This window comes from Procambarus clarkii, chromosome 55, assembly GCF_040958095.1.
Source record: "Procambarus clarkii isolate CNS0578487 chromosome 55, FALCON_Pclarkii_2.0, whole genome shotgun sequence".
In the NCBI taxonomy this organism is placed as follows: Eukaryota; Metazoa; Arthropoda; class Malacostraca; order Decapoda; family Cambaridae; genus Procambarus; species Procambarus clarkii.
Genome location: NC_091204.1, coordinates 30,245,065 through 30,377,806, shown reverse-complemented (window position 1 = coordinate 30,377,806; position 132,742 = coordinate 30,245,065). Strand labels below are relative to the sequence as shown.

Genomic DNA, 132,742 nt, shown 5'->3' with positions numbered 1-132,742 from the left:
GTGGTTTGACAGTAAGATGACGAGCAACCGCTTTCACAGTGGGGTAAGCAGGGCTGTGTGCAGCTTTCCGGTTGTCCACTATTGTACGAGATAAAAGGCTTTCATTTTACTTACTGAACAACCGTGTAATTAAACTAGCTGCTATTGGTAAAATAATGGATAAAATACTGCCTCCTCGTTTGCTGGTTAATATCTGTTTCTTAGTTGTCACAGGTTTCTTACAGGCTAGTGACCGAATAAGCAATTTATATTTTTTCAACTTTTTAACGACCTTGTCAGGCACGGGCAATTTTTTTTTTAAAAAGTTATTAAAAATTTCTGATAAACAATTTATATGTGGTTTCTTCAATTTTTCAATCAACTGCTTTCTCGAGGAATACTGAAGTTTTGATAATAGTTGGATCAATTCCTTGTATTTATAAACTAAGGGCTTCTTCATTATAAATGTAATATCTCAGCAGCATCAATCCATTGATCGAATGATCGATCATAACCTGTGTACCTAACTTTATACTGGAGTTTGCCAGAGACTCTGCGTTGTCCTAATACCTTCTCAATATTAAAGGTTTGAGGCAAATGTGTTGGTGTTAATTCTTGTTTATAGAAGCCACTATCAATTTCTTCCCCATTCAGATCTTTTAGAAAGTATAAAGGGATGTGTTGTCTCCGATCAATACGTGTAACTGTAAAGATCTCGCGGGTGTTCTGCTGCTTAAACCCTTTCTTAAACTTGGAAATGCGATCAGATAGAGTGATGCTACTGTATCACCAACACTCAATCGTGGAATGACAGCTCTCTTTGATTTGCTCGGGCTTTTATACATTAAATCAAATTGTTTGGCGTGTTCGCTGGGCGAGGATAGAGCGTGCACCTCCGCAGGTGTCTTCCCCTTCAATCCTCTGTGTGGGGTCAAATTATATGTTTTCACAATATCTGGTAGAGCCTGCGTGTATTTTAAAGTGTTGCGCGCCGTCATAAACTTGTAAAGTTTACCTTTTAACCCTTAAAGTGCGCATCACTTCATATGAAGTGTAAATCGTTTTACCAGTCAACTGCGCTTCACTTCATATGAAGTGTATGGGTACCGCGCACGATTTGAATGGCCCGCGGTGTAGCTGGGGGTCCCATACGCTGCCCAGGGGCTCTAGTAAACAGCGGCCATTTTGAAAAAAAATCCAGCTCACGCTCCGATGGCATGGGAGGCCTCAGTTTAGCGAGAGTCACCATGGCGAGCGCACGGTCAAACGCCTCACGAGCACGCATCACTCAGTCCCTCACCCCAGAGCAAATAGCCCACGAATTATTCTCTGAAGGTGAAGAAAGTGTGTTTGACGATTCAGACAACGATGAGGATTATACACAGTTGTCGGGAGATAGTAGCAGCAGCAGTGAAAGTGAGAATGACCGCCATGCCATGGCGAGGCCTATACGCTCTCCCATGCCTCCTCGCCCATTTTCTACCCCAATTCTACCACGACCTCACAGTTCCTGTGGATATTTTCTGTTTGAGGGTGACGAGTCAGAGGGAGGTGACTCCTTTTCTGGGTTTAGTGACTCAGATCAAAGTTTTATTGAGCCTGTGGCTGGTACCAGTGGTGTAACTGGGCGAGAAATTGTCGCGTCAGCAGCATCTCGCCCAGCCAAGCGCCACCGCATGGCACCACATGAGGGACCAAGACCCTCGTGTTCACGTGCACCCACCTCACGTGCACGTAGCCGCCGTGCTTCTCGCAGACGGTATTCAGCTCCTGGTCGCCGGTATGCATCGCTTCCTCGCCGTCTTTCCTCTGCATCTCGCAGGACGCCTGGTGTACTTGAGTGGAGTGATGGTGACGATTTTATTCCTAATATTCCTCACTTTGACGATAAAGATGTAGGGATTACAAACCTTTTCCCTAATCAAGGTGAGGACATGGCTGAGATGGAATATTTTACAGCATTCTATGATGAACCACTCATGGAATACATTGTACACCAAACGAACCTGCATGCTGCTTACCTGATTGAGAGGGAAATCACAGAATTTTCACGACTGCAGCGTTGGAAAAATACCACAGTGGCGGAAATGTATGTGTTTTTGGCACTCTGTTTGTTGATGAAGCACTGTCACAAACATGCAATAAATGACTATTGGAGCAAGGACAAGACAATACCAACACCTTTATTCGGGAAATATATGTCACGAGACAGGTTTCAGATACTCCTCAGGTGTCTACATTTTGGAAGTGTTCAGGACCGAACACCTGATGATAGACTGTGGCGAGTGAGGCACTACATGAACGATGTTATTGGAAAATTCAGAGATTTTTACGTACCAGCACAGAAGCTGGTGGTTGATGAATCTCTCATACTTTTCAAGGGACGTGTTCCATTCAAACAGTACATTCCCTCAAAACGAAACCGATTTGGCCTGAAATTTTTTGTTCTTTGTGATTGTGAGACAGGATACGTGTTACACATGATTCTGTACTCGGCTAGTGATGTAGACATTCCCGGTAACGACGAACATGGATTCTCGGGGAGTGTAGTGAAGACCATCATGGCTCCGTGGATGAACAAGGGACACATTTTATACACAGATAATTACTATACAAGTCCCTTGCTAGCTTGGTTCTTGCTAGAAAATAGAACCGGATTGGTTGGTACAGTAAAGCCACAACGAAGGGAAATGCCTGTGTTTGACAACGACATTGCAGTTGGTGAGTGTCAGAGAAGGAAAAGTGATAACATTCTGTCAGTTCGGTGGAAAGACAAAAGAGAGGTGAACTTGTTGACAACAATTCATGATGGAACAATGGTGAACAGTGGGAAAGTGAGCCATAAAACAAACGCACCACTATATAAGCCAGACTGTGTTTTAGACTATAATATCAACATGCGGTTGATTGATAAATCAGACATGATGATTGGCACTGCAGAGTGTGTGCGGAAGACATGTAGGTGGACGAAAAAAGTGTTCTTCCATCTTGTGGACATGAGCATGCTGAACTGTTTCAACATGTACCTTGTGAGAACTGGACGTAAGCCCACTTTCCGTGACTTTGTATTTGATGCTGCAATACAGTTATTAGGAAAGTTTGCAAAAGATGTCCCAGGTATTCAGCGGCCCATCATAAACCCACTGTTGCAGCATGCTGGTACTCCACGCCTCGCTCACACTGAAGGCTTCCTAGCACACAAACTTAAGTATTTGCCACCTGGTGTGAAGCGTGCAATAGCCCAACGTGATTGCTTGGTGTGTAAAACAACGACACGTAGAGACAAGAAACGGAAGCTTGTGCAAACATGGTGTGAAACGTGTGGTATCCCATTATGTGCTGTCGACTGCTTCAATGACTACCACAGTCTAGAAATCTTCTAAGTGTGCTTCAAAGTGTGTATAGCGTGTGCGAGTGTGTAAATATGTAAACATATAAGCAGAACATATAATATAATAGACTGTAATGACATATTATATTGCCGTAATTGAAAACATTTGTGTGCGCCTGTGTATACTCAAATATGCAACAATTATTGATACAAAATATGTTCAAACAGTATTTGAAACACAATTAGTGAAAAAAAATTAGATAAAATGCGCTTAGACATTGTAAATAAATAGCGCAAAAATATATTTGTGGCAACTCTGGCTGTTTGAGGACCGCGCGCAACATCTCCCGGGCGTGTACTGCACGAGCGACCATGCAGATTGTGACGTCATCGCAGAGCTTCTCGGCTCTATTGCAACAAAAGTAAGTACAATAGAATTTTTTTTTTATTTTTCCCGTGATCAGTGAACAGAACTTAACAGATTAGCAAAAAAAAAAAATTTTTTTTTTTTTCAAAATGACATGCGCCTGTGTGGATAGCAGGATATTAGACCCCGAGCATGTTAAGGGTAGATGAGGGGTCCTTATATACTCGTTCCAGTACATCTTTCTTGCTCACCATTGGTAAACTATCCCATAGGGCGGTTCGTGAACAATATTACCGCGTAATGTTATCGTAGATGGAGTGTTCGAGCCCAGATCTACTAGCAAATAGCCGTAGGATTGACTAATAACTTGCTTATATACCTCTACAAATTTCTTTGAATCCACTTTCCCAAATATTTGTCGTCCGAGTGTTTCAATTTGTGACAGGTCTCGTGATTTAACCAATATGAAATGAGAAGCATTTAAACTAATATTCCTCGAATATTTACCAGGAAAAAATATATTTTGAGTAATCAATATGACGGAAACCGTGAAATGTCTGCCCCTAGTAAACATGTCTGATACGATTTTTGAATTAGCAGACTCTGTAAAAAGGTCGTCATAGATTACTAAGATATGCGAGTCATTATCTACTCGCTCTTCCACAGGATCAATAATGGTTGAATGCTCGATCAGCTTCCCTTTAATTTGTGGATCTGATCGTAATTCAGAGTAACCTCCTCCGCATATGATTATTGAGGAGAACTTGTGTTGATACTTCCTTACAAGTTTACTGCACAAGTAGGATTTTCCGCTGTTTGAATAACCAGCAATAATAACACGAGATAGTTCTCTGAAAATATCTAGATGTTCCGCATGGATTATATCATAGGAACTGTCCATGATTAATGCTTCGTTAAGACTGCTAAAAACTAAGGAACTGAGGTGGTATTTATACAAACATAGTCATTTACAGGTGTTTATTCACATATTTTATGTACAGCAACATCATTTTTAAAACTAAACATAGTTCTTACAGTTCACAAACAATAATATTTAACATCCTATTTTAAAACTAATCATAGTTCTTACAGTTCACAAACAATAATATTAAACATCCTATTCATTTAGTATAAAAAGTTCTAGTCATATGGGGCATCCATCTTAATACTACCTAACAATTGTACAACATAAAATCTAGCAAGGGTAGAATAGTTTCTGAGCTGTAGCATCGCGTTTGCTCCAGGGGCGGAATATTGGGTAGAGTCTCTGTGCTTGCTCTACTTCCTCCTCCTCCATAAACACTTCTTCCAGCTCCTCCTCCTCTCTCACTTCTACATCCATCTCATCATCATCATCATCATCATCATTGTTATTGGGAATATCAGGATGCCCATACGCTAGGGACTGTGTGGGGCTTAAAATGTAGCGTTTATCGTCAAATGCGGACAATCCTCTGCAGGTGCTGCGACATGTACAAATCTTTCCTTGCACGTTGCGTATAGATCTCGACACATACCTGATTGAAGTGTTTGTTTCAAGAGTGTGTTGAAATGAGTCATGTGAGAGTTTCTCTTGTAGATGGTATGGTACCCCCTTACACTTACAAGTGTGCTCCCCATCATGTGTGGTGAACGAATATGTTTTAGGTCTGAGAGCAATTAACTGGTTAATAATCTTAGAGCCTATTTCAGACTTGAGCAATCCTAGTTCACCTTCTCGCGCTTTAGAGTAGGATGGATGTGTGACATTAAAATTACTAAAATCCATACAGTCGAAGAGAGGAGACTTATTCAACTCTTCAAACACATCCTGACAGTCCAGTTTAATGATGAAAGAGTCTGTGTCTGTATATAACAGACTCGCTTTATCCCCATATGCAGGTTTGACAACATCATACCAGAACTCATAGAGTCGCCTCTTAGCAATTTGAAGTATATGATAACCCAGATAGGTAGGAGTGTTGACTAGGAGAGACTTCTGCTTGATAGTACATATCACACGATCCTTACTTAACAAAAGACTCCGCTTGAAGAATGGGTTTCGAGCATGTTTCAGGAAATGACTACGATCTATGACCAAATAGTGTTTGTTCCCATATTTAGATACATCTGTGAGACTCTTTCCATATATAGAGTTTGATACGAGTTTGAAAGCCTTTTTTTTATCGCGCATTTGGTACTGGCACGTTCACGAACATTGGTTTCAATGAAGTCTTTAAGGTAGCTCTCCTGCTCGAATTCGTAGATGTCGTGAACTTTAGCTACTTCTAATCCAATGCGCATGAGCAACTGTAACAAGTCCAGACTAACGAGGTAGTCTTTCTGAGGAAGATGAGAAGCAATTAATTTAGTGTTGTTTTTAGGCAGCCCACGACTTTCTTCTGTAAGAATATTCTTACTCTAGGGTGAAATGTGTTCCTCGGTAATGCAAGTATGGGAAAGAACAAGGGGCAGTTCATCTGTATACCTAGCTACCTCCGGTCAGACCTGCAGTGTATCACACAACACCCAATATCCCTTGGTCCCGTCACATGGGATATTTTCCAAGCCTTGCTCCAGCAGTACGTCACGCTCATCGTGTGTCAGTTTCCGGATCCCGCCCCGAGGGAGTAGTTCAGTCATACACGCCCCGTAAAGACTATTAAAATCTAAGTAAATGATGTAGCTACTATCTTCCCCTAGATCTAAGCCTGTGTGCCTGTTCTCCACATTCGTGTACTGTCTCGTCACACTGGTGAACCCACCTCGGAGATTCCGACGAAGTAAATCATATAACAATGGGTCTGACACAACATCAAGTTGAACTTTCGATTTAAGCAAGAACGCATCCCAAGCAAATGAGGGTAAAGAAATGTAGTGTGAAATGTCTAATTTGTAGAGAGCAAGCATGGTGTCTCGCCAGACTGTGAACACATCAGCTAGCAATCCTGTGTCCACTTTGAGGTAAAGGAGCAGATACTCCCCTATGTTACGACATTTAGCCAAATCAAAAATTTCTAAGGCTTGTTTATAATATGTTTCTGACAACTCTTCGTCTTTTAGTGTATTGTAAAACTTATCACGAGAAGGGAGGTGTGGTTCATCTAACACAGACATAGAGGATAAATAATCATAGCAGAATGATTGTTTACCCTTGAGTAGTTTTGGGATGGCCGCTTTATTTACCCCTTTTAACATAGCCAAAGTGAATGTGGTAGGTTTCCCACTATCAATATGATCCTTGGCTATTCTTCCTAGCAAACCGTTGAGAAGGGCTAAACTATCCAAAAATCTTAAGTTGTTCACATCAACTTTCATAAATTTAAATCCATCCTTAGCTAATATATCTATTTCACTCCCTTGTCTATCTCTCATCTCGTTTAGGATTACTCCTAAATCATAGGAAGCGTTGTGTGAAAATGTGTATAGGAACTTGTATGAATTTATACATTGCAAATTACATCTATCACAGTAAGCTGCTTGATAATTGTGGAATCTTACTGTGTGGTCGTGATGACGGACTTTGATTACATCTTCTCCGTTAAAAGGTACATCACAGAGTTCACAGGTTGTTTTTGTCTCAAATAGTGCCTGCTGTTGCTGGGACATGTGAAGTTCATAGGATGCTAACCCCTTCTTGATTCTAGCCCATGACGCTTCTAGCGTGGTTACAAAGTGATTGACCGCATCTTTACCCAAATAAGTATCTTTCTCAACAATATTCTTCTGTCTGTCAATGATGATGTACGCATACGCCACTGCGTTGTGACGTGTTTCTATCATTCCCTTAGGGTTCGAGCGGTCTAACATGCACTCAAAGTCATAAAAGCACGTGTGACTAGGACCATATCCCCGTCCATAGTTACGGAAAGTAATCTTCCTCTCTGGTGGGTAGAATTTGAGAGTTTGATGTACTTTGCATGTACTTTCATGACTCTGCATGCTATCTGCTGGGAGTGATATCAAACAACAGTGACAGAAGCTGTGATGACTTGGGATGCGCTCTGGATTGCTGCGCATATTACGTACATATTGGTTAAAATCCTTAATTAATACTAAGTGTTGAGCTTCCAACATCAGCAGTGGTATGACATCTGTATATCCTCCTCTTCCCTTCCTAGCTAGTGTAATGTAGTGTCGTTGTTGTCGTCTAGCATTTTCATCTCTTTCTAGTGAATAGATGAATATACTGACTTTATTCATTTTCTCTACCTTGTGAATATCCTCGAATGTTACTGCAGAATTGACATCTGCTGGCCATTTCATGTGTCTGAGACACCAACTAGCATTCACAGATCTAGCGCGGATATTACCTAGTCGCATCCCCTTAGCTAAACATTTATAAGCAGCAACACACTGCATAAGGCAAATATCAGCCTCTCCCTCTGGATTGAAAACCAATTTTTTCCCACGCAAGCCTTCAGGATAGTCTACATGCGAGCCTAATCTTATCGGATGTTCAATCTGACCACAGTTAATGTAAAACCCGGTGAGCCGCTCAACCAAGACATTGGACCCTTCCCTCGCTTCCAGATACTGGGATATTTTCCCGGTCAATTCGTCAGCCCAAAAATCAATAAGAGTTTCTACTTCCTCGAGAGTAATTCTTCGCCCCTCACCTCGTATGGGAAAGCCGTCGTTATTTATAGGATCCAATAGATTATCCTCCCTGTCTTGTTGTACATTTAAATTTCTCACAATTAGAGTGACGTCTGGGTAAATTAGGAGGGATGGGTGTTGTGGTGAGAAAAGGGATCGAACCTCATTAATGAAAAAATCCCTGTATGTTCTCAGATAGACTCCTGGGGAGGTGTTAACATGTTCTGGTATGGAGAATGAAAGCCGGACATAACTGCCGTTATAGTTATCAATTCGATCCAGCAGCTGAGGTTGAATTTCTAGGGCAGGTGGAGGAGAGGGCGAGAGAGGGGGTGATGGGAGAGGGCTGGGAGGGGTGGGGGGTGGTGATAACCCGCCCCCTCTGACATGAATGGGTGAGACCGCATGGTCAGCTATTACGCCAGACGGTGCTAACAAGTCAGAATTGACAGACGCTTGCGGGTCAAGGTCACGGTCTGCTGAGCTGTCGTCTGAGTCACTGTCTGAGATGATAATGGTACGATTCTTAAGAAATACGAAATTTATGAAGGTACGAAATTTAAGTTTATCATGTCCGAAACGCTTTGCGTAATAGTGGCTTTAGGCATTGTATGTACTAGCTCTACCTATAAGTCAACCAATCCTTGTAAAAATTTATTGTATGTATGTACCTTACCTAAATAAAATTGTATTGTATTGTATTGTATTCTCACCCGCTGCTGCTGCTGCTGCTGCTGCTGCTGATGCTGCTGCTGCTGCTGTTGCTGTCATAGCTGTCCCTGATTGATTGGGGTATGGGGCTGGGGGAGGAACGGGGGGTTGAGTGAGCGCGTGAACGAGTCCTCATCCCCTCCCTGTGAGAGCCGATGTGGGTAATGCCTGCCCTGCTGTGTCACTCTCACAGCCACTGCTGCTGCTGCTGGATGCCAAATCTATGCACAGCGGTGTGTCATCTGTAAAAAAAAAGGAAAACATATTATCTCTAGAAAGAATGAAAGCATATATATCTCTAGAAAGAATGAACGCATATATATATATATATATATATATATATATATATATATTTATATATATATATATATATATATATATATATATATATATATATATATATATATATATATATATATATATATATATATATATATTATGAGGTTAGGGAACAGACTAGTGGGAATTATTATGTTTAGGAAATAGACTGAAATAAGTCGGTATTAACATACTTATGTCATGGTGAAGGGGTTGAGCAGGTGAGTGTGTATGAATCCGTAATATTGTGTTAACAGGGGGCGATATGGTCTCGTAGCCCCCCATCTGTCGGGGTGGCTGACCTTGATGAAGGGGCTGTGACTCCCGGCGAGTGAGATGTGCTCTCCTTAGCTCAGTGTGTGAGGAATGAGGTATAGCCTCGATGGCGTCGATCTGTTCCCTCCGTCGATTGAGGTATGGATTATAACCTGAAATGGAACAAATGATATTCAGCACGGGTGAATGGGGAAAAATATGTTTATTATGCATGTGTGTTCGCTTGCAAGTGGATGAAATACAGATACGAGAAGTATATTTTTATATGCTACCTACGTTTATGTGAAGTTTCATTCCGACGATGACCTCCTCGCGGGGCGGGTGAGCAATAAGGACACTTCACGGTTTTGTAAACTGAAATTGGAAAGAACATATTTAACTGTGTGAAATGTAATAGCCTGAATGAGTAAATATTCTCACACTATAGTAGTTTACACGCGATATTTCACCTGTGGATGCCATAAAATGAACTGTGGAATATTAAATAAGAATAACACTCATGGTTATCACAGAAAATCTGCTGACATCGCTTGCATTTGATGTCGTAATGTCCTAGGGGCGGTTTTTCACAGCTAGCGCATTGCAGTCGACACAGTTGATTCGGTGATGGAATATAAAACACTCCGCATTTCATGCAGGCTGTAGAGCTTCGCCTTTCCATGACATGGAGCTGTATGGTGTGTGTGTAGCGGATGAAGGCTAGCAGGGAACTGGCGGCGCGTTTGTGTGTGAGGGGAGTGAAACGACCCGGGTCAAATGAGAAGTGATTGATGGCTGACAGGTGTGGGTCTGTCTGTCGGCAGGAGTATGTACCTCGCTCCCTCCCTTACCGGAATCGCAGTGTATGGGGACCTGCCGTGGGATGAACAGCTCCAAGTCTGGTCTTAAGACAACGAAATGCTTTTAAGGTAAATGGGTCACACACATCCCTCCTGCTGGAGTCTACTCTCTCATCCTCTCTCACTTAGGACTTCCTGTAGGGGGGCGATAATGGTTTGTCTAACCGCATAATGACCCAGAGCAGTCTCACGATGACGAGGGGAAGCTCCACTCACCCTTCCCTCCATCCATCCCTCCCCTATCCTTCCCACACCCCCAAACAACATAACAGACTATGTTTTGCATCTACACTCTATCTCTACCGACTCACACTCAACAAAAATTATTATCCGCACACAGGATTAAGTCTACGCAAAACACATATACATATTCATTTACTCCTTCCTCTCTTCCTTCTATTTTCTTACTCTATCACTTACTCTCCTACATCCCAAACACCCAAACACACAGAAAATGCTCCCCAAAACCACGAGGACTGGAACAGCGCGCTCCAAGTACCCCCGACACGCGTCAAACTTCCGGGAAATTCCCCCCTTGAGGACTAGACACATGCGCGACACCTGACAGGTGGCAACTCCTACATCCACAACATGGCTTCACCCAAAACACACACACACAGCTCCCCAAAACCACGAGGACTGGAGCGACGCGCTCCACTTTCCTCCGACACATGTCATAACATCCGGGAAATTCCCCAAAAAACCTTTGAGGACTGGAGCGACGCATGACACCTGCCAGGTGCCACTCACGTGAGTGCCACCTGGCAGGTGGCGCGCGTCGCTCTAGTCCTCAACCACACTACTCAGTGCGAGATCTTGTTACCATGGGGTGACGAGAGTGCACTTGACTACTGACGAGAGATGACAGAGGGTCATTCTCCCCATCTGACTCGTAACTTGAGTCATTAGTCAGCTCTGCTGGGTCAGGAATTAGACTTGCTGAAGGCAATTCCAGTTCCTCCCTAGCATGGTAAATCTTCAACTTATTAATGTGGACAGTTCTTTCCACCTGATCCTCAAATACTCCCATTATGACAACATTGACAGGGCCGTCTTTCTTGGTCACTCTGTACGGCCCCCGCCATCTAGGAGCTAGTTTCCTACTGTGATTGGTGGGAGCAGCTTCATTGATTCTCAAGACCAGGCTGCCCTCCTTCAGTTTCAGAGGTTGTACATTACTGTCATAATAGTGAGCATATCTACCCCGTGCTTCTCTTGAAACCTCAGCTGCAACTCTCCAAGCATTCCTCTTTTTGTTCAGAACTTCTAAAGGATAATCCTCTCCATATGCAACATTGTGTCTGTTAAGCAGACCTGATGGGAAATTGCATGATTGACCAGTGAACAAAAGAAGGGGGTTGGGTATTAATAGACTGGCGGGTAGCAGTATTCAGAGCCAGCTGAACATAGAGTAGGTGTTCGTCCCATGAGTTTGCATCGCGTTCAGCAAGGATTGCAAGTATATCCTTAACTGAACGGTTGGTACGTTCAGTCATCCCGTTTGCCTGAGGGTGGTAAGCTGTTGTAAAGGCTGAGGTTGTCTCCAATATCTTACAAACTTCTCTAAATATATCCCCATTAAATTCTTGACCTCAGTCCGAAACTAAAACTTTAGGAGGTCCAAATACAGTTACGAACCTATTAAAAAATACTCGGGCAACAGTATGAGAATCCTTTTGAGGGATGGCGATCAAGGTGGTGTATCTGGCCAGATGGGCCACTAATACCAACACGTACCGATTGCCTGAATGGCTGCAATGGAGATCAATCAAATCAGCCCCACTCGGTCTAGCGGTTCTGAAATCTCCGGAAATTCCTGTAGTGAGGCTTGTGCCATAATTTCAGTAACACGATCAATAACGCTCCGAATATTACGTTCCTTTCTTATATTAAATCTCTGCTTGACACGAGGGCACCCAAGGGTAATTCACACGGCTTCCTTCTACAATTTCTCAAGCCCTCCAAGCCCTCCAACCCTCTCCAAGCCCTCCAACCCTCTCCAAGCCCTTCAAGCCCTCCGAGCCCTCCGAGACCTCCACGCCTCCAAGTCTCCAGCCCCACGAAGCCTCCAAGTCCTCCAGAGCAAGCAGACAAGCAGAGGTGCAGCATAATCCACTAAAGATCTGATGTGTGCAAGGTACATCATTTTAACAATCCTAACATTGGCACTATAGCCTGAGTGATAACCTGCAACAGCCTTGAGAGCTCGGAGCCTCTCTTTATACTGACGACAGAGTCTGAATACAACAGGACCATACAGTGGCACCTCAAGGCCAAGGTATTTGAATCTGTTAACATAGTCAAGCTGGGAGCCATCAGACAGTTGCATCTTGCGAACAGCTCCTCCCTGCCTGGGTGGGCGCCGATTGTGTATCTTTGTTTTCTCTGCTGAGATAACTAAACCTAGGTCCTGACATGAGTCTAATACAGAGTAAAAAGTGTTAAGAGTAAGAATGGTGGTGATGCAATGATGCACACTCCTTCCATGCATGAAGCCATATGGTTCTTATTCTATGGAGGAGACGCTAAGCGTGCTAGTGGCTTTACAAGAATGTAAAATCAACTCAATTTCTATGTTCTCTGTTAATCCCCAATGTACCTTCTTATATATAAATAAATAAATAAATAAATAAATAAATAAATAAATAATAAATAAATACTGTCAATGATATAATCGATAATTTTATACATTTTATGATAAACATTTTAACCCAGTTTTATCCAGTGCTCCCACATGTCCCTTAGGCTTGTATTTTAAATTATTTATGCTATTTGGTCTATAATTGTCACGCTATCACGGAATAAATCCACATATTGACTTAGATATCTCTGAAGTTACACAGTTTATGTAATTGACAAATTTTAACGTTCTCTGTGATTTTTGTTTGACAGAAAACGAGATACATTTACGGGGTGACTCTGCTGGTTAGTGACCTTGACACCTGTTGTACGAGGAGCACTCAATGACTTGCTATGGAACATATTACACTAACAATTAACAATACCCAAATTGAAAGCAAAGTAGTTGGAAAATTATTTTTGGTGTTCACATTGACAAGGAACTGAATTTCACTTGTCATATACGAAATATAGCAAAAATAAATGTCTCAAACAATAAGCATCGTAAATTTATGTATTTATTTATTTTATATATACAAGAAGGTACACTGGGTCAACGACTCAAAAGTCCCAGGTGTAAACGAAATTAAATCACAAGTTATAAAAGAACTGGCAGATGAACTGTGTCTCCCACTGAAATTAATATTCAGAAAATCTTGTATTAATAAGCATAGGTCTACACAGCAATATGCTGCTTCGCTATTCTATATGATGGATTACAAAGTGTAGATCAAAAACTAGCCACAAGTTCATCTAACCTCCCCACCTCACAGGAAGGCCAGTCATACACGGAATCAGGAGAGAATATGGAATGCCAGGCTGATCCACCAGTACACTAGCACAAGAATATCTTCCAATACACGTAAGTGTATGAAGTAGTCTCGGTGGTGTAGTGGTTAAGACTCGCCTGGCGTTTAGCTTGCGCTTTGTCCTGAGTTCGTATCCTGGCCGGGGAGGATTTACTGGACGCCGCCAATCCTTAACTATAGCCTTTGTTTACCCCTACAGTAAAATGGGTACCTGGTTGGTATTCCAGGGAACATAGCACTAAGGACCTGCCCGAAACGCTATGTGTGCTAGTGGCTTTACAACCATGTATGAACTCCTCCATATATAAATAATAATAATAATAATAATAATAAAAGTAGTTACAGAGCTCAAAATACCTCGTACCATTTGGTCTGAAATCATTGATAACAGGGCAGTCAGAGATGTTACAACATTCCCAGTGTTATGTTTAGGCCGGAAGTTAGTTAGTTTAGTTCATTTATTATGCACCCCATACCCATCTTGTGGGCGGTAGTGGAAAGGGTTACAGAGGCACATAATGGGCTCAGGGACTGAACCCCACAATTCATTTAGCTAAGCAAGTTACAATCTTGATGAGCTAGGTTACAAAATTCAGTATAAGTCGTCACATCAACAATGGGTTCGAGATCGACCTCAAGTACAGTTTCTAAATTAAGCAACTGACATATGTGGAGAGCTAGTGTCACAATTGATGTTTGTCCTGCACACCGCCCCCCATCCAGTGGGCAGCGGTGGATAGGTTACAATCAGTTACTACCTACAGTTAGGAAACTGGGGATATTTGGCTAAAATTTCTGGTAGCAGATCATTTTGAATGAAATATTTACACATCGCTGGAACATTGGTTATAGAATTGTCTCTGAATTCACGAATCTTTTCGCACTCCATCACATAGTGACGGAGGGTGTGCGAATAATTTTGTTGACACAGTTTACATTTGGTCAGGTCTACATCGGCAGATAATGAGAATTCCCAGAGATACTTGTAACCGAGTCTAAGCCGAGCAGTAGTAACATCTAGAAGTCTGCTGATTTTATTGGATGAACCATAGATGTGTGGCTCGTCTTGCATGATAGTATGATGATAGATGGAATTACTGGTGACGATTTTACTTTGCCTCAGATCTACAAGATCTTGTTGAAGTTCTCGGTGTACTGCTGCTCTCAGATTGCTCATTGACAATCAAAAAAAAATAAAAAATAAAATGTTTATTTAGGTAAGGTACATACATACAATAAATTTTTACAAAGATTGGTTGACTTATAGGTAGAGCTAGTACATACAATGCCTAAAGCCACTATTACGCAAAGCGTTTCGGGCATGATAAACTTAAATGACAAGCTTAATACTAATTGCGCATAATGAGTAGAATGAAAACAAGAAATGAAAACATAGCTGAAAAAGCAGCACAAATACAATTATGTCGACAAACAGCGCTCTTTAAAAAAAAACAGACATTGGTTGACAATAGAAGGGTAAGGTAGATTACAGGGAATTTATTAGGTATAGCTTCGTTTTTATCTTAAACTGGTTAAGAGAGGTACAGTCTTTAACATGGTTGGGAAGGTCAGATAATCCAAGGTGAATCCAAGGTTATACTCAACATCTCCTTTAAAGGCAGATTCTTTGAGTAACTTATCAGCTCTATCATGCATTCAGAGGACAACATGAGATGGAGACCACATGAAATGGACTCTGTTGCCATCCTTAATAATTGTGTTGTATTTGTGTCTAGCTTTGGACACGAGAATGTTACAGTTATGTCTTAAAGAGTTGAGAGCAATTAAGGATGATGAAGAGTCACTTACAATTAATGTATCAAGTTTGGAGACTTGTACACATTTCAGTGCAAGGATCAAGGCAAATAGTTCGGTCTGAAGGGTAGAGGCCCAGTTGTTTATACGGACTCCCCACTCAAAGTACAAGCCATCGCCCATTGTCAGGACAACTGCACTTCCAGCTGCACTTCCGTGGGGCGGTATAGGGAACTATCAATGTATATGATTTGAGAGAGAGAATGATCTGTGGACAGAGCATCAATATGCAGGAAAGCGCCGTAGTTGTCTCTCTTGGTACAAATCATAAGACTGATACATTTTGAGTTGAGTTCCAGTTTTAGTCATCCATTTGGAACAATGTTGACCTTCAATAAAGAAATTTTGGAGGGCTTCTGTGCAAGGGTTAGGATGAGTTAGCCTAAGCATTTTTATACCAATTTGACAGTTTATTTCAGTAACACAATCAACATCGCTCAGAATATTAAGTTCCTTTCTCATGTTAAGTATCTTTGTGGTACGAGGGCACCCAAGGATAATCTTCAAGGCTTCGTTCTGCAGTTTTTCAAGCCCCTCAAGCTTTCTTTCAGGCATCAAAACAAGCAGAGGTGCAGCATAATCCACTAAAGATCTGATGTATGCAAGGTACATCATTTTGACAATTACAAAAATACAAATACAAATATTTATTCAGGTAGAGTACATACATACAAGGTGAGATACAAAAGTTGATGGATTTATAGATAGAGCTAGTACATACAATGCCTAAAGCCACTATTACGCAAAGCGTTTTGGCCAGGAAAAACACTAAAGACTAAAACTTAATACTAATTGAGATTAAAGTATAAAATGTGTTGAGAAAAAATAAGAAAAAAATGAAAAGAGGGGGGGGGGGGAAACATGGCAGAAAAACAAAAACAAAAGTACAATTTGGTCAACAAACAGCATTGTTTAAAATCGTAGACATGGGTTGACATTTAGGGGTGAGGTAGGTTACAGGGAGTTAATTAGGTGGTACTTAGTTTTTATCTTAAACTGGTTGGGTGAGGTACAGTCTTTAACATAGTTGGGAAGGTCATTCCACATTCGAGGTCCCTTGATTTGTAAAGCATTTATAGTTTGACTAAGTCGCACTCTTGGAATATCAAATAAGTATTTGTTTTTGGTGTGGTGCTCATGGGATCTGTTACAACTTTCTAGGAAGCTTTTAAGGTCAGGATTGACATTACAGTTCAGCATTTTATATATATAAAATACACATGAGAGAATGTGCAGTGACTTAATATCTAACATATTCAGAGATTTGAGTAGGGGTACCGAGTGATGTCTGGGGCCAGAGTTAGATATTGTACTAATAGCAGCTTTGTGTTGGGTAATTAGAGGACGTAAATGATTTTGGGTAGTAGAACCCTAAGCACAAATACCATAGCTGAGATAAGGATAGATGAGAGAGTGAGAGTGTCACAAAGGCAGGGCGAGGTACATAATATCTGATCTTAGAAAGAATGCCAACAATTTTTGAAACTTTTTTGGGATATATTTAGAATGTGTCCCTGGAAATTCAGCTTGCGGACAATGAGAACGCCAAGGAATTTGCCATCTACTTTGTTACAAATTTGGGTATTGTTAATCCTGAGGTTTATTTGATTTGAGGATTTGCCAAACAAAATATAGAAAGTTTTGTCAATATTGAGGGTGAGTTTGTTGGCAGTTAGCCAGTGATGGACTTTATTTAGTTCAGTATTCACTGTGACATTTAGAGCAAGGGGGTCAGGACTGTCGTAAATGAAGGTCGTGCCGTCAGCAAATAGAATTGGTTTGAGATATTGGGAGGCATTTGGAAGATCATTAATGTAGATGAGAAAGAGGAGAGGGCCAAGTATGCTGCCCTAGTGAACACCAATGTTGATCTGTAGCGTGGGAGAAATTGAATTATTCACAGAAACATATTGGAGCCTGTCAGTAAGGTAAGACTTAATGTATTGCAGGGAGTGTCCTCTGACTCCATAATGTTGTAATATAAGAAGAAGGTTTTGGTGGTTGACAGTATCTAAAGCCTTACGCAGGTCCACAAATAACCCAACAGCGAACTCATTTTTATAAAGAGCTGCATGTATCAAGTTAATCATACTAATAAGCGCATCATTAGTGCTTTTTAGGGGTCTGAAGCCATACTGGCAAGAGCTAAGTATACTGTGTTTGGCTAGATAAAAGTAAAGGTGCTTGTAGATAAGTTTTTCAAATATTTTGGACAAGTTTGGCAGAATTGATATAGGTCTGAAGTTGTCAACATCAGTGGGATCACCACATTTGTGGACAGGGGTTACTCTTGCTTTTTTTAGAATTTCTGGAAAGGTTTGGAGTTCAAGTGACTTGTTGAAGAGCAATGCAATAGCAGGAGCTAAAGATCTGGAGGCTTTTTTGTAAATAAGGGTCGGTATCTCCTCAAGGGCACCAGACTTGGTTTTAAGGTTAAGGATTATGTCAGTAACATCAGTGGAATTAGTAGGCATTAGGTACAGAGACTGTGGATAGTAACCTGTAAGATTGTCCTGAATATTAGTACTGGACTGTACTAATTTGGACTTAACTCGACTGGACTTAAAGACTGTACCTCTCCCAACCAGTTTAAGATAAAAACAAAGTACTACCTTATTAACTCCATGTAACCTACCTCACCCCCAAAATGTCAACCCATGTCTACTAATTGAAACAATGCTGTTTGTTGACCAAATTGTATTTTTGCTTTTTTTTCTTCCAAGTTTACCCCGCCCCCTTTTTTCATTTTTTCTTATTTTTTCTCAACACAATTTATACTTTAATCTAAATTAGTATTAAGTTTTAGTCTTAGTGTTTTTCCTGCCCCGAAACGCTTTGTGTAATAGTGGCTTTAGGCATTGTATGTACTAGCTATATCTATAAATCTAAAAATTTTTGTATCTCACCTTGCATGTATGTACTCTACCTGAATAAATATTTGTATTTGTATTTGGAAGATGGAATATCATTTGCAAGGGTTAACCCAATGGAAGAGAAGAACCTATTGAACTCAAGAGCAGTGTCAGAGGCTGAAAGCTGACCATCATTATTTGTCAGGAATATTGGTTTGTTATTTAAAATCTTCTTTGATCCCAATATTTGTGAAATTGTGCTCCATGTTTTCATAATGTTTCCCTTTGTGTGGGTAAATTTATCTTCGTAGTATTTAATTTTGGCTCTCCTAATTATTTTAGATAGGAATGATGAGTAATTCTTTGAAAATTCTTTGGAAACGATTCCTAACCTATACTTGTTCTCAAGGTCATGTTTTTTATTAATGGATTTAAGTATCCCCTTTGTAAGCCAAGGATTATTTAGCCTTTTAGTTGTGACTTGTTTCGTTAGCATAGGACAGTGGGTGTTATAAAGGCTGAGAGTTTTTTGAAGAAAAGATTGCACTGCTAGGTTCTAGTAGGTCTAGTGATTAAGGGTATGAGGAAGCAGGAATTCATACAGTTGAGGAAGCTGGCAGCAGTAGGATGCTCAGGCTCGCAGAGGTCAATATTAAAGTCCCCTGCGATAATTAGATGTTTTTTGTTCAGTCTGTTATCTAGTATTAGATTTCTAAGGTTAGAGTTGAATTCGGACACATCAGTGTTAGGAATTCTATAGACTGCTCCCACAGACAGGACAGACTCAGCACCCTTGACTCTGAAACTAGCAGAGATATACTCCCCACAGCAGTCTCTAGTTCTAATTACTTTTAAGCATGTTAGTTCTTGGTGGTAGTAAAGAGCAGTACCACCACCTCTCTGAATTGGTCGACAGTTGTGAATTGCTGAGTAGTTAGGCATATTAAAGAGTTGAGTAGTATCCTCTTTTAACCACGTTTCAGTAAGTATAATAAAAGAGAATTTGTTGTCAATAGTTTCAATCAAGGCACTAACATCATCGAAGTGTTTGCTAAGTGATCTTACATTCAAGTTAATTACAGAGATATTGTGATTATGTGTTAATACATTGTTTACATCATGTGCTGTAAAATATTTGCAATTTTGATCATTAAAGTGATGATTGTCAAAGATAGTGGATAAGAGGTTTAGTTCTGGGTCTATACTTGTTTGCATAAGAAGGCTGGTTGCAGGAAAACAAGGCAAGAATGGCAATTACAAAACAAAATTTTGATATAAAAGGGGGGGGAATTAAAATATAAACAAGACCTATACAAGACAAACACAAAATGAACAAAAAGAAAATGAAGTAGATTGCTTACAAGTACTCTCAGGTACACTGTAAGTAATAATTTGCATTTTGAGACACAGACAAAGCCAGGGGTACAATGGAGTAAGCGAGTATGGCGAGGCTAGGCAACCTAGGTAATAAATGAAAGCAAAGAATAAAGTTGAATAATAAACATAGGCAAGTTTAATCTAATGATTATTAACAATAAATAGTTTAGTTATGATCCTATAATTAATAAGAACTAAAGAAACTATTAATGCACTCAATTAATTAAGTCCAGTAAATGACTAATATACATTAAATTAAAATTTACTTTAAAAAAGTGTAACAAAGAGACTTAGGATACGTAGCCCGCACTAGGTGACAAGGGGGTTAATTATGTTGACTCAATGAGAGGGATAATAAGGTGAGACAAACCACATTGGGAGAGGAAAGTGTTGAGGTTATTCTCATTAGCAATTGTAAACATTTTACCTCCTGAGGTCTTTCTCACTTTAATCACGCAATCTCTAACGAAGCACTGATGAATCACAGCTGGGTTTTGATGACGGATTTGACGCAGGCGGTGGAGGAGTTGCTGTCTTTTTCTAGTCAAGCACTCGTTGATGTAGATTCCCTTTCGTTGGGATGCAGCTGTCCGTACAAGATGCGATTTTATGGACTGGGAAGCTAGCTTGAGGCGAATTTTTCGCTGGTTCAGACCTGAAGGAATCTTTTTGCCTACTCTGTAGGCAGCAATAATGTCGGTTTTATTTAGAGTGACACACAATTCGTCTTTTATGAGAGCTTGAACTATTTCAATACACTTTTCACCTTCACGTTCCACAGGAATATTTTGGGATGACACAATAACATAGTCAAGCAGCTTTTGCTAGTCCTGTTCATCCTGGGAGATGGAATGTTGGGCAGATGACACATTTGCAGATGACACTAAGATCTATGATAAAGAAGGAAGTGAAAGTGATATTGAGACCTTACAAAGAGATCTACATGAACTCCACCAATGGTCAGATAACTGGCAAATGCTCTTTAATGTCGATAAATGCAAGACCTTGCCTGTAAGGCATAACATTCCACGTCACAACTACCAAATTGCCAGCACTACCTTACAACAGATAGATGAAGAATGCGACATTGGAATCAGAATCCATCATTCACTAAAAGTTGCACAACAAGTGGGAGCGGCAGTAAAAAAAGTGAACCAAACCTTGGGAATAATCAAGCGTGCCTTTACCTTCAAATAAACTAAAGTAGTCCTTCAATTGTATAAGTCTCTGGTGCGCCCCCACCTGGATTATTGCATACAGGCATTGAGACCTTATCTTCAGAAAGACATAGCTGCTCTGGAGAAGATGGAACACCGGGCAACAAAAATCATACCAGAGCTTAGTCATCTCTCGTATCAGGAAGGGTTGAGGGCCACTGGCCAAACAACACAGCAAACCAGGCATGACAGGGCGGAGCTTATTTATTTATTTATTTATTTATTTATTTATTTATTTATTTATGCATATACAAGAATGTATATAAGGAATGTGAGGATACAAATATGGTAATTACAGTCTTGTAAAGCCACTAGCACGCGCAGCGTTTCGGGCAGGTCCTTAATCTAAGAAAGCTCATCGAAACACTTAAAATACTCAACAATTTGGACGATGTTGATCCAGACACTTTCTTCTAAAGGTCAGATGTAACACGAACGAGGAGCAACGGGTTCAAGCTCAACAAGCCACAATGTAGGACAGAAAACAGGAGAGGCTTTTTCTCCCGTATGGTGGTAAACCCGTGGAACAGCCTACCCGCCAAAGAGTAGATAAGGTAAACGCCAAAACTCTACTGGGTTTTAAAATACAGATAGAAAAGATCGTCCAGGCAAATGGGTAGGACCTTTGACAAGCCGCCAACTTCCTGTCCTCGTTGAGACCACCAATATTAGTGTCTCTCAAGTAAATTAAACGTCGGCAAAGATCAGTAACCAAAGAAAATGGGAAGAGCACCATGGCGGCTAAGCGAGCGAGCGAGTGACGTCATCACAACAAAGGTTGCTATAGACGTGTACATGACTCGTGAAGTTCGCCTGTCTTAAAGACCTGTGTCCACAATACCCGCCAAATTGTCCCTCCCACAGTACTCTCAGGACACTTATGGCAGTGTAAGTGTGTGGTGAGGCCACACCACTGAAGACATTGAGGATATACCACGAGGGAGAGACAAAACTGTTGAAGGAAGGAGTCACTGGCTCCACCTGACCACCTTGTTCCTCGCACTCTCATCATCCTCCGTAAGTACTGGAGTGCATTACCTGGTTGATGGGGTTCTGGGAGTTCTTCTACCTCCCAAGCCCGGCCCGAGGAAAGGCTCGACTTGTGAGAGTTTGGTCCACCAGGCTGTTGCTTAGAGCGGCCCACAGGGCCACATACCCACCACAGCCCAGTTGATCCGGAACTTCTCTTAGAAAACAGTCCAGTTTTCTCTTGAAGATGTCCACGGTTGTTCCGGCAATATTTCTTATAGTCACTGGGAGAACGTTGAACAACCGTGGACCTCTGATGTTTATACAGCGAAGAGTTAATGGTGACATGATAGAGGTTTACAAGTGGATGAACGGACACAACTAAGGGGATATTAATAGGGTATTAAAAGTATCAGCACAAGACAGAACACGAAACAATGGGTATAAATTGGATAAATTTAGATTTAGGAAAGACTTAGGTAAATACTGGTTCGGTAACAGGGTTGTTGATTGTTGATTTGTAGAACCAATTACCGCGTAACGTGGTGGAGGTGGGGTCCCACGATTGTTTCAAGCGCGGGTTGGACATGTAAATGAGTGGGATTGGGTGGTTATAGATAGGAGCTGCCTCGTATGGGCCAATAGGCCGTCTGCAGTTGCCTTTGCTCTTATGTTCTTATGTTCTCTGATTGTGCCTATGGCATCTCTGCTCTTCACTGGTTCAATCCTGCATTTTCTTCCATATCATTCACTCCAGTACGTTGTTATTTTACTGTGTAGATTTGGGACCTGGCCCTCCAGTATTTTCCATGTGTATATTATTTGGTATCTGTCGTCTCCATTCTAGAGAGTACATTCGGAGAGCTTTGAGACGATCCCAATAATTTAGGTGTTTTATCTCAACGATGCGTGCCGTATATGTTCTCTGTATTCCCTCTATTTCAGCAATCTCTCCTGCTCTGAAGTGGGAAGTGAGTACTGAGCTTTCTGCTCCATCATTGTCTGCTCCAACATTGTCTTACACCCCCAACATACAATTGTTAATAATAAAAATAATAAAAATTTATTTAGGAAAAGTATATACATAGTTGCAGAGTTACAGTACAAACATTCTGTTTGATTTAAAGATAAAGGTAGTACATACAATACCTAAAGCCACTAGTACGCATAGCATTTCGGGCAAGGTGAGGTGGGGAAAAAAAACACTTAGACTAAAACTTAATAGTAATTGAGCTTAAAGTATAATTGCATTGAAAGAAAAAAATAAAAATAATAAAAGATGAAAAAAGGGGGGAAACATGGTACAAAATTGCCAATATACAAGTTGGTCAACAAACAGCATTTTTTTTTCTTCAACAAAAATGTTGGGGTATGGAAATAGGACTATGGAATTGTTGGAGGTGTAATGTAGGCCAGTAGAATTGTTGGGGTAAATTATATGCCTGGCATTGTTGGGGTGTGGACATTGGCCTATCGAATAATGATAACTTTTATAATAATAATAATGAGAAATTCCACTGGGACTGTGTAGTGTTGCAAACCCATGACCAAGGCATTGCCAGCTGCATACTCTACTACTGTACCACCACTGACTTTCTTACAATCGGATTTCTACTGATATCACAGGAAGTCCTGAAGCCAGTCCAAGTTTTATGTAAGACCCCAAGCACTCAGGTGAAGGATAAAGTACTGTAGTTCAACACTGTACGCACAACTTCAGATACACAGAAAATCACACTAAGGTGATATACATCAATGAACAATCCGCTGAGGCTGTGAGGTGATGCAAACATTGCAGGTTTGCATCATTTCACAGCCCGAGGGAATTTTCTCATTGATGTATATCACTTTAGTGTGATTTTCTGTGTAAATAATAATAATAATATTATTATTATTATTTATTCAAAAGATTGTGTGTACAAAGAACATAAGAATATTGTTCAATTGAAGGGACAGAAGTTACGCATACTAATGAAGCCACTATTATGCAAAGCGTTTCGGGCAAAATTAATAATAATATAGAAATTTTTTAATTAAAGTTGTGACGGGATAAAACACTTAATACTATTAGAGAAGTAAGCTAACAAAATGAGAATGTTCAAGGAAAATAAAAAATGAATATAAGGAAGGTGATACTTAAGGATGACAAGCATAGACTATTACATTATGGAGTCAGTAGTTCTAGCAACAGTACAGTAGTTTATTTACATTAATTACAGGATGGAAATACAAGGTCTAATTCAGAAAAGCAAGTGAACTGCTCCTCATAACATTTTCTTTGAACATATCAGAACATAGAGTAACATACTATAATTTAAGGTTAATTTGGCCAACAGTTTCAAATAACCAAGACCATAAAGGACACGAGTAAACACTTTATCAAAGAAATGCATGAAATTAGATGACATTAAATGTAGATAGTAAATGTAGAAACTAAATGTGTGTACTCGCTTGAATGAACTATATGGGGCATAGCCGATTCATTCCAGTGTGGAATTCATTCCATCCATTCGGCCCCAGCAACTCCCTTCCCCCCAAAAAAAAATATACAATCACATTAATGCATATGCCAGTCCACATTTGCCTTATGAAAAATTTAAATAATAAAGAATTTGAATTGCAATGAAATAAATTGATATTGCACATTACAGTACTGTACTTACCCTATCAGTTGAGTTGTGTAGTGCAAACTTTGTTAGCCTTAATATCCTGAGAGTGCCACACATGTGAATATAAATTGTTTAAAGAACAGTAACTTTTCTAACAAATGTACATTATACACTACAGTCTGTACATAAAGTACAGACCACTAGAATCACACTACTGCAGTACACTTATATCATATAAACTACACTTTGTACATTTAATGTCATTAGAATTGTGCTGTACAGCTCAATTGTTACTCTCAGGTAAGTTATGGCTAGTGCTGGGTGCTGGTCTAGTGGCCTGGACATCCTCAGAAGGAGTGTCCTTGCTAGTGCTGGGTGCTAGTCCAGTTGCCTCAGCATCCTCGGAAGGTGAGTCCTTGCTAGTGCTGGGTGCTGGTCCAGTTGCCTGGACATCCTTTGAAGGTGAGTCCTTGCTAATGCTGGGTGCTAGTCCAGTTGCCTAGGCATCCTCGGAAGGTGAGTCCTTGCTAGTGCTGGGTGCTGGTCCTGTAGGCCTACTGTGAAACTGTACCAAAAACTTTTGAATCTTAGATTGTTTCTTTGTCGTGTGCTTCATTATAATATCTTTCATGTCCCTTAGGTGCAGGTAATAATCTGTCAGTTCTTCATTATCAGTTACAACAACCAAATCAAGCAGATCATTAACCTTTTGCAATGATGCAGCATATGGAATAGGTAACACTATCATCTTCCTCTTCCACATCTTCATCATTATTACCAGTAACACACTGGATAATCTCATTATCAGTTAATTCACTATAACCTGGATCATCAGCATCATTACCTAACCACTCATTCACATCAGAAAGTTGCAAACCTTCCTCACCTGCATCTCTGAATGTCTCAAAAATCGCATTATCAAAGCCCTCAAAATCATAGTAATCTTCATCTTCATTCTAACCAGGTACCGGACTCAGAATTTTATTCCATGCATTCTTTAATGTGGTGACCTTTAACTCACTCCATTCTATGGCCTAGTTGTAAATTGCATCTTTAATTGAACATTTCTTGAAGTTTTCTAATGTTCTACTAGCCTTTGTATGAACAAATCCACAAGGGCCGTGATAAGGATTCGAACTTGCATCTGAGAGCATACTTTTTATCCTTATTAGTCACTGTGTTGCTCGGGCTCTAAATATGGATACCCCCTGTGTGCAGGAAATAAATTCTTGGCAAAATTTTTTTTTTCTTTTAATGTTAAAATAAAGTCTCTGATCACGGGAAACTAAAAAATAAATATTGTATGTAATTCCCTAAGTGTAGTTACAGGATGAAAACTATGCTCGTGGTGTCCCGTCTTCCCAGCACTCTTTGTCATATAACGCTTTGAAACTACTGACGGTCTTGGCCCCCACCACCTTCTCCCCTAACTTGTTCCAACCGTCTACCACTCTGTTTGCGAAAGTGAATTTTCTTATATTTCTTTGGCATCTGTGTTTAGCTAGTTTATATCTATGACCTCTTGTTCTTAAAGTTCCAGGTCTCAGGAAATCTTCCCTATCGATTTTATCAATTCCTGTTACTATTTTGTATGTAGTGATCATATCACCTCTTTTTCTTCTGTCTTCTAGTTTTGGCATATTTAATGCCTCTAACCTCTCCTCGTAGCTCTTGCCCTTCAGTTCTGGGAGCCACTTAGTAGCATGTCTTTGCACCTTTTCCAGTTTGTTGATGTGCTTCTTAAGATATGGGCACCACACATCTGCTGCATATTCTAGCTTTGGCCTAACAAAAGTTGTGAACAATTTCTTTAGTATATCGCCATCCATGTATTTAAAAGCAATTCTTAAGTTAGAAAGCGTGGCATAGGCTTCTCGCACAATATTCTTTATGTGGTCCTCAGGTGATAGTTTTCTATCTAGAACTACCCCTAGATCTCTTTCTTTATCAGAATTCTTTAAAGATTTCTCACATAATATATAGGTTGTGTGGGGTCTATGTTCTCCTATTCCACATTCCATAACATGGTATTTATTAACATTAAATTCCATTTGCCAAGTGGCACTCCATATACTTATTTTGTCCAGGTCTTCTTGAAGGGCATGACAATCATCTAAGTTTCTTATCCTTCCTATTATCTTAGCATCATCAGCAAACATGTTCGTATAATTCTGTATACCAACTGGTAGATCATTTATGTAGACAATAAACATCACTGGTGCAAGAACTGAACCCTGTGGTACTCCACTTGTGACATTTCTCCAGTCCGATACATTGCCTCTGATCACAGCCCTCATTTTTCTATCAGTCAGAAAATTTTTCATCCATGTTAGAAGCGTACCTGTCACTCCTCCAATATTTTCCAGTTTCCAGAACAACCTCTTATGTGGAACTCTGTCGAAAGCCTTTTTTAGGTCCAGATAGATGCAGTCAACCCAACCATCTCTTTCCTGTAATATCTCTGTTGCTCGATCATAGAAACTGAGTAAATTCGATACACAGGATCTTCCAGATCGAAAACCATACTGTCTATCTGATATTATATCATTTCTCTCCAGGTGTTCTACCCATTTAGATTTAATTATTTTCCCAATATTTTGACTATTACACTTGTCAATGATACCGGTCTATAATTAAGGGGGTCTTCCCTGCTTCCACTTTTGTAGATTGGAACTATGTTAGCCTTTTTCTATACATCAGCTACAACTCCTGTAAACAGGGATGCCTGAAAAATCAGTTGAAGAGGAATGCTGAGCTCAGGTGCACATTCTCTCAGAACCCATGGTGAAACTCCATCTGGACCAACTGCTTTGTACTTATTTAGCTCCTTGAGCATTTTTTCCACTTCGTCTCTAGACACCTCTATGTGCTCTATGTTGTTCTCTGGAATTCTTATTATATCTGGTTTCCTGAAGATTTCATTTTGTACAAACACACTTTGGAACTTTTCGTTTAATGTTTCACACATTTCCTTTTCATTTTCCGTGAATCTATTTCCCATTTTCAACCTCTGAATATTATCCTTTACCTGCAATTTGTTGTTTATGAATTTATAGAATAGACCTGGTTCTGTTTTACATTTGTCTGCAATGCCTTTTTCAAAATTTCTTTCTGCCTCTCTCCTCACTGCCGTGTAGTTGTTTCTCGCATCTTTGTATCGCTGGTATGTTTGGGGGTTTGGCCTCTTCCTGTATTGATTCCATTTTTGTGTCTTTTGGTCTCTGGCCCTCTCGCACTTTCTGTTGAACCAATCCCATTTCCTAGTTCTGCTTCTCTGTTTTGGTATAAATTTTTTTGTGCCTTTATCATATATTTCACAAAACCTGACATACATCTCATTCACTTCCTTGCCTAGCAACAAGTCTGTCCAATTATACTCACTAAAAAATTTTCTAATGTTGCCATAATGTCCTCTCCTAAAGTCAGGTTTTTCATTTGCATTGACCGTCATATTTTCTTCCAGATTATAACGCATTGCATACTTTATTCCCAAAAAGACATGGTCACTTTTACCCAAGGGAGGAAGGTACTGAATGTCAAATATTTCTTCCTCCTTCTTGGTTAATATCAAATCTAGCATGGAGGGAACGTCCCCTTTAATCATAATTAATTTAATCATAATTAATTAATCAAATCCTCTAATCAGATAAATCTCAAAATAAACAATACCCAAATTTGTAACAAATTAGATGGCAAATTCCTTGGCGTTCTCATCGACCACAAGCTGAATTTCCAGGGACACATTCTAAATATATCAAAAAAATTTTCAAAAACTGTTGGCATTCTTTCTAAGATCAGATATTATGTACCCCACCCTGCCCTGGTTACTCTCTATTACTCCCTCATCTATCCATACCTCAACTATGGTATTTGTGCTTGGGGTTCTACTACCCAAAATCATTTATGTCCTCTAATTACCCAACACAAAGCTGCTATTAGGACAATATCCAACTCTGGCCCCAGACATCACTCGGTACCCCTACTCAAATCTCTGAATATGTTAGATATTAAGTCACTGCACATTCCCTCTTGTGTATTATACATATATAAAACGCTGAACTGTAATGCCAATCCTGACCTCAAAAGCTTCATTGAAGGTTGTAACAGAACCCACGAGCACCACACCAGAAATAAATACAGTTTTGATATTCCTAGAGTACGACTTAATCAAACTAGAAATGCTCTGCAAATCAAGGGGCCCAGAATGTGGAATGACCTTCCCAACCATGTTAAAGACTGTACAGTACCTCTCTCAACCAGTTTAAGATAAAAACTAAACACTACCTAATAAATTCCCTGTAACCTACCTCAACTCCTCTATTGTCAACCCATGTCTGTTATTTTTTTTAATCAACACTGTCAACCTATTGTATTTGTGCTGCTTTTTCAGTCATGTTCCCCCCTTTTTTTTTTATCTTTATTTATATTTGTTCTCAACACTTTTTATTCTTTATGCTCAATTAGTATTAAGTTCTAGATATTAATGTTTTTCTTGACCGAAACGCATTGCGTAATAGTGGCTTTAGGCATTGTATGTACTAGCTCTATCTATATATCAATCCATTAATGTAACATCACTTGTATGTATGTACCTTACCTGAATAAACATATTTATTTATTTATTTATTTCCCTCATCCTCGTAGCTTGTTTAACTGACATACTTTAGCTGTGATGGAGCTGGGAAGTTGAGCAAATTTTGGGCACTGGGCGTTGGAGCGCTCAGGGTTCATCGCTATGCTCAAAATTATGGGGCTTATATATGTGACATATATATATATATATATATATATATATATATTTATATATTTATTTATTTATTTATTTATATATATATATATATATATATATATATATATATATATATATATTTATATATTTATTTATTTATTTATATATTTATATACAAGAAGGTACATTGGGTTTGTGAGAATACATAGCATGGTATTTACAATCTTGTCAAGCTGCAAATATGCACAGCGTTTCGGGCAGGTCCTTAATCTAACAGATAATTTTAAGTAGGTAAATTCTAGCAGAATTAATAAAATGTTAACAGATACATTGCAAGAAAAAAATGAGATGAGAGAGATTAGTAGGTATATTAAAGCTCTGATTGATTGCATTGACAGCTTGATTGGTAATTAAAACAAAGATTAATAGGCACGATACAGCAAATTGATAGCGCATATAAGAAGACAGCAATGATCACAATGTAAAGTTGTTTGGATTGGGTACATCAAGATTGGGAGATTGGGTAGCAATAGATACAGTGCAATTTTAAAGCAACAAGCTAGAAAACTATGAAGATGAAATTAGGTACTTTTTAGTTTTGTTTTTGAATGACGCCAAAGTTTGACAGCTTTTCAATTCATTAAGGAGTGAGTTCCATAGACTAGGTCCCTTTATTTGTATAGAGTGTTTACTCTGATTAAGTTTGACTGGGGATATCACAGAGATATTTATTTCTGGTGTGGTGATAATGGGTCCTATTACATCTGTCCAGGGAGAGTTTCAGTGCAGGATTTGCATTTAAGAACAGGGTTTTGTAAATGTAGTTGACACAAGAGAATGTGTGGAGTGAGATTATATTTAGCATGTTTAGGGAGTTAAACAAGGGGGCTGAGTGTTGTCTGAAAGCAGAATTGGTTATTATTCTGATAGCAGATTTTTGCTGGGTAATGATGACTTGAGGTGGTTTGCAGTGGTTGAACCCCATGCACAGATACCATAATTAAGATAGGGATAGATAAGTGCATAATATAGTGAGATGAGAGCAGAGTTAGGTACATAATATCTGATTTTGGAGAGTATACCAACTGTTTTAGAGACTTTCTTAGTTATGTGTTGTATGTGGGTGCTGAAGTTGAGTCTCTTGTCTAGGAATAGGCCATGAAACTTTCCATCATTTTTATTACTAATGTTAACATTGTCTATCTGAAGCTAAATTGCATTTGTAGATTTGCTTCCAAATAGGATGTAGTAGGTCTTTTCTATGTTAAGTGTTAGTTTGTTGGTTGACATCCATAAGTGGACTTTTTTTTAGTTCATTATTAACAACATTATTTAGTGTATGTAGGTTGGGGTTAGAATAGATGAGGGTAGTATCAGCCAACAATATAGGTTTCAGAATGTTAGAGACATTAGGCAGATCATTGATGTACTGTATATAAGAAATAGGAGAGGTCCCAAGATGCTGCCCTGTGGCACTCCAACGGTTATTGCTAGAGTGGGAGAGGTTATATCATTAATGGCTACACATTGGTGTCTATCACTAAGATAGGATTGGATATAGTCCAGGGCATGGCCTCGGATTCCATTGTAACACCGTTAAGGTGTTTTGTTTTGTTGTATTTAATATATATATATATATATATATATATATATATATATATATATATATATATATATATATATATATATATATATATATATATATATATATATATATATATATATATATATATATATATGTCGTACCTAACAGCCAGAACGCACTTCTCAGCCTACTATGCAAGGCCCGATTTGCCTAATAAGCCAAGTTTTCATGAATTAATTGTTTTTCGATTACCTAACCTACCTAACCTAACCTAACCTAACTTTTTCGGCTACCTAACCTAACCTAACCTATAAAGATAGGTTAGGTTAGGTTAGGTAGGGTTGGTTAGGTTCGGTCATATATCTACGTTAATTTTAACTCCAATAAAAAAAATTTACCGCATACATAATGAAATGGGAAGCTTTATCATTTCATAAGAAAAAAATTTGAGAAAATATATTAATTCAGGAAAACGTGGCTTATTAGGCAAATCGGGCCTTGCATAGTAGGCTGAGAAGTGCGTTCTGGCTACTAGGTACGACATATATATATATATATATATATATATATATATATATATATATATATATATATATATATATATATATATATTAGTTCATGAGTCACAGACAAGGATTTGAAAGGCGCCATTCAGTTGGCCTGAAACTCACACCTCTAAGTGTTAATGACCTCAAGTTGACCTGAGGTCAGCTCAAGCAAATTTCACCTTGCTTCTGCTAGTCTGATAATTGTAGCCTGATAGCCTTCAAACAAGCCGCCAGTTTTAGGTGTGGCTTGGTAGAGTGCCTGGGGCTATCTACTTGTGGGCGGAGTTAGCTACTAGGTTTCCCAATATATACTCGGAGAGCTGTAGATTCGGGAGGATAAGCAATAGGAGAACGGCCAGCATAGCAGAACAGAGGACAGCATAGCCAGGGAGGCTGTCAGCTGGACGGGGCGGGACTGTTCCTGTCAACTACAGTCCCCCCTCCCTCTCTATCCAGCTATTGACAGACACTCGGCGAGTTGAACATGGAAGGTGACTTAGTCGTGTTTACTAGTGTTGTGTGACTAGCAGGGGGCAGACAATGGTAATGGTCTCAAATTCTTGGGTAGTGGCTCACTTTGTAATTTAATAGTGAACCTTCAGTTTGTTTGCTTGAATTATGATATCTATCCTTTTAAATATACTTGATGAATTTATTGAGAAATTCACTTACTTTTAATCTGATTTTAATTGTTCCTAGATTTGGGATTTTTGGATACAATATGCAAACTAAAGTGTAGAGTACTCTTGAGACTATGGGATTAAAGAATCTTGCCTGGAACATGATTCCCGTTGACATATGCTAATAACATCTTTTGATACAGACAAGTTCCATTCCTTGTCATGTATGTACTGTCTAGAATGGATGGTGGCAGCACTACTACTTCTACAGTCTACTTTTGTACTTTACACACCTACCCTTCTACCTCTACCTCCACTCATCTCCGTACTCTCTCTCTTCTCCCTCCGCCCCTCTCCAAACTCTCCCTTTCAACTGACAACCCTCCTCACTCCTCCCACCTCCCTACCTCTCTCACCCGAAACCCTCACTCATTACTTCATTATCCATTTCTTCCCTTTTGGTTCTCGTATACGTTTGTGGCATTGAAATGGTTCTGGAGTTTCTCTAGAGTTTGCGGGTAGCTGATCAATTTACGGTGCCTTGTAGTTGTAGCACCTAGGTAATCAAATACCTGGGTTACGAGGTGTTGAGCAAGAGAGGTTGCAGTAGGAACTCTGGGGGGAACTCTAGAGTAGTTGACTAACTGGGGGGCGAACTAATGGACTAAAGAGAGCTATTTCCCCCACCCTCCGTTACACCATAATGATGGAGTTTACGTAAGAGGTAGTTGTGATTAACAGTATCAAAGGCCTTTCTCAGGTCAATGAAGAGTCCAATCGGAAACTCATTTTTGTCAAGGGCTGAGTAAATTATATCAGGGAGACTAATAATTGTATCGTTGGTACTCTTTAGGGAGCAGAAGCCAAACTGACAGGGGCTGAGTATGTCAAATTTTACGAGGTAGGAGTAGAGCTGTTTGTAGATAATTTTTTCAAATATTTTTGATAGTATGGGTTGGTTTGATATTGGTCTATAATTGTTTATGTCTGCCGGATTGCTTCCTTTATGAACTGGTGTTACTCTTGCTTTTTTAAGGATATCAGGGAAGGTATGACACTCAAGGGATTTGTTGAACAGCAGAGCTATGGGTGGCGCAAGGGCATGGGAGGAGCTCTTGTATACAGTGGATGGGATATCACTGATGTTCCCAGCTTTGGTTTTTAGTGAGTGTATGATGGACACAACATCTGTCGGGCTGACTGGTGAAAGGAGAAGAGAGTTTGGATAGCTGCCTGAGAGATATGTATTGATATGTGTCTGAGTCTGTTGGATTTTACTGGCAAGGTTAGCACCAGCCGATGAAAAGAAGCTATTAAATTCATTTGCCATTTTAAATCAGTTGACACTGTGTAGCTATCCTTAGAGAGTGTTATCTGGTTGTGGGAGTGTCGTTTTGTTCCTAGGATATTAGAGATGGTTTTCCATGTGTTTTTCATGTTGCCTTTTGCTTCTTTGAATCTATTCACATAATATGAAAGTTTAGCTTTTCTTATGATACTGGTAAGCACTGATGAGTACCTTTTAACTACTTCCTTTGTAACTAGGCCAATTCTAGATTTCTTTTCATATTCAAGTTTTTTGTTGATTGATTTGAGTATGCCACTTGTGAGCCACGGATTGTTTATTCTTTTGTCAGTTACTTGTTTGATAAGGAGGGGACAGTGAGTATTGAAGAAGTTTAGAGTTTTGGAGAGAAAGAGGTTAGTTAATGAGTTTATATCCTGTGTATTCTTGAATTCAGATTCCCAGTTAATATTGTGAAGTGCATTTGAGAGATTGCCTAAAGCTGATTCACTGTGTAGCCTGAATCAGAGTTTGCTTCTGGTGGTGTTATGTCCATGTTTGCTATGAGGAAGGTACGATAGTGGTCAGTTGTTCAGTCATAGATTATACCAGATGTAAGGTGTATATTATATTCTACGATCAAACAGTGTTTTTGCTGTTATTACACTATATACACACATTGTATATAACCATCTACATATGTGTTCACCATAACGAACCACTAAGTTCGTATGGTGAGCCCAAAAAACAAGATTGAGCTGCCACACCCAGCCAGCCCTCCCTCACTTCTCCAACACCTTACTCGCCAACATTCCTCCTCCCATCATACTGTTATTGTTTTTATTACACTATTTACACACATTATGTATAAATATCAACATGTTTTATTCACCATAGCCATACAACTAAACTCGTATTATGTCCAAACTGAACAGTGGCCACCATACACTGCATGACACTTCACACAGCAGACGACAACGCTACGAGTACGACGCCACCTCCCTCACCAAAATGGTTCCTCCCAATATACTCCTGTTGCTGTTATTACACTATATACATACACATTATATATATGTATCTACATTTGTGTTCATAGTGAACCACTAAGCTAGTATGGTGAGCAAAACAAGAGTGGCTGCCACACACTGACGCTACCTCGATTCCCTCCCTCCCTCACCAAAATTCCACCTCCCACAATACTATGCACAGCACTAATTATCACCACAATCCTGCTATTATCGTCCTATCATGGCTAAATAATACCAGTTACATATATATTTTGACATTATTTGGCAATACTGTGGTCACAAGCTGAACAGCAGTGCTGTGAGCTCATGCTGCATGAGCTCATGCTGCATGTGCCAGCCTTGGTTGCTCACTCAGTACTGAGGCTCTTACACCCGGGAATGTTGCCCACGATTTTTTTTTAAATGGCGTCTGTTTATAAGAGCGCCACAATCCTGCTATTATTACAATCTTGGTCACTAAATCCTGTAAATGAATAATAGACCACATGTTTATTTTGTAAAGGAACATATGAAGTCGTTTGAAGATTCCTAGATGGACAAAATAATGCTGTTGTGCTGTGGCTAGCGCTGTGAACATCTTGAAGAGCATTGATTCACTGACATTTGAACATTGTACACAGTCATTATCATACTCAGGCTCTTCTGTAATACTATCATGGCTAAATAATACCAGTTACATATATATTTTGACATTATTTGGCAATGCTGTGGTCACAAGCTGAACAGCAGTGCTGTGAGCTCATGCTGTGTGTGCACCAACCTTGGTTGCTCACTCAGTACTGAGGCTCTTACACCCGGGAATGTTGCCCACGATTTTTTTTTAAATGACGTCTGTTTATAAGAGCCCTGAGGAGGCTGATGTGAACCCCATGTAGCTGCGGGAGTTTTGAATCATACGCTATACCTATAAGATCCCTGAGGTGTGTTACGCACCACCCGTCGAGCGCCTACAAGCTCGTTGCGCAGTGCAGTGGTTAAGTATCTTATCTTCCTCAGAGAGCAGAACTTCCAGAATGTCTAAATTCATAGCTCAGGCATTAGCCTCCGACATTAGCCAGACAAAGCCTTTTGAGAGCATAGATAACCCTTAATCCATGAGTTGTATTACAGATGTAGTGTTTGGTGGTAAAGCCATACATGTTATTTTGCCATCAGGCGATGTTAATTTAGCAATGGGGTGAGCTGGGGCATTATCTGTCAACAACATTACCTTTACCTCAGCAGGATGAATTCTACACTCATTGATCTGCTGCTTTGTTACTAATTTATAAAAGTGATTCTGGAACCAATCCTCAAAAATAATCTGTGTGAACTAGGCATTTTTTGTGATGTAATAGATGACAGGTAGTCTGTTCATGCAGTTTTTCAATGCTTTTGGGTTGGCAGTTTTCCCAACAATTGCGTACTTTGTTCGGTGACTGCCATCTGCGTTACAGCACAATAATGCTGAAAATCTTTCCTTCTTTACCTTGCAACCAGGAATACTCTACTCAAGCCTGAAGGCTAAAGTGTTTCTTTGAAGGCACTTTCCAGTTAAAGCCTGTTTTATCTGCATTGTACACTTAAAACCAGCTTAGATTATTAGATATCATGCGCTGAGAAAGTTTATGTTTATATGCATTAGCACTTCCAACATTGCACTGAATGACTCGCCACAAATTTTTTTATTAATGATGCCATACCTCTCTTTAAATCGACATACCCATTCAATACAAGCCTTGAAATTGTCTATGTTTAACTTTACAGCAAGTCTTTCAGCTGCATTTCTAATAGAATCAACTGAAACAGCAATTCCTTTCGCACCATGCTGTTGTAATGATCTGGGGCTCAGCTCATTAGTTCTCCCTTCTCCCCTCCTTTCCTTCTCCTTCTCCCCTCCTTTCCTTCTCCTTCTCCCCTCCTTTCCCTCTCTTCCCCTCCTTTCCTTCTCCTTCTCCCCTCCTTTCCTTCTCCCTCTCCCCTCCCCTTGGCCGTCATTCGTCTCCTCTTCTTCCCCCCCCCCCTGTCGCCCATTTGTCAGGGTCAAGAGGTTGACCTGAGGGTGGTCTTGGATACCTCTCCATCCCCCTCTCATTCCCTCTCTTTCCCTCTCATTCCCTCTCTTTCCCTCTCAGAAGCGGTCCCGTCCCCATACGAGGCAGAGTCAAATGTCCCTACTCGTATCTTAGAGGAGACAGGCTTGAACATAATTTATCAGTTTTGTAAACATTGCTCGCAGGTGCCTGGGGCTCCATAGAGGCGCCTTGTCTCCCTTCTCTTAGCTGGGGAGAGCTGACTCAATCTTCAGGAATTCATGTAGCTTTCCACGGCAGATCAGTGAAGGTGATTGGCCTGAGATAAGGGCCAAGTCCTTATTGGCCCTAGAGTGCCAGACCTCAGGCCTATGTGTTAAATGGTTGGCCATTGCCAAAATAATGGGTGGAGCCCTGGGGCTGTATTAGATGGTGGGAGGAGTAATCCTTCCCAGCAATAAGTTGGAAAAACAAGATTTCATCAGTGTGTCTTGGGAGTGTATTAGGAACAGGGCCGCAAGCCCGTATCCTAGGGGCTGAGGGCAGCCATCAACATCTTGGCCGTAGTGCGGGTATTTAAGGTATAGTAGCACTTGAGTTTCGTGCCCTCAATAAATATCCATTGTGCCTCTAGGGAAATAGAATAGGTTATGTGTTTCAAATTGTCTTAATTTACATGTTTCATAAAATAAATTGTATAGCTTGTCCAGTGGTATTCACTTAACTCCCCTTTGATATATTTTGCTACTTTGTCATTTTTAGGTGTTGTATTGGAAGCCCCCCAGGTTCTCCTACAATTAATCGATACTAAAGTTGCCCTTGGTTTTAAATTAGTAACGTAAATTACACAAACTAATTTTCCAAAATTTATTACTGAAATTCATATTACCCGGAGTTCCATGATTACTGATTCCTTGCCTTCCTGGGGGATCGGTGATAAGACACATTCAGGTATGGTTGGTCGGGAAGGTGGTGGCAGTGCTTTAATGGTTGTTATTTTATAATTAGTAATGAATTAATAACCCTTATCCTTGGTGTATCTTCCTCATTTAATATTCCTCTTATATACGTGGCAGTCCAGTGAGGGGTCATGCTGGACTGTAACAGTGTTGAGCTGGGGTATTGAGTGTAGAGAGAAAGAGATTTACAACCCAGAGCGTGCAGAACGATTACGAGAGATCACAAGATAACAGGGATAATACTGGGGAACATTGGGTTATTACAATAGAGGCCGCGGTTATTACGACAGGGTAAAGCGGTCATTACACTGTGTAAACCATTTAAATACAGATGGGTCCAAATCCGTATAATGTACTTAGCAGGCTTCAGTGTTTTCCTGTTGCTTACTGCATGAGTTTGAGCAAAGAATTTCTTAATATTATCGTTCTGCTTTTTTTTTTATCACAAACTGTAGCTTTACCGATGTTGAATTCTTGGGCGAGTTGAGTATCCACGCTCTGCTTTTTCTATCGTCAACTTTCTGATCAATTGACAAATGTTTTCTCTTTTGTTTTATACCTTCAATACCATGAATGCTGCTCTGAGACATCTTGACAGATTAAATGAGTTCAAACAGGAGAAATTGTTAAAATTTATCACAAAAATCCTTCGCACGTGAACCCGATGTTTTTACCCCAGGAAGAGGAGAAGCACACGGTGCCAGCCATCTCATCCAGGTCCAACGCGTTGACATGACCTGTGCTTATTTTATAGGCATACTCAAAATTTAATGTACATATTGACTGTTACAAATTGTTTTATTTATAATATTATTATTGTTATAATTAGAGAAATATTGTTAGTTTTGAAGTTGTATGCATTTTATACAGTACAGTTCTGTATTAACCCTTAAGCTGTGCATGGCATACATATACGACAGGACATGATGGCAAAGTTCAATTTCTCAAATTTGCTCTAATGCTTTCCAATTTTTTGTGCATATTAGCAAATCCAGCAACTTTGTCTAAATGATCACAAACGTAACTTGTAAAGTAAGAAAATAAAAAATAATTATAAAATTGAATATTGAAAACTTCAGATATTGAGATCAGCTGCAAAAATATAAACTATCACCAATTGTTCATTTGGTGTTATTATGCTCTCAGAATAATATATGATCTTCATTTTTATAGACTTAGAATATATGTTTTCAGTTTAGTTTACTGTAAAAAATATCATCAATGTGGCATTTGAATTATGTGCCAAATTTAGAAAAAAAATTGATAACTACAAATGTTCAGGGTTTGTGAAGAATCCATTCTAATAGGATTGTAGAACAGACAACTGTGCACATTATTTGTAAAAATGGTGAGAATCGGTCAGAAACTGAATTTTTTGACGCTGACTCAAAGTTTTAGAGATAACTGAAGTTAAAGTTATCGACAATGAATAAGGTAGTTCTAATTCATTAATTTACATATATGTTTTAATAAACGTTGTTTGGCATTCGTACTCGAATATGTGAAAGTTGTAGGTCAATATGTGTTGGAATGATGTCAAGAAAAAATACCCCCCCCCCCCAAAAAAAAAAAAAATAAATACTGTATAGGGGAAATTATAATGATTTAGGGGATAAAAATGTATATAGTGGCACCTCGATTATCGAGTTTAATTCTTTCTGGCACCGAGCTCGTTATATGGAAAACTCGTCTTAAGAAACAAATTTCCCCATATAAAATAAAGGAAATAAATTTAATCCGTTCCACTCACAAAAATATCCATACTTGTATGACATTTTATAATGTAAATATAATACTGCACATGTATTTATGAATGTTTTGTTGTACTATTTTCATGTTTACCTTATTAAGAGTCGTTGCTGGCTTGAATGAGACGATGGAGAGGTGGGAAGGAGGAGAGGGGTTATGGTGTGGAAGGAGAATCCACCTCTGAATCAGGGGGGCTCTCTCGGGAATTTCTCCCCACTGGGACTGGTTTGTAGTTCACTATCACTGGCTCTTCTTTTCTCTACTTTTCCAAAGAACGTATCTATTGACAATTGCTTTTGTCTTTGTTTTAGGATGTTCCTAAAACAAAGACAAAAGCAATTCAATATCAACAAAATGTTCTCCTTTTTAATTTAAAAAAATTGTCTAAAATACATTTTTGAAAATATTGGGATGAAACTTTCATGATGCTTATGCCAATAAGTTGGAGATTTGTTTAACATTTAATATTAATTTTTACTTAATTCAAATATTTTTTGCCCAGCCCCAGCTTTTACAGCCCAGGCTGTAGCAGCTTAAGGGTTAATGCACGTGGTTTGTATTACGTAGGCTGTTAGAGAGGGATTGGAGGCAGCCGAGAACCCGCCCATACCCACTTCCCCATTCCTGCCCCACCCTCCTTACACCTGCCCACCCTCCTTACTCCTGCCCACCCTCCTTACTCCTGCCCACCCTCCTTACTACTGCCCACCCTCCTTACTCCTGCCCACCCTCCTTACTCCTGCCCACCCTCCTTACTCCTGCCCACCCTCCTTACTCCTGCCCACCCTCCTTACTCCTACCCACCCTCCTTACTCCTGCCCACCCTCCTTACTACTGCCCACCCTCCTTACTACTGCCCACCCTCCATACTCCTGACCATCCTTACTCCTGCCCACCCTCCTTACTCCTGCCCACCCTCCTTACTACTGCCCACCCTCCTTACTCCTGCCCACCCTCCTTACTCCTGCCCACCCTCCTTACTCCTGACCATCCTTACTCCTGCCCACCCTCCTTACTTCTGCCCACCCTCCTTACTCCTGCCCACCCTCCTTACTCCTGCCCACCCTCCTTACTCCTGCCCACCCTCCATACTCCTGACCATCCTTACTCATGCCCACCCTCCTTACTCCTGCCCACCCTCCTTACTCCTGCCCACCCTCCTTACTCATGCCCACCCTCCTTATTCCTGCCCACCTTTCTTACTCCTGCCCACCCTCTTTAGTCCTGCCCACCCTCCTTAGTCCTGCCCACCCTCCTTACTCCTGCCCACCCTCTTTAGTCCTGCCCACCCTCCTTACTCCTGCCCACCCTCCTTTCTCCGGCCCACCCTCCTTACTCCGGCCCACCCTCCTTACTCCTGCCTACCCTGCTTACTTTAATTCAAAGCACAATACCTAAAAAAATTATTAAATTTTTCTAAAAATTTACTATGTTTTGGTGGGAAAAATTTAGTCATAGGAACCTTAAATTTGTTTTATTTTGCCTAATAGGTAATACTGCTTCCATCTGTGCTCGGCTACCAAGGACAATAGCAAACACAACTTCTGCCCATTAATGATGGTAAGGACAATTTTATTCTTACTGTACTACCAGTGTGTGTGTGTGTGTGTATCATGATATTGTCATTAACTAGTGATGGTAAGTATATTTATTATGTTGTCATTAACTAGTGATGCTGAGCGTATTAACCCTTTAAGTGCGCAACACATCATATGATGGGTTGAGTGACTTGCAGTAACTTGCGCTTTACATCATATGATGCATTGGAGTACCGCGCAAGATTTAAAAGGCCCCGCGGGGTAGAGCGGGCTCCCATACGCTGCTTAGGGGCTATAGTAAACAGACGCCATTTTGTAAAAAAAATCCAGCTCACGCTACCATCGTGTGGGAGGCATCAGTTACCCAGCAGCCACCATGTCGAGCGCACGGCCGAACACTTCCCGGGCGCGCACCACGCAATCACTCGCCCAAGAGCAAATAACCAGTGAATTATTTTCTGATGGTGAGGAAAGTGATTTTGATAACTAATATTGATAAAGACTACCCACAATTGACCGATGATAGTAGCACTGACAGTGAAAATGAGATACAGCTGCCTCCCATGGCGAGGCCTATATGCTCACCCATACCACTTAGCCCAGTGTCTACTCCAATTCACCCTCGGCCACACAGTTCATGTGCTTATTTAGAGTCTGAGGATATTTTCGGTGATGAGTCAGAGGAAGGTGACTCTTTTTCTGGTTTTAGTGAAGTGGAATCAGAACATAGTGTTACCGAGCCTGGTGCCAGTACCAGTGGTGTTACTGGGCGAGATTTTGTCGCGTCAGCAGCGTCTTGCCCAGCCAAGCGCCTCCGCATGTAACAACATGAGGCACCAAGAGTAGTGTAGTGATGGTGATGTTCTCGGGTAGTGTACTCGCCTAGTTGTACTCACCTAGTTGTGCTTGCGGGGGTTGAGCTCTGGCTCTTTGGTCCCGCCTCTCAACTGTCAATCAACAGGTGTACAGGTTCCTGAGCCTATTGGGCTCTATCATATCTACACTTGAAACTGTGTATGGAGTCAACCTCCACCACATCACTTCCTAATGCATTCCATTTGTCAACCACTCTGACACTAAAAAAGTTCTTTCTAATATATCTGTGGCTCATTTGGGCACTCAGTGTCCACCTGTGTCCCCTAGTGCGTGTGCCCCTTGTGTTAAACAGCCTGTCTTTATCAACCCTGTCGATTCCCTTGAGAATCTTGAATGTGGTGACCATGTCCCCCCTAACTCTTCTGTCTTCCAACGAAGTGAGGTTTAATTCCCGTAGTCTCTCCTTGTAGCTCATATCTCTCAGCTCGGGTACTAGTCTGGTGGCAAACCTTTGAACCTTTTCCATTTTAGTCTTATGCTTGACTAGATATGGACTCCATGCTGGAGCCGCATACTCCAGGATTGGTCTGACATAAGTGGTATATAATGTTCTGAAAGATTCCTTACACAAGTTTCTAAAGGCCGTTCTTATGTTAGCCAACCTGGCATATGCTGCTGATGTTATCCTCTTGATATGAGCTTCAGGGGACAGGTCTGATGTGATATCAACCCCCTGGTCTTTCTCTCTCTCTGACTCTTGAAGTATTTCATCTCCCAAATGGTACCTTGTATCTGGTCTGCTGCTTCCTACCCCTATCTTCATTACATTACATTTGGTTGGGTTAAACTCTAACAGCCATTTGTTCGACCATTCCTGCAGCTTGTCCAGGTCTTCTTGAAGCCTCAAGCTGTCCTCCTCTGTCTTAATCCTTCTCATAATTTTGGAGTCGTCAGCAAACATTGAGAGGAATGAGTCTATATCCTCTGGGAGATCATTTACATATATCAGAAACAGGATAGGTCCAAGTACAGAGCCCTGTGGGACTCCACTGGTGACTTCACGCCAGTCTGAGGTCTCACCCCTCACTGTAACTCTCTGCTTTCTATTGTTTAGGTACTCCCTTATCCACTGGAGCGCCCTACCAGTTACTCCTGCCTGTTTCTCCAGCTTATGCATCAACCTTTTATGGGGTACTGTGTAGTGTGGTGATGTTCACGTGCTTCCACCTTATGTGCACGTAGCGGCCGTACTGTGCGTAGACGGGCTTCAGCTCCTGGTCCACTGTGTACATCACTTCCTCGCCGTCGTGCCCCTGTTGCGTCTCGCAGGACACCAGGTGTACTAGTGTGGAGTGATGGTGCTGGTTTTATTCCTCGAATTCCTGCCTTTGACAATAAAGATGGGATTACCGAGCTTTTCCCTGATAATGGAGAGGATATGAGTGAATTTACACTCATATCCTATTTTATTTTACAGCATTCTATGATGAGCCGCTCATGGAATATATTGTACACCAAACGAACCTTCATGCGGCTCATCTCATTAGAAGAGAGATAACAGAATTTTCATGATTGCAACATTGGAAAACCACCAATGTAGGTGAAATGTATGTGTTTTTAGCAATATGTATGTTGATGAAGCACTGTGTCAAACATGCTATCACAGATTACTGGAGCAAAGATCTGACTATTTCAACACTTTTCTTAGGGAAATATATATCCCGAGATAGGTTTCAGATACTCCTCAGGTGTCTGCATTTTGAAAGTAATGAGGACCGGACAGAGGATGATAGACTTTGGCGAGTGATGCACTATATGTATGAAGTGATTGATAAGTTCAGAGATTTTTACGTACCAGCACAGAAGCTGGTGATTGACGAATCCTTTGTGCTTTTCAAAGGATATGTTTCATTCAAGCAGTATATTCCCTCCAAACGAAACAGATTTGGATTGAAATTCTTTGTACTGTGTGACTGTGAAACAGGATACGTGTTACACATGATTCTGTATTCAGCTAGCGATGTAGACATTCTCGGTAACGACGAACATGGTTTCTCTGGTAGTGTGGTGAAGTCACTGATGGCACCATGGATGAACAAGGGCCACATTTTATACACAGATAATTACTATACAAGTCCATTGCTAACTAAGTTTTTGGTTGAAAATAGAACTGGATTGGTTGGCACAGTAAAGGCACGAAGGAGGGAAATGCCAGTGTTTGACAGTAGACTTGCAGTTGGTGAGTGCCAGCTACAGAAATGTAATCAAATACTCTCAGTTCGGTGGAAAGACAAGAGAGAAGTGAACATGCTGACAACCATTCATGATGGTACAATGGTGAACAGTGGCAAGGTGAACCGTGTAACGAAAGAACCAGTATATAAGCCAGATTGTGTTCTTGACTACAATATCAACATGCGTTTGATTGATAAGGCTAACATGATGGTTGGCACTATCGAATGTGTGCGGAAAACATTGAAATGGACGAAAAAAGTGTTTTTCCATCATGTTGACATGAGCATGTTGACCTGCTATAATATGTATCTGGTGAAAACTGGACGTAAACCTAGTTTCCGTGCGTTTGCTTTTACACTTGCAACACAGTTATTAGCAAAGTTTGGTCAAGAAGTCCCTGGCATGCAAAGACCAATCATGAACCCAGTGTTGCAGCATGCTGCAACACCCAGGCTTGCTCACATGGATGCCTTTCAGCAACACAGACTAAAACATTTGCCACCAGCTGGAAAGCGTGCAATAGGCCAACGTGAATGCGTAGTATGTAAAACAACAAAAAGGAGAGTACAGAAACGTAAAATGGTGCAAACATGGTGTGAAGCGTGTGCAGTTCCATTGTGTGCTGTCGACTGCTTCAACGACTACCACTCTCTCCAAGAATTCTAAATGTGCAATAATAGTGCAAAAACCTGTACATAGTGCGTGCTAGTGTGTACATATAATAATGAACATTGTGATTACATAATATAATGACGTAATCGAAAACATTTGTGTGCACATGTGTATACTCGATGTATGTAACATTTATTGACAATGACTGTGATGTAACATTATATGCAACACAATTTGTGACTAATATTGCTAATAAAATAGGCCTAGACACTGTAAATAATGATGCGAAAATAAATTCGTGGCAACTCTGCCTGCTTGAAGAGCGCGCGACGCCTCTGGGACACACCGTGCACGAGCGATTTTGCAGGGTGTGACGTCATCGTTCATCTTGTCGGCTCAATTACGTCGTCGGTAAGTTCAATTGAATTTTTTTTTTCTCGTGGCCAGGGAACATGACTTAACAGGTTAGGAAGAAAAATAATTTTTTTTTTTTGGTAATTACCTAAGTGTAATTACCTAAGTGTAGTTACAGGATGAGAGCTACGCTCGTGGTGTCCCGTCTTCCCAGCACTCTTTGTCATATAACGCTTTGAAACTACTGACGGTCTTGGCCTCCACCACCTTCTCCCCTAACTTGTTCCAACCATCTACCACTCTGTTTGCGAAAGTGAATTTTCTTATATTTCTTCGGCATCTGTGTTTAGCTAGTTTATATCTATGACCTCTTGTTCTTAACGTTCCAGGTCTCAAGAAATCTTCCCTATCGATTTTTTATTTTATTATTGTTACTATTTTGTATGTAGTAATCATATCACCTCTTTTTCTTCTGTCTTCTAGTTTTGGCATATTTAATGCCTCTAACCTCTCCTCGTAGCTCTTGCCCTTCAGTTCAGGGAGCCACTTAGTAGCATGTCTTTGCACCTTTTCCAGTTTGTTGATATGTTTCTTAAGATATGGGCACCACACAACTGCTGCATATTCTAGCTTTGGCCTAACAAAAGTCGTGAACAATTTCTTTAGTATATCGCCATCCATGTATTTAAAAGCAATTCTGAAGTTAGAAAGCATGGCATAGGCTCCTCGCACAACATTCTTTATGTGGTCCTCAGGTGATAGTTTTCTATCTAGAACCACCCCTAGATCTCTTTCTTTATCAGAATTCTTTAAAGATTTCTCACATAATATATAGGTTGTGTGGGGTCTATGTTCTCCTATTCCACATTCCATAACATGGCATTTATTAACATTAAATTCCATTTGCCAAGTGGCGCTCCATGTACTTATTTTGTCCAGGTCTTCTTGAAGGGCATGACAATCATCTAAGTTTCTTATCCTTCCTATTATCTTAGCATCATCAGCAAACATGTTCATATAATTCTGTATACCAACTGGTAGATCATTTATGTAGACAATAAACATCACTGGTGCAAGAACTGAACCCTGTGGTACTCCACTTGTGACATTTCTCCAGTCCGATACATTGCCTCTGATCACAGCCCTCATTTTTCTATCAGTCAGAAAATTTTTCATCCATGTTAGAAGCGTACCTGTCACTCCTCCAATATTTTCCAGTTTCCAGAACAACCTCTTATGTGGAACTCTATCGAAAGCCTTTTTTAGGTCCAGATAGATGCAGTCAACCCAACCATCTCTTTCCTGTAATATCTCTGTTGCTCGATCATAGAAACTGAGTAAATTCGATACACAGGATCTTCCAGATCGAAAATCATACTGTCTGTCTGATATTATATCATTTCTCTCCAGGTGTTCTACCCATTTAGTTTTAATTATTTTTTCCAATATTTTGACTATTACACTTGTCAATGATACCGGTCTATAATTAAGGGGGTCTTCCCTGCTTCAACTTTTGTAGATTGGAACTATGTTAGCCTTTTTCCACACATCAGCTACAACTCCTGTATACAGGGATGCCTGAAAAATCAGTTGAAGAGGAATGCTGAGCTCAGGTGCACATTCTCTTAGAACCCATGGTGAAACTCCATCTGGACCAACTGCTTTGTTCTTATTTAGCTCCTTGAGCATTTTTTCCACTTCGTCTCTGGACACCTCTATGTGCTCTATGTTGTTCTCTGGAATTCTTATTGTATCTGGTTCCCTGAAGATTTCATTTTGTACAAACACACTTTGGAACTTTTCGTTTAGTGTTTCACACATTTCCTTTTCATTTTCCGTGAATCTATTTCCCATTTTCAACCTCTGAATATTATCCTTTACCTGCAATTTGTTGTTTATGAATTTATAGAACAGACCTGGTTCTGTTTTGCATTTGTCTGCAATCCCTTTTTCAAAGTTTCTTTCTGCCCATCTCCTCAATGCCGTGTAGTTGTTTCTCGCATCTTTGTATCGCTGGTATGTTTGGGGGTTCGGCCTCTTCCTGTATTGATTCCATTTTTGTGTCTTTTGGTCTCTGGCCCTCTCGCACTTTCTGTTGAACCAATCCTGTTTCCTAGTTCTGCTTCTCTGTTTTGGTATAAATTTTTTTGTGCCTTTATCATATATTTCACAAAACTTGACGTGTTGCCATTTACATGATAACTCGAGCCAACGCCTGGTGGACCAAACTCTCACAAGTCAGAGTTTGAGGAGTAGAGAGTACTCCTCAAGTACTTCCAGTAGAGTAGAAGTAGGAGTAGAACAACTCCCAGAACCCCGTCAAGCAGGTAAACCGCCTCTAGATACAATGAAGATAAGCCTTAGGCTACACAATGAAACTTGTAAAAGCAACTGTATTGCTGCTGCCTCTAATATCAACTGGGAGTTTGAAATAAGTGACATAGTGAATATCAACCTTGCAGTGCAAACATTTCTTCACAAAACTTTTAGCCTTGCCTTAAGGCTACCTTGAGGTGTTTTCTGGGCTTAGCGTCCCCGCTGCCCGGTCGTCGACCAGGCCTCCTCGTTGCTGGATTGGTCAACTAGGCTGTTGAATGCGGCCACTCGCAGCCTGATGTATGAATCACAGCCTGGTTAATCAGGTATCATTTGGAGGTGCTTATTGAGTTCTCTCTTGAACATTGTGAGGGGTCGGCCAGTTATGCCTCTTATATTTAGTGGAAGTGTGTTGAACAGTATCAGGCCTCTGATGTTGACAGAGTTCTCTCAGAGTACCTATTGAACCTCTGCTCTTCAACGGGGGTATTCTGCACATGCTGCCATACCTTCCGGTCTCAAATGATATTATTTCTGTGTGCAGATTTGGGACCAGCCCCTCTACTATTTTCCACGAGTAAATTACAGTAGTTGCATGTCTCTGCACCTTTTCCAGTTTGTTGATGTGCTGCTTAAGATATGGGCACCATACAACCACTGCATATTCCAGTTTTGGTCTGACAATAGTTGTGATTAATTTATTTAGTATTTTGCCATCCATGTATTTAAAAGCAATTCTGAAGTTAGAAAGTGTAGCATTGGCTCTTCACACAATGTTCTTTATGTGGTCCTCAGGTGATAGCTTTTTATCTAGAACCACTTCTAGATCTCTTTCTTTATCCGAATTCTTTAAAGATTTCTCACATTTCATAGAGGTGTCTGAATATAAAGTGAAAAAAATGCCAAAGGAGCTAAGTAAGAACAAAGCATTTGGTCCAGATGGAGTTTCACCATGGGTTTTGAGAGAATGTGCACTTGAGCTCAGCATTCCACTTAACAGATTTTTTCAGGCATCCCCGTGAACAGGAGTCCTAGCAGATGTGTGGAAAAAGGCTAACACAGAACAAATGTTTGCACTACAAGGTTGATATTCACTGTACTACCTATTTCAGATTCCCTGTTGATATTAGAGGCAGCAGCAATCTACAACAGTGGCAGCAGGGAAGATCCCATCAAATATAGACCTGTATCATTGACAAGTGTTACAATATAGTGAAAATTTTGGAAAAAACCAGCGTTGAATGTAATGAAATGCCATTTTCTGGGTGAGACCCGGAGGCTCCCCGGAGCTTTACCAGGCTGATATGCTAATGTCAGACTTTGGCATCAGTCATGTGTATGGAGTTCAAGGGCCTACCGGGGACCATGGCCAGAACCTGGCCCCCTCAGAGAGGCAAGGGGAGCAATGGCCTATAGAATGGCTTATGCATCGTTAACGATGCATAAGCAACAGGGCTCCATTAAGGAACATATAATCTCTTCCCACAACCAGACCATCACCAGAGAAGTCTTATCAAAAAACACGGAAATCATTGATAGATACAGCGATAGCAGGCAGCTTGATATCTGCGAGGCACTACACATTAAGAAGTCGATACTAGCAATCAACAGCCAATTAATGCACAACTATATTCTACCCACTTCAAGACTCCGCACCAATATAGAAGCATCAAGAAATATGGGCCAATAGGCCCATTGCAGTTACTTACATTCTTCCTTTTAACTTACAAAATATTATACCCATTGTTTCGTGTTCTGTCTTGTGTTGAAAATTTGTTTTCACCTCATCCAAAACTGTTGTAACATATCACCTCACCCAAATGCAGGTATAAAATCAAAGCTGTTTAACCCTTACACTGCTCAGGGGTCCTGGGGACATTTACACCCCTGTGCGCAAGAAAAAAAAAAATTCAAAATTTTTTTTCGTCTTCTAGACATGTTAATTTGTGTCCTCTGAGCACGGGAAAAATAAAAAAAAATCGTAGGTGACATATTTTGGGCGCAATTGACCGAGGAAGTCTGGCAAAAAGTGGGTGTTGATAGAGCGGTCATCAGACCCGGTCAGCGTCACCCGCGCTGACAGGTGGGAGTTGCCACAAAGATATTATTACCTAATTGTTTCAATGTCTTCGATTGATTTTTTCTTAGTTTTTTTGCAGTAATATTATTCAGTAGTGTGTATTGTAATATATTTATATAATAAAAGTGGTGAATAATCACTATACTCAAAAGTATGATGTGCATATTAGTGATTCAATTATTATGTTTATAAAACAATAAACAAATAGTTTTGCTGCTATTACACTCTATACACAGGTTATATATAAGTATCTGCATGTTTTGGTCACCATAACGAACTACTAAGTTGGTATTGAGAGTCGAAAAGCAACGAAGAGTTACCACCACACACCAGCCAGCCACTCGCTGCCACTCCCTCAACACACGCACTAAACTTTCTTCCCCAACAATACCAGTTGTGGTATTATTACACTATATACAGACGTTATATATAAGTATGTATATATTTTGTTCACCACAACTGTACAGCTAAGCTGATATAGTTAGTTCAGGCACTAAGAGTCGTCGCTATACACAGATGGCGGCTCCATCACTCTTTCAAGGTCACACGCACTAAACTCTCTCCCCCAACAATACTGTTTGCAGTGTTATTACCCTATATACACATATTATATATAAGTATCTACATGTTTTATGCACCGTAACTATACACCTAAGCTTGTAGTGCGCCCAAAGAGCATAGTGGCCACCCTCTAAACAGCTAGACAAATCGTGCAGACGACGTCACCTACGTCACCCATATGGCTCCTCCCAGCATAATCCTTTTGCTGTTATTACACTAATACACACATTATATATAAGTATCTACATTTGTGTTCACCATAGAGAACCACTGACCTGGTATGGTGAATGCAAACAATAACAGGTGGCCACACAGTCAGTAAACGATGCTGTCTCTCTCCGTCTCTCAGCATCACTCCTCCCACAGCGCTAATTATTACAACATTCTTGCTATTATCACAACCCTGGTTATTTATATCACAGTCAGGGGTCATCTGTAATATTGTCATCGCTAAATAATAACAATTATATATTTATTTTGACATTTTTCGGCGATGCTGTGGTCACAAGCTGAACAGCAAAGCTGTTCGCTCATGCTGCGTGCACCAGCCTTGGTTGCTCCAACAGTACTGTGCCTCTTACACCTGAGAATACAGTATTGCCCACGATTTTTTTAAAAAATAGCGTCTGTTTACAAGAGCCCTGAGGAAGCTTCTGTGAATCCGGTGTAGCCGCGGGCCATTTGAATCGGGCCTGGCACCCTATGGCGTATATATACGCCATGCACACCGTGGGACATGTTACTCAGGGCGTATATATACACCATGCACAGTTTAAGGGTTAAACTCTGTTTAGAGTTTGCAAGTTACAGTTGTGTGTGTGTAAACTAAAGTCTTTGAAAATGTAATAAGTTATTACGAAACGCGTTCAAGTGTCGCGTCAAACTAGAAATAAAAATGAATTTTGGAGAATTGATTTTTCAATTACCATCAACAGTGAAAAGAAACATAAGAAATATTGAGAAAATTCGTGTTAGAATTATTAATCTTACTTTTTCGGTCATATTTAATAATATATGTCTACAGGAAAGACTGCTACCAAAATATACTAATATATATATATATATATATATATATATATATATATATATATATATATATATATATATATATATATATATATATATATATATATATATATATATATATATATTAGTATATTTTGGTAGCAGTCTTTCCTGTAGACATATATTATTAAATATGACCGAAAAAGTTAGATTAATAATTCTAACATGAATTTTCTCAATATTTCTTATGTTTCTTTTCACTGTCGATGGTAATTGAAAAATCAGTTCTCCAAAATTCATTTTTATTTCTAGTCTGACGCCACACTTGAACGCGTTTCGTAATAACTTATTACATTTTCAGAGACTTTAGTTTACACACACACAACTATAACCTGCAAACACTAAACAGATTTCTTACTATGCTATAATTCAAATGGCTTTTCATTTTATATACCTGCATTTGGGTGAGGTGATATGTTACAACAGTTTTGGATGAGGTGAAAACAAACTTTCAACACATGATAGAACACGAAATATTGGGTAAAGTTAAAGGGGAAGAATGGAAGTAAATGCAAAGGGCCTATTGGCCCATATTTCTTGATGCTTCTATATTGGTGCGGAGTCTTGAAGTGGGTAGAATATAGTTGTGCATTAATTGGCTGTTGATTGCTGGTGTTGACTTCTTAATGTGTAGTGCCTCACAGATATCAAGCCGCCTGCTATCGGTGTATCTATCGATGATTTCCGTGTTTTTTGTTAAGACTTCTCTGGTGATAGTATGGTTATGGGAAGAGATTATATGTTCCTTAATGGAGCCCTGTTGCTTATGTATCGTTAATCGCCTGGAAAGAGATGTTGTTGTCTTGCCTATATACTGAGTTCTTTGAGGCTTACAGTCCCCAAGTGGGCATTTGAAGGCATAGACGACATTGGTCTCTTTCAAACCGTTCTGCTTTGTGTCTGGAGAGTTTCTTATGAGTAGGATGGCAGTTTTCTTGGTTTTATAGTAAATCGTCAATTGTATCTTCTGATTTTTGTCTGTAGGGATAACGTTTCTATTAACAATATCTTTCAGGACCCTTTCCTGCATTTTATGAGCTGTGGAAAAGAAGTTCCTGTAAAATAGTCTAATAGGGGGTACAGGTGTTGTGTTAGTTGTCTCTTCAGAGGTTGCATGGCGTTTCACCTTCCTTCTTATGATGTCTTCAACGAAACCATTGGAGAAGCCGTTGTTGACTAGGACCTGCCTTACCCTACAAAGTTCTTCATCGACTTGCTTCCATCCTGAGCTGTGGCTGAGAGCACGGTCGACATAAGCGTTAACAACACTCCTCTTGTACCTGTCTGGGCAGTCACTATTGGCATTGAGGCACATTCCTATGTTTGTTTCTCTAGTGTAGACTGCAGTGTGGAAACCTCCGCTCTTTTCCATGACTGTTACATCTAGAAAGGGCAGCTTCCCATCGTTCTCCATCTCGTAGGTGAAACGCAACACAGAATTTCGCTCAAATGCCTCCTTCAGCTCCTGCAGATGTCTGACCTCAGGTACCTGAGTAAAAATGTCGTCAACATACCTGCAGTATATGGCCGGTTTCAAGTTCATGTCGACTAAGACCTTTTGTTCGATGGTACCCATGTAGAAGTTTGCAAACAGAACACCTAGGGGAGAACCCATAGCGACCCCATCTACTTGCTTATACATGTGCCCATCCAGGCTCAAGAAGGGTGCCTCTTTAGTACAAGCTTGGAGTAGTTTCCTTAGAATGTTTTCTGCTATGTCAAGAGGAGTACAGGCCAGATCACGATACACTCTGCCCGCTATCTATATACAGTGCTACCTCGCATAACGATTGCCCCAAAAGACGAATATTTTGGGTAACGAACGGCCTGATCGGCGTCAAATCGTCCCGTATGACGAACGCTGGTTTGCGTAACGTCAACACCACATGGTGGGGTCGCGCTTGTGGTGTTTGTGTGTTACTGAGGAAGTCTTGGTTGTAGGGTTGATGTAAAGTCATGACTTGGTTACTGACTTTAATACTTAATATGATTACATGAATAGTAGCTACCAAGCTTGGCGGGCGTCCTGTACGCTCTATTGTTTACCTCCTCTCTCTGGCGTCTCAGCCGCCGCACATAGAAAACGGATGGTACCATTTTCTGTGAACATGACATCCCTCCTTTTCTTTAAAAAGAATGAATACAGGATGTCTACCATGCTTGTAGCACAAAGCAAAGTTATTGACACAAAGTAAGTTATTACCATATCAAGAGATACTGCATACATGTAACATTAATTAAGCACACAAAGAATTTAAACAACTTAATCTTTTCCACAAAGGATTTCAATGTTAAAAATACATATGCAATGTTAAACAAACATGAAAGAAACTGTAATACAAAGTTACAAAATATTGAATGAGATATCTGCATTATTCAAACAATATTCCTTCTGAGCGAGACGTTTATCCGTTACCTCGGCTGGCATGACGGGTAGTGCGATTCTCATAGGACGTCCAAATAAAAGTTCGCCAGGCGACTTGCCCAGTGTTCCATGCGGTGTTGCACGGTAGTTCCTGAGAAAAGCATACATAGCTTGTTTCCAGGATCGTCCTTCGGCATGAGCACAGCGTACCGCTTTCATGAGAGGTTGCATGAATCTCTCAACTTCTCCATTTGCTTGAGGATGTAGTGGCATCACACGGCGGTGTTTGAATCCAATATGCTCAGCAAAGTTGACAAAGTCTTGTCCATTGAATGGCGGTCCATTGTCCGTCTTGACAACTTCAGGAATGCCAAAGTTTGAAAAGATCTTGTCGAGTTTCGGGATGACGGCCTTTGCAGATGTGGAATTGATGATTTCTACTTCTGGATAACGTGAGTGATCATCAATGACTACCATCAAGTACTCTCCAGTCGGTAGTGGTCCGCAGAAGTCCATCGATACTTCCGTCCATGGTGCAGCAGGTAGTGGTGAAGGTTGTAGAGGTGTTGGTCTTGAAGTATCCACTGCAGCTTGGCAAGGGATACAGGCATCATGCATATCCTTTGCTTGACGATCAATGCCAGGAAACCACACCTTTTCTCGTAGCAGCTGTTTGGTCCTAACAAGAACTTGGTGTCCTTGATGTGCAAGCTTCAGAGCACGTTGCTGGAGAACAGCTGGAATAACGATACGAGTACCTCGCAGCACAGTGTCGCATTGTTGCGTAACACTTAATTCTGTCTGGATGCGTTCAAGTGCTTTGAATGCATCTTGGTCAACTCCTGAGGGTGGGATGCGTGGAAACTTTTTCTTAGTCAATGCATCCACTGTTGCTTGCAGAGTTGGGTCCTCTAGGGTTGCAGTACGGATTTCATCAAGAGTAAGAGCCTTAGGGACTGCATCACAGGTTACAGAGTGTACATATTCCTCGGCAACTTGCTGATGCTTGGTGATGGTGAAACTGTTGGCAGGATGTCGACTGATGTAATCAGCGGGATTGCCTGCACCCGGCTTGTATTTCACCATAAAGTTGTATGGTTGCAGACGAAGAGCCCGTCTCTCAATGCGAGCTGGTGGTTTGGACTTTGGATTATTGAAGATGGTCTCCAACGGTTTGTGGTCAGTGACTATCGTGGTGAAGGGCGCACCAAGCAGATACACATTGAAGTGTTCACAGCCCCATACAAGAGCAAGAGCTTCCTTCTCTGTCTGACTGTATCGTTGCTCAACATCTGTGAGAGAACGGCTGGCGTAGGCAATTACTACTCTGGAATCTGGTTGACCAGGTTTGTGTTGGGCTAAAACAGCACCTAAACCAACAGGACTAGCATCCACCGTTAACTCAGTGTCCATTGATGGATCAAAGTATGCAGCAGTCGCATTCTCTACTAGTGCATCTTTCACGGCATCAAATGCATTTTGCTCGATATCGCTCCAGTACCATGATGCATTTTTCTTCAGGAGCTCACGTAGAGGCTTCGTAATGGTAGCAAAATCTGGAATGAAGCGAGAACAGTAGTTTGCCATTCCCAGAAAACTATGTACTTCAGTGGACGTTGAAGGAGGTGCAGCATTCTTGATATCTGCAACTTTCTTAGGATCTGGAGACAGACCTTTGTCACTAAGTACATGTCCAAAGAATTCAATTTTATGTTGATTGAACTCACACTTTGCTCGGCTTAGCGTCAAATTCTTTTCTCGTAAGCGTTGCAATGTTGCACGAAGAGCTTTGTCGTGTTCAGCTTGGGTACGGCCATAAACAATGATGTCATCAGACATGTTGTCAGCATTAGGTATATCTTGCAATACCTGGCTGATGATGTGCTGGAATACCTCGGCAGCACTGTTAATACCAAAACTCAGGCGCTTGTACCTATACAGACCTCGATGTGTCGTAAACGTTGTGATGAAGCGACTCTCATCATCAAGTTCAAGCTGATGATAGCCCTTGTTTAAATCTAACTTGCTGAATACAGTTGCACCATTCAAGCGGTAGATCATATAATCTACAGTGGGTGTAGGATGGCATTCACGCATTATTGCCTTGTTGGGAACACGCATGTCCACACAAATGCGTATCTCATCTGGATTCTTCGGCTTTGGTGGAGTGACAATTGGGCTTACCCATGGTGTTGGGCCTGTTACTGGTTCAATGATATCTAGTTCTATCAGCCTATCCAGTTCAGCATCGACTTTCTTGCGAGTATGGAATGGTTGTCGGCGATGTGGTTGGGCAACTGGAATTACATCTGGGTTGATATGCAGATGTACTTTGCTATCAGTATAACAACCTATGGATTTAAATCGATCAGAAAATTCAGCAACAATAGCATCAACATTGTTTGCAGATTCCACTGCTACAGCATTAGAAAGCTGAAGTAGCTCCAATTTGGTTGCAGTCTTGTAACTGAGTAAAGACTCCTTTGCATTCCTAACAACATGGAATGTAGTAATGAGCATTGCATTCTTTGACTTAATCTCTGCAGTGAAAGTTCCAATCACTGGCAAGGCTAACTTTGAAGCATAGGCAGTGGCTTTGCCATTATAGTTCTCAAGCTTTGGGAACTGTTTTTTAAATTTCTCATAGTGGCACTCAGCAATGGTATCAATGTTTGATCCAGTGTCAATGAGAACCTTGAGACAAATACCAGCAATGTATACACATGTCTCTGGGTTGTTTGGAAGATCATTCCATTCTGTGATTGCTTGTACTCCATAAGTATAATCACATTCACTGTCATCTGAGACTGGTTGTAATGAAATGTTGTCTTGTATATTATTAACATTCTGGATATGAGGTGCAATATTGTGTTTACCACCTCGACCCCTATGACCTGATCCTCGTACAGTGCTTTTATTCATTGACTGTGGTTTCTTTAGTGCAGAACGACACATAGCACCAAAATGACCTAGTTTTCCACACTCATAGCACTTCTTACCTTGAGCAGGACAAACATTATCTTGGTGTGGGTAGTCTCCTCCACAATTGTAACATTTATTGTTGACACCCTCTGATGTGGGTCGTTGTGACTGCTTGAGCCTTGTTCCTTGACCCCAGTTGTGACGTGGTTCTCGGCTAAATTTACTGTTAGGTTTGGCATATCTTCTTTGATTACGATGTCCTCCCTGAACCTTACATACCTTATCACTGTTAGTAACAGTGGCAGAACCGTTGTTGGCACTGCACTCCATGACACGAGCATCACGTGCAGCATCTTCCATTCGACGAGCCATATCCAGTATCTTGGTAAGAGAACTGTCATCATCAACAAGTTCTAGAGCTCTTCGACGAAGACGTGTAGATGTGCATGATTCAATTATTTGCTGTTTGATTTCTTTGTCAACATCAGCAAACTCACAATGGGCTGCTAAACCCTGCAGACGTGTGTGGTATTGATCCACAGTTTCATTAGAGAGTTGTTTTGCTCTCCTGAAATGCATAATTTCCATAGCAGTATTTTGCCTTGGTTTGAAATGCTCTGTTAGTTTGGCTTTGGCAGTGTCATAATCTTTGGCACCACCAGTGTCTTTCAGTGTGTCAAAGATGTCACAAACTCTATCACCTGCATAATGAAGTAGAAAGGCACGCTTTCTTTCAGCACTTTTGATGTCAGAAACTATCAACAAATTTTCAAACTTTTTAAGCCATTTGACCCACCTCTGTGACAGGTTTGTCTGGTCACAGTCAGGATCAAATGCAGGAAACTGAGGTATATTTGCCATTTTTACTGAATAAATGTAACTTATCACTTAAATGTTCCTCAGAATATTAAACACTTACTGCACTGTATATGTTAGTCAAGAATTCACTGTAATTACTTTAATTTTGCAAAGCACACAAGCATTTTAATGCAAAAGTTCACAACAGTGCACAATATAGCAGCAACTGACTTCTTACCTAGCCCTTGTGTACATGTGTTGTTCCTACTCACAGCAGCAGCACAGCAGTTGGCACAGCAGCAGTTGGTACAGCAGTTGGTGCAGCAGTTGGTACAGCAGTCGGTACAGCAGTCAGTTCAGTGTGATGAATTTTGTAGCACGAAGCGTCGTTTCGTAACCAAAACATCAGGTTTTGTACACATCAAAGTGTCGTTTCGTACACAACGTCGGCAGATTCCTCAGTACACAGTTTCTTCGGCACAGCTTGGGTAGCACACAGCTTGGGTAGCACACAGCTTGGGTAGCACACAGCTTGGGTAGCACACAGCATTGGTTAGCACACAGCATCGTTTAGCACACAGCATTGGAGCATCGGTTAGCATACAGCATCGGGTATGGCGCTCACAGCTTCTCTTCCTCCTCCAGGCAGCATGCTTCTCCCTTGTGTTTGAAACTGAACAAATACCTGCGTTCACAGTTCATCCTCGTCGCCAATGTGGTGTTTGTGTGTTACTGAGGAAGTCTTGGTTGTAGGGTTGATGTAAAGTCATGACTTGGTTACTGACTTTAATACTTAATATGATTACATGAATAGTAGCTACCAAGCTTGGCGGGCGTCCTGTACGCTCTATTGTTTATCTCCTCTCTCTGGCGTCTCAGCCGCCGCACATAGAAAACGGATGGTACCATTTTCTGTGAACATGACAGCGCTGCTTCTTGCACATTCTTAGATGCCTCCGACGATGCACATAAATTATGTTGTTCTTGTTTAAAGATGCTAATGATGCTGGGATATAAAAGGGTGACTACTGAGATGTTGCAAAGCATTGACGTTTTTGTAGGAAAAATGAAATGAAATGTCTGATATACAACAAATGTCAAAAAAGTTCGTTCGGTGTTCGGCAGGTAGGCTGCTCCATTATAACAATCTTTGTTTCAAATGTGTTCCATTTGTTTTTATTTGTCATTTGCGTCTCAATAATGGAGAAGCCTACCTTACATACACTGAATAAACCATTATGACATTTTCCTTTCTTCAAATGTGTTCAATATTTATTTTTCATTTGTCTTATAGCAAAAGGTTCGTTCGGTGGTCGGCAGGTAGGCTGCTCCATGTTTCTTACATACAAAAAACGAAAATAATAAAAAAAAGGAAGAATTTTGAAAACCAGTACAAATGTCAAAAAGGTTCGTTCCGCGGTCTACAGGTCGGCTGCTCCATGTTTCTTTAAAAAAAAAAAAAAAAAAATCGAAAAATAAAAGAACTGTTGGAACAATTTGAAAAATGGACAAATGTCATAAAGGTTCGTTCAGTGTTTGTCGGGTAGGCTGCTCCATTATTGAGACGTAAGTGACAAATACAAAACAAATGGAACACATTTGAAACAAAGATTGTCATACTGGAGCAGCCTACCCAACAAACACTGAACGAACCTTTTGCTATAACGAATATGAAAGGCAAGGGCTGCTGGCTGGGTTAGTAGTGCGTGAGCAACCATTTGTGGCACACGCGCCTCTGGCTCTCAAACACCTGTCCCACACGGTGTTGAAAGACTGTGCTCAGTCAGTGCAATTCAGACCCTATTGTTTGAAGAACATAAGGGTCATAACATTGGTGAAGCTAGGCGTAATAAGGGCTTAACACAACGGTCGGATGCCAGTGATACAGCACCTATGAGGATGATACAGCGAGCGTATCCAGGTGTAGCTCTGAGCCCCACCCTTGCCATCTGAAATGTATATAGATGATACATAGATGAATCATTTTCTGCGTTCAGTGATGATGCATCTGATACAAGTAGCATAGATTAACAGTGTTAGCGGCTTCCATGGTGGTGATATTCATTGATATTTTCAAGAATACCTGAATCTTTTCCTGACTGATGGACACTCTTTGAGGCTAGCTGAATCTTTTCCTGACTGATGGACACTCTTTGAGGCTAGCTGAATCTCTTCCTGTGTGGGACCTTACAAAGAGATTTTTTCAAGACTACCTTACAAATTGAGCTTTTCCTATAATCGTTTCAATACTACTTTATGCTTTACAAGCTTGGCTACATACCACCTACAAGTACTAAAGTCAAGGGTGCATGCGAGTGCGTTATTTGCAAGCACACAGAACGATGAAACGGGAAACAAAAATCTATCTGTAGCTGGTGCAAGAAGAGCAAAGTCGCGCTGTGTACCATGGACTACTTCGTTGACTATTATGCACCTCCAAAGTACTGAGTGTGTAATACAGTGTGTTACTGTGTAAATAGTATATGAAACTGTACATATTGTAATATTAGTGAATTTTTACCACGTAATATTGTGACAATAAACATTTATTGTGGACACATTACTGACACATGTATCACAGTTTCATGGAAAAATATGAACATTCTACTGTATACATATTGTAAAGGTCACAAATATGCATCATATACGATAAAAGAAACAAATAAAACCGCATTGGAAATGCATAGAAAAAATATTTGAAAATATATTTGTGGCAACACGCGGTGCTTGAGTGGCCTGCGCGACCGTGTCTGGGAGCTTCACACACGGGCGACCAGGCCCTGATGACGTCAAAGCGCACCTTGTCCACGCCCTCACAGCCAAAGTAAGTGGAATTTGGTAATTATTTTTACATAGACATGTTCAGGGACGGTAATTTATCATTTTACAAAGAAAAATTATATTTTGGGGAACATTTGATGTCATGCACACTAGGGAAATTTCACAATAAACACAGTGCATCACACTGGTTACACAGGGGACACTCGTTTTGTATGACGTCCGTTTCACATGACGAACATGGAACGGATTAAATTCGTTATGCGAGGTACCACTGTATATATATATATATATATATATATATATATATATATATATATATATATATATATATAATATACAGTGGCACCTCAACATACGATTGCCCCTACTTGCGATAATTTCGAGTTACGATGTAAATTTCATCGAAAAATGCGACTCGACATCCGATGGTGTCGTCGACTTACGATATTTGTTGGTACATGTTCTGGTCGACCGAGCGCGTGGTTTCCGGTCACACGGCCGACCTGCCTTAGTTTACTACAGCTGCCCGCTTAGTGACGATCGCGCCTATAAGAAATTCTGCTTTTGTGGTGATTTTTTGCATTTTGAACATTAAAGTAATTATTATATACCTTGCCATGAGTCCCAGGAAAGTCAGTGGTAAGGCTCAACATATGAAAACCCATGTAAGGATGAGCATATAGCAGATACAAGAGTACAGAATGTCTCTTCCTCAACAATTAAGAAAATGTGTGCAGCATGGGAAGAATTGCAAACCTTTGCTGAAACGATTCGCCCAAATCAAGCTGCAGTAGGTCGTTGCCTTAAGGGGGCGTCTGGTTGGCATCTGGGTCCAAAAATGCAAAAATGAAAACTCATTCGATTTCAATCAAACTTTTTTGACAAGTTCTATATGAAAAGTGTTTCATCTGGTCCAAGTTTCAGCATTGTAGCATAAATAGGAAGGGAGAAAAAAAATATTGAAGTAGTTGTGAAAATTATGCAAAAATGGTCAAAATCGATTATCAATCAAAAGTGTCAACTGAAATCATAACTACAACTCTTTGCTATCACAATAGCATATATTAAACAAATATTATTATTAGTTTAATTGGAACAAAAATTTAAGGAAAAAAAAAAAAAAAGGATTTTTTTTTCTTTTTTTTTTTTAAATATTTTTTTTTTTCATTTTTTTTGGGGGCGATTTGCATCAAACTTACACACCTGACTGTACGTAAGCCTATCTGTAAGGATGCCTATTTTGGAGAAAATTGGTTGATGTCAACCCCAGCCACAGATTTTAGAACCTTAGACTTTATTCATTTCTGTTTTTTTTTCAATTGACACAAACGTTTACAAAACTCATTCTTTTTTTATTCAATTTACATGAAACTTACACAGTATATGTGGAGGGCATGTCTCTACATTGGGGGGCTTTCATTTTTCTCTAAGTTCATTTATTGATTTTATAATAGCAATAAACATGCCATATTTGCAAAAAATTTTTGGGGAACTTTGAACATTTGTATTAGGAAAACTAAAGATGTTTTGGAAATTCTAAATCCCCAAATCCTTTATTATATGCTAATGTGTCAGAAAAGTGTCACAGAATAATTTTATCTGAAACGTGTGTTCTGAAGTGTGGACTTGAAAATGTGTAAAAAACGTTCAAAAAAAAAAAAAAAAAAAAAAACTCCCTTTCTATTTACGCTGCAGTACTGAAACTTGGGACAATTTAAGCACTTTTCATATACAACTAGAAAAATAATATTGGTTGACATTGAACAACTTTCATTACAATAACCAGACGCCCCCTTAACCTATTCAATGACACTGTGATGCATCATTACAGACAAATGTTAAAATGAAGGGAACAACAAATGCCTCTTGACAAATTTGTAGTGAGACAAACAAGCACTGAACCACAACCAGGTCCTAGTGGTATTCAGGGAAAACGTAGGAGAGAGAGTACCCTAGAGAAAACATCACTGCCTGATGTGATAATGGAAGGGGACTCCCCTTCCAAACAGTAACAACTCTCCTCCTTCCCCCTCATCACCATCTTCCATATGCCATCAAGAGCCCTCCATAAAGGTAAGATCAACTTAGGTACTGTATTGTAGTTAGAAAAAACATTGTATTCAGTATAAAATGTATTTGTATGTTAATATTTTTAGGGTGGGGAACGGATTAATTCAATTCCCTTTATTTCTTATGGGAAAAATCGCTTCGACTTACGATATTTCGACTTACGATCCGTCTCTGGGAACGGATTAGCATCGGAAGTCGAGGCCCCATTGTGTGTGTGTATATATATATATATGTGTATATATATATATATATATATATATATATATATATATATATATATATATATATATATATATATATATATACATATATATATATATGTATATATATATATATATATGTATATATATATATATATATATATATATATATATATATATATGTCGTACCTAGTAGCCAGAACGCACTTCTCGGCCCACTATGCAAGGCCCGATTTGCCTAATAAGCCTAGTTTTAATGAATTAATTATTTTTCGACTACCTAACCTACCTAACCTAACCTAACCTAACTTTTTAGGCTACGTAACCTAACCTAACCTATAAAGATAGGTTAGGTTAGGTTAGGTAGGGTTGGTTAGGTTCGGTCATATATCTACGTTAATTTTAACTCCAATAAAATAAATTGACCTCATATATAATGAAATGGGTAGCTTTATCATTTCATTAGAAAAAAATTAGAGAAAATATATTAATTCAGGAAAACTTGGCTTATTAGGCAAATCGGGCCTTGCATAGTAGGCCGAGAAGTGCGTTCTGGCTACTAGGTACGACATATATATATATATATATATATATATATATATATATATATATAAATATATATATATATATATATATATATATATATATATATATATATATATATATACTGTACTTAGTTTATAAATCAAATAGATAAGATTTGGTGGTCTTATCACCACCAAATCAACTAAGCCCAGATTTGTGTGAGACCAATAGTCAATTTATCCATCATGGTTATGTTTAGTGAAGAGTATCACTCAATCTCAACAGTCCTGTAACGTAATTGTGTATTCCCATAGTAAGTGTAAAATAATCCAGAGTTGTTCAATAAAACCCATGTGTTAAGATGTAACCCACAGTGCACTTATTGTCCAACTTAGACTAAGAATACTTGATCCTTCCCCCATTATCACATACGATACATACATTTCCTTCCATTATTCATAATAAAGTAAGGACGTGTTTTGTTAGTCTGTACTCTCGGGTACGGCTTACAAACAGCCCAGCTGCTGCAATATGTTACCAAAATATATTATCCCATACTCCGGGATATGTTTATAAAAAATATTGGCCTTGCTGTGAATGTGTTAATCTGTCAGTAATATTAACCCTGCTTTGAAATAGCTAATGCAATGAATGTATAAAAATATTATGTAATTTGTATTAGTAAATAAAGTACTGTAATATTAGTTTTAGTTGTAAATACATCTAGCAAACTAAACATTCTTTTCCACAGGATAACAAGCCAGAGGAATGTTCAGTGTGTTTTAACGATTATGACGAAAATCGGCTACGACCTCGCACACTGCCATGTGGCCACACATTCTGCTCCCAGTGTATTGACAATGCTATCAAGAATGGTCAGCTGACCTGCCCCAGCTGCCGTGCCGAGCACGCTGCCACAGCTGCTACTCAGTTCCCAATTAGCTATGCTGTGGAGGCTTTTGTTAGGAAACTAAAAAATACCCAGCTAACAACTGAGGAAGTAGTGCCAGCAAAACCTTATGAAGGTCCCACCAGAGGCATCAGTAAGACATTACGTTCCATGGTGCAGGAGCAGATGAGCAGCATCAGCCGCCTCATTACTAGTTCTGAAGAGGTACTGTCCCAGCTGGGGGAGTACCGGGGGCAGCTGGGGGACTGGAAGACTCATCACCTCCAGCTCCAGGACAGACTCTATGCTCTGGTAGAGCAGAATAAGTCAGCAATGAAGCTCTTGGAACTGGAGGATACCAGTGTGGTGGATATGACAACACAAGGAGAGGAAGGGAAGACTCAGCTGCAGGCCATGTTGGGGAACCTCGACACAGTCAACACCCCACAGGAGGTTGGCACAACCATAGACACAGCTGATGAGTACAAGATGAAGGTAGAAGATTGGGTCCGGAAGTGCCAGGAACTCTTCCCAGATGTCAAGACTGTCCACACCTCAGTGAAGGTACGCTGCTGAAGGTCACATTGTTCTCACCCAACTGAGTGTAGTATTGCCTCTATATAAACACTTTTGACATGGACACACATCAAGATGAGAGTTGACTTTATATATAGGAAACTTTTTGCTCTAACACCTGAAACATTTTTATTAATAAAGTCAACTGTCATCTTGGTGTTTCTCTACACTGTGGTCAGTGTAGAGCAGGGGTCTCCAAACTATGGCCCGCGGGCCACATCCGGCCCGCCACATAATTTCATCCGGCCCTCCAAACAAATCCCTGTGTGGTGGCCTTGAAAAAATAATTATCGTACGAATGGCATCACAGAATTATTCAAAGCTGGGGCTGCTGACTGGTGGCGCTCACCCCGAGTCAGTTTTCCTCTCTCTCGATAGTGTGACGCACAGATACTAATACTGGTAGGTATGTGTTGTGCATTACAACCAATCAGTTGTGTATAACTGTATATTGTGGGGATGGAGGGCGAGTGGGGCTTCGCTGCTACCGTTTCAGGGAGCACAAACACTGTACAATATTCTTTTCTCTGTATTTTGACAATGCCTTTATCTTAGTTATACAAAATAGCAATTTTATTTTTTATTCCTCCGGCCCGCATAAATATGGGAAATATATAATGTGGCCCTTACATTGAAAAGTTTGGAGACCCCTGGTGTAGAGAAACACTATTACTTATATTTTTCAGTTACTTTACTCAGAGCCTGATGCTTCATTATAGTCCAGTTACTTTACTCAGAGCCTGATGCTTCATTATAGTCCAGTTACTTTACTCAGAGCATGATGCTTCATTATAGTCCAGTTACTTTACTCAGAGCCTGATGCTTCATTATAGTCCAGTTACTTTACTCAGAGCCTGATGCTTCATTATAGTCCAGTTACTTTACTCAGAGCCTGATGCTTCATTATAGTCCAGGTTCCACCATTAATGTTTGTGTTGGTAATGACAGGTGCAGGAGACCATCAGGGAGGCCCTGGAGATGATGACCACAGAGACAGGTGCCACAGCTGACCCCATACACCTGGGAGACTCAGCCTCCACCATTAATGTTTGTGTTGGTAATGACAGGTGCAGGAGACCATCAGGGAGGCCCTGGAGATGACGACCACAGAGACAGGTGCCACAGCTGACCCCGTACACCTGGGAGACTCAGCCTCCAGCATCATCAATAAAGTTCAGGAAATCACTGGAGAGATCCCCCAGAAGCAATTAACAGTAAGTTTTTTATTTTCTCTCGTGGTTCATATCACAAGATATTGAGTTGCGTTTTGAGGAGAGGAAGCCTGTTCTTAGGTTTATGGAGGTTCCCCAAGGTCAACTACTGACTTTCTTTAACATACAATACACAATAGTTGCCTAACTCCTGGTAAACATTTACTGGTAGGTGAACAACAGAAACAGGTGAAAAGAAATATGTGAATCATTTCCGTCCTGCATAAAGATTGAACCTGTGATCCTCTATTGAACCCGGGATCCTGGGCCCCTCACAGAGGCGCAGAGACCGGGTGACACTCCACCAACCTACCGGGAAAGCATCCAGGAAGACAGTGAACCAAAACAGACCACTGCTGGGTTCGAAGAGACTGAAGCCTTGAAACTGCCAATAAACTCCCAAACAATGCCAGCACCAACCCCCTGCCAGTAGAGGGGGGCTGGAGCTACAGGTCTAGCACCAACCCCCTGCCAGTAGAGGGGGGCTGGAGCTACAGGTCCAGCACCAACCCCTTGCCAGTAGAGGGGGGGCGGGAGCTACAGGTTCGGCACCAACCCCCTGCCAGTAAAGAGGCCTGGAGCTACAGGTCCAGCACCAACCACCCTGCCAGTAGAGGGGGCTGGAGCTACAGGTCCAGCACCAACCCCCTGCCAGTAGGGGGGCTGGAGCTACAGGTCCAGCACCAACCTCCTGCCAGTAGAGTGGGGCTAGAACTACAGGTCCAGCACCAAACCCCTGCCAGTAGAGGGGAACTAGAGCTACAGGTTCAGCACCAACCCCTTGCCAGTAGAGAGGGGGGGGGGGGCTGGAGCGCACAGGTTCAGCACTAACCCACTGCCAGTAGAGGAGGGCTGAAGCTACAGGTCCAGCACCAACCCCCTGCCAGTAGAGGGGGGCTGCGGCTACAGATTCAGCACCAACACCCCTCTCATTAGAGGAAGGCTGAAGCTACAGGTCCAACACCAACCCCCCTGCTAGTAGAGGGCGGGGCAAGAGCTACAGGTCCAGCGCCAACCCCCTGCCAGTAGAGGGGGGCTGGAGCTACAGGTCCAGCACCAACCCCCTGCCAGTAAAGGAAGGATGGAGCTACAGGTCCAGCACCAACGCCCTGCCAGTAGAGGGGGGCTGGAGAAACAGGTTCAGCACCAATACCCTGCCAGTAGAGGGGGGGCTGGAGCTACAGGTCCAGCACCAACCCCCTGCCATTACAGGAGGGCTGGAGCTACATGTCCAGCACCAACCCTCTGCAGGGAGAAGGGGGCTGGAGCTACAGGTCCAGCACCAACCCCCTTGCCAGTAGAGGGGTGGTGGCTGGAGCTACAGGTCCAGCACCAACCCCCTGCCAGTAGAGGGGGTTGGAGCTACAGGTCCGGCACCAACCACCTGCCAGTAGAGAGGGGGCTGGAGCTACAGGTCCAGCACCAACCCCCTTGCCAGTAGAGGGGTGGGGGCTGGAGCTACAGGTTCAGCACCAACCCTTGCCAGTAGATGGGAGGTTGGAGCTACAGGACCAGAACTAACCCCCTGCAAGTAGTAGAGGATGGATGAAGCTACAGATCCAGCACCAACCCCCCTGCCAATAGAGCGGGGCTGGAGCTACAGGTCCAGCACCAACCAACTGCCAGTAGAGGGGAGCTGGAGCTACAGGTCCAGCACCAACCCCCTGCCAGTAATGGAAGGATGGAGCAACAGGTCCAACACCAACGCCCTGCCAGTAGAGGGGGGCTGGAGACACAGGTCCATAACCAATACCCTGCCAGTAGAGGGGGGCTGGAGCTACAGGTCCAACACCTGCCCCCTGCCATTAGAAGAGGGCTGAAGCTACAGGTCCAGCACCAACCCCCTGCCATTAGAGGAGGGCTGAAGCTACAGGACCAGCACCAACGCCCTACCAGTAGAGGGGGGTTGGAGCTACAGATCCAGCACCAACCCCCTGCCAGTCGAGGGGGGGCTGGAGCTACAGGTTCACCACCAACCCCCTTGCCAGTAGGGGGGCTGGAGCAACAGGTCCAGCACCAACCCCCTGCCAGTAGAGGGGGGCTGGAGCAACAGGTCCAGCACCAACCCCCTGCCAGTAGAGGGGGGCTGAAGCTACAGGTCCAGCACCAACGCCCTGCCAGTAGAGGGGGGCTGGAGCTACAGGTCCAACACCTGCCCCCTGCCATTAGAAGAGGGCTGAAGCTACAGGTCCAGCCCCAACCACCTGCCATTAGAGGAGGGCTGGAGCTACAGGTCCAGCACTAACCCCCTGCCAGTAAAGAAGGGATGGAGCGACAGGTCCAGCACTAACCCCCTTCCAGTAGAGGGGGGCTGAAGCTACAGGACCAGCACCAACGCCCTGCTAGTAGAGGAGGGGGGGGGGGTGGAGCTACATGTCCAGCACCAACCCCATGCCAGTAGAGGGGAGCTGGAGCTACAGGTTCAGCACCAACCCCCTGCCAGTAGAGGGGGACTGGAGCTACAGGTTCAGCACCAACCCCTTGCCAGTAGATCGGGGGTGGAGCTACAGGTTTAACACAAACCCTCTTCTAGTAGAGAAGGAATGGAGCTACAGGTCCAGCACCAACCCCCTGCCAGTAGAGGGGGCTGGAGCTACAGGTTCAGCACCAACCCCTTGCCAGTTGAGGGGGGCTGGAGCTACATGTCCAGCACCAACCCCCTGCCAGGAGAAGGGGGCTGGAGCTACAGGTCCAGCACCAACCCCCTGCCAGGAGAAGGGGGCTGGAGCTACAGGTCCAGCACCAACCCCCTGCCAGTAGAGGAGGGCTGGAGCTACAGGTCCAGCACCAACCCCCTTCCAGTAGAGGAGGGCTGAAGCTACACGTCTAGCACCAACCCCCTGCCCGTAGAGGTGGGCTGTAGCTACAGGTCCAACACCAACCCCCTGCCAGTATAGGGGTGCTGGAGCTACAGGTCCAATACCAACCCCCTGCTAGGAGAGGAAGGGCTGGAACTACAGGTCCAGCACCAACCCCCCCTGCCAGTTGAGGGGGGTTGGGCTGGAGCTAGAGGTCCAGGAGCAACCCCCTGCCAGTAGAGGGGGGCTGGAGCTACAGGTCCAGAACCAACCCCCTGCCAGTAGAAGGAGGTTGAAGCTACTGGTCCAGCACCAACCCCCTGCCAGTAAAGGGGGCTTGGAGCAACAGGTCCAGCACCACCCTCTCTCTGTCATATGAAGGGGGGGGGAAGGCGGGGCTGGAGCTACAGGTCCAGCACCAACCCCCTGCCAGTAGAGGGGGCTGGAGCTACAGGTCAAGCAGCAACCCCCTGTCAGTAGAGGGGCTGGAGCTACATGTGCAGCACCAACACCCTGCCTGTAGAGGGGGGGCTGGAGCTACAGGCCCAACACCATCCCCTGCCAGTAGAGAGGGGCTGGAGCTACAGGTCCAGCACTAACCCCCTGCCAGTAGAGGAGGGCTGGAGCTACAGGTCCAGCACCAACCCACTGCCAGTAGAGAAGGGCTTGGAGCTACAGGTCCAGCACTACCCCCTGCCAGTAGAAGAGGGTTGGAGCTACAGGTCCAGCACCAATCCCCTGCCAGTGGAGAGGGGGGCTTCGAGCTACAGGTCCAGCACCAACCTCCTGCCAGTAGAGGGGGGCTGAAACTACAGGTCCAGCACCAACCTTCCTCTGCCATTTGATGGGGGGGGGGTCTGGAGCTACAGGTCCAGCACCAACCCCCTGCCAGTAGAGGGGGGCTGGAACTACAGGTCCAACACCAACCCCCCTGCCAGTAGAGGGGGGCTGGAACTACAGGTCCAGTTTCAGAAATAGTACAGGAACAACCGTGGACATCTTCAAGAGGAAACTAGATTGTTTCCTTCAAAGAGTGCCGGACCAGCCAGGCTGTGGTGGGTATGTGGGCCTGCGGGCCGCTCCAAGCAACAGCCTGGTGGACCAAACTCTCACAAGTCAAGTCTAGCCTCTGGCTGTGCTTGGGGAGTAGAAGAACTCCCAGAACACAATCAACCAGGTATCAACCAGCCCCAACCCCTGTTAGTAGAGGGGGGCTGGAGCTACAGGTCAAGCAGCAACCTCCTGCCAGTAGAGGGGGGCCTGGAACTACAGGTCCAGCCCCAACCCCTTGCCAGTAGAGGTGGGCTGTACCTATAGGTCCAACACCAACCCCCTGCCAGTAAAGAGGGGCTGGAGCTACAGGTCCAGCACCAACCCTCTGCCAGTAAAGAGTGGCTGGAGCTACAGGTCCAGCACCAACCCCCTGCCAGTAGAGGGGGGCTGGAGCTACAGGTCCAACACCAACCCCCTGCCAGTAGAGGGGGGCTGGAGCTACAGGTCCAACACCAACCCCCTGCCAGTAGAGGGGGGCTGGAGCTACAGGTCCAACACCAACCCCCTGCCAGTAGAAACGGGCTGGAACTACAGGTCCAACACCAACCACCTGGCAGTAGAGGGGGGGGGGGGCTGGAGCTACAGGTCCAGCAACAACCCCCTGCCAGTAGAGAGGGGCTGGAGCTACATGTCAAGCAATAACCCCCTGCCAGTAGAGGGGGGCTGGAGCTACAGGTCCAGCACCAACCTCCTGCCAGTAGAAGGTGGGGGGGCTGGAGCTACAGGTCTAGCACCAACCCCCTGCCAGTACAGGGGTGCTGGCGCTACAGGTCCAGCATCAACCCCTTGCCAGTAGAGGGGGGCTGGAGCTACAGGTCCAACACCAACCCCTTGTCAGTAGACGTGGGCGGGAGCTAAAGGTCCAGCACCAACCGCCTGCCAGTAGAGGGGGGCTGGAACTACAGGTCCAGCACCAACCACCTGCCAGTAGAGAGGGGCTAGCGCTACAGGTCCAGCACCAACTCTCTGCCACTAGAGGGGGGCTGGAGCTACAGGTCAAGCAGCAACCCCCTTCCAGTAGAGGGGGGCTGGAGCTACAGGTCCAGCCCCAACCCCCCCTGCTAGTAGAGGAGGGCCTGGAGTTACAGGTCCAGCACCAACTCCCTGCCAGCAGAGGGGGGCTGGAGCTACAGGTCCAGCTCCAACCCCCTGCCAGTAGAGGGTGGCTGAAGCTACAGGTCCAGCAGCAACCTTCCAACCTCCCTCTGCCAGTAGAGGGAGGTTGGAACTACTGGTTCAGCACCAACCCCCTGCCAGTAGAGAGAGGCTGGAGCTACAGGTCCAGCACCAACCCCTTGCCAGTAGACGTGGGCGGGAGCTACAGGTCTAGCACCAAACCCCTGCCAGTAGAGGGGGGGCGGGAGCTACAGGTCCAGCACCAACCCCCTGCTAGTAGAGTGGGGGCTGGAACTACAGGTCCAGCACCGACCACCTGCCAGTAGAGAGGGGCTAACGCTACAGGTCCAGCACCAACTCTCTGCCACTAGAGGGGGGCTGGAGCTGCAGGTCCAGCCCCAACCCCCGGTCAGTAGAGAGGGGGCTGGAGCTACAGGTCCACCACCAACCCCCCCTGCCAGTAGAGGGGGGCTGGAACTACAGGTCCAACACCAACCCCCCTGCCAGTAGAGGGGGGCTGGAACTACAGGTCCAGTTTCAGAAATAGTACAGGAACAACCGTGGACATCTTCAAGAGGAAACTAGATTGTTTCCTTCAAAGAGTGCCGGACCAGCCAGGCTGTGGTGGGTATGTGGGCCTGCGGGCCGCTCCAAGCAACAGCCTGGTGGACCAAACTCTCACAAGTCAAGTCTAGCCTCTGGCTGTGCTTGGGGAGTAGAAGAACTCCCAGAACACAATCAACCAGGTATCAACCAGCCCCAACCCCTGTTAGTAGAGGGGGGCTGGAGCTACAGGTCAAGCAGCAACCTCCTGCCAGTAGAGGGGGGCCTGGAACTACAGGTCCAGCCCCAACCCCTTGCCAGTAGAGGTGGGCTGTACCTATAGGTCCAACACCAACCCCCTGCCAGTAAAGAGGGGCTGGAGCTACAGGTCCAGCACCAACCCTCTGCCAGTAAAGAGTGGCTGGAGCTACAGGTCCAGCACCAACCCCCTGCCAGTAGAGGGGGGCTGGAGCTACAGGTCCAACACCAACCCCCTGCCAGTAGAGAGGGGGCTGGAGCTACAGGTCCAACACCAACCCCCTGCCAGTAGAGGGGGGCTGGAGCTACAGGTCCAACACCAACCCCCTGCCAGTAGAAACGGGCTGGAACTACAGGTCCAACACCAACCACCTGGCAGTAGAGGGGGGGGGGCTGGAGCTACAGGTCCAGCAACAACCCCCTGCCAGTAGAGAGGGGCTGGAGCTACATGTCAAGCAATAACCCCCTGCCAGTAGAGGGGGGCTGGAGCTACAGGTCCAGCACCAACCTCCTGCCAGTAGAAGGTGGGGGGGCTGGAGCTACAGGTCTAGCACCAACCCCCTGCCAGTACAGGGGTGCTGGCGCTACAGGTCCAGCATCAACCCCTTGCCAGTAGAGGGGGGCTGGAGCTACAGGTCCAACACCAACCCCTTGTCAGTAGACGTGGGCGGGAGCTAAAGGTCCAGCACCAACCGCCTGCCAGTAGAGGGGGGCTGGAACTACAGGTCCAGCACCAACCACCTGCCAGTAGAGAGGGGCTAGCGCTACAGGTCCAGCACCAACTCTCTGCCACTAGAGGGGGGCTGGAGCTACAGGTCAAGCAGCAACCCCCTTCCAGTAGAGGGGGGCTGGAGCTACAGGTCCAGCCCCAACCCCCCCTGCTAGTAGAGGAGGGCCTGGAGTTACAGGTCCAGCACCAACTCCCTGCCAGCAGAGGGGGGCTGGAGCTACAGGTCCAGCTCCAACCCCCTGCCAGTAGAGGGGGGCTGAAGCTACAGGTCCAGCAGCAACCTTCCAACCTCCCTCTGCCAGTAGAGGGAGGTTGGAACTACTGGTTCAGCACCAACCCCCTGCCAGTAGAGAGAGGCTGGAGCTACAGGTCCAGCACCAACCCCTTGCCAGTAGACGTGGGCGGGAGCTACAGGTCTAGCACCAAACCCCTGCCAGTAGAGGGGGGGCGGGAGCTACAGGTCCAGCACCAACCCCCTGCTAGTAGAGTGGGGGCTGGAACTACAGGTCCAGCACCGACCACCTGCCAGTAGAGAGGGGCTAACGCTACAGGTCCAGCACCAACTCTCTGCCACTAGAGGGGGGCTGGAGCTGCAGGTCCAGCCCCAACCCCCGGTCAGTAGAGAGGGGGCTGGAGCTACAGGTCCACCACCAACCCCCCCTGCTAGTAGAGGGGGGCGGGAGCTACAGGTCCAGCACCAACCCCCTGCCAATAGAGGGGGGTTGGAACTACAGGTCCAGCACCAACCCCCCCTTCTAGTAGAGGAGGGCCTGGAGCTACCGGTCCAGCACCAACCCACTGCCAGTAGAGGGAGGCTGGAGCTACAGGTCCAGCTCCAACCCCCTGCCAGTAGAGGGGGGCTGAAGCTACAGGTCCAGCACCAACCCCCTGCCAGTAGAGGGGGCTGAAGCTACAGGTCCAGCTCCAATTCCCTGCCAGTAGAGGGGGGCTGGAGCTACATGTCCAGCACCAACCTCCTGCAGGGAGAAGGGGGCTGGAGATACAGGTCCAGCACCAACCCCCTTGCCAGTAGAGGGGTGGGGGCTGGAGCTACAGGTTCAGCACTAACCCTTGCCAGTAGATGGGAGGTTGGAGCTATAGGACCAGAACCAACCCCCTGCAAGTAGTAGAGGAGGGATGAAGCTACAGATCCAGCACCAACCCCCTGCCAGTAGAGGGGAGCTGGAGCTACAGGTCCAGCACCAACCCCCTGCCAGTAAAGGAAGGATGGAGCTACAGGTCCAGCACCAACGCCCTGCCAGTAGAGGGGGGCTGGAGAAACAGGTCCAGAACCAATACCCTGCCAGTAGAGGGGGGCTGGAGCTACAGGTCCAACACCTGCCCCCTGCCATTAGAAGAGGGCTGAAGCTACAGGACCAGCACCAACACCTTTCCAAGAGAAGGGGGGCTGGACTACAGGTCCAGCACCAAACCCCTGCCAGTCGAGGGGGGGGGGGCTGGAGCTACAGGTCCAGCACCAACCCCTTGCCAGTGGAGAGGGGGGGGGCTGGAGTTACTGGTCCAGTACCAACCCCACCTGCCAGTAGAGTAGGGGGGGAGGGGGCTGGAGCTACAGGTCCAGCACTAATCCCCTGCCAGTGGAGGGGGGGCTTAAGCTTCTGGTATAGCACCAACCCACTGCCATTAGCAGGGGGCTGGGGCTACAGGTCCAGCACCATCCTCCCCCCTGCCATTAGAGGGGGGCTGGAGCTACAGGTACAGCTCCAACCCCCTGCCAGTAGAAGGGGCCAGGAGCTACAAGTTAAGCGCCAATCCCCTGCCACTAGAGGGGTGGGGCTGGAGCTACAGGTCCAGAACCAACCCCCTGCCAGTAGAGGGGGGGGGGCTGGAGCTTCAGGTCCAGCACCAACCCCCTGCCAGTAGAGAGGGGAGGGGGTGGAGCTACAGGTCCAGTACCAACCCCCTGCCAGTAGAGGGGGCTGGAGCTACAAGTCCATCGCCAACCCCCCCTGCCACTAGAGGGGGGTTGGATCTACAGATCCAATATTAACCACATGCCAGTAGAGGTGGGCTGGAGCTACAGGTCCAGCACCAATCCCCCTTCCAGTAGGGAGGGGGGGGGGACCTACAGGTCCAGCAAAAAAAAACCTGCCAGTAGAGGTGGGCTGGAGCTTCAGGTCCAACATCAACCCCCTGCCCGTAGAGGGGGGGCTGGAGCTATAGGTCCATCTCTAATCCCCTTCCAGTAGAGGGGGGGCAGAAGCTACAGGTCCAGCACCAACCCCCTGCCAGTAGTGGGGGGGGGGGCTGGAGCTACAGGTCCAGCACCAACCCCCTGCCAGTAGAGGGGGGCTGGAGCTACAGGTCCAGGACCAACCCCTTGCCAGTAGAGGGGGGGCTGGGGCTACAGGTCCAGCACAAACCCCCTGCTAGTAGAGGGGGGCTGGAGCTACAGGTCCCGCACCAACCCCCTGCCAGTAGAGGGGGGGGGGGGCTGGAGCTACAGGTCCAGGACCAACCCCTTGCCAGTAGAGGGGGGGCTGGGGCTACAGGTCCAGCACAAACCCCCTGTTAGTAGAGGGGGGCTGGAGCTACAGGTCCAGGACCAACCCCCTGCTACTAGAGGGGGGCTGTAGCTACAGGTCCAGCACCAACCCCTTGCCAGTAGAGTGGGGCTGTAGCTACAGGTCCAGCACCATCCCCCCCTGCCAGTAGAGTGGGGCTGGAGCTATAGGTCCAACACCAACCCCCTGTCAGTAAAAGGGGGCTGGGGCTACAGGTCCAGCACCTTCCCCCCCCCCCTATGAGTAGAGGGGGCTGTGGCTACAGGTCCAGCACCAACCCCCTGCCAGTAGAAGGGGGGCTTGGGCTACAGGTCCAGCACCATCACCCCCCCCCCTGCCAGTAGAGGGCGGGAGGGCTGGAGCTACAGGTCCAGCACCAACCCCCTGCCTGTAGGGAGGGGGGGGGGAGGTGTTGGAGCTACAGGTCCAGCACCAACCCCCTGCCAGTAGAGGGGGGCTGGAGGTACAGGTCCAACTCCAATCCCCTGCCAGTAGAGGGGGGCTGGAGCTACAGGCCCAGCACCAACCCCCTGCCAGTTGAGGGGGGTAGGAGCTACAGATCCAGCACCAACCCCCTGCCAGTAGAGGAGGGCTGGAGCTACAGGTTCAGCACCAACCCCCTGCCAGTAGAGGGGGGCTGGAGCTACAGGCCCAGCACCAACCCCCTGCCAGTAGAGAGGGGTAGGAGCTACAGGTCCAGCACCAACCCCCTGCCAGTAGAGGGGGGGCTGGAGGTACAGGTCCAACTCCAATCCCCTGCCAGTAGAGGGGGGTAGGAGCTACAGGTCCAGCACCAACCCCCTGCCAGTAGAGGGGGGTAGGAGCTACAGGTCCAGCACAACCCCCTGCCAGTATAGGGGGGCTGGAGCTACAGGCCCGGCACCAACCCCCTGCCAGTAGAGAGGGGTAGGAGCTACAGGTCAAGCACCAATCCCTTGTCTGTAGAGGGGGGGCTGGAGCTACAGGTCCATGACCAACCCCCCCCCCTTGCCAGTAGAGGGGGGGGGGCTGGAGCTACAGGTCCAGGACCCACCCCCCTGCCAGTAGAGTGGGCTGGAGGTAGAGGATCAGCACCAACCCCCTGCCAGGAGAAGGGGCCTGCAGCTACAGGTCCAGCACCATCCCCCTACCAGTAGAGGGGGGGCTGGAGCTACAGGTCCAGCACCAACCCCCTGCCAGTAGATTGTGGTTGGAGTTACAGGTCCAGCACCAGCCCCCTGCCAGTAGAGGGGGGTTGGAGCTACAGATCCAGCACCAACCCCCCTGCCATTAGAGGAGGGCTGGAGCTACAGGTCCAGCACCAACCCCCTGCCAGTAGAGGGGGGCTGAAGCTACAGGTCCAGCACCAACCCCCTACCAGTAGAGAGGGGTAGGAGCTACAGGTCCAGCACCAACCCCCTGCCAGTAGAGGGGGGCTGGAGCTACAGGTCCAGCACCAACCCCCTGCCAGTAGAGGGGGGCTGAAGCTACAGGTCCAGCACCAACCCCCTACCAGTAGAGAGGGGTAGGAGCTACAGGTCCAGCACCAACCCCCTGCCAGTAGAGGGGGGCTGGAGCTACAGGTCCAGCACCAGCCCCCTGCCAGTAGAGGGAGGGCTGAAGCTACAGGTCCAGCACCAGCCCCCTGCCATTAGAGGAGGGCTGAAGCTACAGGTCCAGCACCAACCCCCTACCAGTAGAGAGGGGTAGGAGCTACAGGTCCAGCACCAACCCCCTGCCAGTAGAGGGGGGCTGGAGCTACAGGCCCAGCACCAACCCCCTGCCAGTAGATTGGGGTTGGAGTTACAGGTCCAGCACCAGCCCCCTGCCAGTAGAGGGGGGTTGGAGCTACAGATCCAGCACCAACCCCCCTGCCATTAGAGGAGGGCTGGAGCTACAGGTCCAGCACCAACCCCCTGCCAGTAGAGGGGGGCTGAAGCTACAGGTCCAGCACCAACCCCCTACCAGTAGAGAGGGGTAGGAGCTACAGGTCCAGCACCAACCCCTGCCAGTAGAGGGGGGCTGGAGCTACAGGTCCAGCACCAGCCCCCTGCCAGTAGAGGGAGGGCTGAAGCTACAGGTCCAGCACCAGCCCCCTGCCATTAGAGGAGGGCTGAAACTACAGGTCCAGCACCAACCCCCTACCAGTAGAGAGGGGTAGGAGCTACAGGTCCAGCACCAACCCCCTGCCAGTAGAGGGGGGCTGGAGCTACAGGCCCAGCACCAACCCCCTGCCAGTAGAGAGGGGTAGGAGCTACAGGTCCAGCACCAACCCCCTGCCAGTAGAGGGGGGGCTGGAGGTACAGGTCCAACTCCAATCCCCTGCCAGTAGAGGGGGGTAGGAGCTACAGGTCCAGCACCAACCCCCTGCCAGTAGAGGAGGGCTGGAGCTACAGGTTCAGCACCAACCCCCTGCCAGTAGAGGGGGGCTGGAGCTACAGGCCCAGCACCAACCCCCTGCCAGTAGAGAGGGGTAGGAGCTACAGGTCCAGCACCAACCCCCTGCCAGTAGAGGGGGGGCTGGAGGTACAGGTCCAACTCCAATCCCCTGCCAGTAGAGGGGGGTAGGAGCTACAGGTCCAGCACCAACCCCCTGCCAGTAGAGGGGGGTAGGAGCTACAGGTCCAGCACAACCCCCTGCCAGTATAGGGGGGCTGGAGCTACAGGCCCGGCACCAACCCCCTGCCAGTAGAGAGGGGTAGGAGCTACAGGTCAAGCACCAATCCCTTGTCTGTAGAGGGGGGGCTGGAGCTACAGGTCCATGACCAACCCCCCCCCCCCCTTGCCAGTAGAGGGGGGGGGGCTGGAGCTACAGGTCCAGGACCCACCCCCCTGCCAGTAGAGTGGGGCTGGAGGTAGAGGATCAGCACCAACCCCCTGCCAGGAGAAGGGGCCTGCAGCTACAGGTCCAGCACCATCCCCCTACCAGTAGAGGGGGGGCTGGAGCTACAGGTCCAGCACCAACCCCCTGCCAGTAGATTGGGGTTGGAGTTACAGGTCCAGCACCAGCCCCCTGCCAGTAGAGGGGGGTTGGAGCTACAGATCCAGCACCAACCCCCCTGCCATTAGAGGAGGGCTGGAGCTACAGGTCCAGCACCAACCCCCTGCCAGTAGAGGGGGGCTGAAGCTACAGGTCCAGCACCAACCCCCTACCAGTAGAGAGGGGTAGGAGCTACAGGTCCAGCACCAACCCCCTGCCAGTAGAGGGGGGCTGGAGCTACAGGTCCAGCACCAACCCCCTGCCAGTAGAGGGGGGCTGAAGCTACAGGTCCAGCACCAACCCCCTACCAGTAGAGAGGGGTAGGAGCTACAGGTCCAGCACCAACCCCCTGCCAGTAGAGGGGGGCTGGAGCTACAGGTCCAGCACCAGCCCCCTGCCAGTAGAGGGAGGGCTGAAGCTACAGGTCCAGCACCAGCCCCCTGCCATTAGAGGAGGGCTGAAGCTACAGGTCCAGCACCAACCCCCTACCAGTAGAGAGGGGTAGGAGCTACAGGTCCAGCACCAACCCCCTGCCAGTAGAGGGGGGCTGGAGCTACAGGCCCAGCACCAACCCCCTGCCAGTAGATTGGGGTTGGAGTTACAGGTCCAGCACCAGCCCCCTGCCAGTAGAGGGGGGTTGGAGCTACAGATCCAGCACCAACCCCCCTGCCATTAGAGGAGGGCTGGAGCTACAGGTCCAGCACCAACCCCCTGCCAGTAGAGGGGGGCTGAAGCTACAGGTCCAGCACCAACCCCCTACCAGTAGAGAGGGGTAGGAGCTACAGGTCCAGCACCAACCCCTGCCAGTAGAGGGGGGCTGGAGCTACAGGTCCAGCACCAGCCCCCTGCCAGTAGAGGGAGGGCTGAAGCTACAGGTCCAGCACCAGCCCCCTGCCATTAGAGGAGGGCTGAAACTACAGGTCCAGCACCAACCCCCTACCAGTAGAGAGGGGTAGGAGCTACAGGTCCAGCACCAACCCCCTGCCAGTAGAGGGGGGCTGGAGCTACAGGCCCAGCACCATCCCCCTACCAGTAGAGGGGGGCTGGAGCTACAGGTCCAGCACCAACCCCCTGCCAGTAGAGGGGGGCTGAAGCTACAGGTTCAGCACCAACCCCCTACCAGTAGAGAGGGGTAGGAGCTACAGGTCCAGCACCAACCCCCTGCCAGTAGAGGGGGGCTGGAGCTACAGGTCCAGCATAATGGGGCTGATACTGCCCACAGGATATAATGGGGCTGATACTGACCACAGCTGATAATGGGGCTGACACTGTCCACAGGTTGAGGACCTCCGCAGGATGAGTGAGCCCGTCAAGAGGCTGGTGGAGGCTGGCCGGGTGGTGGCCGTCAAGAGGCTGGTGGAGGCTGGCCGGGTGTTGGCCGTCCAGGAAGACCAAGATGGCCGCCGCTCCGCCAGGATAACTCTACAAGACGGACAGCTGTACCTCCACTCACTCCTGCGTCAGCCCACGCCCGCCCACGCCCACACCCTCCAGGTTACTTTATTACACCCACTAGTCTTACTGACATTACTGACTGAGTTGTGATAACTAATATGATAACATTTTGTTATACAGTTATCAGCATGATTTATTTCATTTCCTGCAGGAGAGTGAGGTTGTGGGCGTGCTGGAGCCCTCCTGCACCCTGGCGTTCCTTGACCTCGGGTGGGCGGGGTCAACAAGAGGGCGGGTCACCATCCGGCTGACCCCTGACACTCCGCTGGCCAGACAGTTTGTGTTGTTGTGTACGGGCCAGCAGGGCCACACCTACCGCAACACTAAACTGTTGGAGGTGGTGTACAAGGGTAGTCAGTGGGAGTGTGTGGGGGGCGGAGACTACGAGAGTAATGATGGTGAGGGAGGAGCCCCACTGCTGCCTGACCTCCAGGGGCAGTACCGGGAGTCACGCCGGGCAGGAGCTGTGTTGGCCAGGGGTGGGCCGAGGGGTCCCAGGTGTGCCCAGTTCGTCATCATCACCAGGGACCGCCAGGATTGTTGCCAGTGGCCAAATGTCTTCGGTGATGTGGTGAGCGGCCTGGATGTGGTGAGGGCAGCAGTCAACCACAGTGACATTACGCAGGTGACTGTGGTGGACTGTGGTGTTGTGCTGCCACTCTAGTTCACTGTACCACCACCATCACTACTGTGGTGTTGTGCTGCCACTCTAGTTCACTGTACCACCACCATCACTACTGTGGTGTTGTGCTGCCACTCTAGTTCACTGTACCACCATCATCACTACTGTGGTGTTGTGCTGCCACTCTAGTTCACTGTACCATCACCATCACTACTGTGGTGTTGTGCTGCCACTCTAGTTCACTGTACCACCACCATCACTACTGTGGTGTTGTGCTGCCACTCTGGTTCACTGTACCATCACCATCACTACTGTGGTGTTGTGCTGCCACTCTAGTTCACTGTACCATCACCATCACTACTGTGGTGTTGTGCTGCCACTCTAGTTCACTGTACCATCACCATCACTACTGTAGTGTTGTGCTGCCACTATAGTTCACTGTACCACCACCATCACTACTGTGGTGTTGTGCTGCCAGTATAGTTCACTGTACCACCACCATCACTACTGTGGTGTTGTGCTGCCACTCTAGTTCACTGTACCATCACCATCACTACTGTGGTGTTGTGCTGCCACTCTAGTTCACTGTACCAGCACCATCACTACTGTGGTGTTGTGCTGCCTCTCTAGTTCACTGTACCACCACCATCACTACTGTGGTATTATGCTGCCACTCTAGTTCACTGTACCACCACCATCACTACTGTGATGTTGTGCTTCCACTTTAGTTCACTGTACTATCACCATCACTACTGTGGTGTTGTGCTGCCGCTCTAGTTCACTGTACCATCACCATCACTACTGTGGTGTTGTGCTGCCACTCTAGTTCACTGTACCATCACTGTCACTACTGTGGTGTTGTGCTGCCACTCTAGTTCACTGTACCATCACCATCACTACTGTGATGTTGTGCTTCCACTTTAGTTCACTGTACCACCACCATCACTACTGTGGTGTTGTGCTGCCACTCTAGTTCACTGTACCATCACTACTGTGTTGTGCTGCCACTCTAGTTCACTGTACCATCACTACTGTGTTGTGCTGCCACTCTAGTTCACTGTACCATCACCATCACTCCTGCATCACCATGGACTGCGTGTTTTGATGCCAATGTAATTTAAGGACAGACCTTTATCACTATATCATCATAACTTCACTATCTTTGGTATTTATACTTTGGTATCATATACCTGACAATCACGGCTGTATCACCATCAATGCTATATCTTCTCAGTACTGTAACCTATCATTGCTGTATCACTATAGCTTCACTATCACCTCTATATATCACCATCACCTCAGGCCCCACACTTGGGGTCATATACTGACCATGTTGAGTAACAAATTGTTGGTGTCACTATATGACAGCTGTTGCCACTGTTATACCACCAACTGCTCACTATCACATAACACTGTCACTGCTACACCAACATCATTTCACTGTCTCTGCATTATCACCTCACACTGATATTTTTTCCTTCTTACATTCACTGATATATCACTATCATTGCAACAACACCAATACCTTACTGTCACTGCTATATCACCACCATACTATCACAGTTATATCACAATCACTCAGGTGTGTTGTGATATTACCATACTGGACCATGGTGTGTTGTGATATTACCATACTGGACCATGGTGTGTTGTGATATTACCATACTGGTCCATGGTGTGTTGTGATATTACCATACTGGTCCATGGTGTGTTGTGATATTACCATACTGGACCATGGTGTGTTGTGATATTACCATACTGTACCATGGTGTGTTGTGATATTACCATACTGGACCATGGTGTGTTGTGATATTACCATACTGGTCCATGGTGTGTTGTGATATTACCATACTGGTCCATGGTGTGTTGTGATATTACCATACTGGTCCATGGTGTGTTGTGATATTACCATACTGGACCATGGTGTGTTGTGATATTACCATACTGGTCCATGGTGTGTTGTGATATTACCATACTGGTCCATGGTGTGTTGTGATATTACCATACTGGTCCATGGTGTGTTGTGATATTACCATACTGTACCATGGTGTGTTGTGATATTACCATACTGGACCATGGTGTGTTGTGATATTACCATACTGGTCCATGGTGTGTTGTGATATTACCATACTGGACCATGGTGTGTTGTGATATTACCATACTGGTCCATGGTGTGTTGTGATATTACCATACTGGACCATGGTGTGTTGTGATATTACCATACTGTACCATGGTGTGTTGTGATATTACCATACTGGTCCATGGTGTGTTGTGATATTACCATACTGGTCCATGGTGTGTTGTGATATTACCATACTGGTCCATGGTGTGTTGTGGTATTACCATACTGGTCCATGGTGTGTTGTGATATTACCATACTGGACCATGGTGTGTTGTCATATTACCATACTGGTCCATGGTGTGTTGTCATATTACCATACTGGACCATGGTGTGTTGTGATATTACCATACTGGTCCATGGTGTGTTGTGATATTACCATACTGGACCATGGTGTGTTGTCATATTACCATACTGGTCCATGGTGTGTTGTGATATTACCATACTGGACCATGGTGTGTTGTCATATTACCATACTGGTCCATGGTGTGTTGTGATATTACCATACTGGACCATGGTGTGTTGTGATATTACCACACTGGTCCGTGGTGTGTTGTGATATTACCATACTGGACCCTGGTGTGTTGTGATATTACCATACTGGTCCGTGGTGTGTTGTGATATTACCATACTGGTCCATGGTGTGTTGTCATATTACCATACTGGTCCATGGTGTGTTGAGATATTACCATACTGGACCATGGTGTGTTGTGATATTACCATACTGGTCCGTGGTGTGTTGTGATATTACCATACTGGTCCATGGTGTGTTGTGATATTACCATACTGGTCCATGGTGTGTTGTGATATTACCATACTGGACCATGGTGTGTTGTGATATTACCGCCATGGTGTGTTGTGATATTACCATACTGGACCTTGGTGTGTTGTGATATTACCATACTGGTCCATGGTGTGTGTTGTGATATTACCATACTGGTCCATGGTGTGTTGTGATATTACCATACTGGTCCATGGTGTGTTGTGATATTACCATACTGGTCCATGGTGTGTTGTGATATTACCATACTGGACCATGGTGTGTTGTGATATTACCGCCATGGTGTGTTGTGATATTACCATACTGGACCTTGGTGTGTTGTGATATTACCATACTGGTCCATGGTGTGTGTTATGATATTACCATACTGGTCCATGGTGTGTGTTGTGATATTACCATACTGGTCCATGGTGTGTTGTCATATTACCATACTGGACCATGGTGTGTTGTGATATTACCATACTGGACCATGGTGTGTTGTGATATTACCATACTGGTCCGTGGTGTGTTGTGATATTACCATACTGGTCCATGGTGTGTTGTCATATTACCATACTGGTCCATGGTGTGTTGAGATATTACCATACTGGACCATGGTGTGTTGTGATATTACCATACTGGTCCGTGGTGTGTTGTGATATTACCATACTGGTCCATGGTGTGTTGTGATATTACCATACTGGTCAATGGTGTGTTGTGATATTACCATACTGGACCATGGTGTGTTGTGATATTACCGCCATGGTGTGTTGTGATATTACCATACTGGACCTTGGTGTGTTGTGATATTACCATACTGGTCCATGGTGTGTGTTGTGATATTACCATACTGGACCATGGTGTGTTGTGATATTACCATACTGGTCCGTGGTGTGTTATGATATTACCATACTGGTCCATGGTGTGTTGTGATATTACCATACTGGTCCATGGTGTGTTGTGATATTACCATACTGGTCCATGGTGTGTTGTGATATTACCATACTGGACCATGGTGTGTTGTGATATTACCGCCATGGTGTGTTGTGATATTACCATACTGGACCTTGGTGTGTTGTGATATTACCATACTGGACCATGGTGTGTTGTGATATTACCATACTGGTCCATGGTGTGTGTTGTGATATTACCATACTGGTCCATAGTGTGTGTTGTGATATTACCATACTGGTCCATGGTGTGTTGTCATATTACCATACTGGACCATGGTGTGTTGTGATATTACCATACTGGTCCATGGTGTGTGTTGTGATATTACCATACTGGACCATGGTGTGTTGTGATATTACCATACTGGACCATGGTGTGTTGTGATATTACCATACTGGACCATGGTGTGTTGTGATATTACCATACTGGTCCATGGTGTGTTCTGATATTACCATACTGTACCATGGTGTGTTGTGATATTACCATACTGGACCATGGTGTGTTGTGATTTTACCATACTGGACCATGGTGTGTTGTGATATTACCATAATGGTCCATGGTGTGTTGTGATCTTACCATACTGGACCATGGTGTGTTGTGATATTACCATATGGGTGTGAGGTGGTATGACCACACATACACCAGTATGATCATACTGTAGCTGGTGTATGATGTGCTCAAACTGTATAGTGATGTCTTGGCTGATTAGCCTAGTGTCATGAATATTAATTTATGTAGTAATTCTTTTTTCGACAACACACTAGTATTAAATGTGTATTGCCATTGTATTCCACATATATCTATGTATATTATATATCTGTACCATAAGTCCTTGCCATGTATTTGTGGATATATATTAGAAGTCTAGTGAATATCAGTAGCCTAATGTCATGTAGCTCGAAAAACATCCGTATATACTTATATTATGGAATGCTACATAATGCTGTATAGGAAATATTATGTGAACTATGATGGAGAATGTATAAATTTAGGTCTCGGATGTATTACTGTCATGTATACTGTGTAATTTCCTTTCATTATTGTTCATTACATTGTCCTCTAACATTAAATTATAATTTGGCACTGTGAGATGTATACCACATAAACATGGTTTTGATACACATGTTTTATATATATATACTTTATATTGTATTCATGTATACTTATGTATAATGGCTGGCTGGCAGACGTCTTGAAATCCTCCCTTAACCCCTCCTCCCCTCTCCCGCCAGTGTTGCCATGTCTTGCTAATATGAATTCTTTGTTCACATATTTTTATATCATTATATAATCTTTAATGTACTGAATTATTGATATGTAAGGTTGTGTATTATAGTCTTTATTTTGTTGATATATGAATTAGAAGTTCTTGATCGAGATATGTCTGTATATGAGCTTGAGATATTTGAAAGAGAGGAGTCAGCTGACTCATAGAGGTGGATACAGTGTCGCTCCCGGCCAGCATGGCTCTGGGCGGTCACTCTTTGATTTTCTCAGTTGATTATTATTATTGACATCTTTATTGACAAAAATAATTACAATTTTCCCTAATCTGAGGATTTTGATAAAGTCTTATTAAAGTGAGGATAATGCTGGTATTCACTGTCACGCAGGACAGAGGGTCATACATAAGACAATAGGTCTAAACTGTAGGCTGAAGCACATATATATAATGGTTACAATCAATGTTTTAATGTATGGATATGTGAAAACAACTTTCTATTGTGCACTGCCACACAAGGGCAGGGATGGTTCATAAGTGATGCAGCTTAGAAGTGATATAAATAAAAATTGTTCTTCATTCTTTAAAATGGACAAGCAAATTTTGGATAAATTGTTAGGATGTCGTCCAGAACACCTGAGTCAATAAAATAGTTAAACAGTTGGTGGTACAAGAGGCCAGGAGGTCTAAAGTCCTTTACGGTTTCACATTCAACAATATAGTGTTCTAGTGAATGCAATAAAGGTTTATCACAGAATTTACAATCTGAGTATTCTGGTAGTGGCTCAGCCTCACTAACCTGCCAGATGTGTCTATAGCCAAGGCGAATTCGCGCAATGACTACATCACATTGCCTGGTTCGGTTACTGTGCTGACCATTCAAATACCTATTATTACAAAACTTGTCATAACTTTTAATACTGCAGCATTCAGGCCTCTGGGCATTTCTTAGTTCTTCTAAATCTGAAGTAATTTCTTTAATTTGTATGTTATTAATAATTGCATTACATAGTTCAAAGTCATAATCAATGTTTTCTTTCCTACAAGCCTCATTGGCCAATCGATCTACAAAGTCATGTTTTCCAACTCCAACATGGGATGGGATCCACACAAATTTTATACAAGAGTTATTATCATTGGCAAAAATTACATTCCATTTAATATTACAAGCTACTTCCAACATACATTGTGATGGGTTATTTAAGGACTGCAGAGCACTTTTAGAGTCACAGAAAATAACTCCACCACCATTGAGCTTAAGGTATTCAGTGGCTAGATAAATACCCAGTAGCTCGGTCTGTGTCGTGCTTGCCCAGTTGTTCAATCTCTGTGTACTAGACATGATCATTTCATTCCCTTTATACACTGCACATGCACAACCTGTTCTACCAGTGCCTAACTCCACAGAGCCATCAGTAAAGGCATAGGATTCAGTCGGTTTGAGAATATGAAGATGACTGTCAATATCTTCTAATGTTATACATCTCAAAATGTCAGTGTTATACATTTATTTTACACTGATGGGAGAATAATGCAGAGAGACCTCCACATCTTTCCAAGGGGGAATATAGTGAACAGTTTTATCAGGGTTAAGAGACACATACAGTTTCTGAAGATTATAGGCACAACAACTGAGCCACACACTGTAGGGAGCTTTTTGCGGCGGATTGAGGGAACAGTCAGAATTGTTTAGAATGGATCTCAATTTAATTTGAATAGAGCTGGGTGGACCATTATTTTTCACAGTTTTGGCGCAAAACATAGTACTAAGTAGAACTATTCTTTCGTAAATGGAAGGTAAGTTTAGTTCCTTTCTCATGTTAACAATTCTGACAGTTTTAGGACAACCCAGGATGATGCGCATGGCATCATTCTGTATTACATCTAGGCCTTGTAATTGTTTAGAAGAAAAATTAAGAAGATGCAAGGCATAATAATCAACAACAGATCGTGTAAAGGCAATATGAAAACTACGAGCATATTTTATGTTAATGCCAAATCCTTTGCCAACAAGAGTTTTGAGGTTTAAGACGCTCAACTAGTTTTTTGCCCAGGTTGCTGACGAGATTTGTATCATTAACCTCGACTCCAAGATATTTATAAGACTCGCAAGTCTCCACGGCATTCCATTAATAGTATAGTTAACATGAAGAGAATGGGGAATAAGAACCCTTGTTTTATCAACAGAGATTATGAGGCCACATTCTACTACTTTCTTGGAGAATGCATCAAGTAACACTTGTAGCCTTGGTTTACTGTGTGCCATAATACAAATATCATCAGCATAACATATAACAGTTTCAGTAGGTTGTACAGGTATGTCATGGATAAGTTTGTGCATAGGTATATTGAAGAGCATAGGGTTTAGGACACCACCTTGAGGTGTGCCTAGTTCGAATGCATCTGTTCTTGTACTTTTAACTCCTTTAAATAGGATACTAGCACGCCTGTTGGATAGGTAGCTCTTTATCCAACTCAGAAGATTACCTTTGATTCCAAATTCAGCAAGTTGCTCTAATATTATTTCGCCATTCGCTACATCGAAAGCTGACTTTAGGTCAATAAAGGCTGCCTGTGTCCCATCCTGGAAGTGTACAAAATATTCAGCAAAGCATGTTTGTGTGCTACACTTGGGCATGAACCCATATAGGTTTGGGGCCAGTTTTTCATTGACCTGAAACATGACACGATTGAGAACAATTCTCTCCAAGACTTTACACATGAAAGATGTAAGGGAAATGGGCCTGAATTTTTGAGAGTTAGGTTTAGGAACTGGTATTATGAGACTTTGTGTCCATTTCTTTGGCAAGATACCTTGTGAGAGACTCATTTGATAGAGGTCAAGCAGAGGATGGCTAGGGACATCATTCAGTAAGCTCAAGGTGTTATAAGTTATACCATCCTCACCAGGGGCAATTTGTTTAGGTTTTCCTAATGCTGATGTTAATTCAAAGGGGGTTATAGCAAACTGATCTGTTAAATCTGGTGAGGAGCGTGCTATTTCAATATTAAAGTTTCTGTTAATGTTGGTATGTCTTAAATGCTGCTGTATATCTGGGGGTAAGTAAGAAATTTGTGAGACACTAGACCATTGAGCTAGGAGCATGTCAGCATATTCTGCAGGAGTATGATGAAGCTGAACTGGGGCTGAAGGTTTGGCAATGTTTTTAATTTTGTTCCACATTTCTGATAATGTTGTAGTTCTATTGATACCTTGTAGGAATTGTTCCCAATATGTGTCCTTAACTTGACCCTTAAGCTCGCGAAAATCTCTGTTGGCATTAAGGAATGCAAGTAAACTGTCAGCTGTTTTGTCTCATTTATAAGAGTCAGCAGCTGAAGCGCTTTAGCTCGCTCTGCAATAATAATAGGATCCTCTGTCCATGAGGAAGAACGAGTGTTCTTTTTTTTTCCTTGATTTAACCCAGGTATCATAATAACTGGTAATGATACTGACAAGATCATTGTAAAAGTGGTCCACTGATACAGGTGTATACCCAGTGTACCACTTATGTACATAAGCCTTAAAATGCTGTTTAAGATTGTCTGGAATGTTAATTTTAACTCTAGGATGAGGATTGGACCTAATATCCGCCACATTGTATTCACAATATATTGCAAAATGATCACTTACTAGTTCTAGGATGAGCTTAACGTTAACATTGCTATCTACTAGGCTGTATCCAATCACATAATCCAGTCTACCCCCCAATAAATGGGTCTGTTTATCAGTATCATACACAGTAATATTATGATCATTAAGGTATTTCAAGAAGACCCTTCCATTATTGTTACACTGAACATCACCAAGAGCAGTGTGACGAGCATTAAAGTCACCAATACATAACATAGCTGTGTTACCTGTAGGTGTCGGTAGCAGGTCTGCTTTAAGTACACTACATCGTCCATATATGTTATACAGTAGGAAATGGCTATTTGCAGTTTGTAATTTGAATTTTTGATAATGTATACTATCACTCCTGTGATTTTTAATTAGTTTACAGATTAATCCACTCTTAATATACGTTAGTAAACCAGTTCCAATACTGTTGTTGTATGCTATATACCCAGGTATCCTGGGTGGGACCTTCTTGATAGTTGTGGACGTATATGGTTCCTGTAAACACATCACATCCACGTCTCTCATTTTAGCATACAAGATTACGTCATTTATCCGAAGATTAATACTTCGAATATTCCAAGAAAGAAACTTAATTGTTTTTGTTTGATGAGCCATGGTTAAGTGTCAAGGGAATTAAGGTAACATTTAAGCTCGTTAAACACTTGGACAACATAAGCAACTTTGTTCCGTGTGTCTTGAGTACTTTTGTCTAGGAGGCGTTTAACCTGAGTAGGAGTTGGTGTTATCTTAAACTCTCTACCTGCAACCAAACCAAGGGTGTCTTGACGATCCCTTGAGTTTGCTAGAAAACCTAGTACGACGTCACGTGGCTGTAGAAGCTTAGCCGGTCAAACAGCTAAGACCAAGTGGCGTGGGACTCGGCTATAGAGTATACTCTGGGGTCCTTTGGAATTCGGTTTAAGTTTCAGTAAGCATAGTCACGGACAGGGTAAAGGACAGAGTAGAGCCAATACCGTCCCGTGTTACAACTGCCATATCCACCTTCGGTAAGAGGCAGAACAAGTCAGCAGATTGGTTCGAGGCCAGTGCAGAGGAACTGTTGCCCCTTGTAGAGGAAAGGAGAGGAGCTCTCTCATCCTACAAAAACCTGCCCTCAGAAAGGAACCTACAGGCCCTCCGTACTGCCCGCAGTAGAGTTCAACAAACTGTGAGGTGCTGTGCTAACGATTACTGGCTCCGACTCTGTTCCAGCATCCAGACTGCGGCCACTGTTGGCAACATAGGAGGCATGTATGAAGGGATCAAACAGGCAACAGGCCCTACACAAAACAGGACGGCTCCTCTTAAGTCAGCCACTGGAGAGATCATTAAAGACCATGATCAACAGATGAATCGCTGGGTAGAGCATTACTCCGAACTCTATTCCAGAAAGAATTTGGTCAGCGTAGAAGCCTTGGATGCAATCAAGTTCCTGCCCATCATGGAAGAACTTGACCTTGAACCGACTGTGGAAGAAGTTGAGAAAGCATTGGATTCACTTTCCTCAGGGAAGGCCCCAGGAGACGACGGGATTCCGCCTGAAGTTCTCAAGTGCGCTCGTGGAACACTTAAAACTGAGCTTCATGAACTTCTGTGCCAGTGCTGGAGGGAGGGCTCGGTGCCACAAGACATGAGAGATGCAAACATCTTCACTCTCTACAAAAATAAAGGTGACAGAAGCGATGTCAACAACTATCGTAGCATCTCCCTCCTCAGCGTCGTCAGCACTCTTCGCCAGGGTCGTCTTGGTCAGGCTTCAGATTCTTGCCGAAAGAGTGTACCCTGAGTCACAGTGTGGTTTCCGAGCAGAGGTCGACCACTGACATGGTGTTCACCCTGAGACAGCTTCAAGAAAAGTGCAGGGAGCAGAGAAAAGCCTTGTACATCGCCTACATTGACCTTACAATGGCCTTCGACCTCGTGAGCAGGGACGGACTCTTTAAGATCTGGGTCAAAATTGGCTGCCCACCCACCCTACTCAGCATGATACAATCGTTCCACAAGGACATGAAGGGCACGGTCGTGTACGACGGCTCAACTTCTGAACCATTCAACATCAAGAGTGGTGTTAAACAGTGGTGTGTTCTTGCTCCAACACTATTTGGCATCTTCTTCACGATCCTCAGCAAGCATGTCTTTGGAACAACCACAGAAGGCATCTATCTCCGTACAAGATCTGATGGAAAGCTCTATAATCTATCCAGACTCCGAGCAAAGACAAAAGTACAGATGCGAATCCTCAAGGAGTTCCTCTTCGCCGACGACGAAGCGATCATACACACAGCAGAAGGCCTGCAGCAGCTACTCAACCGCTTTGCCGCAGCCTGTTCCGCATTCGGCCTGACAATCAGCCTGAAGAAGACACAAGGTGATGGGACAAGATGTCAATGAGCTACCCTGTATAAACATAGCAGACTATGTGCTGGAGGCAGTTCACGAGTTTGTGTACCTGGGCTCCACAATCTCAGACACCCTTTCCCTGGACACTGAGCTCAACAGGCGTATCGGGAAGGCCGCAACAACACTGGCCAGGCTCACAAAGCGCGTTTGGGAAAATGCCAAACTGACAGTACACACCAAGGCACAAGTCTTCATGGCATGTGTGGTGAGTACACTTCTCTACGGCTTGGAATCCTGGACCCTGCGCTCTCGCCAGGAGAGACGGCTTAATACCTTTCACATGCGGAACCTGAGACGCATCCTTGACATCACGTGGAAAGACCACGTCACCAGCAACACTGTACTCGAGAGAACAGGAGTCCCTTCAATGTTCACTCTCCTGAAACAGAGACGCATGCGATGGCTGGGACATGTCACACGCATGGTCGATGGCCGCATACCGAAGGACCTCTTGTATGGAGAACTGGCATCAGGAAGGAGACCCACCGGAAGACCTCAGCTGCGTTTCAAAGACGCCTGTAAACGCGACCTCAAGCAGCTGAACATCGACATCAACACTTGGGAGGCAGCAGCTGCGGACAGATCTGCCTGGAGATGTAAAGTGCAGAAGGGACTCCAGCAATTCGAGGATGAACTGAAGAGGCAGGCGGAGGATAATAGACTTCAGAGGTCTCGACCACTCAAGACGGGAGATATCTCCCGTCCACGAGGCTAACCATAGCCCGTGCTTCTTGCCCCGCTCCTGTGCCAGGTAAGTTACGGGCTCACCATAGCCCGTGCTACTTGGAACTTGTTCCGAGTAGTTGAATCTATAACAACAACAACAACTCGACCACTGTCAGACGCACCCGCTTCGGCGTTTACCTGCACTCGCTGTAGTTGGGACTGTCATTCTCGGGTTGACCTTCACAGCCACAGCAGGCGCAGCATCCAACTACACTATAACAACTAGACACCCAGGGCACAACTCCATAACCCGCACGGGGTTGACCTTCACAGCCACAGCAGGCGCAGCATCCAACTACACTGTAACAACTAGACACCCAGGGCACAACTCCATAACCCGCACGGGGTTGACCTTCACAGCCACAGCAGGCGCAGCATCCAACTACACTATAACAACTAGACACCCAGGGCACAACTCCATAACCCGCACGGGGTTGACCTTCACAGCCACAGCAGGCGCAGCATCCAACTACACTATAACAACTAGACACCCAGGGCACAACTCCATAACCCGCACGGGGTTGACCTTCACAGCCACAGCAGGCGCAGCATCCAACTACACTATAACAACTACACACCCAGGGCACAACTCCATAACCCGCACGGGGTTGACCGATGCCTACTTCTAGTTAAGGTAATTATGGCAAAATTATAGTACTAATAAAGACATGGCATGTGTGGTGAGAACACTTCTCTACGGCTTGGAATCCTGGACCCTGCGCTCTCGCCAGGAGAGACGGCTTAATATTATAGTAATATTATAGTAATAATTATAATATTATGTTAATATTATAGTAATAATTAGGTAATTTTTGTAAAATTATAGTAATAATTAAAGAAATTATGGTAATATTATAGTAATAGTTCAGGTAATTATGGTAATATTATAGTAATAGTTCAGGTAATTATGGTAATATTATAGTAATAGTTCAGGTAATTATGGTAATATTATAGTAATAGTTCAGGTAATTATGGTAATATTATAGTAATAGTTCAGGTAATTATGGTAATATTATAGTAATAGTTCAGGTAATTATGGTAATATTATAGTATTCTTTAGGTAATTATCTTATATTCCTTTCAATATCTTATGACATTTAAAAGGTTTTTGATAACATAAGTTTATTTACTCAAGAGAGGAGAGTCTCCTGAAGGAAAACCGGACTTTAGATAAAACTTGTCAAATACATATCCAAAAATACAGACTTCAAACGATTGCACACACACACACACACACACACACACACACACACACACACACACACACACACACACACACACACACATGCTGCACGTGTTGCAACGTACAAGAATAGCGTGTTCTGGGTGTGGCAACACATAAATAAGGTGTTGTGAGCGTTGCAACACTGAGATGAAAAGTTATAAGTGTTTGAACACAAGAAGGAGTTTTGCGAGTGTTGCAAAATAAAACGTGTTGTGAGTGTTGCAACAAAACAATACGTAGCCAGGATTGTCACTCATAAATAACATACTGTGAGGGTTACAACATGTTATTACTGTAATGTAACGTTTCAACACATTATGCCGGCATTGTAATACAACACATTATACCGGCATTGTAATACAACACATTATGCCGGCATTGTAATACAACACATTATACCGGCATTGTAATACAACACATTATGCCGGCATTGTAATACAACACATTATGCCGGCATTGTAATACAACACATTATGCCGGCATTGTAATACAACACATTATGCCAGCATTGTAATACAACACATTATGCCGGCATTGTAATACAACACATTATGCCAGCATTGTAATACAACACATTATGCTGGCATTGTAATACAACACATTATACCGGCATTGTAATACAACACATTATGCCGGCATTGTAATACAACACATTATGCCAGCATTGTAATACAACACATTATACCGGCATTGTAATACAACACATTATGCCGGCATTGTAATACAACACATTATGCCAGCATTGTAATACAACACATTATGCCGGCATTGTAATACAACACATTATGCCGGCATTGTAATACAACACATTATGCCAGCATTGTAATACAACACATTATGCCGGCATTGTAATACAACACATTATGCCAGCATTGTAATACAACACATTATGCCGGCATTGTAATACAACACATTATGCCAGCATTGTAATACAACACATTATGCCGGCATTGTAATACAACACATTATACCGGCATTGTAATACAACACATTATGCCGGCATTGTAATACAACACATTATGCTGGCATTGTAATACAACACATTATGCCGGCATTGTAATACAACACATTATGCCAGCATTGTAATACAACACATTATGCCGGCATTGTAATACAACACATTATGCCAGCATTGTAATACAACACATTATGCCGGCATTGTAATACAACACATTATGCCGGCATTGTAATACAACACATTATGCCGGCATTGTAATACAACACATTATACCGGCATTGTAATACAACACATTATGCCAGCATTGTAATACAACACATTATGCCGGCATTGTAATACAACACATTATGCCAGCATTGTAATACAACACATTATTTCTTTGTTGCAACATCACAACACGTTATTTCAATGTTGCCACACGCAATTATATTTATAAGTACTGCAACATTCAGAACACATTATTTATGTTGTAACTGTAACAACAGGTTATTGCCTTGCAACACTCACACCGCGTCATTGCTGTGTTGTAACACTCAAAGCACAGTTTACAGCGTTGCAATTTTGCAACTGTCATCGTGTAATTATTGTGATGCAACACTCACAACTGTCATCGTGTAATTTTTGTGATGCAACACTCACAACTGTCATCGTGTAATTTTTGTGATGCAACACTCACAACTATCATCGTGTAATTTTTGTGATGCAACACTCACAACTGTCATCGTGTAATTATTGTGATGCAACACTCACAACTCAAATTGCCATCAAGTGTTTAACGTTGTATTCTTGCCAGATATTAATGTTTTATTGCAAATATGTAAATATCATAAAAGTTAGCGATTGAATAAATAAACAAAAGGTGATAGAAAACAAATAACTAACAAGTGATTAAATAGATGTATATAAAATAAATGAATAAATAAAATGTGACTGAATGAACAAACTGTTAGATTAAATAAAATGTTATTTAACATATATAATAAAGTTGCTGTAATTGACAAACATAAAGAGATTGAACATTTAAAATTTGATTATATAAATAAAAATTGCGAATAAATAATTAAAACTGAATTATTATGTAACTAAATGAAAAAAGGAAATGTCAGCCACTGAGAGTTGGAACTGGTGACCGCGTGAACACCGGGTCCAACTGGTGACCGCGTGAACACCGGGTCCAACTGGTGACCGCGTGAACACCGGGTCCAACTGGTGACCGCGTGAACACCGGGTCCAACTGGTGACCGCGTGAACACCGGGTCCAACTGGTGACCGCGTGAACACCGGGTCCAACTGGTGACTGGGTGAACACCGGGTCCAACTGGTGACCGCGTGAACACCGGGTCCAACTGGTGACCGCGTGAACACCGGGCCCAACTGGTGACCGCGTGAACACCGGGTCCAACTGGTGACCGCGTGAACACCGGGTCCAACTGGTGACCGCGTGAACACCGGGTCCAACTGGTGACCGCGTGAACACCGGGTCCAACTGGTGACCGCGTGAACACCGGGTCCAACTGGTGACCGCGTGAACACCGGGTCCAACTGGTGACCGCGTGAACACCGGGTCCAACTGGTGACCGCGTGAACACCGGGTCCAACTGGTGACCGCGTGAACACCGGGTCCAACTGGTGACTGGGTGAACACCGGGTCCAACTGGTGACCGCGTGAACACCGGGTCCAACTGGTGACCGCGTGAACACCGGGCCCAACTGGTGACCGCGTGAACACCGGGTCCAACTGGTGACCGCGTGAACACCGGGTCCAACTGGTGACCGCGTGAACACCGGGTCCAACTGGTGACCGCGTGAACACCGGGTCCAACTGGTGACCGCGTGAACACCGGGTCCAACTGGTGACCGCGTGAACACCGGGTCCAACTGGTGACCGCGTGAACACCGGGTCCAACTGGTGACAGCGTGAACACCGGGTCCAACTGGTGACCGCGTGAACACCGGGTCCAACTGGTGACCGCGTGAACACCGGGTCCAACTGGTGACCGCGTGAACACCGGGTCCAACTGGTGACAGCGTGAACACCGGGTCCAACTGGTGACCGCGTGAACACCGGGTCCAACTGGTGACCGCGTGAACACCGGGTCCAACTGGTGACCGCGTGAACACCGGGTCCGACTGGTGACCGCGTGAACACCGGGTCCGACTGGTGACCGCGTGAACACCGGGTCCGACTGGTGACCGCGTGAACACCGGGTCCGACTGGTGACCGCGTGAACACCGGGTCCGACTGGTGACCGCGTGAACACCGGGTCCGACTGGTGACCGCGTGAACACCGGGTCCAACTGGTGACCGCGTGAACACCGGGTCCAACTGGTGACCGCGTGAACACCGGGTCCAACTGGTGACCGCGTGAACACCTGGTCCAACTGGTGACCGCGTGAACACCGGGTCCAACTGGTGACCGCGTGAACACCGGGTCCAACTGGTGACCGCGTGAACACCGGGTCCAACTGGTGGCCGCGTGAACACCGGGTCCAACTGGTGACCGCGTGAACACCGGGTCCGACTGGTGACCGCGTGAACACCGGGTCCGACTGGTGACCGCGTGAACACCGGGTCCGACTGGTGACCGCGTGAACACCGGGTCCGACTGGTGACCGCGTGAACACCGGGTCCGACTGGTGACCGCGTGAACACCGGGTCCGACTGGTGACCGCGTGAACACCGGGTCCAACTGGTGACCGCGTGAACACCGGGTCCAACTGGTGACCGCGTGAACACCGGGTCCAACTGGTGACCGCGTGAACACCTGGTCCAACTGGTGACCGCGTGAACACCGGGTCCAACTGGTGACCGCGTGAACACCGGGTCCAACTGGTGACCGCGTGAACACCGGGTCCAACTGGTGACCGCGTGAACACCGGGTCCAACTGGTGACCGCGTGAACACCGGGTCCAACTGGTGACCGCGTGAACACCGGGTCCAACTGGTGACCGCGTGAACACCGGGTCCAACTGGTGACCGCGTGAACACCGGGTCCAACTGGTGACCGCGTGAACACCGGGTCCAACTGGTGACCGCGTGAACACCGGGTCCAACTGGTGACCGCGTGAACACCGGGTCCAACTGGTGACCGCGTGAACACCGGGTCCAACTGGTGACCGCGTGAACACCGGGTCCAACTGGTGACCGCGTGAACACCGGGTCCAACTGGTGACCGCGTGAACACCGGGTCCAACTGGTGACCGCGTGAACACCGGGTCCAACTGGTGACCGCGTGAACACCGGGTCCGACCTCCCAGTCTGGCCACGACTCTTCCTGCTTAATTTTTTTTTTTTTTTTTTGAGATATATACAAGAGTTGTTACATTCTTGTACAGCCACTAGTACGCGTAGCGTTTCGGGCAGGTCCCTGGAATACGATCCCCGCCGCGAAGAATAGTTTTTTCATCCAAGTACACATTTTACTGTTGCGTTAAACAGAGGCTACAGTTAAGGATTTGCGCCCAGTAAATCCTCCCCGGCCAGGATACGAACCCAAGACATAGCGCTCGCGGAACGCCAGGCGAGTGTCTTACCACTACACCACGGAGACTGTAAAATGAAGTCTGTAATGAAGCAAATTAAATTTAATGAAGAACTCAACAGTCATACATTCATCCACTTCATCATACATCATCAACTGACAACTGAGGCGTGAGAAGACAAAATCAGGAAGGAAAAGTCTCTGAGGAAGCGAGGTAAAGTAAGGTAATTATGAGGTGAAAGTACTAGGCCAGTATGATTATACAGCACTTGGAAGGGATATTAAGATCATCTGGGATATATAAGGACGAAGTGAAGGAATGGAAAGCTAACACTTAGATCATCGGGGATCGAACGCGGACTGCAAGAAGCGAGAGGACGGAGTGGAGTAACGGTGCCCAAGCACTGGGACCATCGGGGATCGAACACAAACGTATTTTATAAGCAGCACAGATCTAATAAATGTCAGCAAACTGAAGTGTACACAGTTGTTCTCACCAGTTCTTTAAGGTTTATCAATTAGTTATTGAACTTAGTTAATGAATCAATATTAAAGTTATGTTTATCAGTTAGTTATTGAACTACGCCTGGAACCCGTAGGTGCGGGACTCTGAAGTCCTCCTCCTTGGGCTCTAGCAGCCCCAGGCTCTGCTTCAGGAGGCTGGGGTCGTTCTTGCACTTACTGGGGTGGTTCTTCTCCGGCCCCGACCACGGCGGTCTCCGGGTTATGAGCCCCTTCACCAGCTTCCAGGTCAACTCCGGAGCTCACAGTTCCTGCGACGGCGCTGGAACCAATCATATTGGCGTTTGCCTTTCCATTGGAGACTTTCGGCGCCGTGGAGAGGGGGGACCTGCTGCATGGTTGACAGCTTCTCCCCCGTATCAACCTACCCTGGCTTTGTGCCCTGGAGAGGCCACTCCAGACCGACAACCAGAGCACAACTCCATAGTCTCCTGAGACTGATGAATGTCTGCTACTACTACGACTAGAAGATATAGGTAATAATATATATGTAATAGTATTAGTTAACACAAAACTATATATTGGAGGAACTCTACAACCTGTAATAAGAAGTCTTGTACTTTGAATGTAACCAATGTTGTAACCCTTTTTGTGTAATGAAATTTTAAATAAAATAAAATGACAAAAAAAGGGGGATGGTATAAGAAGACAATATGTGAGTGTACGCGGGTGCCCCACAAGGCTTCCCCGGATGCTGCATGTCGTCTTCTTTGAGGTCGAGGATCCCTACGATCTCAACCAGAGATAGTACCCCCCCCCCCTCTATATATTTATATAACCTATATCTATAAAATAGAATGTTTATCCGAGGTTGGTGACCAGACACTTGGTGGGACTTGCCTCGCCCAGCTTTCCAAGCCCTGACTTCATTACAAAATGAAGTAAGGGCGAAGAGGTAGAACGGCTTATTGACAGAGCTCGGGTGCATGGGGGGAATTGTGTAAAATCCTGGTTTGTGTCTCGGAGAGGCTGCAGGATCCAAGTAAGGTCAGTAAAACTTGTGGTTGCAATTCTTTTACCATGTCGTAGCTCAGTTGATTAAGGCAGCGTCTGGGATCCTCTCGGACGTAGGTTTGAACCCTCGTCACGGACCTTGTGGATTTGTTCATATGATGTATCACGCTATTGTGATTTCTGTGTGTGATCTATGTAGGAGCTTATGATATATTAATAGCAGTGCTTATAAGCAACACATCCATCTTCCATCGTGCATATATTGATGTAGTGGACAATTGGACAGTAGAATTTGGTTTTAGTGAATTTGGATAAACCGGCAAAGGTTTTGTCAAATCAAATAAAATGTTTATTCAGGTAAAGTACATACATACTAGGTCAGATACAAACATGTTGTTGGATTATAGATAGAGCTTGTACATACAATGTCTAAAGTCACTATTACGCCAAGCGTTTTGGGCAAGGTTGGCCCGAACCTTTGTATTTGTTTCTCATAAAACTTAACGTAACTTACCATCCAAGGTCTAATACATGCTAACTGAAGCCAAATGTAGTTCATATATGTTATACTAGGCCTAGGAATATATCTGTTTGATTTTAGCTATATTTTTTCCGGACTATAGGGGTGAATAGTACCAAGTTCTACTATGTAATTGTCCATTACATCAATATTTAATTTATATGTACGATGCTCTACATAGTTACAAAATGTACAGGAGGATGGATTGTATTTATTAAAGATATCAACATTTCTTTTGGTTTGTTATGGTAGGAAAAAATTTGACTGTAGTAGAGCGTAGTTTCGATCTACGGACCTCTAGTTGGATTATGGGTCCAGGCACGCTTCCACTGTGCCACTCTGTTCCACAATACATAGTTATATGACTCAATATTAATAATTAGTATAATGTAGTATTAACATATTACAAATTAGTATAAGTTTTATGATTTAATAAATATTGTCAATATTCTTTGTTATTAATTTTAGCTCTTTGAGTTTATTTCAATGGGTTATGAAAACAAACATTTATAAAGTCAAATGTTTCCGCCCGGGATCGAACCGGGGACCTTGCGCGTGTGAGGCGCACGTGATAACCACTACACTACGGAAACCTGAAGTATAGTGACCTGTTATTATATGGACGAAATCCGGTTAATTGCTACCGGAGATGCACATAGTTTTTCACATATTCACATATGCACATATTATCATGCTTCAGCGATATAATATGATCAAAACACATTGCTTGAGTAATTATATAAATTATAAAAGGGTTAATAACGAAAATAGAGAGAAAATCCTGTTTTATGTGTGTACGGGGTGTGTGACGTCACAATAACATGAGAGGTTTAGTTTAGTTTAGTTCACTTATTATGCACCCCATACCCATCTTGTGGGTGGTAGTGGAAGGGGGTTACAGAGGCACATAATAGGCTCAGGGACTGAACCCCACAATTCATTTAGCTAAGCAAGTTACAATCTTGATGAGCGAGTTACAAAATTCAATATAAGTCGTAACACCAACAATGGGTTCGCGATTGACTACAAGTACGGTTTCTAAATTAAGCAACTGACATATGTGGAGAGCTAGTGTCACAATTGATGTTTGTCGTGCACACCGCCCCCCTCCAGTGGGCAGCGCTGGATAGCTTACAATCACTTTGGTACTACCTATAATTAGCAAACTGGGGATATTTGGCAAAAAATTCTGGTAGCAGATAATTTTGAATGAAATATAAAATAAATAAAAAATAAAATAAAATAAAATAAAATGTTTATTTAGGTAAGGTACATACATACAATAAATTTTTACAAAGATTGGTTGACTTATAGGTAGAGCTAGTACATACAATGCCTAAAGCCACTATTACGCAAAGCGTTTCGGGCATGATAAACTTAAATGACAAGCTTAATACTAATTGAGCATAATGAGTAGAATGAAAACAAGAAATGAAAACATAGATGAAAAAGCAGCACAAATACAATTAAGTCGACAAACAGCGCTCATTAAAGAAAAACAGACATTGGTTGACAATAGAAGGGTAAGGTAGGTTACAGGGAATTTATTAGGTATAGGTTCGTTTTTAACTTAAACTGGTTGAGAGAGGTACAGTCTTTAACATGGTTGGGAAGGTCATTCCACATTCTGGGCCCCTTGATTTGAAGAGCATTTCTAGTTTGATTAAGTCGTACTCTAGGAATATCAAAACTGTATTTATTTCTGGTGTGGTGCTCATGGGTTCTGTTACAACCTTCTATGAAGCTTTTGAGATAAGGATTGGCATTATAGTTTAGCGTTTTATATATGCATAATACACATGAGAGAATGTGCAGTGACTTAATGTCTAACATATTCAGAGATTTGAGTAGGGGTACCGAGTGATGTCTGGAGCCAGAGTTGGATATTGTCCTAATAGCAGCTTTGTGTTGAGTAATTAGAGGACGTAAGTGATTTTGGGTAGTAATATTTACACATCTCTGGAGCATTTGTTATAGGGAGCAGGAGGAAGTGATATTAGGGCTTCAGAGAGTGGGAGGAAGCAGTAGGAAGTATTTTTAAGGCTTCAGAGTGCGGGAGCATGGCGGGAGTAGGTGTTTTTAAGGCTTCAGAGAACAGGAGCGAGAGGGGGAAAAAGCAGGAGAAAGTGATTTTAGGGCATCAGAAAACGGGAGGAAGTGTTTTTAAGACTTCAGAGAGCGGGATGAAATAGGAGAAAGTTTTTTAGGGATTCGGAGAGCGAAAAGAATTGTTGTTAGGGCTTCAGAGAGCGGGAGCGAGTGGCAGGAAGCAGGAGAAAAAATTTGTGAGGCTTCAGAGAGCGGGATCGAACGGGAGGAAATGATTTTAGGGCTTCAGAGAGCAGGAGCCAGTGGTAAGAAGCAGTAGAAAGTATTTGTAAGGTATGTGCTTCATGAGGAAACAGGAGGTGATGTTATTAGGGCTTCAGAGAGCAGGAGGGAATATTTTTAAGGCTTCAGAGAGCGGGAGGAAGTGGGAGGTAGCAGAAGGAAGTATTAATAGGGTTTCAGAGAGCGGGAACTAGTTGGAGGAAGGAGATGGAAATATTAATTGGATTTCAGAGAGCGGGAGCGAGCAGGAAGAAGTATTTTTATGGGTTCAGAGAGTGGTAGGAAGTGTTACTAGAGCTTCAGAGAGCGGGAGGAAGCAGGAGGAAGTAGTTTTAGGACTTTCGATGGCGGGAGCGAGCGGTAAGAAGCAGGAGGAAATATTTGTAAGGTTTTAGAGAGCGTAGCCTCCGTAACACAGTTGGTTAACGTACAAATGTTTCTCGCTGTAGGGCTCTCCACATGTCAGTTGCTTAATTTAGAAACTGTACTTGGGGCGGTCTCGAGCCCACTTGTTGATGTGATGATGTGCATTGAATTTTGTAACTCTCTCAGCAAGATTAACTTGCTCAGGTAAATGAATTGTGGGGTTTAGTCCCTGAGCCCATTATGTGCCTCTGTAACTCTTCCCACTACCGCCCACAGGACGGGTATGGGGTGCATATTAAATGAACTAAACTATAAACTAGGGTTATCCCATGGAATTGTCTAACCGGCGAAGTCGTTAAATACCAAGATATTACCTCAGTTCAAAATCCAAATAGAAACAATCCTCGTGAACCATGGGGGAAAGAGGGATCTTTGACAAGCCGATGGCTTCCACTATCCGTCGAGGACACTAGAGACAGGTAAATTCAGGTACAAATCTCCCACATTCGTTATTGTGCCTTTATTTTTTAAAATATAGCTAGCTCAACCTGTACTTTGTAATTACTTATATTGAAGGGGGAAGTAAGGCACTGCTATGTACCTACATTTGTAATGTAAAAACATAATTATTACATTAAAGCAATATCGTAGCAGAGCGTAGTTTCGATCTACGGACCTCTGGGTTATGGGCCCAGCACGCTTCCACTGCGCCACTCTGCTGCTCATATTATTTGGATGATACATTTTATACATCTTTTATAATATTATAATTGGTAATATTTTCTTCAGAAATAAAAGTATCAGTGTTTCTGCGCAGTAACGCACCAGTACGTACTGATCTTGCGCATGGGATGCGCACATCATGGTTACTGTGCACAGCCAGCTGCGTATGACATACATCATAGCATGGGTATGTGATCACTGCTGCACACGATGGGTATGGGTTCACTACCACTCATGAACAGGACATGTATTGGAGGCACTAACGCTCACAGGATAGGTATACATGGGGTCTACAGGATAAGTATGGGATCCACTCAGCCCTGGAGGCTGATCTGTCGTGTTTGTTGAGGTCTATAGCAACTCTTCTTGCATGTAAACATTCCAAGCATAAGAATTATATTTAGTGTCTGGACCGAGATTCATCAGTCAGTTACGCAAGTACTTACGAACATGTTATCTCAATCTTTGGCGACTTTACACATATTAAACAGTTGATGAGTTGATGAGCTCCAAAGGACTGGGAGGCTGTTTATAAATCAATAATAAATAAATAAATAAATGTTTATTCAGGTAAGGTACATATATACAAGAGATTTTTACAAAAATTGCTAGGTTTATAGATAGAGCTGGTACATACAATGCCTAAAGCCACAATACGCAAAGCGTTTCGGGCAGGAAAAACATTAAAGACTAAAACTTAATACTAATTGAGTTTAAAGTATAAAATTTGTTAAGAACAAATAAAAATAAAAATAAGAAAGGGAGGAACATGGCTGAAAGAGCAGAACAAATATAATTAGGTCGACAAATAACGGTGTTTAAAAAAACAAAACAGACATGGGTTGACAGTACAGGGGTAAGATAGGTTACAGGGAATTTATTAGGTAGTGCTTCGTTTTTATCTTAAACTGGTTGAGAGAGGTACAGTCTTTAACATGGTTGTGAAGGTCATTCCACATTCTGGGTCCCTTGATTTGTAGAGCATTTCTAGTTTGATTAAGTCGTACTCTAGGAATTTCAAAACTGCATTTGTTTCTGGTGTGGTGCTCATGGGTTCTGTTACAACCTTCAATGAAGCTTTTGAGGTCAGGATTGGCATTACAGTTCAGCGTTTTATATATGTATAATACACATGAGAGACTGTGCAGTGACTTAATATCTAACATATTCAGAGACTTGAGTAGGAGTACCGAGTGATGTCTGGGGCCAGAGTTGGATATTGTCCTAATAGCAGCTTTGTGTTGAGTAATTAGAGGACGTAAATGATTTTGGGTAGTAGAACCCCAAGCACAAATACCATAGTTGAGATATGGATGAATGAGGGAGTAATAGAGAGTCGATCACCAGGGCAGGGCGAGGTACATAATATCTGATCTTAGAAAGAATGCCATTATATAATTATATATTATTTTCTAAATTGTTGTGTTATGCCGCCAAAACTCGGTATGTAGCTGTTCAACCCGTCCTCATAATAGAACGGCGCCTTTTGACGAATACTCTTCCCAAGACCAACAATTGTCGTACTAGAAAATGGTAGCGGCTCGTGAAACTGCAGCCCATCCTCTTGTGTTGGCAGTACTTATAGTAACGATGAGGACCAAAGTTAATATATCGACGTACAACGCAATTAGAAAGTAGAAATTTGTACTATTGAATTTAGACAAACCGGAAAAGGTTTTGTATTTATATTGCAAAGACAACCTTAACTAACTGAACCTTCCTAGGCCTAATACACTCTATTTAAGGCCTAATATCGTACATATGTGTGCTATACTAGACCTTGGAATATACATGTTTTTTTTATCTATATTTTCCAGACTATAAAGTGATTAGTGCTATATACTTCACTTCCGACTATAAAGAGTCTATAATTATGACTATAATTAAGAATTCAGACTATAAAGTGATCAGTAAGTACTATTATGTAATGACTTAGTACGTCAACGTTTGTACTATGGAGCATATACAACAACTACTGTGTAAACAGGACGATGGGTCGCGACGTTGACATACTGTGCCGTTCTCTGTTGTGTTAGGATAAGGTCACTTACGCGCGAGAGTTTGTTGACGTTGGCAGACTTGAGGAGGACGGGCTGGATCACGGGGCCAAGTGTGACATCGCTGTCAAGTGTATTATGTCGGTCTTGTCTGAGGTCAACCCCTAGAGTTGGCCTAAATAATCGCCCCCGGGTGGGCTCGAACCACCAACCTTTCGGTTAACAGCCGAACGCGCTAACAAATTGTGCCACGGAGGCTCGAGGAACGTACTAAACAGATTTGTAATAAGGCGGAACTACTTAGATATCGAAGTGTAATAATTATCTGAGTTTACTTGAGAGCTACTAATAGTGGCCTCGATGAGGACAGGAGGCCGGCGGCTTGTCGAAGGTCCACCCATTTGCCTTGATCTTTTCCTGATGATGATACTTCCTATAGTGTCCTAATGCCTAAAGTAACCTTGTGTCTAGTGGTCACGATGGAGACGGGAAGCCGGCAGCTTGTCAATGGCTCCCCCATTTTTCCTAAGTTTCCTCCTTTATTTCCCTAATTTTCCTCCTTTCCCCCCACAAAAAAGAGTAACAACAACAAAAAAGACTCTGGGGTTGGAGTCCCTGTGCCTTCTTGTACCAACTTCGAGGTTAACTCCGGAGCTGGAGCCCCCTGGGGGCAGTTCCTTGTTGCCTTCAACCTCGTTCTGACAGTTCCTGCGACGGCGCTGGAACCTGTCTTATTGGTGTTTACCTTTCCAATTGAGACGTTCTGTGCTGTTGAGAGGGGGACCTGCTGCATGGGTGACAGCTTCTCCCCCGTATCAACCTACCCTGGCTTTGCGCTCTGGCGTGGCCACTCCAGACCTACAACCAGAGCGCAACTCCAGAGTCTCCTGAGACAGATGGACGCCTACTACTTGGATGGTCCACCAGTTTTTACATTCTTGTAAAGCCACTAGCACGCAAAGAGTTTCGGGCAGGTCCTTTATCCTAATACGGCTAATTCCTAAGATTAATATTAATCTTAAGTAATAACTCCGGAATACGACCCGTCAAATAATTTCACTGCTGGGTGAAGAGAGGAGTAAAGTTAAGGATTGGAACCCAGTCAATCCTCTCCGGCCAGGATACGAACTCAGACTAAATTGTTCGCGAAGTGCGAGGGCTAGCGTTTCACCACTGCGCCATGGGGACCAGTCATTGAAAGTTGCACAACAATTGGGAACTCTAATAAGAAAGTCAACTTTATTTTCAAGGAAAATAAAGTTACTGAACTGTAAACATCTCTGGTGCGGCCACATTTGGACTGCTGTATCAAGCATAGAGGCCTCATCTTCAGAACATATCTGCTGTGGAGAAAGTACAACACAGAGCGACAAAAAGCGTCTCAGAACTAAATCGGCTCCCATACCAGGAACGGTTGAGGGCCCCAGGACTAACACAGCAAGCCAGACGGGGCATGGTGGCTCCCATACCAGGAACGGTTGAGGGCCCCAGGACTAACACAGCAAGCCAGACGGGGCATGGTGGCTCCCATACCAGGAACGGTTGAGGGCCACAGGACTAACACAGCAAGCCAGACGGGGCATGGTGGCTCCCATACCAGGAACGGTTGAGGGCCCCAGGACTAACACAGCAAGCCAGACGGGGCATGGTGGCTCCCATACCAGGAACGGTTGAGGGCCCCAGGACTAACACAGCAAGCCAGACGGGGCATGGCGGCTCCCATACCAGGAACGGTTGAGGGCCCCTAGACTAACACAGCAAGCCAGACGGGGCATGGTGGCTCCCATACCAGGAACGGTTGAGGGCCCCAGGACTAACACAGCAAGCCAGACGGGGCATGGTGGCTCCCATACCAGGAACGGTTGAGGGCCCCAGGACTAACACAACAAGCCACAGTATACAGAACAGTGTAGAGTATACAGAACCTCATACAGTATACAGAACAGTGTACAGTATATAGAACAGTGTACAGTATACAGAACCCCTTACAGTATACAGAACAGCGTACAGTATACAGAACAGTGTACAGTATACAGAACCCCGTACAGTATACAGAACCTCATACAGTATACAGAACCCCGTACAGTATACAGAACCCCGTACAGTATACAGAACCTCATACAGTATACAGAACCCCGTGCAGTATACAGAACAGTGTACAGTATACAGAACACTATACCAATAATCCTGTCCAATAACGATGGTCTGCTTTCAGCCACTGATACTGCTATTGAATTCAATAGGTTCTTCTCATCCATTGGGTCATCCCTAGCTAATGATATTCCATCTTCCAGTACTAATGTTCAGGACTATCTTACAGGTAACTATCCACAGTCTCTGTACCTAACGCCCGCTAATTACACTGATGTAAATGAGGTAAACCTTTCCCTTAAGACCAAGTCTAGTGCCCTTGAGGAGATACCAACTCTAATCTACAAAAAAAAAAAAAACTCCAAATATTTAGCCTCTGCCATTGCATTGGTCTACAACAAGTCACTTGAACTCCAAACTTTTCCAGATATTCTGAAAAAAAACGAGAGTAACCCCAGTCCATAAATGTGGTGATCCACTGATGTTAACAACTACAGACCTATATCAATTCTGCCAAACTTGTCAAAAATATTTGAAAAACTAATCTACAAGCAGCTTTACTCTTATCTAGCCAAGCACAATATACTTAGCTCCTGTTAATATGGCTTCAGACCCCCCCAAAAAAGCATTAACCATGCACTTATTAGTATGATTAACTTGATACACGCAGCACTTGATAAAAATGAGTTCCTTGTTAGGTTATTTGTGGACCTGCGTAAGGCTTTTGACACAGTCAACCACCAAAACCTTCTTAAATTACATCATTATGGAGTCAGAGGACACTCCCTGCAATACCTTCAGTCTTACCTTACTGCCAGGCTCCAGTATGTTTCTGTGAATAATTCAATTTCTTCCACCCTACCCATCAACATTGGTGTTCCTCAGGGCAGCATACTTGGCCCTCTCCTCTTTCTCATCTACAAAGCCACTAGTACGCATAGCATACTAGTGGCTTTAGGTATTGTATGTACTAGCTCTATTTATAAATCCAACATTATGTTTGTAAATCAACTATGTATGTACTTTCCTGAATAAAATTTACTTTACTTTGCTTTACTTATTTTACCGGTAACAGAAGACAAATGACCCTGCCAACGGGCAAGGATTGAGGAATGAATAACTGGGTAGAAGTTGGAATAGAGGATACCTTTACGGGAGATGGGGCAAGTGCAGATAGCCTCCTTAGTGACAGAGTCCGCATGCTCATTTAAGGACACGCCAATATGGCTGGGAACCCAGCAAAACTTCACTGTCTTCAATCTGCTAGAGATAAGAAACAGCCAATGTTGAGTTTCGACTACTACAGGATGGACTGGATTAAAGCACTCCAGAGCCATGAGGGCACTGTGAGTGTCAACTACAACAACAAAGGAGAGTTGACAGCGAGAAAGCAGTGACGAAGGACATACAAAATAGCATAAAGTTCCACCATGAAGATGCTAGTCTCCGGAGGCAGGCGACACATATAGGTGTTGTCAGGAAAAACAACAGAGTAGCCTACACCGTCGGCAGACTTAGACCCTTCTGTATTTAGACCCAGACTTTACTCCTCTTACCCCCCCCCTCCCCTGTAGGAGGGGTAAAGCTTTAGTCACGTGAGTCAAAGTTTTACAAAACTGAGGAAAGGGGACCCTTCAAAGGGGCAAGGACGGAACGACATGAAGAGAAATATTGGAAACACGAACCGAAAGAGAATCTTGTATGCGAGACAATCGTACAGAAAGAGGTAAGTGGTGAAAGGGAACAGGGGACCACAGGAGGAGTAAAGGTTAAAGTACGACATTAACGAGAGTAAGGGACCGTGCAAGGTAGCGAAGACAGTAGCGATCATGTTGATCCTGTAGAGACAGGACGCCAGTTTGGGCGTTAGTGATCACAGGCTTAGGGTAGGAGTCGAAAGAAAGGCACCAGATCTGAGGAGCAACCCAGTATGGTGCAGAGCATCCAAACGGTGAAGAGTAGAAGGAGAAGTAGATGAGTAAGCAGGGCAACCATAATCGAGTTTAGACAGTAAGAGAGAGGAATGTAGAAAGAGGAGCATGCGCCTATCCGCTCCCCAAGTATGAGACAAGACCTTATATCGGTTAGGGGCCTTAGAGCGTTCAACTCGGAGGTAAGAGATATAGGGGGACCAAGACACACAAGTGTCAAAGATTAACCTCAAAAGATTAGCAGAATCTTTGTACACAAGGGGATGACAATAGAGCGACAAAGGGGGATGAACGACCTGCTTCTAAGTAAAAGTCATAGCACAAGTTTTAGTTGTAAAGAACTTGAAGCCATGATTGGTGACCCAAGACGACACGGCATCAATCATAAGTTAAAGCCGTCGGTGAAGGAAGGCGAGTCATCACCTCGACAGTAGAGGGTAAGATCATCAACATAGAGTGCTGAGAAGATGCCAGAGGGAAGGGAGGAAAGAAGACCATTGAGGGCAACCAGAAAAAGAGTAGTGCTCAGAACATTACCTTGGGGCACACCATCGTACTGCCGAAAAGAGGCACAGGGAGTGTTACCAAACCTCACTCTAAAGGAACGACTAGAGAGAAGGCTTCGGAGGAAGAGAGGGAGATTACTACGAAGGCTAAAAGAACGGAGTTGGGACAGACTATGGCATCTCCAGGTGGTGTTGTATGCCTTTTCCAGGTCAAAAAGGACAACAACAACGGAGGTCTTCGTAGCAAAAGCAGTACGAATATGGATCTCCAAGTTCACCAAGACATCAGTCAAGCTGCAGCACTTGCAAAAGCCAAATTGAGAAGTGGAGAGCTGTGATAGTGTTCCAAGAACCACATCAGACGAACATTGACCACATGTTCAAAGAGTTTGCAGATGCAACTTGTGAGGGCAATGGGTCAGAAGTCCTTAGGTGATGTCCTTAGAGACCCAGGTTTCCGAATAGGAAGAACAACTGCTTCAGGCCAGTCCTCAGGGACTGACGACGACTCCCGGGTACAGTTATACAGATTCAGTAAATACTGCAACGCGCTTGGAGGGAGATGATGCAGCATCTCATAATGAATGTCATCTGAGCCTTTTGACACTGCACATGTGAATTTAAGGGCACCATCTAATCTTGAGGTTCCTCGAGGTTATCTTGAGATGATTTCAGGGCTTTGAATCCCCCCGGCCCGGCTCTCGACCAGGCCTCCTTTTTGTTACACGCCCCCAGGAAGCAGCCCATAGCAGCTGTCTAACTCCAAGGTACCTATTTACTGTTAGGTGAACAGATGCATCAGGGTGAACGAAACTCTGCCCATTTGTTTCCGCCTCTACCAGGGATCGAACCCAGAACCTCAGGACTACGAGGTTGAGAGGTAGTCAACCTACGTAGTCCTCAGGACTACGAGGTTGACTACACAGCTGAGAGGACAGCTGAGCGCTGTCCTCTCAGCTGTCAGGCCCCCAAAGTTCAAAGTTCAAAAAAACATGCCCAAAGTTCCTGTATCTGATGCCTGACAGCTGGGTGGACAGGAATTATAGTCCTGAGGTTCCGGGTTCGATCCCCGGGTGGAGGCAGAGACAAATGGGCAAAATGTTTCTTTCACCCTAATGCCCCTGTTACCTAGCAGTCAATAGGTACCTGGGAGTTAGACAGCTGCTACAGGCTGCTTCCTGGGGGTGTGGAACAATAAGGAGGCCTGGTCGAGGACTGGGCTGCGAGGACGCTAAGCCCCGAAATCATCTCAAAATAACCTCAAGATAAACTATTGTAAAGTCTAGGATAGGGAATGTTCTCCTGAATGGAACATCTGGCATCAGCAAGAATTATAGAAAGTGGAAGGGTCCTACTATCAAAAGTGATCATCACAATACGAAGAGGCTGATGACGACCACGAAAGGGTTGGGTGAACGTATCAACCTGGAGGACAGAATGGTCCTTGGGCTGCAAGGATATGTTTAATATCCTCGTGGCAGTCTTTCAGGTCCCTAACACCAGCCGCAACATAGTGCGGGCGGATAACAGTGCCAATACAGACATTTAACCGGGCATTTTTGGAGATCCTAACAGGGGTCTCCCCAATGCTGGACAATATGGCTAAGGGGGCAGCTGCTTCCTGAGAAGGAGCAGCAATGACACATGAACCAGTACGGGTTAAAAGAAACAGAGGTATCCACTGAATCATCGAGGTGTTTATGGAGGAAGAAATCATCAGGCCGTGTAGAATCCAGATGGTTAAGATCAAAGTATTTAGTCCACATAGCAGGGCCAAACAAGGTGTGGAACATATTAGCACTGGCAGGAATCATGCAAAATGCAGCTGTGTTGGGGGGAGGGGGGGGGGGTTTGAACGAAGTACCCCCAGTAAGAGAGGGGGGGGGGGTTAAAAGTGATGAGGTGGTCATCCCTGGGGTCGTAGAGCTCAACCCCACCACAGAGGTGGGAGGGGACCGGAGGGGGTTAATCAAGAGGGTCAAAGGAGTAGCTTGGTCTGGGCCCAATGTAGCGGGGGCTAAAGAGCCCAATCTTCCAACACAGTCTGCCTCGGGGGCTTGGTCGTCCACCCCACGAGCCTGGGGAAGTTATAATAGGATCATTCAGTGGCATAGGAATAAGCAGGAAATAATTTAATTTACGAATAAACTCCCTTACCCACCATGGAAACACAATTAGAAGATAGAACACCCAGCAAGATGGGGCCCCCCCCCCCATCCCAGGGATGAGTATCATGAGTATACTCCCCGCAATCATCACCTTAAGAACTGTCAGTCCGTCGAAATCGGGTTCAGCAACGCAGGTGAGGATTGACAATAAAGGCGTCCCCTCCCTCGCAACGTCGGGTACCACAGTTCTACGGGTGAAAGTTTGCCTCCCCAAACATCTGGGCGTCAAAACAGAAGTTGTTCGAAAAAGTAATGAAGCATGCAAAAGATCGGCGGGAAATGACAATTAGAAAGAAGAAGAGGGAGAAGGCAAAACGAAACCTGAGGAAGAGGAAACAGCATCCAGCATGATTAGTGAAGACGGCAGAGGACTGTCCCATGGAGCATCACACCCTGGCTGCTGCCCACTAAGCCCCTCTCACGAAAGGACAATGGGGTATGTCCTTTAGAAGCATAAGGCTACTAAAGGACAAAGGAAATGCTGTCCCATGGAGCATCACACTCTGACAGCAGCCCACCAAGCCTCCTCACGTCAACAACGGGCTGGAATGTGAAGGGGTGACGGTAGGAGACCAACTCCATCGTCACCTGGCGTTAAACCCTAAACTACTGCAGCAGACAATGACTGTCAAGTGGAAGGCAGTACAGGGGCTATGCTGACCCAAACCAACACTGCTGCAACCCTACCAACAGCCATGTTAACTCTGCCTCAGGGGAAAAGGTAACTACTAGTCAGGGGCTGTTTTATGAGGGTTACCAGAAAACCTTTGTCACACAGAGAGCTGAACAAATGGAATTCAAACCAGTGATGCAGGTCACCTTGAATATACTTGGGTTTTTATCCAACAGTGGACCTAAACCCTACAACATAGTCAAACCCTACATTCCCTTGGGTGGTTACCTCAGACCTGTATTCTCTATAGTCGTGGACACAATCCCATCTGACCTACATGTACCAGGTCTAGGGATCACAATTAAACATTTTAAACAGCAGCGAGTCAAATTAGCTGACCCATAAAACAAATCTGACCGTATCAGAGATATAGGAGTGTTAATTGGGTCAGATTATTATAAATTCATCTCTGGCAAACACCAATTGCACGGGATGACCGTACTGAACTCTGCAGGTGGAAAGTCCCATTGTGTGAAGAGAACTAGAATGGTGGAGATGTGATTATAAACTAGTGAAGATATTGACTCTTATACGTTTCACCTTTTTTAAGCCGGGTCTTTCCCTCTACCCTCGTTCACTCCCACAGCAGTACACAGGTGCACATAGTTACACAGCAGTACACAGGTGCACATAGTTACACAGCAGTACACAGGTGCACATAGTTACACAGCAGTACACAGGTGCACATAGTTACACAGCAGTACACAGGTGCACATAGTTACACAGCAGTACACAGGTGCACATAGTTACACAGCAGTACACAGGTGCACACAGTTACACAGCAGTACACAGGTGCACACAGTTACACAGCAGTACACAGGTGCACATAGTTACACAGCAGTACACAGGTGCACATAGTTACACAGCAGTACACAGGTGCACATAGTTACACAGCAGTACACAGGTGCACACAGTTACACAGCAGTACACAGGTGCACACAGTTACACAGCAGTACACAGGTGCACACAGTTACACAGCAGTACACAGGTGCACATAGTTACACAGCAGTACACAGGTGCACATAGTTACACAGCAGTACACAGGTGCACACAGTTACACAGCAGTACACAGGTGCACACAGTTACACAGCAGTACACAGGTGCACATAGTTACACAGCAGTACACAGGTGCACACAGTTACACAGCAGTACACAGGTGCACATAGTTACACAGCAGTACACAAGGGCACACAGTTACACAGCAGTACACAGGTGCACATAGTTACACAGCAGTACACAGGTGCACACAGTTACACAGCAGTACACAGGTGCACATAGTTACACAGCAGTACACAGGTGCACATAGTTACACAGCAGTACACAGGTGCACATAGTTACACAGCAGTACACAGGTGCACATAGTTACACAGCAGTACACAGGTGCACATAGTTACACAGCAGTACACAGGTGCACATAGTTACACAGCAGTACACAGGTGCACACAGTTACACAGCAGTACACAGGTGCACATAGTTACACAGCAGTACACAGGTGCACATAGTTACACAGCAGTACACAGGTGCACATAGTTACATAGCAGTACACAGGTGCACACAGTTACACAGCAGTACACAGGTGCACACAGTTACAAAAGCAGTGTGTAAACAAGAGGCTGGGTTGATATATTTGGAGGAGAGTGTGAAGCCCAGACTGTTACTGGGTCTCAGCCAGCAAGGGAGGCGCCACGCTGCCAGATGCATCAGTGTAAACATTGCCCCAACATCCCAGTGGAGTGTTTAAGGCACTCAACAACGGGTCGTTAGCAGTGTCTCCTATGACCAATTGCTCATACCTTTCCATGCATGTAATATTCTTTTGTCTTGGTGTCGAGAATGGCTGATCTTAATTACCTCAGGGAATGTTATTGATGAACAATCGTCAACGGACTTACCAATATTAGACATATATGTGCAAGTTAGTGTACCCTTTATTGTTGTCCATTATGTGAGGTGTTTGACCATATGTTGATTTATTGGTAACTATTTTTGGCCAGGAAGTGAAGGTTATGTGGTGAAGATATTGAGCACATTAGTTGTATGTACAGTTTTGGCCAGGAAGTGAAGGTTATGTGGTGAAGATATTGAGCCCATGAGCACATTAGTTGTATGTACAGTTTTGGCCAGGAAGTGAATATCATATGGTGAAGGTATTGAACACATTAGATATATGTACAGTTTTGACCAAAGGTTCACCTCAGTTACAGAGGAGATAGTCTCGATGTGGGGTTTTCTATTTTGCTTTCCCGACTGCAATGCGTACGTCGCCAATGTACGTGTGGCAGACGCTTCATGAAGCTGTCGGAATCAGCAGTGAAAATACGAGAGCAACCGTACAGGGCCTGGGAGCAAGGTCGAGTTAGAGTCCTTGAGGGTCTCTTCTCAGACTAGTCTCACCTGGTCCTGCTCCACGTTGATCATTGGAATCTCCCCAATGCTTGAAACACTTTAAGGGACTCCTAGGGTCCTCATCACATTTATAGTTTAGTGAATTAGGCAACTCGGTGTTGAAAATACTTGTAGCTGAAGGCTTGAGTAAATAGTTTGCAGTATTCAGAAGTGGTTCAACGGAAACACCGCATAAAGCTTAACAGTAGTTTATTTACTAACTTAACCACTAATACAAAGGGTGCTTGATTTACTTTAGATTGGCGTCAGAAAGGTTATGGTTGTATTAGCGAGGCTCTTGACGTCTGGCTAAACGATTCGTATCCACTCGTGGAGAAACACCTAACTTAACACAATTGACAGCCAATCATTAACACGGCAAACCTAACTGCCGGTATGCAAAGGGATCACAAGAGTTCCAACCGGATACTCGGGTAATGATGATGCGCAATAAATCACACTAGCACTGTCAATGGGACAGGCAATAACATGCACAATAATAAAATCACACAATAACTAAATGTGTGGTGTATGTAAAGCTCACATTCACAGACGAGTGTAATGTCGTGGTACCACACAGATAAACACGCATACACCGTCGGGTGTCTAGGTCTCCACCTATACCTGTGTCAGGTATAATAAGGTGAGAACTGTGGTTGATCCCTCAGATCAACACAGATACAATAATACAATAACAAGATCTTGTACTTACAGGTAGGCTACCTCACTTATTCACTCACTCACTCAGGCACATTTATGCAAGAACTCGTAGGTGGCCTGACAGCTGGTTTCGCTCGTTCTGACGTGAGACCATTGGCGACAGGCTTTCCCCACAAACCGTACTTGACACGGAGGGTACTCGCAGGAGGGCGCGCTGTATGTCTAACAGACACAGACACACACTTGATGGCACTAGCGGTGAGTAAGGGTGGTGACGTCACGTGGTACAGTGAGGCAGGGCGGCTGGCGGCTCGAGGCTAGCTACATGCTCTTGACAGTGGCGGCTGCAGGTTATATGGGACCATACGGTACACTGTGGTAAAATCACACAGATTACTTAGGCAGCGGCACTCCTTAGTTCACTCTAGGTCACTCACAACGATCTCAATTTGTCACCAGGGGTTACCTGATACCAGTCTGTTTCGCTCTGGTGATTTGTAATATATATATATATATATATATATATATATATATATATATATATATATATATATATATATATATATATATATATATATATATATATATATATATATATATAATGTCGTACCTAGTAGCCAGAACTCACTTCTCAGCCTACTATTCAAGGCCCGATTTGCCTAATAAGCCAAGTTTTCCTGAATTATTATATTTACTATAATTTTTTTCTTATGAAATGATAAAGCAACCCTTTTCTCTATGTATGAGGTCAATTTTTTTTTATTGGAGTTAAAATTAACGTAGATATATGACCGAACCTAACCAACCCTACCTAACCTAACCTAACCTATATTTATAGGTAAGGTTAGGTTAGGTAGCCAAGAAAAGCTAGGTTAGGTAGGTTAGGTAGACGAAAAAACATTAATTCATGAAAACTTGGCTTATTAGGCAAATCGGGCCTTGAATAGTAAGCTGAGAAGTGCGTTCTGGCTGCTAGGTACGACATTATATATATATATATATATATATATATATATATATATTATATATATATATATATATTGTGACGGTAACGCGTTGGTGTTCGGCTGTTTAAGGCTAGGGGTATGGCCTCGTCACATAGTTATAAAAAAAAGAAAAAAACTGGAACTTCGTCTGTGGTAAGGTAAGGAGAAGACACACAAAACACAAGTAAATTTTAACAATGAAATTTTAATTACGTTAAAGAAATAAAACATGAATAAAATGCACAAACAAATTCTTATAATAAAATCAATCAATCAAAATAATAAGAATACTTAAATGACACAATGAAAAGTTACGTTAAGGCAAAATAACAAGAAGTGCAACACAGAAATAATTGGGAAGGTGCTGGAATATTGGCTTTAAGCTATCACCTCTCTCAGTACACGCTAACGTCTAGCTGGGAGGAGTGATAACCACGAAAGCACTGAACATTCTGAGGTCTGAGGTCGTGGCGACCCCAGACATTAAGTAGTATGGGGGGGCGAGTGCAGGTGCAGCCAGACCGGCGACCAATCAGCGGGGCCGGTAGCGATCAACGAGTAGTTTGGCGGTTTGAGTCTGAACAGGTGTCTCTGGCTGCAACGTTTTGCGCTCTGGCAAGCCTTGCTGGTGTTGTTGTCGTTGTTGGACATTTCTTCCATAGTAGTTTTATATAACCACAACGACGTAATTGTGGAGGGAAGAGCAGGCTCAATCTCTTGAAGGAGATTATCGTCACAATATATAAAATATATATACTAGCAGTACCCGGCCACATGTTGCTGTGGCTCAGTAACGCATGTAGGTTGCTGAGCCACAGCAACCTTCCGTGTCCCCCACCATTCTCTCCTCACCTGTCTCCTTGGCCTCCCAACCATTCCCCACTCCACCATCCCCTCTTCCTTCCCACCATGCCTCACTCCCCAGTCCCTTTGTCCTCTCCACCATTCTCCATCCCCTCGTCCCCACCATCCCAAACTCCCCCGTCCCACTCGTCCTTCCCCACCATTACCCCCTCCCTTGTCCCTTCATCCTCCCCCACCATCTCTCACTTCCGTCCCCTCGTCATCCCCACCATTCCCCACTCCCTTGTCTGATGCCATCCCAAATGGTCTGAGGTTCCCATCAGAAAATTGGGAACATCAAGTGATCTGATGCTTGGAGGGTTTAAATACCCCAAAATTACCATCTCTTTTAAGGGTCTAAGTTTGGTGCAGTGGGTTAAAGGTGAACCAGTTATGCCAGTTGCTGTAAAGCTTCTGTGCTGGCTAGTGTTCGAATCTCCTGGTGGGAAATGTTCTAAAGTTGTATAATAATAATATATATATATATGGGAACCGACCTGTGAGATTTATATTTATTTAATTTATATGAATTTATATTTACGTTAATTTATATACTTCGATAGCAATTTGTATAATGATAAGTGGACTGTATTTCTGCAATAATCTCATAATCTCACAAATCGATCCTCTACACATTAGGGGGGGTTTATTAAATTAATATATATGCAGCCAATCAAACTACAGTAATAGCTACATACATTGATGAGGTTCCTTATCTTATAGTACAGCAGGTTAGTCCACCAGGTATAACTAGAGTGTAGACACCAAATTATCCTCTTTGAGGTAGCTTCCATATCACCCAGTAACTGGTGCACAAATCTTGCATCCTCGTCTTGACCTGTCAAAAGTGCGCTAGCTGTGAAGCCAGATACCTATATATGACAAGTATATCAGAGAAAACAGTACATGGAACATGAAGACCTGGCTTAATTACCTTTAGTTTGAGGCTTCCACGTGATCTAACCGGGTCACCCTATATCCTGACATTAATGGCCATAAATGAATGATAAACGGGTTTCGGATAGACTTAACTTGAATTGTAGACATCGTGTTGGAGATGGTACCTTTGGTTTCCATAACACTACGTCCAAGTAAAATTAACAGGAGCCGAATTTGCTCCCGTGTGAGCCTCTGGTCTCAATCAACAATGGCTGCATCTAACACTCCATTCTATTGACGTCTGGCCGACATTGTCCAGAATGATAGGAGCTAAATTTGCTCCACACGTCTCGGAGGTGACACAACAATGGCTCCCCTCCTTCCTCCTCTGACCCCTGGCCTACTTTGTCCAGATTTCAGAAAGTGATAGAAGGGTCACATTTACTCTACTTTAATATTGATAATTAAGTTAATTTATATAAGATGTTTTTATGATGGTAAAGTCCAAAGACTAATGTATTTAAGAATAATTCCCAGCAGAATAGCTGGTGAATTATAATAGTATGTGGTGATGATATCCCGTTTTCTATAGACGGTAATTCCACTACAGGTTACGTTTTCTATGGGTAACTTGTTGGTAACACAGCTCTTATCTGTCTGTATGATATTATTATTAAATGGTGTCGGATTTTCCGACATAATTCCCCAGGGGGCTGCTCACGGGTCGAAGTCCTATTTAGAACAGACGAACACCGATACTCCTCCTTCGAATTATTAGATTAATTTGATGTTAGTAGTTAATAATCACACATTTGTGCGTCTGTTCGTACAGGACGGATGTCCCGTACTAGAGTTGCAAGGGTTAGAAGTCTAATGCGATTTCATTTCCCTGTCAACTCTTGAAAGGCTAATATTCAAGCCTAATTACATATTATTTAACCCAGAAGACTGAATGTGATCAAGTACTACAGTCAAGTATGATTCAGGGACTGCAGTGAGATCAGTGACATTAGATATAACTTGAAGTTTCTTCAGGTAACTGGTCACTGATATATAAACACTGAGGCCCATGGAATACATCTTGATTAAATAATAAATGTATCAAATCAGTCATCAGATTTATTGGGGTTTAATTTAGTTAATTGATTCAGAAGATTGAATAGCTCATCATTAAAGTAAAGTATGGTTCTGAGACTGCAGTGGGTTCAGTGACATTGGTCGCAGTGACTTGTAGCTGCTTAAGCTACTGTTCACTGATTTGCCACTGAGGCCTCATGAACTCATCTTCAACTTTAAATGATGATACTAACATCAACCTCTGTTGGTATGGTCAGCTGTAATCTCCTTAGTATAATGCTACTGGAGAAATATAATCAGCTGACAAATTTAGATTTCTATTGGTATTGTTTATCTGCAGGCATAGGTCTCCTCAGGCTTGATACTGGGCCTGAGAGTAATTTACCTCCTGCAGAGTTTAACATGGTTATACCCTGATATTTAGTAGGGCTACCGATGAATCGATGACAATAGTCTGTCCCTACAAGGAGACCGAAGTCGGTGAGGTGATCAGACTTAATATTATCTGCCAATTTTATTCCTCTATTTCTCAGGAATTTGGCTGTTGCTCTCAGACCTTGAACTTGTAGGTCTACTGATATTTTGTCCACCACAATGGCTTGTACTCGACAGACGTACCTGCCTAAACGTACTGATGGTTGTACCACCTGGTAGACTTGAGGTCCTGCATCTGTTACAAACCCTGAGATGTTGAATGACATCTGGGCTACAGGCCTTAATTGTAGTTCATCTGCCAACTTTTTGGTGATATATGTTCTCTGGGATCCTTGGTCAAACAACCCACGGGTATGGACCTTGGCCCTCTTATTCAGGATGGTAATTTGGGCAGTAGGCAAAGTCGTATTACCTTTAGACTTTGCCGATTGGACACTCTTTGTTTGTTGCACCTTGCAGTACTGTACTGTGGTGGGAATGCTATCTTCCACCTTGGGGTTTGGAGACGTTGTTTTGGTGTCTCTGCACAATGCTGCATGGTGCTGACCTTTGTTACACCTATTACAAGGGTGTAATTGGGTATCACAATCCTTGATGTTATGTTTCCTGAGGCACCTCGTGCAATGTTGCAAATCTTTGAGTCGCTCAACACGGGCGTCACTATCAGGAAAATTAGGGCAGTGGTACATTGAATGTTTCTCATTGCAGAACAAACATGTTCCATAGCTTCCAGTACCCTTTGGTGTCACGTTCTTGGGTGACACAGTAACTATAGGCTTGGAGGGTCCCACTGCATATACGCCCACACTGCCACTGTTCCACTTTGGTGTTGAATTATATTGTCTAGATTGATTTGGTGTACCTTTGGTACTCTGTGGTTTACTATTATTGGTTTCTGAGGGTTTACTTGGTGGTTTTAATTTGTCATGTGTTCGTAATTGATGAACTACTGACTTTAAACCTTCAGATATTTCATTCATGGATAAGATGCTTTTATTGTAATGAGCACTCATTTGTCTCAATATGTCCCTAGGTATTTTCTCCTGGACAATTATTTTCAAGACCCACTCAGCCCCGTTTGTATCTGCTGTCAGGCTGAGGGCATTGATCAATGATTCTACCTCCAGCTTGAAGACTTGGAGTGAATCAGCTGAAGCCTCCGGTGGGGGTAAATGCAACAGCTCATGAACTAAATGTGATGTTCTTACTTCTGGATCAGCATAATTATCCTTGAGGAGTTTTACTGCCAGATCATAGCCGTCATTAGTTAATCTCAGATGGGATACTACTGTTTTAGCCTCACCTGATAATTGGCCTTGCAAATAAGAGAATTTACTACTCTTTGGTAAAGATTGTTTTGAGTCTACAAGGTCAACGAATTTGTTCCAAAATTCGTCCCAATCTTCCTCATCTTTTCCTGAGAAAGTGGGTAAATTAATTGGAGGGAGTCGAGCTTCTGCTTGACTCGTATTAGATGCAACTGTTGTTGTTGTTGCTGTTGCCTTGTTCTGGGCAATTAATTTGACATAAGGCTGTAACGTGGCCTGAGTGTGATCTTCATAATTCGCAAGATCAACCATAATGTCGTCTATTTCTGTTTCTGATAAATTGGTGTTGGCAAGTTCAGCCACATATGTTGCTATTTGACATTTGATTTGCTCAAATTTACCTGCAGCTGCTTGATAATAGCTTTCCAGGTCAGCATAATCAACTGTTGATTGTTGTGACAAATCTTCACATTTCTTGATCTGTCTTGTTAAGTGGCCTTTAAGACCTGCAAGGGTTCTTTTCATTCTCCCTGCATTATCCATACTGGCTCGTTGGTGAAGCCTTGTGGGACTTGTACTTGGGCTGCTCATAATACTGAACAAGCTCTAATGGTAGCCTAGGGTAAATTTCTGCACTCACTAGGCAATAATCCTACCTCTACTAGAGGTTAGCACTTAAAATTAATACACATTATATATATATACAATCATACACACTAATGATTTGAGTGATAAACCAGTGTCACTGGAAGTACCTTTAGGTTAGCTCTTCTATATCACCCTAGGATGGAAGAGACACTAATTAATCACTCAAAGGTGTAATGATCATAAGTAAATTATTATATATACAACTCAATTCGAGTTGATAAAAATTACACCCAAAATAGGGTCTGGACCATTCATTAATGGTGTTAGGCTAATCAATATAGTACAACTGACTATGGTAATAATGGGACTAGGATGAACAATAATAGTTCAACTAGTCAGTAGTAATATCCTACCCTGTTGTGGGTTGGCAATTAGTAAATATTATACTGTGATCACTAGTGCAATATATATTAAATAATTCTCTATTTTGGAGAAATAATATACACAATTATTGTTAATAGCCTCTTAATTAGCCTCTATGAAACTTCTAATATTATCTAGAAGTATTAAATGTTATTAGTGACCTCGCGAAATAAACTCCACATAATTCGTGGATAATCTCTCGCGAAATGTAACACCACGAAATCCGTGAACAATATCGCGAAGACACAGTCACTAATTAGGCTGGCTTCTATATTAGCGCTGTCATTTCACGAAATAACACGCCACCAAATATCTGTGGGTGTGCATGAAACCGCTGACGAAGCTGAACTGGGCTGAGGGAGGCTCCTGAGCTCCCACGAGGCAACGCCGCTGTCTATGACTGGCTGGCTTTGTTTAAATAACACTGCACTAGTTTATTTAATGAATCCACTGGTTAACTGGTTCATCCGGTACTAAGATGACCAAATGTGGGTTCAAAGGATCAAATAATCCGTCATCCGGTTCGAAGATGACCAAATAATATGGGAACCGACCTGTGAGATTTATATTTATTTAATTTATATGAATTTATATTTACGTTAATTTATATACTTCGATAGCAATTTGTATAATGATAAGTGGACTGTATTTCTGCAATAATCTCATAATCTCACAAATCGATCCTCTACACATTAGGGGGGGTTTATTAAATTAATATATATGCAGCCAATCAAACTACAGTAATAGCTACATACATTGATGAGGTTCCTTATCTTATAGTACAGCAGGTTAGTCCACCAGGTATAACTAGAGTGTAGACACCAAATTATCCTCTTTGAGGTAGCTTCCATATCACCCAGTAACTGGTGCACAAATCTTGCATCCTCGTCTTGACCTGTCAAAAGTGCGCTAGCTGTGAAGCCAGATACCTATATATGACAAGTATATCAGAGAAAACAGTACATGGAACATGAAGACCTGGCTTAATTACCTTTAGTTTGAGGCTTCCACGTGATCTAACCGGGTCACCCTATATCCTGACATTAATGGCCATAAATGAATGATAAACGGGTTTCGGATAGACTTAACTTGAATTGTAGACATCGTGTTGGAGATGGTACCTTTGGTTTCCATAACACTACGTCCAAGTAAAATTAACAGGAGCCGAATTTGCTCCCGTGTGAGCCTCTGGTCTCAATCAACAATGGCTGCATCTAACACTCCATTCTATTGACGTCTGGCCGACATTGTCCAGAATGATAGGAGCTAAATTTGCTCCACACGTCTCGGAGGTGACACAACAATGGCTCCCCTCCTTCCTCCTCTGACCCCTGGCCTACTTTGTCCAGATTTCAGAAAGTGATAGAAGGGTCACATTTACTCTACTTTAATATTGATAATTAAGTTAATTTATATAAGATGTTTTTATGATGGTAAAGTCCAAAGACTAATGTATTTAAGAATAATTCCCAGCAGAATAGCTGGTGAATTATAATAGTATGTGGTGATGATATCCCGTTTTCTATAGACGGTAATTCCACTACAGGTTACGTTTTCTATGGGTAACTTGTTGGTAACACAGCTCTTATCTGTCTGTATGATATTATTATTAAATGGTGTCGGATTTTCCGACAATATATATATATATATATATATATATATATATATATATATATATATATATATATATATATATATATATATATATACTGGCCAAATATCAATAAGTGTCTACGGGAATGAAAGGCTAACAAAAAATATTCCAGTTTACTGGGCATTAACAAATGAACATAAAAAAAGAATACAATCTATAAATTCACACTCAATGATTTATCTAGCTTCTCAAAGCTGGACTTGATCATCAACAGGTCTCAAAACTGCATACAATCAGCACTAGCTGACGCCAGGCTCTATCGTGGCGCAGTGGGACACTAGCGCCTATTATGCTGCTAATACCAATACAGGGTGGTGGTGGTGGTGTCACAACCATTAACAAATGAGGTATGAGGAATTAATATCATGTACAGCACAATGGCATCACTTAAGATCCTCAGGTACCCACCTCACTAAGATATATAACAGCACCTATCACCTGGTATAAAGGATGCACAATGGTAGAATTGATCCATGGTATACATTACAGCAACATGACAAATATCCTAGCAGTCAAATGACACAAATAAGGTCACAAAACCCGGACCGTAGCGGCAACACATGCGCTCGACTGAGAAAATCAAAGAGTGACCGCCCAGAGCCATGCTGGCCGGGAGCGACACTGTATCCACCTCTATGAGTCAGCTGACTCCTCTCTTTCAAATATCTCAAGCTCATATACAGACATATCTCGATCAAGAACTTCTAATTCATATATCAACAAAATAAAGACCATAATACACAACCTTACATAACAATACATATCAATAATTCAGTACATTAAAGATTATATCATGATATAAAAATATGTGAACAAAGAATTCATATTGGCAAGACATGGTAACATTGGCGGGAGAGGGGAGAGGGGTTAAGGGAGGATTTCAAGACGTCTGCCCGCCAGCCATTATACATAAGTATACGTGAAAACAAGTATATACATATATATACAACATGTGTATCAAAACCATGTTTATATGGTATACATCTCAGTGCCATAATCTAATTTAATGTTAGAGGACAATATAATGAACAATAATGAAAGGGGAAATTACACAGTATACATGACAGTAATACATCCGAGACCTAAATTTATACATTCTCCATCATAGTTCACATAATATTTCCTATACAGCATTATGTAGGACTACATAAATTAATATTCGTGATACTAGGCTAATCAGCCAAGACATCACTATACAGTTTGAGCACATCATACACCAGCTACAGTATGATCATACTGGTGTATGTGGGGTCATAACACCACCTCACACCCATATGGTAATATTACAACACACCATGGACCAGTATGGTAATATCACAACACACCATGGACCAGTATGGTAATTCACAACACACCATGGACCAGTATGGTAATATCACAACACACCATGGTCCAGTATGGTAATATCACAACACACCATGGACCAGTATGGTAATATCACAACACACCATGGTCCAGTATGGTAATATCACAACACACCATGGACCAGTATGGTAATATCACAACACACCATGGTCCAGTATGGTAATATCACAACACACCATGGACCAGTATGGTAATATCACAACACACCATGGACCAGTATGGTAATATCACAACACACCATGGACCAGTATGGTAGTATCACAACACACCATGGTCCAGTATGGTAATATCACAACACACCATGGACCAGTATGGTAATATCACAACACACCATGGACCAGTATGGTAATATCACAACACACCATGGTCCAGTATGGTAATATCACAACACACCTGAGTGATTGTGAGGTGATGGTGATATAGCAGTGATAGTGAGGTGATATAGCTGTGATAGTGGGACGATATAGCAGTGATACTGAGGTGATGGTGATATAGCAGTGAATGTAAGGAGGAAATATCAGTGTGAGGTGATAATGCAGTGAAAGTGAAATGATGTTGGTGTAGCAGTGATAGTGTTATGTGATAGTGAGCTGTTAGTGATATAACAGTGACAACAGCTGTCATATAGTGACACCAACAATTTGTTACTCAACATGGTCAGTATATGACCCCAAGTGTGGGTCCTGAGGTGATGGTGATATATAAATAAATAAATAAATAAATATGTTTATTCAGGTATGGTACATACATACAAGTGATGTTACATTAATGGATCGATATATAGATAGAGCTAGTACATACAATGCCTAAAGCCACTATTACGCAATGCGTTTCGTGCAATAAAAACATTAATATCTAGAACTTAATACTAATTGAGCATAAAGAATAAAAAGTGTTGAGAACAAATACAAATAAAGATAAAAAAAAGGGGGGAACATGACTGAAAAAGCAGCACAAATACAATAGGTTGACAGTGTTGATTAAAAAAAAACAGACATGGGTTGACAATAGAGGAGTGAGGTAGGTTGCAGGGAATTTATTAGGTAGTGTTTAGTTTTTATCTTAAACTGGTTGAGAGAGGTACAGTCCTTAACATGGTTGGGAAGATCATTCCACATTCTGGGTCCCTTGATTTGTAGAGCATTTCTAGTTTGATTAAGTCGTACTCTAGGAATATCGAAACTGTATTTATTTCTGGTGTGGTGCTCATGGGTTCTGTTACAACCTTCAATGAAGCTTTTGAGGTCAGGATTGGCTTTACAGTTCAGCGTTTTATATATGTATAATACACAAGAGAGAATGTGCAGTGACTTAATATCTAACATATTCAGAGATTTGAGTAAGGGTACCGAGTGATGTCTGGGGCCAGAGTTGGTTATTGTCCTAATAGCAGCTTTGTGTTGGGTAATTAGAGGACATAAATGATTTTGGGTAGTAGAACCCCAAGCACAAATACCATAGTTGAGGTATGGATAGATGAGGGAGTAATAGAGAGTAACCAGGGCAGGGCGGGATACATAATATCTGATCTTAGAAAGAATGCCAACAGTTTTTGAAACTTTTTTTGATATATTTAGAATGTGTCCCTGGAAATTCAGCTTGTGGTCGATGAGAACGCCAAGGAATTTGCTATCTAATTTGTTACAAATTTGGGTATTGTTTATTTTGAGATTTATCTGATTAGAGGATTTATTGCCAAACAGAATATAGAAAGTTTTGTCAATGTTAAGGGTGAGTTTGTTGGCAGTTAGCCAAAGATGGACTTTCTCTAGCTCAGTATTTACTGTGGCATTTAGAGCAAGGGGGTCAGGACTGGAGTAAATGAAGGTTGTGTCGTCAGCAAATAGAATTGGTTTGAGATGTTGGGAGGCATTTGGAAGGTCATTAATGTAGATGAGAAAGAGGAGAGGGCCAGGTATGCTGCCCTGAGGAACACCAATATTGAAGGGTAGGGTGGGAGAAATTGTATTATTCACAGAAACATACTGGAGCCTGTCAGTAAGATAAGATTTGAGGTATTGCAGGGAGTGTTCTCTGACTCCATAATGATGTAATTAAAGAAGAAGGTTTTGATGGTTGACAGGTGATATAGAGGTGATAGTGAGGCTATAGTGATACAGCAATGATAGGTTACAGTACTGAGAAGATATAGCATTGATGGTGATACAGCCGTCATTGTCAAGTATATGATACCAAAGTATGAATACAAAAGTGTTAAATGCCAGATATAGTGAAGTTATGATGATATAGTGATAAAGATAGTTATGATGATATAGTGATAGTGTGTCCTTAAATAACATTGACATCAAAACACGCTGTCCATGGTGATGTAGGAGTGATGGTGATGGTACAGTGAACTAGAGCGGCAGCACAACACCACCGTAGTGATGGTGATGGTACAGTGAACTAGAGTGGCAGCACAACACCACAGTAGTGATGGTGGTGGTACAGTGAACTAGAGTGGCAGCACAACACCACAGTAGTGATGGTGATGGTACAGTGAACTAGAGTGGCAGCACAACACCACAGTAGTGATGGTGATGGTACAGTGAACTAGAGTGGCAGCACAACACCACAGTAGTGATGGTGACGGTACAGTGAACTAGAGTGGCAGCACAACACCACAGTAGTGATGGTGATGGTACAGTGAACTAGAGCGGCAGCACAACACCATCGTAGTGATGGTGATGGTACAGTGAACTAGAGTGGTAGCACAACACCACAGTATTGATGGTACAGTGAACTAGAGTGGCAGCACAACACCACAGTAGTGATGGTGATGGTACAGTGAACTAGAGTGGCAGCACAACACCACAGTAGTGATGGTACAGTGAAGTAGAGTGGCAGCACAACACCACAGTAGTGATGGTGATGGTACAGTGAACTAGAGTGGCAACACAACACCACAGTAGTGATGGTGGTGGTACAGTGAACTAGAGTGGCAGCACAACACCACAGTAGTGATGGTGGTGGTACAGTGAACTAGAGTGGCAGCACAACACCACAGTAGTGATGGTGGTGGTACAGTGAACTAGAGTGGCAGCACAACACCACAGTAGTGATGGTGGTGGTAGAGTGAACTAGAGTGGCAGCACAACACCACAGTAGTGATGGTGGTGGTACAGTGAACTAGAGTGGCAGCACAACACCACAGTAGTGATGGTGGTGGTACAGTGAACTAGAGTGGCAGCACAACACCACAGTAGTGATGGTGGTGGTACAGTGAACTAGAGTGGCAGCACAACACCACAGTAGTGATGGTGGTGGTACAGTGAACTAGAGTGGCAGCACAACACCACAGTAGTGATGGTGGTGGTAGAGTGAACTAGAGTGGCAGCACAACACCACAGTAGTGATGGTACAGTGAACTAGAGTGGCAGCACAACACCACAGTAGTGATGGTGGTGGTACAGTGAACTAGAGTGGCAGCACAACACCACAGTAGTGATGGTGATGGTACAGTGAACTAGAGTGGCAGCACAACACCACAGTAGTGATGGTGGTGGTACAGTGAACTAGAGTGGCAGCACAACACCACAGTAGTGATGGTGGTGGTACAGTGAACTAGAGTGGCAGCACAACACCACAGTCCACCACAGTCACCTCCGTAATGTCACTGTGGTTGACTGCTGCCCTCACCACATCCAGGCCGCTCACCACATCACCGAAGACACGTGGCCACTGGTCACCATCCTGGAGGTCCCTGGTGGTGATGAAGAACTGGGCACTCTTGGGACCCCCCGGCCCCCACAAGGACCACACAGCTCCTGCCCGGCCGGACTCCCGGTACTGCCCCTGGAGGTCAGGCAGCAGTGGGGCTCCTCCCTCACCATCATTACTCTCGTAGTCTCCGCCCTCCACCCACTCCCCCAGCCGACCCTTGTGCCCCACCCACAACAGTTTAGTGTTGCGGTAGGTGTGGCCCCGCTGGCCCGTACACAACAACACAAACTGTCTGGCCAGCGGAGTGTCAGGGGTCAGCCGGATGGTGACCCGCCCTCTTGTTGACCCCGCCCACCCGAGGTCAAGGAACGCCAGGGTGCAGGAGGGCTCCAGCACGCCCACAACCTTACTCTCCTGCAGGAAATAAAATAAATCATGCTGATAACTGTACAACAAAATGTCATCATATAAATTATAAAAACTCAATAAGTCAGTAATGTCAATAAGTGAAGTGGGTGTAATAAAGTAACCTGGAGGGTGTGGGCGTGGGCGGGCGTGGGCTGACGCAGGAGTGGGTGGAGGTACAGCTGTCCGTCTTGTAGAGTTATCCTGGCGGAGCGGCGGCCATCTTGGTCTTCCTGGACGGCCAACACCCGGCCAGCCTCCACCAGCCTCTTGACGGGCTCCCTCATCCTGCGGAGGTCCTCAACCTGTGGACAGTGTCAGCCCCATTATCACCTGTGGTCAGTGTCAGCCCCATTATCACCTGTGGTCAGTGTCAGCCCCATTATCACCTGTGGTCAGTGTCAGCCCCATTATCACCTGTGGTGTGGTCAGTGTCAGCCCCATTATGACCTGTGGACAGTGTCAGCCCCATTATCACCTGTGGTCAGTGTCAGCCCCATTATCACCTGTGGTCAGTGTCAGCCCCATTATCACCTGTGGTCAGTGTCAGCCCCATTATCACCTGTGGTGATAGTACAGCCCCATTATCACCTGCGGTCATTGTCAACACCATTATGCTGGACCTGTAGCTCCAGCCCCCTCTACTGGCAGGGGGTTAGTGCTGGACCTGTTGCTCCAGCCCCCTCTACTGGCAGGCTGTTCTCTATGTCAGCCCCATTATGACCGGTGGACAGTGTCTGCCCCATTATCACCTGTGGGCAGTGTCAGCCCCATTATCACCTGTGGACAGTGTCAGCCCCATTATCACCTGCGGTCATTGTCAACTCCATTATGCTGGACCTGTAGCTCCAGCCCCCTCTACTGGCAGGGGGTTAGTGCTGGACCTGTTGCTCCAGCCCCCTCTACTGGCAGGGGGTTGATGCTGGACCTGTAGCGCCAGCCCCCCTCTACTGACAGGGGGTTGATGCTGGACCTGTAGCTCCAGCCCCCTCTACTGGCAGGGGGTTAGTGCTGGACCTGTTGCTCCAGCCCCCTCTACTGGCAGGGGGTTGATGCTGGACCTGTAGCGCCAGCCCCCCTCTACTGGCAGGGGGTTGATGCTGGACCTGTAGCGCCAGCCCCCCTCTACTGGCAGGGGGTTGATGCTGGACCTGTAGCGCCAGCCCCCCTCTACTGGCAGGGGGATGGTGCTGGACCTGTAGCTACAGCCTCCCTCTACTGGCAGGGGGTTGGTGCTGGACCTGTAGCTCCAGTCCCCCTCTACTGGAAGGGGGTTGATGCTGGACCTGTAGCTACAGCCTCCCTCTACTGGCAGGGGGTTGATGCTGGACCTGTAGCGCCAGCCCCCCTCTACTGGCAGAAGGTTGGTGCTGGACCTGTAGCGATAGTCCCCCTTTACTGGCAGGGGGTTGGTGCTGGACCTGTAGCTCCAGTCCCCCTCTACTGGCAGGGGGTTGGTGCTGGACCTGTAGCTCCAGCCGCAATCTACTGGCAGGGGGTTGGTGCTGGACCTGTAGCTCCAGTCCCCCTCTACTGGCAGGGGGGTTGGTGCTGGACCTGTAGCTCCAGCCGCAATCTACTGGCAGGGGGTTGGTGCTGGACCTGTAGCTCCAGCCACCCTCTACTGGAAGGATATTGGTGCTGGAGCTGTAGCTCCACCCCCCTCTCTAATGGCAAGGGGTTGGAACTGGACCTGTAGCTCCAGCCCAATTCTACTGGCAGAGGGTTGGTTCTGGACCTGTAGATCCAGCCCCCCTCTACTGGCAGAGGGCTGGTACTGGACCTGTAGCTCCAGCCCAATTCTACTGGCAGAGGGTTGGTGCTGGACCTGTAGCTCCAGCCCCCCTCTACTGGCAGGGGGTTGGTGCTGAACCTGTAGCTCCAGCCCTTCTCTAATGGCAGGGGGTTGGTGCTGGACCTGTATCTCCACCCCCCTCTCTAATGGCAAGGGGTTGTTACTGGACCTGTAGCTCCAGCCCAATTCTACTGGCAGAGGGTTGGTTCTGGACCTGTAGCTCCAGCCCCCCTCTACTGGCAGAGGGCTGGTTCTGGACCTGTAGCTCCAGCCCCCCCCCCTCCATCTACTGGCAGGGGGCAGGTGCTGGACCTGTAGCTCCATCCCCCTCTCTACTGGCAGGGGGTTGGTGCTGGACCTGTAGCTCCACCCCCCTCTCTACTGGCAGAGGTTGGTGCTGGACCTGTAGCTCCAGCCCACCTCTACTGGCAGGGCGTGTGTGCTGGACCTGTAGCTCCACCCCCCTCTCTACTGGCAGGGGTTGGTGCTGGACCAATAGCACCAGCCTCCCTCTACTGGAAGGGGGTTGGTGCTGGACCTGTAGCTCCAGCCCACCTCTACTAGCAGGGGGTTAGTGCTGGACCTGTAGCTCCAGCCCCCCTCTACTGGCAGAGGATTGATTCTGGACCTGTAGCTCCAGCGCCCCTCTACTAGCAGGGGGTTGGTGCTGGACCTGTTGCTCCAGCCCCCCCCCCTCTACTGGCAGTGGGTTGGTGCTGGACCTGTAGCTCCAGCCCCCCCCCCTTTACTGGCAAGGGGTTGGTGCTGGACCTGTAGCTCCAGCCCCCCCCCCCACCTCTACTGGCAGGGGATTGGCGCTGGACCTGTAGCTACATCCCCCCTCTACTGGCAGGGGGTTTGGTGCTGGACCTGTAGCTCCAGCCCCCCCCCCCCTCTACTGGCAGGGGGTTAGTGCTGGACCTGTAGCTCCAGCCCACCTCCACTGGCAGGGGATTAGCGCTGGACCTGTAGCTACAGCCCCCCTCTACTGGCAGGGGGTTGATTCTGGACCTGTAGCTCAGAACCCCCTCTACTGGCAAGGGGTTTGTTCTGGACCTGTAGCGCCAGCCCACCTCTACTGGCAGGAGGTTGATGCTGGACCTGTAGCTCCAGCCCCCCCCCCCTCTACTGGCAGGGGGGATGGTGCTTGACCTGTAGCTCCTGCCTCTTTCTACTGGCAAGGGGTTGGTGCTGGACGTGTAGTTCAAGCCCCCTCTACTGGCAGGGGGTTGGTTCTGGACCTGTAGCTCCAGCCCCCCCTCTACTGGCAAGGGGTTTGTTCTGGACTTGTAGCTCCACCCCCACCTCTACTTGCAGAGGGTGGTGCTGGACCTGTTGCTCCAGCCCCCCTCTACTGGTAGGGGGGGTTGGTACTGGACCTGTAGCTCTAGCCCAATTCTACTGGCAGAGGGTTGGTTCTGGACCTGTAGCTCCAGCCCCCCTCTACTGGTAGAGGGTTGGTTCTGGACCTGTAGCTCAAGCCCCCACCCTCTACTGGCAGGGGGCAGGTGCTGGACTTGTAGCTCCATCCCCCTCTCTACTGGCAGGGGGTTGGTACTGGTCCTGTAGCTCCAGCCCCCCTCTAATGGCAGGGGGTTAGTGTTGGACCTGTAGCTCCACCCCCCTCTCCACTGGCAGGGGTTGGTACTGGACCTGTAGCTCCCGCCCACCTCTACTGGCAGGGCGTTGGTGTTGGACCTGTAGCTCCAGGATCCTCCCCACCTCCACTGGCACAGGAGTTGGTGCTGGACCTGTAGCTCCAGCCCACCTCTATTGGCAGGGGGTTGGTGCTGGACCTGTAGCTCCAGCCCACCTCTACTGGCAGAGAGATGGTTCTGGACCTGTAGCTCTAGCTACCCCCCCTCTATACTGACAGGGGGGATTGATTCTGGACCTGTAGCTCCAGCCACCCTCTACTAGCAGGGGGTTGGTTCTGGACCTGTTGCTCCAGCCCCTCTCTACTGGCAAGGGGTTTGTTCTGGACTTGTAGCTCCACCCCCACCTCTACTGGCAGAGGGTGGTGCTAGACCTGTAACTCCAGCCCCCCTCTACTGGCAGGGTGGGTTGGTACTGGAACTGTAGCTCCACCCCCCTTTACTGGCATGGGGTTGGTGCTGAACCTGTAGCTCCAGCCCATCTCTACTGGCAGGAAGTTGGTTCTGGACCTGTAGCTACAGCCCCCCTCTACTGGCAGGGGGTTGGTACTCGACCTGTAGCTCCAGCCCACCTCTACTGGCAGGGGGTTGGTACTGGACCTGTACCTCCAGCCCTCTCTACTGGCAGGGGGTTGGGGCTGGACCTGTAGCCCCATCCACCCCTCCCTACTGGCAGGGGGTTGGTGCTGGACCTGTAGATCCAGCTCCCCTCTACTGGCAGGGGTTGGTGCTGGACCAATAGCACCATCCTCCCTCTACTGGCAGGGTGTTGGTTCTGGACCTGTAGCTCCAGCCCCCCCCCCTCTACAGGCAGGGGGGTTGGTGCTTGACCTGTAGCTCCAGCCCACCTCTACTGGCAGGGAGTTAGTTCTGGACCTGTAGCTCCAGCCCCCCTCTACTGGCAAGGGGTTGGTGCTGAACCTGTAGCTCCAGCCCATCTCTACTGGCAGGAAGTTGGTTCTGGACCTGTAGCTCCAGCCTCTCTCTACTGGCAGGGGGTTGGTACTGGACCTGTAGCTCCAGCCCACCTCTACTGGCAGGGGGTTGGTGCTGGACCTGTAGCTCCATCCACCCCTACCTACTGGCAGGGGGTTGGTGCTGGACCTGTAGCTCCAGTCCCCCTCTACTGGCAGGGGGTTGGTGCTGAACCTGTAGCTCCAGCCCCCCTATAATGGGAGGGGGTTGGTGCTGGACCTGTAGCTCCACCCCCCTCTCTACTGGCAAGGGGTTGGTACTGGACCTGTATCTCCAGCCCAATTC

General features: G+C 44.3%; 2 protein-coding genes and 2 non-coding genes across 4 annotated transcripts in view; 1 reads left to right on the top strand and 3 right to left on the bottom strand.

The window, feature by feature from the left end:
- The first annotated feature begins 21,856 nt into the window (after window positions 1–21,856).
- Window positions 21,857–81,068, top strand: LOC138352925 (uncharacterized). The gene is made up of 6 exons (XM_069305577.1): window positions 21,857–22,105; window positions 40,672–40,741; window positions 63,171–63,872; window positions 64,952–65,098; window positions 78,356–78,571; window positions 78,684–81,068. Exons 2-6 carry the CDS (start codon window positions 40,736–40,738, stop codon window positions 79,194–79,196), a joined length of 1,584 nt encoding a protein of 527 aa, XP_069161678.1. The 5' UTR covers window positions 21,857–22,105; window positions 40,672–40,735; the 3' UTR covers window positions 79,197–81,068.
- Window positions 81,069–99,135: 18,067 nt separating this feature from the next.
- On the bottom strand, window positions 99,136–99,208 carry TRNAV-CAC (transfer RNA valine (anticodon CAC)). The gene has a single exon. It is a non-coding gene; the product is annotated as a tRNA-Val (tRNA).
- Window positions 99,209–101,960: 2,752 nt separating this feature from the next.
- On the bottom strand, window positions 101,961–102,032 carry TRNAM-CAU (transfer RNA methionine (anticodon CAU)). Its single transcript has one exon. It is a non-coding gene; the product is annotated as a tRNA-Met (tRNA).
- A 20,668-nt stretch (window positions 102,033–122,700) lies between these two features.
- LOC138352926 (peptidyl-prolyl cis-trans isomerase-like) overlaps window positions 122,701–132,742 on the bottom strand; it is a 34,557-nt gene continuing 24,515 nt past the window's right edge. The window contains exons 2-3 of the mRNA XM_069305578.1: window positions 128,158–128,337; window positions 122,701–128,041 (exon numbers count right to left, since the gene is read on the bottom strand). Coding sequence (XP_069161679.1) covers window positions 127,529–128,041; window positions 128,158–128,337 — 693 coding nt within the window. The 3' untranslated portion in view covers window positions 122,701–127,528. The remainder of the gene's footprint in view (window positions 128,042–128,157; window positions 128,338–132,742) is intronic.

What these genes read in the sequence shown, in the direction of transcription:
- LOC138352925 (XM_069305577.1), top strand. An exon ending in CTGTCCACACCTCAGTGAAG is followed by an intron (nt 63,873 to 64,951) that starts GTACGCTGCTGA and finishes TGGTAATGACAG; the next exon opens with GTGCAGGAGACCATCAGGGA. An exon ending in TCCCCCAGAAGCAATTAACA is followed by an intron (nt 65,099 to 78,355) that starts GTAAGTTTTTTA and finishes CACTGTCCACAG; the next exon opens with GTTGAGGACCTCCGCAGGAT.